General features: G+C 43.5%; 1 protein-coding gene, 1 long non-coding RNA gene and 1 pseudogene across 8 annotated transcripts; 1 reads left to right on the plus strand and 2 right to left on the minus strand.

The window, feature by feature from the left end:
* Positions 1-39,822: 39,822 nt before the first annotated feature.
* On the minus strand, positions 39,823-107,930 carry SUB1 (SUB1 regulator of transcription). 6 transcript variants are annotated; one of them, XM_063619927.1, is made up of 6 exons: positions 107,578-107,930; positions 73,117-73,200; positions 55,392-55,464; positions 52,294-52,416; positions 44,843-44,951; positions 39,823-42,907 (listed from the first exon to the last, which is right to left on the minus strand). In XM_063619927.1, the coding sequence occupies exons 3-6, from the start codon at positions 55,461-55,463 to the stop codon at positions 42,828-42,830; spliced, it is 384 nt and encodes a 127-aa protein (XP_063475997.1). In that variant the 5' UTR covers position 55,464; positions 73,117-73,200; positions 107,578-107,930; the 3' UTR covers positions 39,823-42,827. The 6 variants fall into 6 exon arrangements, with proteins under 6 accessions (XP_063475997.1, XP_063475994.1, XP_063475996.1 ...); XM_063619924.1 differs by having other exon boundaries at positions 73,117-73,234; positions 107,578-107,746; XM_063619926.1 differs by lacking the exons at positions 73,117-73,200; positions 107,578-107,930 and adding exons at positions 56,214-56,311; positions 58,345-58,408.
* LOC129464428 (uncharacterized) lies at positions 71,200-89,700 on the plus strand. Of its 2 annotated transcripts, XR_010116371.1 has the most exons (6): positions 71,200-71,322; positions 71,640-71,730; positions 72,273-72,547; positions 85,124-85,525; positions 86,173-89,250; positions 89,558-89,700. It is a non-coding gene; the product is annotated as an uncharacterized lncRNA (long non-coding RNA). The 2 variants fall into 2 exon arrangements; XR_008651589.2 differs by lacking the exons at positions 86,173-89,250; positions 89,558-89,700 and having other exon boundaries at positions 72,296-72,547; positions 85,124-86,165.
* A 9,862-nt stretch (positions 107,931-117,792) lies between the features above and the next one.
* LOC129464426 (transmembrane protein 183A-like) lies at positions 117,793-119,111 on the minus strand (annotated as a pseudogene).
* Between the last annotated feature and the right edge of the window lie 25,068 nt (positions 119,112-144,179).

Raw genomic sequence — 144,179 nt, forward strand, 5'->3', positions numbered from 1 at the left:
CAAGTCCTTTCTTGGCCTTCCATTTGGTGTGAAAATATCTCTGCTCTTTTCTTTCTTTTTTGTTTGTTTTTGAAACGGAGTCTCGCTCTATCGCCCAGGCTGGAGTGCAGTGGCACAATCTTGGCTCACTGCAACCTCCACCTCCCAGGTTCAAGTGATTCTCCTGCCTCAGCCTCCTGAGTAGCTGGGATTATAGGCGCCCACCACCATGCCCAGCTAATTTTTGTATTTTTAGTAGAGATGGGGTTTCACCATGTTGGCCAGGCTGGTCTCGAACTCCTGACCTCAAGTGATCCACCCGCCTCAGCCTCCCAAAGTGCTGGGATTACAGGCGTGAGTCACCACGCCTGGCCTCTGCTCTTTTCTTATTAGCCCATGATACAGTAGTATTATTGGATGGCGAATTGGAATCACAAACGCAAACGGGCATAAAAATCCTTTCCAGTGCTCAGTTATGAGATGGTCACCCAGATGATCCATAACATGCTGATATTAAATTTTTTAAGATTTCTTTAAAAATATAAATGTAGATTTTAAACATTCTTATGGAGAACTCATTGTTATCAGAGATGATATCCTTGAAAATCCAAAGGATCATGACACCCAGTTTGAGAAACAGTGGCTTAGAGCAATTACATCACTCTTAGAATCAACGTGTGGGCTCCTAAGATGAACCCTTCAAAGGGTATTACAATTATTCACTTATATAAATTCCTAGATATATATTTTGTGAAAATTTCCATATGCATTCTGATAGTCCTTATCCCCTTGCTATTTGCATACCGTCATTTCTTTAAAAATACCTTACAGCCTCTTGATAATTGCTATTAAGTAGGTGAAACCTCCGATTTCTATGAATACATTAACTTGTTTAGCTTCACTCTCAAATGGTATCCAAACATGTAAACTGAGTTCACAGGGTAGATGTTGGGATTCAGACCATTTCTCTAGTTGTAAAATATGCATCATATAAATATAAACAAGTTAATAAAATTAATTGCTAATAATTATCTAGCTATTCCTCTGAGTAAAGGCACATATGGAGAAGTTTACTTTCTACCGATTGTAAAATGCAGTACTTGATTCTGAAATATTTTTGATCCATAAAGGCTAAGTGACCTTCTGATTTATTTAAAAAGATGAACTCAACATAACCAAATTTCACATGCATTGACTTTCTAAATAAATTCTAAAAATTATTCTAAATTTTATGGCTGAGTTATATTAAGAATTACAACAGCTAAAATAAAAGGAAAAAGAACTGACGGTTGAAAAGAAATGCTTTCATATGTGAGATAAAGATAACTCTGAAAGAAGGTTTAAATTTTACATGTATTTTTCTAAAATAATCTCAAACAGTTTAATATTAGCATATTATGAATTATCTGGGTGTCCATGTATATTACGATGAGAGAGATTTGCTGGTAGAGTCAATCTCTGATTATTATTATTATCAATCAATAATTTATAGTTATTCTTTGTTTATAAGTGTATTGGAAACATGAATAAACTGCACTGATAATATTTCAGGAGAGAATAGTTCTCATGTCACCGCCATACAAAAAAGCAGTCTGGTGTGTGCTAGTTCAACAGGTCAAAATTATTCCCATTAAGTAGATTAAAAGAACTAGTTAATATACTTGGTTTATGAAGAGTGGTTCTCGACGTTTAGTTTCATTTTTACACAAACTGTAATTATCCTTAACTTCTACAGTCAGATATTCAAAGAATTTGCCTTTAACAGTAATACATTTAGGATAAAATGTCCTGCCAACATTGTATATCTTTGTATGAAAACTCCCCTGATGAAGTTGGTCATACTCAAAGAATGTAGGGTTGGGCAAGTTAAAGTGTTTGCACAGTTCAAAGTGAGGGAAGAGTTCGGTGATAACACAAAAATTTTTAGAGATTTCTGCATCACTTCTCACTTTTCAATCTCACCTTTTATAGAGCCTTATGTGAAAAAAATTAGAAAATATTGGAAATATCAAGAAATCTATGGATTAACCCTCTGTTAGTGTAAAGTTGGGGAAGAAGGGAGTGTCTCACAGGAAGCATCAAGCATGTCATGGTCTTCACTTGCTAACGCAATAGAGGATAGTAAGACTCACCTGCAGGAGCTGGAGGCCTGGGTTTCTTTTTCCAGCTCTTTAATTTACCTGTCATTTTGGCAAGTCATGTGACCTCTTAGGCCTACCTTCTAGTGAAAATGAAGGTGTTAGTGATTCTCAAAAGGAACAATATTTTCTCCTTTCCCAGGGGCCTTTGGAAATGTGTGGGGTGTTTTTGATCATCAAAAAAAACTAACAGAACTGAGAATTGCTAAATGCCCTGTGATGGGAGGACAGTCCCATACAACAAAGAATTGTCCCATCCGAAAACCAACATAGCACTATTAGGAAACTAAACTAGAGCATCTCTAAAGTTCTTTTCACTCTGACATTCGTTTCTTGGGGTTTTGGGGGGGTTTCATTTGTTTGTTTTGAGACGGGGTCTCGCTCTGTAGTTTAGCCTCTTAACTAGAGCATCTCCAAAGTTCTTTTCACTTTGACATTAGTTTCTTGGGGTTTTGGGGGGGTTTCATTTGTTTGTTTTGAGACGGGGTCTCGCTCTGTAGTTTAGCCTCTTAACTAGAGCATCTCCAAAGTTCTTTTCACTTTGACATTAGTTTCTTGGGGTTTTGAGGCGGGGTTCATTTGTTTGTTTGTTTTGAGACAGGATCTTGCTCTGTAGCCCAGGCTGGAGTGCAGCGGTGCAATCTCGGCTCATTGTAACCTCTGCCTCCCGGGCTCAAGCGATCCTCCCACCTCAGCCTCCCGAGTAGCTGGGACTACAGGTGAGCACCACCATGCCCTGCTAATTTTTGTAGAGACAAGTTCTTCCCATGTTGCCCGGACTGGTCTTGAACTCCCGGGCTCAAGTGATCCTCCCGCCTCAGCCTCCCAAAGTGCTGGGATTACAGGTGTGAGCCACCGTGCCCAGCCACTTTGACATTTCATCATTTTATTTTATGTAATTGTTTCTTTACAACAATTTTGGATGAACCAGATAACAAAATGCTGTGAGGCAGCATGACGGACGCACATGAGAATGCTTATCAAAATAAAGAACCATGGAGTAAAGAATTGGCTTTGTTTGATAGGAATGGAGTGCTCTAGGCAAGATGAAAGAGGCTCAAATGGGCTATCCCACTCAATTCACACAGCAACCCGATGTAGTATGTCCTATTTTTCCTATTTTACAGATGATTAAATCTATCACAGCTTCAGGGTTTGTTTGTTTTGTTTTTTTTTTTCCATTCTAGGCGATGAGAATAAAACTTAATTGCGTGTGTGTGTGTGTGTGTGTGTGTGCGTGCGTGTGTGTGTTTCTGAAATCATGGAAAAGAAATACAACATAGAGAAAACATTAAAATACTGCACCTTGGCCGGGCGCGGTGGCTCACGGCTGTAATCCCAGCACTTTGAGAGGCCCAGGCGGGCAGATCACGAGGTCGGGAGATGGAGACCATCCTGGCTAACACAGTGAAACCCCGTCTCTACTAAAAATACAAAAAAAAAAAAAAAAATAGCCGGGAGTGGTGGCGGGCGCCTGTAGTCCTAGCTACTCAGTAGGCTGAGGCAGGAGAATGGCGTGAACTCGGGAGGCGGAGCTTGCAGTGAGCCGAGATCGCGCCACTGCACTCCAGCCTGGGCGACAGAGCGAGACTCCGTCTCAAAAAAAAAAAAAAAACTGCACCTTGTTCTAGGTCCGTTCCCATCTGCCTTAAGGCCGCGTGGCCCAGGGCACCCCACAGCAGCAGGAGGTTTCTGGCAGGCAGCCCGGCCTACATAACCTGAGGCCTCAGAGAAAGGAGAAAGCTCTTCTTCCAGCTCAAGCTGAGGCCCACCTCCTATGTCCTGACCTCCTCCTCCAAATCTAGCCTCTTTTCAGGATGGCTGGTGGCTGGACTCTCCAATCCCTTCAGGGAAAACTCCCTCCACCCACAGGACTGTAGAATTGTTCTTATTCCCCAAAGACATCAGAACACATTTCTATGTTCGTGTGTTTGCCAAGCAGGTTACTCAGTCTTTAATAACACCATGTGTGGTCGGCCATAATCTCATCCAGATCCCTTTGCTCCAAGCAGAGTTCTTTGGCCCAGTCTGCCCTCCAGCATAAGGAAAGAAAAGAATGTGGCCTGCGTGTGTCTCCAGACTCTTGAGGTCTGCACTCCTAATCTGGGAGCGAGGACACCCATTACTCCAGTGTCCAGTGATGTACAGAACAGCATGGCCTGGATCCGGACCTAGAAAAACCTCTGCTAAAGAAAAGATGACACATGGTGACTGCAGCAATGGCCTCTGTGGGCACAGTCAGACACATCGCCTAGCTCACACCTGTCCATTCCAGAAGGGTCTTTGCTCCACGTTTTATTACTAAAGGCCAGTGGTGACTACTTCCCACACACAAAGGGACAAGCCACTCAACAGACTAAAAGTCAGCAGACTGGAATCAACACTTTTTCCAGTTTCAGCTCAGTAGGTGTTCAAACGTTGTGGGGCATAATATTAGTCAAGATCACTTGTTAGAACTCAACATTCCTTGGAGGTCATTCATCACTTGCCTGTGATGTGCCAGGTGGAATGCCAAGTCTTAAAAAACAAGGCTGGACGCAGTGACTCAGGCCTGCAATCCCAGCACTTTGGGAGGCCGAGGTGGGAGGATCACCTGAGGTCAGGAGTTTGAGACCAGCCTGGCCAACATAGCGAAACCCCATATCTACTAAAAATACAAAAGTTAGCTGGGCGTGGTGGCAAGCGCCTATAACCCCAGCTACTCGGGAGGCTGAGGCAGGAGAATCGCTTGAACCCAGGAGGTGGAGGTTGTGGTGAGCCAAGATCATGCCACTGCACTCCAGCCTGGGCAGCAGAGTGAAACTCCGTCTCAAAAAAAATAATAATAATAATTATGAAAAGCTCCAGACTCAGGGATAAACATGTCTAGAAACTCTCTCACAAGTTCCTAGTAAACAAATTCCAGCAAAAAACCTTCGCTGCTATCCATCTCTTTGGCAAGCCTGAGAATTCTGATACCAGTAAACCCAAGTCGTTCCTGAGAGGTATATTTAGAAAAGGAAGAACGTGGTGGAAGTGGTGGAAGTCGAAAATGGAAAATGAAGGTAAATCATGGAGCACTTCCGCAGTGAAGCTCAGGAAGATGAAGGAAGCTGAGAGGAGCCTACATCCTGGGGATTGCACAAAAGGAAGGAACTGAGACGTAAATAGGAGGGTCTGACAGCCGGGGCTGAGCAGGGACACAAAGATGCCCCAGACAGGAAAACAACTTAGCACAGTTTCAAATTAACGCTATTTTTTCAAATGGCTCAACATTTATTTAGAGAGGTTAGGGTTTTTATTATTAAAAAGTACACATAAGCCAGGCACAGTGGCTAATGCCTGTAATCCCAGCACTTTGGGAGGCCGACACAGAAAGTTTGTTTGAGCCCAGGAGTTCAACACCAGACTGGAAAACATAGGGAGACCCCATCTCTGCAAAAATAAAAATAATTAGCTGGGTGTAGTGGAATGAACCTCTAGTCCCAGCTACTAGGAAGGCTGAGATGGGAGGATCACTTGAGCCCGGGAGGTTGAGGCTATAGTGAGCCATGATCACACCACTCCACCCCAGTCTGGGTGACAGAATGAGACCTTGTCTCTTGTTTTTGTTTTGTTTTTTGTTTTTTGTTTGAGACAGGGTCTGGCTCTGTCACCCAGGCTGGAGTACAGTGGCACAATCTCAGCTCACTGAAACCTCTGCTTCTTGGGCTCAAGCCCTCCTCCCACCTCAGCCTCCCGAGTAGCTGGGACTACAGGTGCATGCCACCACGCCTGGCTAATTTTTGTATTTTTTGTACAGACAAGGTCTCTCCATGTTGGCCAGGCTGGTCTCAAACTCCTGAGCTCAAGCGACCTGCCTGCGTCAGCCTCCCAAAGTGCTGGGATTATAGGAGTGAGCGACCATGCCTGGCTGAGATGCTGTTTCTAAAAATAAAAGTACCTATAACTTCTCTTCTTCCCCTTCCCTTCTCTTTTCTTCTCAAACCATTCAGTCCTAAAGCTACATGGAACAAGATAGGCATCTTCACCAGGAGACGAAAGAGCCCTGATGGCCCAGAGCAGGGTGCCAAGCCGAGCAAGAACAGCATTCACGACACTGGGGCAAGGGTAAGAAGGAGGTCTTTGTGGAGGGGACCAGCAAGGGGTGTCAGTACCCTCGGAGAAGGGGGGCACCTACGCAGGGGAAGGCATGGCAGACTAGTTATATGCAGAGGGGTTGATCAAAGGGCTAAAGTGAAGATAATGGAAGCCAGGTTTCTCGTGCGGAAGAGAGGTACAAATATATAAAGGAATGAATAAGCCCTGTGGTGTTGGATTGGAATTGGAGGTATTGGTGTGAAATCCTAGTTTTCAATAGATATAGGTAGATATAATCAAGTAAATATGTATGTATTTATATACATGCGCATACATTAAATCAAGAGAACTATCCACTAAAAGTGCCTGAGAGCAGCAACACCCCAATAGCAATGAGCACACCTAACACCCACGTCTTGAATTTTATTAATTTTTTTATTTTTTTGAGACAGTCTTGCTCTGTCACCCAGGCTGGAGTGCAGTGGTGTGATCTCAGCTCACTGCAACCTCCACCTCCCAGGTTCAAGTGATTCTCATGCCTCAGACTCCCGAGTAGCTGGGATTACAGACGCATGCTAAATTGTGTATTTTTAGTAGAGATGGGTTTTCACCATGTTGGCCAGGCCGGTCTCAAACTCCTGGCCTCAAGTGATCCGCTTGCCTTGGCCTCCCAAAGGGCTGGGATTACAGCATGAACTACTGTGCCCAGTCCCCAAATCTTAAATCCTAAATACCATTCTCCACTAAAAGCAACCAGGGCTCTGGGGGGAGATGAGAGAGGGAGAGAGAAAGGTGGGTATGGCTATAAAAGGGCAACAGGAGGGATCCTTGTAGAGAGGGAAAATTCTGTGCCTTGGCTGTGTCCATGTCAATATCCTGGTTGTCATGTTGCACTATAATTTTACAAGATGTTACTATTGGGGTTAACTGGGAAACATGAAATCTCTATTTCTCACAACTGCATGCAAATCTAGTGATCTCCAAATAAAAAGTTGAATTTAAAAAAAGAAGGAACAAGGGGGTTCTTGAGGAATGGCTGATTTCAGTGCTGGGGCAGGGAAAGTATAAGATAAGCCTGGAACATTTTGTGCTAGAAAGCAAGAAATCTGGCCGAGCACGGTGGCTCATGCCTGTAATCCCAACACTTTGGGAGGCCAAGGCGGGTGTATCACGAGGTCAGGAGATCGAGACCATCCTGGCTAACATGGTGAAACCCCGTCTCTACTAAAAATGCAAAAAATTAGCTGGGTGTGGTGGCAGGCGCCTGTAGTCCCAGCTACTCGGGAGGCTGAGGCAGGAGAATGGTGTGAACCCAGGAGGTGGAGCTTGCAGTGAGCCGAGATCGCCCCACTGCACTCCAGCCTGGGCGACAGAGTGAGACTCCGTCTCAAAAAAAAAAAAAAAAAAAAAAAAAAAGAGAGAGAGAGAGAAAGCAAGAAATCCTTTTTTTTTTTTTTTTTTTTTTGAGACAGAGTCTGTCTCTGTTGCCCAGGCTGGAGTGCAGTGGAAGTAAAATGCCTCTTACTGTATATGTTGTCTCATCAAAGCCAAACAAATCTGCATGCATATTAATGCAAGTGCAGAGGAGAGAGTGAGGGGACACATCAAAAGGATGCAGGAGCCAGCCTGAATGCGGAGCCAAAAGAGGGACACTGACTGTGGAGACAAAGGATAGTAGCAATAGTTTGCAACCCAAATACAGGTGCCCATATTCATATGGATAAAACAATCAATGAATTATAAGTTTAATGAAGTACAGGATATTTACATAACTTTTAAGTCTCTCCCAACAAGATGCTTATAAATAAAAGAGAAACCTCAGGGGGGGAAAAAAAAAAAAAGCCAGGTACGTTGGCTTACACCTGTGATCCCAGCACTTTGGGAGGCAGAGACAGGAGGACCGGCCACATATGTACATGAATACACATACACATATTCAGGGCTCTTTCACCTTCTGATCTATGTATATGTATATGAATACACATACATTTACAACCAGCTCAGGCAATGTAGGAGACCCCCTCTCTACAAAAAATAGAAAATAAAAAATTAGCCAGGCATGATGGCTCATGCCTATGGTCCTAGCTTCTCGGGACGCTAAGGCAGGAGGATTACTTGAGCCCAGGAATTTGAGGCTGCAGTGAACTATAATAGCACCACTGCTCTCCAGCCTGGGCAACAGAGCAAGACCCTGTCTCTAAAAATAAAATTTTTTTAAAAAAGGGAAAACGTTATCTGTACTATACTTACAACTTTTCTGTTTGCGATTAAACATTACATATATGTCGTGTAGAAACACCAATTCAATTCTACCGATTGAAACAGTCAATGGTCTGAAAAAATTCAACAAAGTATTTCCAGCTTTGCTGGTAGCTCTTTCCTTTTGGTATTTTCTAATCCTAGCCAAGTATTGGGAGGCATATTAAATAATAAAGTAAATCATTTATAAGGAAGTTGCCTGTGCCACACTTCACTCAGTTTCAGAATTCCAGTTGCCTGGGACTGCTGACAGGATGAGACTGCATGAGGAGGTGCTGCAAAAATATTTAGGAGACAGGGCTGGGCACGGTGGCTCACGCCTGTAATCCCAACACTTTGGGAGGCCGAGGCAGGATAGATCACTTGAGGTCAGCAGTTTGAGACCAGCCTGGGCAACTGGTGAAACCCTGTCTCTACTTAAAATAGAAAAAATTTAGCCAGGCATGGTGGCGCATGTCTGTAATCCCAGCTACTCGGGAGGCTGAGGTGGGAGGATCACTTGAACCCAGGAGGAAGAGGTTGCAGCGAGCTGAGAATGTGCCACTGCACTCCAGCCTGGGCGACAGAGCGAGACTATATCCATATCTATATCTACATCTACATCTATATCTATATCTATATCTATATCTATATCTATATCTATATCTATCTATATATTATATATATATATTTTGTTGCTCAGGTTGATCTCAAACTCCTGGGCTCAAACGATCCTCCTGCCTTGGCCTCCCAAAGTGCTGGGATTACAGGCCCAAGCCACCATGCCCAGACTCAAGTTATTTTCTCTCTACTCAAGGCTGTTTTCTATCTGCACAACCAACCGACCACTGCACCTCTGTATTCCTGTTGCCTAGGCACCCTATGGATTACCGCCCTGAGCCGACACCTGCTTCCACCTCCACTGTCCAGGGTCTGTTGGGTTGGAAGCATCATATTTGAAACCATGGGCGAGTGTGAGAAATGACTGTCAAGACTCGTTTGAAGACCCCATTTGAAGAGACACACTGACCCAGAGGAAGTAAAATGCCTCTTACTGTACATGTTGTCTCATCAAAGCCAAACAAATCTGCATGCATATTAGTGCAAGTGCAGAGGAGAGAAATCCTACAACGTTTCAAGCAAGGGGTTGAAAATTTAAATTGTTTGTATCGTACTCATATTACTCTTTTAAGATTTGTAAAATGTGATGAATAATCCTTCTCAGAGCCACGTATGGCCAGGCAGGTTGTGCTCTGCAGTGGGGCACCTGTCCAATTGGGGCTGTAACCACCCAGAGAAAGAGATGCCTTTTAAAGTCCAAACAGAGAAGTTGTATGGCCTAACAGCCACCCGGAATGTATTATCTTTATTGCTTTAACTTTGTGAACAACAAAACACATTGTATGACTTTTATTTGTTCACTTCTAATTGCACTCCCTCAACTCCATAAAGTCATGTTTTTCGTCTACAAATTTTCTTACTCTACAAGGTGTCAGGAACTTCATCCTTGCAATTTCGGAAGACTAAAAAATTAATTCAATATGATACTTGCAGTGTAAGTATACAAAGTATGAGGGGACTATAAAAGAAGGGACAGGGTATTGGATTAAATTTCTAAATGGCAGTTACTTTTAAATTTGCCTGAAACATTTTGTATAAGGCAGAAATGTAGAACTGGTGAACTTGGATTCTCATATCATTATTTGCATAAAGTTCAATTCACTATTCAGTATTGCCATAGTGAAGAGATATAATTCTGTATTCATTATAAAATTTTTAACTAACATATTTTTCCATCTAGTTCCATAGAGAATATTAATGTGTGCTGCATAAGTCTCTGGAGGAAAAAATATATATATTCTGAACTGCTGACTTTATCCTACTAAAGCAAGTTCATGCTGGACTTATATTAGAGAGGTTTGTGGTAAGAATTAGTGTTGGTATGAAATCCCTACTCCTTTTTCAAGTGGGATTTTGCATAAAAAGAAAATGAGGCCATGCGCAGTGGCTCACGCCTGTAATCCCAGCACTTTGGGAGGCCAAGGTGGGCAGATCACAAGGTCAGGAGTTCAAGACGAGCCTGGCCAGTGTGATGAAACCCAGTCTCTACTAAAAATACAAAAATTTAGTCGGGCATGGTGGCGCACACCTGTAGCCCCAGCTACTTGGGAGGCTGAGGCAGGAGAATTGCTTGAACCCAGCAGGCGGAGGTTGCAGTGAGCCGAGATCGCACCACTGCACTCCAGCCTGGGTGACAGAGCGAGACTCCATCTCAAAAAAAAAAAAAAAGAAAATGAGAGAATGCATTCTCACTGATTGTGCTGTTTAAAAATACAAGTAAGCAAATTACTAATTTACTAATTATGTAATTATTGAAGAGCTTAAACTTTGGATGCTAAATCAGTTTTAAAGTCAAAATACAGTCTTGAAAAATTATGAATAATTAATTGGCTCTGTATCCAGTCTATAATGGGAGTAGTTGAAATTCCTTTTAACATTTTATTATTTTTTAATCGTTGCTTTTAAAAATAGTTCAAATAGCTACAGTATGTCTTATATTTAGATTTTAAATGAATTATTGCTTTATTATTAAATATTTCAAACTATACAGAGAATATAGAGAATGCTATAATAAACACATGACGCCTACCATTTAGCCATAACAAATATTTTCATTTTGCCACATTCAATTCAGTTTTTTTGCTAAAGAAATGAAATTGGCCGGGCGCGGTGGCTCATGCCTGTAATCACAGCACTTTGGGAGGCCAAAGCGGGTGGATCACCTGAGGTCAGGAGTTCGAGACCAGCCTGGCCAACATGGTGAAACCCTGAAACCCCGTCTCTATTAAAAGTGCAAAAAATTAGCTGGGCATGGTGGCGTGTGCCTGTAGTCCCAGCTACTCCAGAGGCTGAGGCAGGAGAATCACTTGGACCCAGGAGGCGGAGGTTGCAGTGAGCCGAGATTGCACCACTGCACTCCAGCCTGGGTGAAAGAGCAAGATTCTTTCTCAAAAATAAATAAATAAATAAATAAATAAATAAATAAATAAATAAATAAACAAATAAATAAATAAATAAATAAAATGGGGCTATTGTTCTCTGTGTGGCCTTCTCCAATCCCATTCTGTCCCTCCTGTCCAGTGGGACCCAGTATTCTGAAGTGGGGGTCTTTCCATCCCAGGCATTTTTACACTTTTACCCCCTATGTACATAACCATAGACAATACGATTTTATAACTTGGGGTTTTTTCACTTAACGTTATATTCCTGATATTTTTTTCATATCAATATACATACTTCTAATTCATTTATGGCGGTTACTATAGGTTTATCACTAGTTGCTTTGTCCGTTCTACTACTGAGGGAAGTTTTAGTTGTCTGTGATTTTTCACCGTTACAAACAAGACTGTGATCATGCTTATTTCTGGAGCACAGGCGTGAGAGTTTTTCCAAAGAGACCTATCGGTCCCATTTGCTTTTCCATAAAATCTGCTTAAGTATAATAGCTACATAGGACTAGTTCGCAACCAGAAGCTGCTGAGAGATTCTTGTCTTCGTAAAGGAAAATATAATGGTGGGGGTCTCTCTGGGTGATTAGGCCTTACTAAGCGCAACAGCTCTTCCAGAAGCCCACCTCACTCAGGAACAGCAAGTACCTTCTATCGCTATCCTCCTCCACAAAGAGTAAGTAGCACCAGGGCACACAAGCTCCCATCCCAGTGGTACCTCTGCAGGTGCTTATAAAATCTGGAACAGGCCAATGGAAACTGTAGAAATGTGTGCACTGGGAAACGAGGTTTAAAGGTGAATGTGACAACTTTAATGGGCTGATTAATGAACCCCAAAAGATGTCCACACCCTAATCCTTGACACATGTGAATATGTTTCCTCACATGGCAGAAGGGACTTTGCAGGTACAATCAAGGACTTAGAGATGAGGAGATTATCCTGCATTATGGGGAGGGGGGCAGTCCAACATAATCATCAGGTTCTTTACAAGAGGGAAGCAGGGAGTCAGGTCAGGGACAGACTGGAAGATGCTGTGCTGCTGCCTCTGCAGATGAGCAAGGTACCACAAGCCAAGGAATGCAGATGCCTCTAGAAGCTGGAAAGAGCAGAGAAAGGGTCTGGATACAGTGGCTCACACCTGTAATCCCAGCACTTTGGGAAGCCAAGGCAGATGATCACTTGAGCCCAGGAGTTCACAACAAGCCTGGGCAACACAGCGAGACCCTGTCTCAAAAAAAAAAAAAACAGGGAAAGGGTGTCCAGGAGGAACAGTGCCTTTCCAGCTCCTTGATGTGAGACCCATTTTTGACTTCTGATCTCTAGAACAGTGAGATAATAAATGTGTACTGTTTTGAGCCACTGGTGTGTGGTGATTCTTTTTACAGCAGTAGTAGCAGACACTACAACAGCGAAGGTGGGGAGGATCCACCTCGTGGATCATCACAGAAGAGGAGGCAGCATTCCTCACGGATCCTGCGCACAGAGCTGGCTAACACGAAGCTAAAGGCCGAGGAAACAAAGACAGGCCTGAGGAGGACTGCCCTTCTGAACTGAAGCTGTCAGCATGGCAAGTACCCACGCGTGCCCCTCTCTGGGATTCAGCAACCCCTTCCTGCAAGTGGTCACTGCTGACTTCAGGATATGTGGGTATAGCTGGTGAAAGTAAGTCGATGTGTTGCTCATGTTACATTTCTCATCTAGGGCTTGGAAGAAATTCTCTCTACGTGGCTCCATAGACAACTCCTAACTTAATTTGGTCACACTTGCTTCCTTATCTTGGAATCTGAGGCACTGTTCTCTGTCTCCCTGCTCTGCCTGTGAGGATGGCTCCCTAACCTCTACCCTGCTGGGATCCTGCACTCCAGCCCGAGTGGGTCCCTCCAGACCTTGCTGTGGGCTGGCCCGTCTGCCTGGTTGGACCCCTGCCCACACCGTCTCACTTAAATTGGCCCTCTGATGTTGACCCTGACCTGTTCCATGAATAAGTCTATGCTTTTTGATAAATTTGGATCTTGCTACCCCATTCCCTGATCTTGTTTTGTTTGTCTGCCAGCTTGGCCTGACCTGTCAGACCTACATCTTGACCTGGCTGTCTTTTTTTTAATTGTGGGACTTGTTTTAGAAAGCAGCCTTCCTAGCTAGTTCTTCTGCCTGCTTAGTTAAGCATTTGCACATTAAAATCTTTCTCTTTTGCAACCTGAATAGAAGAGGAGCCACGATGAATCAACAGCCTATTGCAATGCCAGGAACCATGCTGGCAGCTCCACACACATATCCCATTGGTTTCTAAAATCCCCAGGTGTGTGACAGTTCAGAATACCAGTGTCCCTGGCCACCTCTTCTGGAAAACATACCTTCTTTCTTTCAAAGAAGTGCCCCCTATCACCCCATTATGACCACACTGACATAGTGGAAGTGGCCATCATAGTTCACCACTCTCCTGGCCACAATAATGGTATGTGAGCTGAGCTGATGAGAACACCCCACCCACCCCTCCACCCTAGTGACTGGCCCAAGATTGGGCACATGACCTCAAGTCAGGAGCTAATCATAGCTCTTCTCCAGAAAGTTCTGTTGTTTTTTTGAGATGGAGTCTCGGTCCATCACCCAGGCTGGAGGAGCACAGTGGTGCAATCTTAGCTCACTGCAACCTCCGCCTCCAGGATCAAGCAATTCTCCCACCTCAGCCTCCTGAGTAGCTAAGACTACAGGCACGCACCATCACGCCCAGCTAATTTTTTTTTTTTTTTTTTTTTTGTATTTTTAGTAAAGGCTGGTCTCTAACTCCTGACCTCAAAAGATCCACCTGCTTTGGCCTCCCAAAGTGCTGGGATTACAGGCATGAGCCACAGCGCCCAGCCCAGAATGTTTTTAATAGGAATTGGAAGGGGAGCCCTTTCCCGGGAAGGAGGTAGGGGGCAGGCTGAGAGGCGGGAGCCAGGTCTCTGTCTCATGGGGAAAGCTGGTTGAAGAGAATTAAATAGACCCAAGGACGCAAGAGTCATGCAGGAAAAATAAACTTTGACAGCATTTAAGTCCCTGGAGAAGCATAAGGTCAGTGGTTCCAAGTATGGGCTCAGAGTCAGACTGCCTAGGTAACCTTGGGAAACTGAACCTCTTTGAACCTGAGTTTCCTCTTCTGTAAAAGATAATAATAGTACTTAACTCATGGAGCTGTTGTGAGGATTGAATGAATTAATCCATGAGAAGCATGCTGAACAGTGCCTGGCACATGGTTGTCTCACAATAAATATTAACTATTATCAGCTGCTCCAGTTGTCCAGGAGGCTATCTCTACCCTCATCCTGCCTTTGATTTGGTGACCAGAGCAAATGGTTTTCTCTTTTTGCCTAAGCTAGTGTTTGGTCTCATTACTTGCAACCTAAGTCTGGAGGAATGTAGGATTTCCCTAAATTCATCAATTTCATGAGTGGCTCTATGAAAAAAAGAAAAATGTCCAGAGTCAGGTAAGTTTGGGAAACTCTTGGATATTCATTGCATTTTAATTTTCCTTCTTTGAGAGTCACATTGTATTTTAATATCTTAAAGCCTCTGAGTGACCCTATGGTTAAAAAGCCAGTTGAACTTCATTTTTTTCTTGTGATCTTTTTTTCCTATTCTGCAAAACTAACATTTCACAGAATACACTTTGGTGTGTTGAACAGAAAATCCAGATAAGAAAACTGAAGAATCTGCTGAGCTTCAAGTTGAACCCAGAGCTGTTTAATCTAAAATGGATGCTCTTTGACAGTTCTGCACATATATACATACACACACCACAATTACCATTAATCATTTGAAAGGTAAGCTCTAGACACACTGATTTTGAGTTTGCCTTTCCATTGCAAGTGTTATTTCCCCAGAGAGCACGGTTTTAAGTGCTTGCCTTTGCAGATTCACATATACCATGCAAAACTAAGTAGCAGAATTAAGGTTTTTAAAAACAATTTTTGCCTGGTGGTCTAGTGGCTAGGAAAAAAATAAACATTTAAATATAAAAAGAAACAATTTTGAAGAAAAATATCAGACATGCACTGTCCTCTTTGGTGAAAAATGACAAGAAAGATAGCTTTTCTTTTCTGGCAGCAAGAGCCTATTGCGGAAGAAATGCTAGCTTGGGAGATTTTTTATTCTAATTCACATTGTCAGATACCTTTGTCTTCATTTGTAAGATGGCCGAAGTATTGCACAAGTCACTCACATGTCCCTCTGAGCCAAATTCTAACTTCTGATTATCCAAAGCTATGGGCCTTGAACTGTAGGTCAAATATGGGCAAGGGATACCATTATTATTATTATTGTTGTTGTTGTTGATTGATATCGATTGTTGGGCCCTTAGAATTGTCAGAGGGGACTTTTAGACCAAGGGAGAACTCTAGTTCCCTCTGGCAGCCTTACAATGTAAATTAGACTGAGTTGTATAACAGTTTTAGGTATCTGATATGGGACTTGCCAAATTTCATGGCTTCAGGCACACGGAATGCACATCTCTGTTCCAGGGAGGCTAAGTATTTTTCCAAATCAGTAGATAAAACAAACTCCCTGACCTCAACTTACTTCCTGGCGCCTGGAGTCCTGAGTAGCTGATGAAGAGTGTCTGTCTGCTATCAAGTGACAGGACACATTCAGACTGGCTCCTACACTCAAGACCATGTGGTACCTGATCCTGTCTCCATCTTCCGAGCTAAGATTTTGGCCACAACCTGAAGATCTAAGTCCAGAGGGCAGTGGGCCAGGGTTAGATACCATGAAATGCCATTGAATCAGCCTTGAAGGGCAACTCTGGCTTCTTAGTGCATGAGGCAATGTGCTGCAGCCAGAGGCTGGTGAAAGCAATTATCACAGACCCAGGGCAAATCACATCACTAACGTCATCTCTGAAATGGAGAGGTGGCTACATCACTGACTTAAGTAAATACTATGCACAGACTTGAGACCTTATACAGCCGACCAAGCAGGGAGCTAATCCATCAAGGAACCTGAAGCTTCTGACCTACGAGCTTGTTGAGTGGACACCTTCACTATTAGACAGTGGCATCTACTGACTGTTACACACTGCCACCTTGCAGATCAAATAAGAATTAGCTAAGCCTGAGGACTCAACGAATTGTTAAATGGAAGATGGGAGGATTCCCATGGATAGTTTAGTAAGAGCTGGAATAAATTAATAGCAGAAGAGAGATCATTGAGATTGGAATGTGTTTTAGAGTGTTATACACACTTAATAAAAATTAATTTCATGACATCACAAAGTCCTCTGAGTCTTTCCCAGAGAGGCACTGTAGATTCATTAGGCATCGTGTTAGAACTTTTCTGTAATCATCAGGCCATTCTGATGCATTCACCTTGAAGTTTTCCCTTTCCAGGCAATCCCATTTGCCTTTTACACTCATGCGCTTGCACTGATGTGCACATGCATGCTTTTCTCCCTTTCTCTCCTCTCCTTGCCTCATCCCCCTGTGAATAAGCCACATTTAATCAAGAAGCATGAGTTTCCATTTCTTCTTTTTATTGAGTCATCTAAATAACTTGCTTTCTGGCTAGTTCCTGCAGAAGCCAGGAATCCACACAGCCATATTTTCCCCTTCACGTACAATTTCATATAGCTGTAAACCACCCAGCAGCTCAGGTCCTGCAAGACACACAACCCCAATTTATTCCTAACTTCACAGCTGCCCTTCTCCCTACCAGGGCCACTAAACTAAACAGTTCCTTCAAGGAATGGTTCATCCCAGTAGAGGTCCTGACCATAAACCCTTTGGAGCCAGGAGAGCGTCGCTTGCCTCTCTTCAATCCCTCAGGACCTCTCTGGTGCACTATGCTCACAGGTGGACCTTGACAAAGGCTTACTGTGTGAAAGAATGATGCAGAAGCTTGTTTTTATTCCAAGACATCAGTGAATTGAGAAGATTTTGCTCACAGCTATCATCATGCTCAAATACACCAAACTGGAACCATGGAAATTAAACACTCAAAGAAAAACTCAGTCTGTCTTCCTGGCTTTTCCTGTCATCATTGTTCTTATACTACATATGAAAGGATTTATTGTATATCTCAAAGATTAATGTCCTCTCCCTATAAAACAATGTTATCTGTTCGATTAGGCTTTTCTCCCTCTGTCTTCCTGGCCTATTCTTTCGTATCCTATCCCCTTCCTACTCACTGCCTTTCCCGCGCCTTCTCATCGCCTTGGCCTTGCCTGGGGTCTCGTCTATCGTGTTTCTGTAGTTTTCTCTTTCAGAGAGTGGATCTAAGTTCTTCAAGGGAATGTCCAAAGCAGATCCTGAGCACTGAGAGTCAGGAACTGGATTGGAAACTAGCATTGTCTCCCCATACCTCAGACTGAGGACCTGCTGTAAAGAGTGACAGCAGAAGGCTGAGAATTATAGCTTCAGTTGGTTTGCAAAAATTAATGAGACCTTGTTTCTTTTGGCCAAGTTTTTCTTTCATTAACTAAAACATTTTCTATTGATTTTTATTTGGTAGATAAAAATGCAAATATGAAAACAGAATTTTAAAAAATGTTACAAAGATTGAATATTCATAATATCTAAGTGTAAATATTTTTAGACCTTTCATTATTGCTTGCAACTACGGGTGAGCCTATAGGGGTTTTAGGGTAGATTTTTCATGTTGTCTAATGTTGTTTAGTACTTAGGAAAAATAAGTTATCCAATCAAGTTCTGATCTGTTTTTCAGTCTCATCCCTTTTGATGTCATTATTGGAGGCACTGGATGTCTGTCATGTGGGAAGAAGGATGCAAGAAGGAATAGGCTGATGTTGAAAGGAAAGATCACCTAGACCCCAGATAAAAAGGTGACACGTGAACTACGTATTTCACAAACAGGGCCCTAGCATGCTTAATCTCAAATGCTGGAAAGACACACGTGTCTCACCCCTTAGCCACATCAATGGTACAAGGTAGTGATGACTCCTGGGAAGGGGCTGTCATGTTACTAAATGTCCAGGGACATTCTGGCATGTTTGTCATGCTGGAGTTCTGCCTCCATGACCAACTATGGCCTCCTCTGAGAGGGGTGGGTGGTCACAGCTGGTCTAACCAGCTAGGGGGAGAACGGGAACTAGGGAGAGGGAGCTCAGGCATTCTCTCGGGCTAGAACTTGGCAGGTTCAGGTATCTTCAACATCACAGGAACTGAGGAGTGAGGAAGCTCTCGCCAGTGAACCATAAACAGGGTAAATTTGTCCAAAGGCTACTGTGCTCCCTGGTGCCATCAGTAAGTCTCTGCCTTTCGTCATTCCATAGCTTTGAGGAAAGCCTCTCCTGAATAACAGAGCCTTGGCTGGGCTGGGCTCTAAGGCATGAGTGAAAGACCCATGCTTCTCTGTTTAAACCAGCTTTATTCAAAAGGTAATGATAGTCCCCACTCCCATCCCTACTCCACCCAGGGTGGAGGCAGTGGCAGGACTACACATGAGATCCTCCACAGGACAGCGAGCCTTGGGGACAAACACCGGGGCTATGAGATCCAGCTGCTCCTGCCCCCAGGACATTGTCTTGCTAACATTAACTTTGAAGGACTTGGTTATTATTTTTTATAACATTGGGGGTGGGAGATAATTACTTACAGACACTACTGTTTCCTAAATGAAATCTAATAAGTAATATGTAAATAAAATAAAGCAATTCCCCAGCCCCTGGAGTAATCTTGCCCTGTGCTAAGTGCTCATTAAAACTTAAAATATCCACGGACTAATGCAAGTTCTCCCAAAGACTAACCACCCTGGGGAAAAAAGGCATCTCAACAAACAGTGATAGTTTGAACAAAATACAGCCCATGCTCCAAGGTTCCAAGAGGGAAGGGACCCCATGATGGAAAGATGGTAGCATGCTTGTGGTTTAACAGCATTTCCCTTTCCAGAAAACATCAGCATTCTGAAAGAGAATTTAATTCTTGTACTTATAAACATCTCAGTGGTATCTTACAGTATTACTCAATAAGCTACATATTTCATTTTTAATCCTGACTTTTATTTTTTATTTTTATGTTTTGTTTTTGTTTTGAGATAGAGTCTCGCTCTGTCACCCAGGCTGGAGTGCAACGGTGCTATCTCTACTAACTGCAACCTCCACCTCCCAGGTTCAAGCAATTCTCCTGCCTCAGCCTTCTGAGCAGCTGGGACTACAGTACCACCATGCCTGGATAATTTTTGTATTATTAGTAGAGACAGGGTTTCACCATGTTAGTCAGGCTGATCTCAAACTCCTGACCTCAGGAGGTTACAGAGACTTGAACTTTAAGATATGGCAAATGTTTACAGTGTTGAATTAATAAAACAGATACTTTCTGTACAATGATCTTTACTTCTGATAAGTTGAAAACTGTCTCTAGCCTTTATAGGTGAGAACAATGGATTGGATATGTAATAACTTTTATCACCTACCAAAAGGATGGTCATTCATTAAGATAATCAACATCTCTGTAACTAAATCATTTTCCCCTCATCCATTCCTTTTATTGAAATGTTTGTGTTTTTATTTCAAGATGTATTCCTATGCTATGATTTTGGGGTCTTAAACAATGAAAATTTTGGGAGCAACTAACAACTGTCTGTGCACTGCAGCACAATTTTCCTCTTCCCTACCTGTGGAAGAATCATAGCACAACCATGAAATGATGACACACTGAAACGTAAGACCACTGGGGAAATCTCTGTACCTAATTCGGGCTCCTTCGTATTTGGGGTCCTATCCCTACCACTGCTCTCTATCAGCCTGTGTGCAGATTGAAAATCTCTTGACTTTGACTCCTAAAATAAACAACAAAAAGGATTTTTGGTTTGTCTATTTGTTTGACCCCTACCACAATCTACTTGGTCTGCCCATTTCTGGAAGAAACTCAAACCCAGGTTCTATCCTCCTACAGCCAATATTCCTACAATCCCCTCATCTCCATGGAAGCTGATTCCACAGATGCTGTTTTAGGTGCAATGGTTTGGTCCATCTGCAGAATTTGAAATTCAGTGGCTATAGGGCTCCAATGTGGTTAGGTTTTTAGTTTTTTGGTTCTTTTTTACAAGCCTATATAATGTTAACATTTTAAAAATTCATTATCAATGTCAAAAGAAAAAAACAAAAAAAGGAAAGATCTGGCATCTCTGGGCATGTATTTCCGAACGACCGAGCAGTAGCTGCCCCCTTAAACCGGGCATGGCCCCTTCAATTTGAGCCAGTCCCTGCCACTCCTACAGCTCCCCGGCCACCACATTCCTTTTCTTTCCCTGTCTGCTTCCTGGAGGCTGATGAGCCCAAGACCTCTCATCTGCACCAATGTTACCGGTGGAGGGTGTCTCGGTTCTTGGCATCTTGAACAAAGAATTGGGCAAGATGCACAAACAAAGCAAGGAAAGAATGAAGCAACAAAAGCAGAGATTTATTGAATGAAAGTACACTCCACAGAGTAGGAGTGACCCAAGCACAGGGGCTCAAGAGCCCCATTACAGAATTTTCTGGGGTTTAAATACCCTCTAGAGGTTTCCACTGGTTACTTGGTGTACACCCTATGTAAATGAAGAGGATGAAGTAAAGTTACAAGTCATTTACTCAGTGTATGCCCTATGTAAATGGAGAGGATATTTCCTGTCATAGCTGAAGTGTTTCCATTTGATTTAGTTCTAGGAAGTCAGCTTGAATCGCCTTATGTTCCCTGCCTCCAGACCCCATTCTCCTGCCTCACCAAGACCTTGATTAGTAGATCAAGTGAGCACAGCAATGCCCACCCCACATTTACACAGTTGCTGTCTGGACCTGCAGTGTCCGGTAGGGTAGCCACTAACCATACATGGTCACTGAGTGCGTGAAATGTGGCTATTGTGACCACAAAACAGAATTTTTAATTTAAATGTAAAATGATCACATAAAGTTCTATCGGACGGTTCTGGTCTGGACCATGAGAGATTATAAGATTGAAAGATTTTGTTAACCACATGCAAATGCTGCTCTGTTATTATTTTCCTCGGGATCGGAATAGGCACCTTCATTTTAGATGCTCTTTAGGAAGCCCCTGCATACCATCAGTACTCCGTATCTTACTGAGCAGAGAAGTTGATCGAGCCAAACAACTCAAAACTCCCCAAACTCCCTTCCTCTCTCTTCTACTCCCAATGCCCAGGGCACAGAAAATCACTAGAAGTAATTTATATGTTGAAATTTAAGAGGACCCAAAGTAACTGATCTCCAGAGCCTTCCTTCTCTACTTGCTTGCCATCTTGCTTTCCAATCACTTGAGATCATGGAGGACCCTTGTGGAAAGCATAGAGGGTTCCTGGGAGACGTCTAATACATGGGCCCCTTCTCACTTGCTGGGTTCAACTGCCGATATATACTCTATGGACTGGCCTAGCAAACAGAGCAAACCCCTGAGAGAAAGAGACAAAAGGAATTTCTACGAAGAAGGTATGAGTTGATCTTGGGGGCTTTTCCTGAGAGAATCAGGGCCCAATTAGGATGCCAGTGGAAGGCAGGGACCCTCAGGGAGCAATGGCAGTAGAGGGAAGGGCCCCAAAGGCACAGTGGAGTGCTTAGGGAGGAGCAGAGATCAAAGGCAGACTCAAAGGCTTCCCAACGCCGCATGAGAAGGGGCGTGGTGCTTGTGCTTGCATTAAAATGCTTGGAACAGAAGCTCTTTCCCTACTGTCCCCTTCTGCACCCAAAATACAACCAAAACCTCTCCTCTCAACTCCTTCTGGGTGATTTATAAAATAAATTACAACCAGTGAGGACTTGGAGGATGAGTTCCTATGCACTGGTGAATATGGAAATATGGCTGGTGATCCCACATATTGAATTTGTTTGATTACCCACTTGTCTTACTATACTGTCATAGGCCCACTGAGAAGGAGAAAAGCAAGAATAATCCCTTACATAGCATCTTCTATATATGCTCAGACATGATAAAACGTTCACTTCACTTATTCACTTGATAATACTGTTACTAATATCATCCCTTTTCCACAAATGAGAAAATTGAAGCTCAGAGAAGCTAAGCAACTTGACAATGGCCCCACTGCCAACAAGTGGCAGAGCCAAGACTCAAACCCAAACTCAAATCCTATGCTTACGTCATGGTCAGGACGTTATAAGAAGACAACACTGTACAAGTAAACGAAGCTATCTATCTTCTTGTGAAAAATGGAGTCATTTCTGAAAGCAAACACCAGGACTACACAACGAAGTCGTCTGGATGAATTCTGAGGCATTCTGAAACATGCTAGTGTCTGGAAAGGCAGGTGGGGTCTCCGCAATGCCCTGGTGTGGAGACTTGGCACCTGTACTAGCCAGTGGGCACTGCTACTGCACCCTAAATCCCTGGGAGCTGTCTCCCCATTCCTGACTTCAGGGAGTCCCTGCAACTGTGAAGCAAAGCACATTCAGCTTCCTGAATTTCACTTTTAGAGGTTTTCATCTTTCCCTTAAGACATTCCAGAATTCAGATTGATTAAGTTCATCGATGCAGAGAAATGTTCTTTAATACTTGGCTCTCCTCATGGTGCACATCCCCACACCCTAAGGGGAGCTTGCCCCGTGGACATGCTTGAAGTGTACCATGGATTACAGCTGATTTTGCTAGGATTTCCATGAAATTTCCTGACTCTAGGACTTGCGAAACATTGGAAATTAAAGTTCTGTTGCCAGAGGAGTTTGTGGAATTGTGTTCTGTGGAAACAGAATTAAGGAATTTAAAGCCTAGAAGAAATCTTCCAAGTCCGCTCCTGCCAAAGGCCAGGCTGAGTGCAAACCCTCGCTAAGAGATGCCGTGGCTGTAACATGCTTCTCCTTCCCAGCATGTAGCTTTCACCCCCAAACAGACACGTGTAAAAAGAAAATTCATAAATATTTCCTTTACCCAATTCTCTTCTTCACCTTTTCAGTTTATTATTTATTTTCCTTCTGGAAACAGCAACTACGCTCAGGTTTTCTAACTGGATCTCACCTTGTCCTTGCCAAATCAAGAACAAACGTATATGAAAAAGTAACTACGATGGGACTGAGAAGAGGGGGAGCAGGTAGGCTGGTGAGGACTCACTCCCTCAGTCTGTGCTGTCTGCTACAGGGAGGAGGCTCCCACCTCCTCAGTACTCCCAGGTCTGTTACCCACCCTGAGCCCAAGAGGAAACAGTGGCCTGAGGTTGCAGCACCTGCCTCTCCCTTTGGATCGAGTGATCACACTGTGCTGGCCTCAACCAGAAGCTGCGAGAGGCACGGGAGCAAGGCAGATGTTGAAAGAGAAGTGGGTTTGGAATACAATCATTGCGCATGCCTCTTCTTTCCTTGGATGGCTGTGTGGTTCAAATGCGCCTGAGACCTCCAAAAAGCAAGCACAAGACTTGGCTGCAAATCACTGTGATTACCAAAACCTTACAAACAGTGGCAGGGAATTATTCTGGTCTTGGCTGTGCTGTGGGGAATTAAGGGACATAAGAAGGAGCATTGAAGCTGGGGTGGGGGGCAGGGCAATATGACTCCCCATAAGGCAAAGGAGACCATGACAACTGTCATTAATAGGAGGACGTAGGGAGAAATGCGCCAGCAATGGAGCAGCCTGCAGGGAGACTTCCTCCTCATGGCCTCCTGGAGAACCTTGGGTGGTTCTCCCAAGCTGGAGTGCAGTGGCGCGATCTCGGCTCACTGCAGGCTCCGCCCCCCGGGGTTCACGCCATTCTCCTGCCTCAGCCTCCCACGTAGCTGGGACTATAGGCGCCCACCACCTCACCCGGCTAATTTTTTGTATTTTTAGTAGAGACGGGGTTTCACCGTGTTAGCCAGGACGGTCTCTATCTCCTGACCCCGTGATCCGCCCCCCTCGGCCTCCCAAAGTGCCGGGATTACAGGCGTGAGCCACCGCGCCCGGCCTGACCTGTGAGTTTCTTACATAAATTAGAGAATACTGGAGCTAGAGAAGTACATCTTAGGAAGTAATCCTTCCAGACATGTTGTTCTAAAACTTCGATCTGCTTTCTTTCTCAACAACTAGACTTACTTCTCTTGAGTTTGCTAAAAGATGTGTCCCCTCCCTACCCTGCTCACCAAACTCTATGATGATTGGTCATCCCTGAAGGAAAACCATAAAGAATAAAACGAATGACTTCATACGGGACTGGCCTTTGCATTCATGTCCAGAGCACAGAGGAATCCAAACACCAGGAACTTGTCAATTGATAGCAAAACTTAGACTCAGTTTCACAAAAATGTCTAAAAGCTATGTTATATAAGGTTTTAGGCAATAGATGTATCCTCTGAAAATCTCAAAGTGAGGATGTAGAAAAGTTGGAATTCACATACACTGCTGACATGGATGTAAAATGGTACAGCAACTTAGAAAACAGTTTGACGGTTCCACAAAATATTAAGCACGGAGTTACCATGACCAACAATGACCCAACAATTCCACTCCTAAAGTCTCTGAACCTCTTATCATTTTCCAAAATTCTTCCATGTATTTGTTTTGTGGCTTGCTGTCTTTGTCATCCACCAAAACTTAGCTGTCCAGTAGAAAGGCCACCAGCCACACTCCAGGTGTTCAGCAGCCACATGTGGCAGTGGCTACTGGATTGGACAGCACAGTACAATCATCACTGTCAGAACGTCCTGTTGGATAGCGCTACACTGGAATGCAAGCTCCATTAAAGCAGGCTCCTTATTTGTCTTGGTCACTGCTATTTCTCCGGCATCCAGAACAGTGACTGACACACAGAAGGCTCAATAAAGGGTAAGTAATGCGTGAATGAACTGAAGTTGAATGAATGAACGGCACTGGGTGAACAACAACAACAATGGAAAAGGAGGTGAAGGAATGCTGGAACAATCAGAACAGAAGTGAAAATGGAAGCAAGAAAATAAAGTATTTGTTTAGGTTCTTCTCCTCATCTCTTTACTCCAGTATCTTATAATTTAATCATGATAGTCTCAAGAGAATATTTTAATTACTGGATCTTAGGTGTCTTTCCTAGTATTCTCCTATTGGAGAACGTGTTGAGTAACATAATTTGACAAATGACATACCACTGTGAAAATGTATAGAATGTTGTGAATTTGTTAGTTTGCCATTAATTTCATTTCCAATTCCAATAGGGAGTACTACTGACATGGTAGAAATTTAGGTTGATGAAGAGCCTTTGACTCCTAGAGAATTTTTTAATAATTATTCATTTTTATCAAACTTCAGAGGTCATTCTTATTTTATAGCTTTTTTTCTGTAAATAATGCTGAGTTCTAAAAATAGAAATTAAAAGATAAAAATCATATATTCAATGAACAGGTGACATTTCATTGTTTTCCTAGTTTGTCCTTGTTTTTTGTTTTCATTTGGTTTGGTTTGTTTATATTGGGTGTTGAGACTGAAAATTTTTACTCAAGGTCTGATTGTAACTTTGCTACCATCTTCCGGCAAAATAATGACCATCTTAGGATCTTTGACTAGAATGAGTTTCCACCATTTTGTTTATTTCATGTTATAAACTGCTTTCACTTGCATCCTACTGCAGCTAAAAGCAAAACCTATTAAAAGGCAAAGACAGCAGAGGAAAACAAGATCACAGATTCTCTGTTCTCTAATACCTGAAGAAATGCAAAATTTTAAATGTTTTAATACCCAATATTCAACAGTGGCAACTAAAACAAAATGGCAGCCAGGGGGAAAAAAAAAAAGCAGAAAATTCAAAAGGAAAATTTTTGTCTGTAGAGATGGGGTTTCACCATGTTGCCCAGGCTGGTCTCAAACTCCTAGGCTCAAGTGATCCCTCCCACCTTGGCCTCCCAAAGTGCTGGGATTACAGCATGAGTCCTGTGCCTGGCCAGAAGGAAAAATTCTAAGGAAAACGCTCAGTGATCCCCCCATCATAGCCTTGCCAGAGGCAGAAGGCAGAAGTGTTGCCCAGTCTCCTCCAGAGAACTGGGTTGAGTTGAGGGAACAGGTGAAGTCCATCAGGGTGGCTGGCACCCAGCAATGGCTGGGTGGAGTAAGTCCCAGCAGGACATGTCAGTGGCTCCAAAGAAAATAATAAAAGCTCAGGACCCCCACCAATGGCTGCACTTGATCCCCAAAGAGCCGATCCTGCCTATTACACCCTGCTCACCACAAAGAACATGGACTGCGGGTGTATAGAAAATGAAGGTAAAGCAATAACCACCGTCTGACCATCATTCACAGAGTTAAGACTAATGGGTCCTAAATGAGATGGGGAAAATGTCCAGGAGAATTTACCCACCCTATATAAGAGGAACTAGGCTTGGGCAGAATTGTTCACATTAAACATAATATACAGAGAAATGCCACAATGGAATACTAAAGCAATAAACGTGAGCAAGCTATAACCACACACGACAGCATGGACAGACCTCACACACAACAGCACGGACGGACCTCACACACAACAGCACGGACGGATCTCACACACAACAGCACGGACGGACCTCACACACAACAGCACGGACGGACCTCACACACAACAGCACGGACGGATCTCACACACAACAGCACGGACGGACCTCACACACAACAGCACGGACGGATCTCACACACAAAACGCTGAATGAAAGGAGTCCAGTGCAAAAGGATGCATCCTAAAAATTCTACATAGATACTACGCTGTGAGGAGTCAGAATCCTGACTCCTCTTGTAGATGTGAGCAGGGCATGTCTGTCTCCAGTGGACAGCACATTACATGTCTCCCAACTCCTGACAATTTCACCCAAGTTTTCAATTGCCTTCTTATTGACATTCCATATTTTTTTAAATTCTTGGTGCATTCTGTAACAAACTCTTTACATATTGAAAATAATACAATATGGTATCATGCTATCTACAAGTCACTCACTGTAAATAAGGCCTCACTGTGCAGCGATCATTCCTCAGAAAGACATTTTTGGGGGTAGTGACAGCAGTTCCTCAGTGGAGTCCAGTGGTCTCCCCCCATGAATTTGCTAGATCCTATCTCTCAAAATTCCTTTGTCTGAGGTCCCGTTAGTGACCCCACAGTGAACCAGGGCACACACCAAGGTTGCTTCCACCTTCATCTGACTGTGAGATATTGCTGTGACTTACCCACTCTTGTCCAAGTTCTTAGTTACAGACAAGAGAATCCAATCCAGTTGGTTAAAGTAGAAAGAGATTTGTTAGTGGGTACATAGAGTTCACAGAATCATTACAAGGGCTAAAAGAAAGACTGAGCTTCCAAGAATGAGTGCCAAACCACACCGTTCAACTGAACCACCAAGGAAGCTGCTACCTCTCATCAACAGGCAATGCAGAATCAGAAAGCTACTGCTCCTGTTAGCCAGGAACACAGAATCAGAAAGCTGTCGCAGGCCGGGCGCGGTGGCTCACGCCTGTAATCCCAGCACTTTGGGAGGCCGAGGTGGGCAGATCACCCGAGGTCAGGAGTTTGAGACTAGCCTGGTCAACATGGTGAAACCCCGTCTCTACTAAAAATACCAAAATTAGCCAGGCAGGGTGGCGCATGCCTGTAGTCCCAGCTACTAGGGAGACTGACGCAGGAGAATCGCTTGAACCCATAAGGCGGAGGTTGCAGTGAGCCAAAATTGCGCCACTGCACTGCAGCCTGGGCACCAGAGTGAGACCTGTCTCAAAAACACGGAAAAGGAAAGCAAGCAAGCTGCCACAGACTGCTTGACTCACTGGTGCTATACCCGCAGCACCGGCGCATGGGCTATTGACATCAGCAACCTGCCAGCTGCTCAGTTGCTTCTTAAACTGTTTGCTCACAGTTTTCTGAAGACAGTGCTTTTCAAACTTTAAGATGCCTACAAATCACCAGGGGGTTCTTGTTAAAATCATAGATTCTGCTTCAGGAAATCTGAGGTAGGGCCTGAATTCTACATTTCTGATGAGCTTCCAGGTAAGATAGATGCCGCTGCTCTCACTCTTTAAGGAACAACACTAAGAGACATCAGCCTAATGAAATCAAGCCCTATAACCCCTTTCACCTCAGTCCCACCAGTGTTCCAAGCCCCTGGGGCATCTGTCATTTGGTCTCTCACCCCTCACACTACCCTGGGTACCCACTAACTAACCCGATCTCCCACTTTTTCCACCGTACCCTCTTTCATCAGATTCTGCACAGGCAAATTGTCTAGTATTCTCAACTTCTTCTCTGAATGTTCCCTTTACTTTCCTGCTTTAACTGAAACTTACTCCCCTGAGGACACGGATCCTGCAGCCTTCATTGAGGCTGGTGTGTTTTCTTCACTTGCCATGTACCTTGAATACCAGAGGGAGGGCAGAAATTCTCCTTCTACCAAAGTGTGCTCCTCATCGCAGTGTTCCTCCTTTCCCCTTGAAAAACTACACCAGAAAAATCTTGCAGACACCACCTTGGCAAAACTATCAAAGTTGTCACCAGCAATAGGACAAATAAACATCATGTACCTCCTTGTAAGATGTACTGAGAAGCCTACATCGTTTCTATGGTATCTCTACCAAAAATGCATAACCTGAATTTAATCATCAGCATACATCAGACAACCCAAACTGACAGACATCCTACAAAATAAATGACAAGTATGTTTCCAAAATGTCAAGGTCAAGAAAGAGTAAGTACTTCAATTTAGAGGAAACAGAGACATGACAAAAAAAAAACAAAACACACACACATACACACACACAACGGAAGGCTGGGCGCAGAGGCTCACGCCTGTAATCCCAGCACTTTGGGAGGCCGAGGCAGGCAGATCACAAGGTCGGGAGTTCAAGACCAGCCTGGCCAACATGGTGAAACCCTGTCTCTACTAAAAATACAAAAAATTAGCTGTGGCGAGTGCCTATAATCCCAGCTACTCAGGAGGCTGAGGCAGGAGAATTGCTTGAACCCTGGAGGTGGAGGTTGCAGTGAGCCGAGATCCTGCCATTTCACTCCAGCCTGGGCGACAGAGTGAGACTCCATCTCAAAAAAAAAAAAAAAAAAAAAAAAAAAACACACACACACAATGGGAGATTCTGGATTGGATCTGAGACCAAAAATGAGGATACTGGTGGAACAGTTATAAAATGGGTACCATTAAATAATAGTATCGATGTTAGTTTCCTGCATTTGATAATTGTACTGTGGTTACATAAGATATTAACAATTTGAGTGAAGTAAGAATTTGAGTGAAGTACTTACAGAAATCCTTTGTACTGTTTCTACACTTTTCTTTAAAGTCTGAAGTTATTTCAAAACAAAAACAACTTGGCCGGGCATGGTGACTCATGTATGTAATCCCAGCACTTTGGGAGGCTGAGGCAGGTGGATCGCTTGAGCCCAGGAGTTTGAGACCAGCCTGGCCGACATGGCGAAACCCCGTCTCTACTAAAAATACAAAAATTAGCCAGGCATGGTGGCACACACCTGTAATCCCAGCTACTCTGGAGGCTGAGGCAGGAGAATCACTTGAACCCGGGAAATGGAGATTATTTGAAGTCCACGCCAGCTGACTGGACCTATGAAGCCTCCATGCATATAGTGAGTATTAGCCTGCACTAACACTAACACTAACAAACGCTACCAAATGTGCACTAACACTGCCAGATAACCTTTCTCCATGTCCCTGGCAAACTCACAATCCCACTGTTGAAGAAATCAAGTTTGGATTGTGTTTAGAATAGTGCTTTTGGAGATACTTCACTGATGGCATTCCAATTGGCCGTGCTCAGCCAATTGTTAGAGGTGGCTATTTATGAAGGACTGAAGAAAAATGCTAGAAAACATAGCCTCACTTTATTTTATATAAAAGTTAAAAATTAATATCCTGGCTGAGCATGGTGGCTCTCACCTGTAATCCTAACACTTTGGGAGGCCAAGGCTGGGGGATTGCTTGAGCCCAGGAGCTCAAAACCAGTCCAGGTAACATAGCAAGACTCCATCTCTACAAAAAGTCAAAAAAAAAAAAAGGCATGATGGCATGCATCTGTAGTTCCAGCTACTTGGGAGGCTGACGTGGGGGAATCACTTGAGCCCAGGAGTTCAAAGCTATAGTGAGCTATGACCAAGCCACTGCACTCCAGCCTGGGTGACAGAGTGAGACCTTGTTTCAAAAAATAAAATAAAACAAAGTATCTTTCCCCACCCTTGCTAATATTTCCCTGTGAGCTGGTTTATTTACTATATCTATTATTAAAACAAAACATAGAAACAGTTTAGATACACATTATCCCCTGTGACTGTCATCAACTCAATCTAGATAAGTTTTAACAAGAAACAAGTTCATTTATCACATTAAAAACTAAATATTGGTATATACCATGTTGTTCAAAACTAGTCTAGGTATTTAATGTGAGTATTTCAATGGCTATTTCCACCATTTCACTCTGTTTAGTTTTGTTTATACTTATAATGGACATTGTGCAGTTTTTACTTTTTCTTCAAGTTTTTTGATTTATTAAAATATCATTCTTTGCTAAATCTAATAATAAAACATTCAGACTTGTATTTTGTATTTTTATATGTTTTTCTAATCATTTATTTGTATTTAACAAAAGTAGTGATCCACAACCCATTGGAAATAACCGCAATTTGAGAAGCAATGCAGTCGCCTTTGATATTCCCGAGATGGCCACTAGGTGGTGCCCAAGGATCTTCTTCCTGGCTGGTTGCGTGATCTTTGCAATGGCATGCTCGTGATAAGGCGCTTGGCAATGTGTAAGTGGTAAGGCGCTTTTCCAGTGTAGACGGGCAGAATTGTCAGACCTTTCCTATCTATCAAGTCCACAGAGAAGGCAACTCACTCTCCTTTGTAGGGGACATCTATAAATAATTGAAGTTGACTTACACAAATGAAGACATTTTCATGTTTCGCCAATGGTTGGGAGGCTTCCCAGCTGAATAGAAGCATCTCTAAACACCAAAGCTGTTACAACTATGGTTATATGAAGAAGACTATTTGAGAGCCTTTGTTCAATAATAGTGACAGGAGCCAACCACATCCAGGCCAAATTATAAAGGAAATCTACAGTCTTTCCAATGCCCACATCTCCCAGAATCAGGAGGGCAGTGGAACAAACTCAGAGGGCAAAACAACTCTGAAAAATACCTGGCTGATATCAATCTATAAACGAGATGTCGAGAGGCAATCCTTGCATTTAGTCCTCATAAATATGAGATCCACAGTCAACAGAAAGACTCTCCCACACACAATAGACAGCCCAGTACAACACTTCCGGCTGCTCCTCACTCACAGGACTCACAGGACACCCCTATATTTAAACATACATTGAATGCTATTAAAAAACACATGAAATATATCAAAGCTTTCCATTAAGAGATCTGAGAATCCAACCCTGATGAGCCCTGCCACAGCTACAACCTATGTGAAAGTTCAGCAGAGAAATTTATTCCTTCAGCCTCACTAGGACAGTGCTAACAAAGACCAGCTTATCATCAACACATAAATTGTCAAAGCCTTTAGCTTTCAATACATTCTTCCCCCTGTAAGACTTTTGCACCACTGGGGCAGACAAGAAGAAGAATGCAGACCTGTCTATGGTCAAGGGCAGACCACAAGAATGCAGACCTATGGCCAAGGTCAACATCATCCCTTGAGATGACTTGTCAAGGTTTCCAGGCCTGCCACTTGTGACTAGAAGTCTGATTTCCAACTTGTGTACCTGCCTCGAGGGTTTGCTCTGGCCATTCTTCAAGTTTGTCTGTCTGAGTCCTCAAAAACTTGTAAATCTCCCCATCCAACTCTGACCTTGTTTTGCTTGGGGATGAACGTGCTAGGAACGAATACCCACTCTGTCAAGGAGAACACAGTGGAACAGCAGCCACTGAGAATCATCCCTGCGTGGAAATAGGCAGTAGCCCTAGTTATTGCCAATAATCTCATGTTCCTACTGATAATCTTGATTATCTTTGGTAGTGAGACAACACAAAGAGATTATGTAGCCTTGGAATAGATACAAGTTTGCCTATTACGGGGGGTCAAACTGAAGATCCCTTCTTTCTTGGATTTATTTGCTAGTTGATGATTTTAACAGTTGTTTCTGGTCATTGCCATGACTGTTTTTAGAGGCCTCACAGGGCAAGAAAGACCAAACACATTAAAAATAACCAAGTGAAGTTCTTTTGCACAAGGTTTGAAGACATTCGTCTTTGACTTTAATCTACAGAACTAGGTAACAGAGGTTTTTAATCCTAATCCATAATAGTTGTCTCTGCTTATCTTATTTGCCCACTATTAGTCAAGCTCCCAACCTGAAAAGACACACTCAAATTATGCCAATTCAAGGAGTAAGATTTATTAAAATATATTATTTACAAAGGTGTGAGTGAAGGCTTAGGAAAACAAAAGGGTAACCAGTAGTAACAGAGGAACTAAACATCCCACAGTTGAAAGTTGTAGGGACCGAGTAGCTGCTGGAACCCGTAAGAAACTCACATAGAGGAAGTCACCTTGAGAGGGGTGGTGTAAGAAACACAGCCAACCTGAGGTGACCCTACCCCACCAAACTCTCCTTTCACCATGAACCAAACCCAACCAAACATCCCAGCCTCCCAGGACAGAGAGCAGGTTAAGACTGGATCTAGGGGAATAGATGGAATATCTAGGGGAACAGATAAAATATATACATATACGGCAGCATCCGAGCCTTTTGCCTTCAGCATCATCTCTTGTCCTTCACCTGGTGGAAAGATTGAGTTCCCAATACAGGGCAGGAACAATGTTCCACCAACTACTACTTCAATACAAGTTGTTTTCCTACTCCACAGCCTAAAACTTTAGCCAGCATTGGTGTTATTCATTTAACTTATTTCAGAGAAAAGAGAGGGAGAAACAATTAAATGACATAAAACTTTTGTGACAATCCTGACTTCTGTGAGGTCTATATTGGTCATCTTAGCTGCCTTTGCCCTCTGCCCATTCCGAGTTCCACTTAGCCTCCCCCAGCACCTTTGCTGGGCCAGGGTTCTTTACCAGGTGAGACATACAAAACCTTCATTCTTACAGTGAGTTTTTGGAGGTCTTCTATTTACGGGTTGAAGTTTTTCCGTCATCAAGACAATTGGTTAAGTGAGCAAAGTCACCAGTAAATCCCCTGGTTTCCAAACATCACTCTCCTTGCCACCACTGTGTAGGAACAAACAGTCCAATTTCCCTCAGACAATCAAGATCAATGAACTCAAACACCACAATCACCTCCTTCCTTCCCTACTAATTCAATGGCATGAGAAGCCCAAGATGACCAACAGGCAGTCTCCACTACCAATGCACTGGAACCATCACTCCCTTCCCCGCTAGGCTCCCAAAACTTACATGCTTTTCAAAGAATGAAACAGACAATGCTCCTTGAGAGTAAAAAATTTTTATTTGTGGCCAGGGGCACAGTAGCTCACGCCTGTAATCCCAGCACTTCGGCAGGCCGAAGCAGGTGGATCACTTGAGGCCAGGAGTTCAAGACTAGCCTGGTCAACATGGTAAAACCCCATCTCTACTAAAAATGCCAAAATTTAGCCAAGCGTGGTGGTGCATGCCTGTCATCCCAGCTGAGGGAGGCTGAGGCACATGAATCACTTGAACCCAGGAGGCAGACGGTACAGTTAGCCGAGATCACACTACTGCACTTCAGCCTGGGTGACAGAGTGAAACTCTCACAAAATAATAATAATAATTAATAAAGTAAAATAGAATGGGCAATCACCATTTTAAATAACTTAGTGATCAAAATTCACATGACCAGTTGTGAAACACCTGATGTACCTTCTGGTGTGGTGCAGTAGATACAGCAACTCCTATGTAGCTTCTTGCAAAAGACATTTAACCTGAACTGAGCCATGAAGAAACAGACAAATCTAGAATACAGGACATACTACAAGTGGCCTGGATTCTTACAAAAGGTCAATGTCATGGAAGACAAAACAGTAGGGAATTATTCTAGATTAAAAGAGACTAATAACCAAATGAACAGCATGAATTTTGATTAAGACACTGCTTTGGGAGAAGAAATAAAGAACATTTTTGGGAACTGGGGAAACTTACTATGTACTGAATAGTTGATAAAATTATTGATGTTTTAAGTTGTGATAATATTGAGGCTAGGTAGAATGTCTTTACTCTTGGGAAATGCACACTGAGGTTCCAAGGCAGTCTCAAGGAAAAGCACCGGCAGAACTGTCTGGAGTATGAACTGAACTGGCGGCACTTTGCATGGAGCACCATTTTAACTTCCAAGATTGACAAATAGTCGTTCAGACCTGTGGATTTGGCAATTTCTCAAAAACAAACAAACTGAGCCTATCACTTCAAATAAAAAACAACTGACAGCATGTGTTGTCAATGATGAAATTCAAGTTTTCAAGGGGAAATTATATACTACAACTTTTAAGAAACTACCACTTGTCAAATTTTGTGGTTGTCATCAAAGGATACCCACAATTACCTGGAAAGGCTATTAAAGTATTCCTGTGCCAGGTGCGGTGGCTCATGCCTGTAATCCCAGCACTTTGAGTGGCTGAGGCAGGCAGATCACTTAAGCTCAGGAATTCGAGATCAGTCTAGCCAACATGGTGAAACCCTGTCTCTACTAAAAATACAAAAATTAGCCGGGCATGGTGCCATACGCCTGTAATCTCAGCTACTTTGCAGGCTGAGGCATGAGAATCGCTTGAACCCGGGAGGTGGAGGTTGCAGTGAGCCCAGATGGTGCCACTGCCCTCCAGCCTGGGCGACAAGAGCAAAACTGTCTCAGAAATAAAAAAATAATAAAGTATTCTTCCCTTTTCCAACTACACATCTCTGAGACCACATTTTCTTCACATACCTCAACCCAAACAAAAGATTATCTGCAGAAGTATTATCTGCAGAAGCAAACAGGAGAATCCAGCCATCTTCTATTAAAGAGATTCGTAAATTGTAAACTAATGTCACTCATAATTTGTTTTGTAAAATATGATTATTTTCCATTAAAAAAATGTTAAAGTGTCTTTCCATTCCTAGGAAATACACACTGAAGTACTTAAAATGAAGTATGTCTGCAGTTTACTTTCAAATATTCATCCAAAAAATTGTATAGATGTATACACATGTATGTATGTGTGTAAACATGTATGCCTAAGCGGCATCATAGATACTTGGTCTTTGTTCCTGGTTTCTGGCACAGAGCTCCTAAAACCTAATTTCTTGAGTTAAAAGTGATAGGAGGATCTTTTGTTCAAATGAGGGACTCTTGGCAGGACCCCTAGATAGCTTCAGGATGGGGACTGGTTGCTAGAAAGACGAAACTTTGATTAGAAGCTTAGAATTTTCAGCTCCACCTCCCAACCTCTGGGGATGGGTGAGGAAGTGAGGACTGTTAATCACCAATGGCTAAAAATTTAATCAATCACGTGTAATTGGATCTCTATAAAAACACCCTAAATGATGGGGCTCAGAGACTTCAGTTGGTGACATAGTAAGGTGCTGGGAGAGTGGTGCTCCCAGAGAAGGCACGGAGCTCCACATCCCTTCCCCATACCTTGCCCTGGGCATCTCTCCCATTTGGCTGTTGCTGAGTTGTATCCTTTATAATAACCTGTAATCGTGAATAAAGTGCTTTCCTGAGTTGTGTAAATTGTTCCAGTCAATTATCAAATGTGAGAAGGGGATTGTGGAAACCCTCTGAATTTACTGGTCACAAGTACCAGTGACAACCATGGACTTACGGCTGGCAGCTGAAGTGGGGGGCCTTCTTGTGGGACTGAGCCCTTAACTTGTGGGATCTGACACTAACTCCAGGTAGATGGTATCAGAATTGAATTGTAGGACACCCAAATGGAGTAAGAGACGGGGTGATGGAAAAAACACACACACTTGGTCTCAGAAGTAAAAACAGCTCAGCATATGCATATGTTAACTTTCTACAATTTACTTTCAGACAGTTCAGCAAAAAGAGACAGAATGTTGCAAAATAATAGGTGAAGGATATGAGTGTTTCTTATACTATTTATTCAACTTTTCTCTGGGTTTGAAATTTTTCAGAATAAAATACGTTGGGGGCCAGGCACAGTGGCTCATGCCTGTAATCCTAGCACTTTGGGAGGCCAAAGCAGGCAGACTGCTTGAAGCCAGAAGTTCAAGACCAGCCTGGCAAACACGGCGAAATCCCGTCTCTACTAAAAATACAAAAATTAGTCGGGTGTAGTGACACGCACCTGTAATCCCAGCTACTAGGGAGGCTAAAGGAATGAGAATCGCTTGAACCTGGGAGGTGGAAGTTGCAGTGAGCCAAGATCATGCCACTGTACTCCAGCCTGGGCAACAGAGCAAGACTCTCTCAAAAAAAATAAAGATAAAATATGTGGGGGAAAAAAATCAAGAGCAAGGTCACTGAAATAGGAAGCAAACATTCTTCAAGTTAGAGGGGCCATTTCCATCTGCGACCCTGTGGCCTAAGAGCCATTCCCTAGGTTCCTCCAATCGATTAAAGAGGTCTTAAACTTCCTCCCTTCATTTATAGGCTCCCCTCCAGCACAGGCCCTGTGACTCCAACAGGGAACTGAGATCTCATGCGCCTTAAAACAATGAGAATGGCTCATGGCTAGACATGTCTGGTACCAGATCCCAAAACCCAAGGTTTGACTAGGCCCTGGTCTGAATTTGGAGATCCCTGGTCTGAATTTGGAGAGCTTGGAGAAGAGGGGCGTGAGAACCAAGTGATCGAATTCATGTTAAAATGAAGTAATTTGTGGCTCACACCTGTAATCCCAGCACTTTGGGAGGCCGAGGCGGGTGGATTACGAGGTCAGGAGTTCAAGACCAGACTGGCCAAGATGGTGAAACCCCATCTCTACTAAAAGTACAAAAAATTAGCCGGGCCTGGTGGGGGTGCCTATAATCCCAGCTACTCAGGAGGCTGAGGCAGAGAATTGCTTGAACCTGGGAGGTGGAGGATGCAGTGAGCCGAGATCGTGCCACTGCAGTCCAGCCTGGTGACAGAGCGAGACTCCATCTCAAAAAAAAAAAAAAAAAAGTAGTAATTCATATTTTTCTTTAAAATTACTAGAAGTACTCACAGTTCAGGTGGCACTTAGTCACCAAAAAAAAAAAAAGTGGGAAGTGGTTGAAACTGTTGCTGACACCGGGCATGGTGGCTCAAGCCTGTAATCCCAGCACTTTGGGAGGCCGAGGCGGGCGGATCATGAGGTCGGGCGACCGAGACCATCCTGGCTAACATGGTGAAACCCCGTCTCTACTAAAAATACAAAAAATTAGCTGGGCGTGGTGGCGGGCGCCTGTAGGCCCAGCTACTTGGGAGGCTGAGGCAGGAGAATGGCGTGAACCCGGGAGGCAGAGCTTGCAGTGAGCCGAGATTGCGCCACTGCACTCCAGCCTGGGCGACAAAGCAAGACACCGTCTCAAAAAAAAAAAAAAGTAACTGTTGCTGACACCAAAGGTCAACTTAAATTCATACTGAAGAAGTTAGGAACCTTACCACCTTCCCTCAGATGCTGCACACTGTAATTTCAATCACACTCTGCCCTGGATCCCACACCCTTCTACAGCCACCATCCCATTTTTCTTTATCCTTCACAACCAAGCTGCTCAAATTAACTGTCTACACACCGTCTCCACTCCTCACTCAACTAGCCTCTGCCCTCCCCACCCTTGTCACCACCACCCAGTAGCCTTCATGTTACCAAATCTTCAGAAACATGAAAGTTGTAAAAGTTAAGGAAAAACTAAGGAACTGTCAGGCTGAAGGAGACTAAAGAGATAATCAAATGAGACACATCATCCTGGGTTAGATGCTTTTGCTAAGAGACACTGAAACTCACAAAATCTGAATGGGGTCTCTGAGTGGAGGGGTACATGGGAGTTTTCTGTACCATTCCTGCAACAACTACATACTTGAAAAATAAAGCCTTCAGAATATGAGCTATTAGAAGACTTGGGCTTGCCAGACACAGTGGTATACACCTGTAGTGTACAGATGCTAGGAAGGCTGAGGCAGGAGGATCACCTGGGCCCACAAGTTCAAGGCCATGGTGCGCTAGGATCACACCTGTAAACAGCCACTGCACTCCAGCCTGGGCAGCATAGGAACACCCTATCTCTTCAAAAAATAGATAACATTTTAAAAGACTTGGGCTTAGCTTACTTAGGGGGCAAAACGAACTTTCACATCACTTTTCAAGATACGCGAGTTACTAGATAGACAATTTCAGCTCATTTCTGAACTACATATACAGTCTGTTACCCATGGAGGTTACATTATCCAACTACTGAAATGAGTTGAAATTCAGGAGCAGTTACAGAAGTTGCATAAATCTTATCTCCTAACTACACAGTAAGTTATCCAGCAGAAGGATAAACCATTTAAACTATCAAGAACCTAAAAAGTGAAATAAGAGGAGCATTTCACTTAGACAGTGGGTCACTATTAATCCAGGACTAAAATGTCTATAAAAGCAGGTCTGGGAAGGTCTGAACTCTGTGAGGGGCTTATGTGAATGAAGCAAGTGGGGAAAGAAAAGTCCTGTTCATGTAGCAAGTTTTTTTTTTTTTTGAGACAGTCTCACTCCATTGCCCAGGCTGGAGTACAGTGGCACGATCTCGGCTCACTGCAACCTCTGCCTCCTAGGTGCAAGTAATTCTCCCGCCTCGGCCTCCATAGTAGCTGGAATTGCAGTGTTCACCAGCATACCCAGTTAATTTTTGTATTTTAGTAGAGATGGGGTTTCACCATGTTGGCCAGGCTGGTCTCAAACTCCTGACCTCAAGTGATCCGTCGGCCTTGGCCTCCCAAAGTGCTGGGATTAAAGGTGTGAGCCACCACACCAGGCTGTAGCAAGATCTTTTACTAAAATGGACATAACTATGAGGTGAACTGTTATATAGTAACTAATTCCACATAATTTTTTTAAATGTTTAGTACTTCGCAAATACCCTTCCTATCCCAGTAACTCCCTTTGAGCCATACTACAAAACTATGAAGTCAGTGATTAATTGTGTAAACTCCAAGTACTCTTTTTTTCCTTCTTCTGGCTGAATTATGTTTTACTAAAAGCAAATTTACAGTTAAGTGAATATACCATGGATCTTTCTATTCCTAAACAGAAATTGAAATGGGGCCTCAACATATAAACAAAAACACTAACCAAGGGCAAAATAGGGACTTTATAAATGAAAATGTAGTTTGAAATCTTCAAAGGAGTCCATGACACCAGTCAAGTATATGAAGGAATCATTAGACTACAAAGCACTTATAGGGAGAAAGAAAAAAAAGAGGCTGTGTACACCTAAGTGTTTGCATTTTTCCATTTGGATCAAGTAGATGGAAAGGACGGACCCAAGACTAATCCACATTCCAAAGCATTCACACAGAAAGGCATTCTATTAATAGAACTCATTCAACAGACAAATTACCCATTTACGTTCAGGTTTGTGAAACCGGGATAACACAAAGGGCACATTTCTTACTTTTATTTCAACATTTAAAATATTCACAGATAGAGTATTATATTCAGACATCTCCATGGAAGATGTACGAAAACAAAGCATACAGGCATTCCACAATTACAGAATTACATATTTGTGATTATGTGAATATTCACCCTAGAGTTTATCTGGAAAAACACCACTTTAAAAAAAAAAACAAAAAAAAACTTTTGAGTGTTTCACTGGATTAACTGCCATAAAAAATGAACTGCAAAGAATTTCCGGAGAGATACCTAAATTTAAGTACTTTTTAAAAATTTCAAACTTTTATAGTATTCTGCTAACATATCTCCTGTGAGGAACACTTAATACTGAATTTTCCCCTCAATAGCCAAGTCAGAATATACTTATTACATTTTTCACCCAAGTCTTTGTTTCTAAACACATTATGTAGAATAGATTTGATCGTCACAGCATCTTGAGTAGCTAATGAGGTAGGAGTATTCTTAAGTTCTTAGGCATTAATGAAGCAAAGCAAAAGACAATCAAATTACAAAGATTTTCTTTTGTAGTGGTCGTTCTTTAAGTAAAATGCTAAGAGCACTGGAAATTGGTCAAATGCTGCTCACATTTTAAAAACGAAGAGGAAAACCCCATTAGAAAGCCCTGATACCCATAAAGTCTGTTAAAGGGAAAAACCTGAGTACTGGAATTAAATTCATTTTGGCATTGTAAGGTAAGGTATCTATGCCTAAAAATGCCAAGGTTTCTGCCTAGGAAAAAAAATCTTTACCAACAAGATAAAACTTAAACAGAAAACAAAATTAATCTATACTTTCTTTTCAGAACAAGTTAATTTTGCTTCTTTTAACCCAGTTCTCTTTTCCTATACACAAACTGATTAATAACTTCAGTATACTGCATATCCAGTAACACATTTAAATGAAGTTAGCAGTCAACTTACCAACTGTGCCAGAGAAACACTCCTTATGTGGAGGCTTCATTAACATAATGCTAAACAACTAGAAAACATGTAGGTAATAGATTTCAGCACCATCTGTTAGTAGATTGTTTCAAAATGCATACACCCCCTAAATTCATATAAACCTAGGTAATTTACCCATCATTCCCTCTGCATCTACACCAAAAATCAAAGTTCTGTACTCCAACTACCCTTTCTGTGTGCCAAAAATAAGAAATATTTAAAAATCTATCCAATTAATAGGACACAAGCATGTTCCCCAAAAAAGGAGGGAAGTTACCAATCAAGCATGATGTGTCTAAAGTACAAATTTTGGGAGTTTCTCCGAACCTACTCTGGTTCAAGGGGCTGCAAAAAAAAATACGTATTTTTAATACACTGGTACCTATTACTTGATGAAGGCTAAATTACAAGAGATTTACCAATTTGAACCTCTTAAGGTTACTGCTAAATATACTTTAAAAAGTCATCTAAAAAATGTTTTAGAAATACAGCAGAATAGCTGCTAGACAAAAAAATTGATAACTATGTGGCCTGGCAAATGATTTTCAAATTAAGTCCTTGACAAGCAACTACAAAATGTTTTAGATGTACCAATCAAACTTGGTAGCAAAATAGTGCAAAACTCTAATATGGCAGCCCTTAATAGCAGGCAACCATTTGAGATTTGCTACCAAAAATAATTTGTCAACAAGAATCTTTAATATGTCTTTAAACCTTTCCTTTTTCTACTCTACCTAGAATTGTGTTCTGCTGCTGTTATAAAAATCTCAAAATATCATGTGTATATCATTTAGATAGAAGAGAATTATTTCCTCTTCACTGCCGCCTCCTTTAATTTCAGTTATAATTCCCTTTATAAACATTATTTTCCTAAGGCACACCATGCCCTATTTATTGCCACAAAGCCACTAAAATCTGTGCCTCAATCTGTCTGCTTCATCAATATGGTTAAATACAAACCACTTACTAGTGTCTGCTAAAACTTTGTATCATCAAGTCTAGAATGCCATTGGTCTGTTCTATTGGGGCAAAGGCCAAAATACACAAGCATGTGCTCATATGCTCTTTTCCCTACAAACTAACCATATTACCTACTATAACAGTAAAGCTTAATAACATCTCTGGCTACATATAATTCATATTCAATATTATAAAATAAAATGTTAGGCCAGTAAGCTTTCACAATTTTTATTAAATCCTAGTCTAGTTTAACAATATCTGATGTTACAGACATTATCCCATGGTGAACATGTTTAATAAGTGAAAGCAAGTCAGACATCTCATCTAAGTCATTATTTTCTGCAGACTAAGCAATAACTACATAGAACACTATGGGTAAACAAACACCTGCTCAATTTTCACACAAGCCATGTTGTTTATCAAATTAGATCTGCTAATACTGAATACAGTAGATTCGGTGATTGTAGTTCTCATGTAAGTATCTTATTGAGATAACATTTTGACAGTTTCACTGACTTTCCAAATAAGCATACCATAACCAAAGAAAAGAATAAAGAGTGAAGTAAAAACTGAACATGAAGAGATTAAGTTATTAAAGGAAAATGAAGTAAACAAAATAAAAAGAGTGAAAAATCATTGGGGTGGAAGTCAAACAAGCCTAGACATTTGATTGGAAGAGAAAAGATCAAATATGAAGTTCACAAACCAAAAGTTTATAAACTCAATGCAATACAAATCCTTTTTATTGTAAAAGCTGAGTTGAAACTAAAAGATCTATAAAAACTGTTACTTTTGGCCTTAAACAGTACCAACTCTTATGATCAAAAAAGGCCACAACAGTTAAGATTGTATTACTTGATTTTATTTTACACTAGGGTGGCGGGTACACAAGGCAATCCTTAATAAAGTTGACAATTAGCTTCACTCAATATTTTTAATAATGCACATTAAAAAAAAGTATTCATCTTACAAATTCTTCTGCAATCCAAACATACAATAGCTTGGAGAACATTTAGAAAACAAAAGCCAATGTAAAAAGACAGATTAAAACAACTAGAACAGTACAGGTTTTATTTATATGGCTCGAATTTTACAGTTTTCTTACTGCATCATCAATGTCAGAAATCTGTTCCTTCAGCTGGCTCCATTGTTCTGGATTTAAAGAAATACCTAAAACAAAGTTTAAAAATTCAAAGGTGAAAATCTATTTAAGCGTTGAGGATTTTCATACTTCCAACTAGAATACTGTTTTATCAAAATTGCCACTTTAGGCTGGGCTCAGTGGCTCACACCTATAATCCCAGCACTTTGGGAGGCCAAGGCGGGTGGATCACTTGAGGTGAGGAGTTCAAGACCAGCCTGGCCAACATGGTGAAACCCCATCTCTACTAAAAATACAAAAATTAGCCAGGCATGGTGGTGGGCACCTGTAATCCCAGCTACTCAGGAGGCTGAGACAGGAGAATTGCTTGAACCTGGGAGGCGGAAGTTGCAGTGAGCCAAGATCAGGCCACTGCGCTCCAGCCTGGGCAACAGAGCAAGACTCCATCTAAAAAAAAAAAAAAAAAAATGCCACTTGGACACAATGCTACAATACTGAAAATCATATCTCTTACATTTGTTAATTACAGATCATCACAATTTACTGAGCATTATCAATCTCATATCCAGTCTTACTTTCCACAGCACATCCTGCATAGTACCTATTGTAACCAATGAGGATAAGTAAGGTCTTGAAGACACATCTTACTAATACCTGTCAACTATCAGGCTAAAATGGTCAGGTCCAGATATGGCATGTGATACCCCATTACTATATTTCCAGCTAGTTCCAATATTTGCCCAACATTTCCACAGGAATTCAAGCCAATTGTGCTGAGTTCTTCCAGAAGCATTCATTTCACTTTGGAAAAATTCCCAGGACGTGATTCATACAGGACTCCTGAGAGAGTATACCCGGGTAACTGCACTCTAGGGTCACCCTGTCAGGGTTAAAATTCCAGTCTCACTTTCACTAAGTGTATGACCCTTAAAAAAGAACTACATCACCTTGTAAGCCTTAGTTTCCTCACCAGTAAAATGGCATCTACACCCCAAAGAGTTGTTGTAAATGATTAAGTAACATGAATAATGAACTTAGCGTATCACCCAACACATAAACGGTTAAAAAATGTGAAATATGTCTTTCCTATTTAAGATGTAAAAGTATGAACAGAAATTTTATATTTTCCATATTTTGTACTTTAACGTTCTAGCATTCCAATACTGACACATATAAACAGAGACGTAAACAAGAACTGGCAGAAAGTACTCCCAGAAAACTGCTGGAAGGCCATGAAATTGAAAAAAAAGAATAAGAAATACGGCATCGGCCACTCTGGTAGTGAATGACCAATCCAGAAGTGACTTGAAGAAAATATGAAAGCGTATAAACACATATAGAGGCTGAGTTTAACAACAACAAAAAAAAACTGCATGAAGCAAACAAGTGGTACCTTTCAAACTAACAGGCAAGCAGAATAAAACTAAATAAGGAAGCATTTTTCTTTAGCTGAGGGTCAACCTAGAGCAGCAATCCAAATATACAAATTTAGGTTGACTCACCTTATCTGGCTGTCTGGTGAATTAATATAAAATATGTTTCTACAATGCTAAGAGGCTTGGGACTGGATGAAGCACAAATGGAAGGAAAGCAGAGATCCGCCTGAAGAATAATGCCCTGAAGAATAGCTTTTAGGAGCTGAATCAAAAGGAAGCATTGTAAACCAAGATTTTCCATTCCTGATTTTACAAGTTCCCAGATAGTGCCTAATCTGCTTCAGAATTGCTGTAAACCTTTTTAAAAATTGTTCAAGTAAATTAGCACCCAATTGAAGTGATATTAGGGGTGTTACTTTTCTGGGTTTTATTCCCAAAAGCTGTATTAAGACATCTCATTAAAAAAATGTTAAGTATCATGTCCAAAATAACTACAGAAGATAGAGAATCAACTGAGTAAGACTCTTCCTTGCCCCGTGTGTCCTGCCAACATTTCAAGTAAGCTACTCAGAAAAGTTGTAGTTTAGTCCTAACACTGTTAATAAAATTCAAGTAATCAGACCTCACCTTTTCTTCCTGGTTTCATTTCACCTTCAGGATCCATCCAATATTCTCTAATATCAATTAGCACTTTGCCTTTAAAATCTCGAACACTAACGTACCTCATTTTCCCAATCTGCAAAAGAAACAAACATAAAAAGAGGTGCTCCTTTCAAGAGTGGTATCTGTTTCAATTGTATTCATATTCACAACTTGCTGCATGCTCATTCTACATCTAATCATGAAAACGACTACTGCTGACCCTTGAACAACACGGCTCTGAACTGTGCAGGTCCCACTTATATGCATATTTTTTTCAATAAATATACTGGAAAAATTTTTGCAGACTTGCCAATTTGAAAAAACTCACAGAACAACTGCATAGCCTAGAAATAACAAAAACATTAAAGAAAAGTTAGGTATGTCATGAATGCATAAAACATACCCAGATGTGAGGTTATTTTATCATTTACTATCATAAAACATACAAATCTATTATATGAAGTTAAAAATGTATCAAAACTTATACACACGGGAAGCAGTAGAGAAATGTAAACAAAGATGGAATATTAATTCATAACTGCATAAAATAAACTGCAGTAGTGTACTAGTGTTAACTTCACAGCCACTTCCTGTTGCTATCTCAGTGTGCTCAAATGTTACAAATATCTGCTTAAAACACCTTGTGTAAAACACCATGTGATGCTAATCATCTCTGCTGAGCATGTCTCCAACAAATTGCTTATTGCAGTAAAAAGTGATCTCTCACGGTTTTCACATTATTTTTCATCATGATTAGTGCAATACCATAAACTTTAAATAACACCATGAGTCCTATACAAAGTGCCCCCAGTGATGTTGAAAGTGCTCCCAAGAAGCAGAGAGAAGGCATGACATCACAAGAAAAAAACTGCCAGAAGCAGTGGTGCATGCCTATGATCCCAGCTACTCAGGAGGCTGAGGCCGGAGGATCACTTGAGCCCAGGAGCTTGAATCCAATCTGGGCAACACAGCAAGATCCTGTCTTTAATTTTAAAACGCAAAAAAATAAAAATAAAAATAAAAAAATAAAAGTTGAATTGCTTGATATGTACCACGGACTGAAATCTGCAGCTGTGGTTGCCCACAATTTCTAACAGATGACATTATCTTATAAACAGACAACGTAAACTAATGTTATCGATAAACACCATACAGTACAGTAAAATGTATTTTTTCTCCCTTATGATTTTCTTAGTAATATTTTTTCTCTAGCTTACTTTATTGTAAGAATACAGTATATAGTACATATAACATACAATATATATGTTAACTGTTTATGTTACTGTCAAGGCTACCGTCAACAGTAGGCTATACTTAGCAGTTTTGACGAAGTCAAAAGTTATAACCAGATTTTCAACTGCACAGGGGTTGGTGCCTTGCATTTTGACCCTGCATTGTTTGAGGGTCAACTGTACTGCTCTCAATATCAAAACTGCAACCAAATTACTGTTTAAACTATCATATGATCCAGCAATCCTACTTCTGGGTATATATCCCAAAAAATTGAAAGCACAGACTCCAAGAGACATCTGCATACCCATGTTCACAGCAGCATTATTCACAAGAGCCAAGAAGTGGAAACACCACAAACATCCACCCAGAGATGAACTGATAAACAAAATGGGGGAGGGGGGTGGAATAGACACACAATGGAATATCAATTCGCTTTTAAAAAAGGAAATCCTGTCACATACTACATCAATGAAATAAGCCAGTCATAAAAAGGAAAAAGGGAAATACTCTATGATTCCACTTACATGATGTCAAGTTCACAGGAACAAAAAGTAGAATGGTGGTTACCCAGGGCTGGGAGAAAGGGAACTGTTGTTTAATGGCCACAGAGGTTCAGTTTTGCAAGATGAAACAGTTTCGGCAATCTGTTTCGCAACAATGTGAATATACTTTTATGGTTTTTACCACCAAAAAAAAAAAATCATTAGGAAGCAAAATTTTGCAGTACAAACTACAACCAATAGGAATCCACAGATGCAACTAGCTACACTGCTTCACCAACCATTCTGAATATATGAATCCAGAGTTCCAGTCAATAATAACAAAGTTTTTCCTTTTCGTGTTCACTTCAGGTAACATTTTTAATGCACCTCACAGTCAGATTGAGAACTTAAAAATATTCACAGAAAATTATTTTTCAAAAATCTTATATATCTGCTTACCACAAATTACAAATTCCAGAGAAAAGAACAGGCTTTCCTCAACAAAGTGTCTCTTAGCACTTTCCAAGACTCACTATAATATAGTAAGGGAAGACAATGTAGTACTGGAGTAAAGACAGACATAAGAGGTCAATGGAACACAATGGAGTCAAAAAATACACATGCATTGGATATATTCACTGATTTTTTTGGGGAGAGAGGGGGTAAAATCCAAGGTAATTCGAAGGAATAAGAATACTCTTTTCAACAAATGGTGTTGAAACAACAGGCTATCTGCACTGGGGGTGGGGAAGAATCTAAATCTCTATCTTACACCATACACAGAGAAATTAATTCTACATGAATCACAAACCTGAATGTGAAAACTAAAACTATAAAACTTCTAGGAAAAAACACTGGCAAAAATTTTTGTGGCCATGGTAGGCAAAATATGTCTTGGACAGAAAATAAGCATTAAGCAAAAAAGTAGAAAAATCGATAGAATAGACAATCACACTAAAGCCTTTTTTAAAAAGATGCTTCAGAAAATAAAAAGATAAACCAGAAACCTAAAGAAGATATTCACTCAAGTTGGAGCCACAGGGGTCTTGGCCTTCGAGGAGAGCCTGAGGAAGGAGCAGAACTGTGGACGTGAAGAAAATGATGAACTGACCAGAATCGGTGAGGACCTCATTTCCAAGAGAAGATCTGTCACAGACGCCCCTGACCAACTGCCAGTCCCCCCTTATCCTGTCTGATTCTGTCTCTCTGGTTTCATATTCTTTCTTCTCTGTTAACCTCCACTCATTTTTGAACTAGACTGCTTTGAAAACTAAAGTTTCCCTGAAGTCTAAAAAAAATATTAATTATACTTACATCTGACAAAGGACTTATATCCAAAATATATGAAGTGTTACAATTCAAATGACCTGGCATTTTTTTTAAGTGGCCAAAAGATACTCTTCACAAAAGATATAAAAATAACCAATAAACACACTAAAGAGGTACAGTGAATTAAGACAGGTACATGAGGGAAATGTAAAGTAAAACCACCATGAGCTACCATTATACATTCACTGTAACTAAAAAGAAAAAAACTTAAGACTGACAATATCTAGTGAGGATGTGGAGCAACTGGAATCTCATAAGTAGTACTGATGGCTGTGTAAAATGCTACAGCTACTATGGAAAATGGTTTGACAGTGTCTTATACAGTTACACACTTACCCTATGACTTGGCAAATGTATCTGGTATTTACCCAAAGGGGCAAAAATGTCCACAAAATGACTTGTACAAGAATATTCACAGCAATTGCATTCCTATTAGCCCAAGACTTGATACAATCCCAATGTCCACCCAAGGTGAATGGATTAACAAGTTGTAGTATTATCATACAAAATACTACTCAGCAATAAAAAGAAACAAATTACTGATATATGCAACAAGAATTAATCTCAATACATTATACTGAGCAAAAACCAGACACAAAAAATAGACTGCATGTATCCATTTATAAAAAGTTCTAGAAGAGGCAACATATACTGGTAGAAATAAGATCAGTGATTACCTAGGACATCAGCAATGACTGTAAAGCCAAGAGGAACTTTCTGGGGTGATGAAAATGGTCTGGCCACAAAGGCGTGTACATTTATCACAGCCTATCAAGGTATGCTTTTAAATGTGTGCGTTTTATTGGACATAAACTACACCTCAAAAACATTTTTTTTTTTTTAAAGGAATCTGCCCAACAGTTGCCTCTCCCTTGGGGAGAAAAAAAAGAGTAAAACTGACAAATTCTTATTAGCAAAAATTAAACAAGTGATGAGATAGTAGTATAGGGATACAAAGATAGAAAAAAATAAAGATCACTGAAATCACATTTTATTGGAAAAAAATAAAATCAGATGACAGAATATATTTTACATCCACAAAATCCGGAGATTAGCAGCAAAAAATAGTATATACATCATAAAGAACTGTGATTCTTCTATGAATTTGATTCCCTGTCCCCTTTGAAGATCTGATAAAGCAGTGGTTCCTAACCTTTTTGGCACCAGGGACCAGTTTCACGGAAGACAATTTTTCCACAGCAGGCAGGGAAGGGGAAAGCTGACAGTTTCAGGATGAAAACTATCCCACCATCAGGCATTAGATTCTCATAAGGAATAAGGAACGCACAACCTAGATCCCTTGCATGCGCAGTTCACATAGGGTTCGCGCTCCTATGAGAATCTAATGCCGCTGCTAATCTGACAAGAGGCAGAGCTCAGGCTGCAATGTTCACTCACACACCACTCACCTCCTGTGCAGGAGGGACCCCTGTGATAAAGGTTATGAATAATTCCTTCAAACACAAAAAAGGAAACTCAAATTAAAAAACAATTCTATGGACTCCTGCCCCAGATTAAAATGACCAGTTATAATCATTTCAAATTAAATAATTTAAAAGCATCAAGTATCCTTAAATCATCAAATAAACTAAAGCAGTATTACTGACCCTTTGTGCCTAACTCTGAAGGAAAATATGGATTAAAGTTTCCTGCCTCAACTATTCTGACCTTTCAAGACACAGGTACTAAGTAATTATGAGATAATTCTCCAGTCTCTCTATTATCACAGATGTCACCTCAGGTAGGTTACATCCCTATGGAAGAAAGTTCTTCAAAATCAGGGCTGAAGGAACCAGGAAGCAAGCATCTCTAGTATCTTCTCTCTAGTCACGATTCTGCCCCAATCATTTCAGACTTTAAAAGACAAGTGTACTGATTTTCCTTTGGTACAACTCTTTAATACATTTAGAGAACTGCTTATGTATTGATGTTTGATGTACATCAAGCTGTAATGGCAATGAAATTAAGTATCATATTATCTCTTAAAATGCCTACACCACTAGATCCGTGAAAGCCACTCTGAAAATAAGGCCTAGGCCAGGCACGGTGGCTCATGCCTGTAATCCCAGCACTTTGGGAGGCCAAGGCAGGCAGATGGCGAGGTCAAGAGATCAAGACCATCCTGGCCAACCATCCTGGCCAACCATCCTGGCCAACCAGGTGAAATCCCGTCTCTACTAAAAATACAAAAATTGGCTGGGGGTGGTGGCGCACGCCTGTAGTCCCAGCTACTCAGGAGACTGACTGAGGGAGGAGAATCTCTTGAACCCGGGAGGCGGAGGTTCCAGTGAGCCGAGATTCGTGCCACTGCACTCCAGCCTGGTGACAGAGCGAGATTCCGCCTTAAAAAAAAAAAGATGACCTATGTTCCTCCTAGAGGCAGGCTTTCAAAAGGTGCAATGTCAGCCTTAGGAGGCTTAGGAATCTTTCCAGATGAGGGTTTAAGAAACGAAGGTCTATTTTTCTAGTGAGAAAATTCCTAAAATTAGATTTAATTTTCACAAAACTCCTCTTAACAGAATAGAATCTCTAAAATGTGTGTTCTGAACTAAATAGTTCATCTGCACTTTGTCTATCTTCTTTACCTAGAAGTATAACAAGGCAAAAATAAGCAATAGGAAAAAAAACTTAAATTTTCCCATTCTCACCTTAATCTTGGCACTCCACCTTTCAAAGCTATCAACAGGTCAAAATATACATGTGTTAGCCTTACTTTCTAGTCATATAAATGTCTACAGTCTTGGCCAGTCACGGTGGCTCACGCCTGTAATCCCAGCACTTTGAGAAGCCAAGGTGGGGGGATCACTTGAGCTCAGGAGTTCAAGATCAGCCTGGACAACACAGCTAAACACTGTTTCTACCAACAAAAAAGAAAATTAGCCAGGCGTCATGGAGCGTTGCCTGTAGTCCCAGCTACTCAGGAGGCTGAGGCTGGAGGATCATTTGAGCCCAGGAAGCGGAAGTTGCAGTGAGCAGAGATCACACCACTGCACTCCAGCCTGGGTGACAGAGCAGAGACCCTGTCTCAAAAAAAAAAAAAAATTGTAGTCTCGTTCCACCCAACTTTTTGGTTTCAACTAATACTTATGGCTCCTGGAAACACTCATCCTTTTCTTGCTCCCATTACTGCACTCTTCTAATTTTCCTTCACCCTCTCTCTTAACCTACATCCTCCTTTTCCTTCCATTCTCTATCTGAATATAACCCAAGACATCCCCTCATCTGCTTCCTGTTCTTCCTCTGTTTAATACTTCAGTAGGCAGCTTTAGTCAACCATGCTGATAATCCCACACGAACATTTCCCAACTAAGCCCTTCAGGTGCTATAGAAGCAACTCCATTTTTTTTTTTTTTTTTGATCACATCCACAATCAAGTCCACATCTTCACTGATTGCCTAATTCCTCTGGTCCATTCCTCCTAAACTGTATCTTGTAATCGGCGTAATTTCTTCTTTAGGAAAAACCATCTAAGCCCTTATCGCCTCACATACAGATTAAAGCCTACAATTACCTAAGCAATCTCACCTGCATCCATTTATCCCCAACACCCCTTCCTCACAAATCCTTCTTGTACACAGATGCCAGTGTCAAGTCTCCCTAAAACAAGACAGGAAACCCAAGAAGCTATATGAGTCCTCTCCAGGGGATTTCATCAAGTCCCTTTAATGAACTTCCTTCACTTTATCTATTCAACCCATTCCCCTTTTCTGTTGCTCATCAGGCCAAAATTAGGCATGTCACATTGCTGCTTCCTGTCTCATAATAATCTATTCATATTTTACTGTCCCAACACTTGACCTGCCTCCTCCAAGTTGCTTTCAAAATGTGCAGTTCTCAATCTCATTTTTTGGATTTCTGTAACATTTAAATTTGCATTGGTTTAAATACAGCAAAACTAGACTTTAGAGACTTTAACAATAATCCAGCATTGTACAAAATACTTTTACTAGTTTGTTCTATTTTAATAAATGTCCCTAGTTAAGTGGATTGTAACACATATATTATGCAATTATCAGATTATAGTACTTTTAACATTCTTCAGATCAAGCCAGATAATAATTCCTCTGAATTTAAAGAAACAGCCAACTTTGGCAAGGCACGGTGGCTCACACCTGTAATCCCAGCACTTTTGGAGGCTGAGGCAGGTGGATCACAAGGTCAGGGGTTCAATACCAGCCTGGCCAAGATGGTGAAACCCCATCTCTACTGAAAATACAAAAATTAGCGGGGCGTGGTGGCTGGTGCCTGTAATCCCAGCTACTCGGGAGGCTGAGGCAGAGAACTGCTTGAACTCAGGAGGCTGAGGTTGCAGTGAGCCGAGATGGCGCCACTGCACTCCAGCCTGGGTGACAGAGCATGGCTCCACGTCAAAAAACAAATAGCCAACTTTACCTGAAACATGTTATCATCTCTGCTGCTGCTGCTCTGTTTAGAAGATGACAGAGCTCTCGAAGTTTCACCTGTCTTTTGCTTCTTTACAGATTTTTCTGGAGCAACTTGCTTTTTCCTCTTTAACTAGGAAAAAAAAGAGTATGGTTAAAATTTGCACACATAAGAATAAAACATACCCCAGTGTCAAAAGATCCCATTACTTTTTAAGATTTAAACAATCAAAAGGCTATATCCAAAATATCATAAATATATACATAAGCAAGTTTCACTCAACAACAAAACTATGAATCTAATTAATCCTTCTGTCTAGTAATGTTTTCAAACTCTGTTCTCAGGATCCCAAAAGACACTTCAGGCATTAGAGTAGTATTAACCACAGGAACGGTTATTTTGTGGTTTGGGGTCCCACACACAATTTCTTTGGTAGAAAAAAAAAATGGAGGGATCTTGCTGCTTCTGAATAAACCTGGAAACCACAGGCCTACTAAGGCTAGTCAGTTACTTATTTTACGAAGCAGATATACTAATTAAAGAGAATACAACCAACTTATTCCGTTTCCAGGATATGTTTATTTATGTCCTGCCTAATCCAAAAGGAATTTATGCCGGCTTAAGGAATTTATGGGCCGGGCGCGGTGGCTCACACCTGTAATCCCAGCACTTTGGGAGTCCGAGGCAGGAGGATCACTTGAGGTCAGGAGTTCGAGACCAGCCTGGCCACAATGGTGAAACCCCATCACTACTAAAAATACAAAAAAAGTTAGCCAGGCGTGGTGGGCACCTATAATCCCAGCTACTAGGGAGGCTGAGGCAGAGAACCGCTTGAACCCAGGAGGCTGAGGTTGCAGCGAGCCGAGATCGTGCCACTGCACTCCAGCCTGGGCGACAGAGCGATACTCTATCTCAAAAAAAAAAAAAAAAAAAAAAAAAAAATAGCCAGACGTGGTGGCACACGCCTATAATCCCAGCTACTCGGAAGGCTGAGGCAGGAGAATCGCTTGAACCCGGGACGCGAAGGTTGCAGTGAGCCAAGATCGCGCCACTACACTCCAGCCTGGGGAACAAAAGCAAAACTTCATCTCAAAATAAAAAAAAAAAAAAAAGGAATTTACGATTAGGCAAATCTTTAGAGAGCTATTTTGCACTGGGCACTGAGAGCCAACAACTCAAGAACTTCCCCATCACAAAAAAAAAAAAAATCATTGAAGATAGACAGCTATGTGTTAGACTAGCTTTCAAAAATCACAACAGTGTTTTAAAAACAGCATTATTTTAAAAGCTTATTAGAAAGTCGCATTCTCAAAAAGAGCTAACAACCCATAAAAACCACTAGAATTCCCAACCCAAACAGGAGAGGGCAGTCATGTTCCTTCTTGATGGAATAGTATAAATATTTTAATGTTACTAAATTAGTTGAATGTTACCAAATTAGATGAAGCTAGGAAAAATATTATATACATGTAAAACGTGAAATGATAAACGTGGTATATAAGGTTAAGTGTTTACAAGATTAATATTACTATTTGGGACAAACAAAAAGTTAGCTCAACATGCAGAAAGTAATTATTCTATAAATCAGGCTCTAAGTATTCCCTGTGGAATAGTGCATGTCTGGCAAATAAAAGCTCAATACACATGTGTTACATCAACATACTCAAATACTATATAGGGTGCAAATTTTAAAATTAAGAAATTTACTCAAGTATAGTCTTTGAAGCCTTATTTTACCCTTCCATATGTTGTTATATTCTATATTTACGCTTAAGGTTGCAACTTCTCCAATCTCCATACGTTCCCCCCTTTTCTTTTGGCTAAAATTGCTAACTAAGCTTCAGGAGGAAAAAAAAGATGGGGAGCCTGCTTCTTTTGAATAAACTTTTAGAAACCACAGGTCTACTAATGCTAGTCATTGCTTACTACTTTACAAACGATATATACTAATTAGGAAAAACACGACCAACTTATTCTATTTCTAGGATATAAATATCTATTCAGATATGTAAAGTTCTATGAGATAAAAGACAATTCTGCACGGAAGACTTGACCGCAGAGTGAGACGCTCAGTTATGCTCCACTGAGATGCTCAATTTAGTTCACCAATTACGGTGCAGCTGTCATCTAATGCAGAAAAAGCCTATCTTGTCAAAATGGGTTTCAAGTTAGCTTTACTGGGTGCTGATTTAGTTAAATGGAAGGGACCAAACTTAAAAATGTACCAAGTCTAAAATTCAGAAAATCTTATGTGCAGAATAAACACCAGTAACTGAGAGAACTTTCAAAATTAACATTTTATGGCCACTCATGATGGCTCACACCTGTAATCCCAGCACTCTGGGAGTCTGAGGCAGAAGAATTGCCTGAGGCCAGGAGTTTGAGACCAGCCTTAGCAACACAGCAATACCTGGTCCCTACAAAAACATTTTTTTTTTTTAATTAACCAGGCATGATGCCTGTAGTCCCAGCTACTCTGGAGGCAGAGGTGGGAGGATTGCTTGAGACCAGGAGGTCGAAGCTGCAGTGAGCCATGACAGTGCCACCACACTCCAGCCTGGGCAAGAGAGTAAGACCCTGTGTTTAAAAAAAAAAAATTAACATTTTACAAAAAAAAATCTGGTAAATTTCTAAATAATGGCAAATAGTGACTTTGGCCTACTTAGAATTCTATGCCCCTAGGATCCAAGGCAGTGGTTCTACAACTTTAGGGTTCCCAATGGTGCTCAACAGAAGACTTGTTAAGTCTGATTTAGGGCCTATGAGTATGAATGTGCAAAAAGCATCCTAGGCACTTCTAGTCAAGTGGTCCAGAGACCAACCACATCTCCAGAAATACCCATTCACATTCTCATTTTTTATTTTTAATTTATTTATTTTCTTAAAGAGACAGGGTCTTGCTATGTTAGCCTGGTTGGTCTTGAACTCTTGGCCTCAAGCAATCCTGCCACCTCGGCCTCCCAAAGAACTAGGATAACAGGCACGAGCCACCACGCCCAGCTAGATCCTCATTTTAAGATGTTATTACACCTTTTACTATCCTTCAGAATGGGATATGGACAATATTGTTGAATATCACAAAAATGAGTTGGTACAGTAATAGTCACCTTTTTGTCAACCTCACTGTCAGAATCACTGCCAGAAGAGCTTGAAGAAACAAGTTCCTTTGATTTAGGCATCCTGAAAGAAAAATACATTACATAAATAATTAACAAGGTACTCTACTACTTTCAACTTAGCTCTCCCCCAAAGAAAAAAATCAAGGACAAGTTCCACGGTTCATTCTACCATTTTTGTGCTACTGAGTTGTTACACTGAGCACAAGTTTTAATCTATACTCTTTTAAGTTGCAAATAACATGCAGGGTGCAATGTGCTGAACCCAGTAAGAACAATGAGTTAAATGTCATACACTCCTACACCTCTAACCTTTCTCCAAGCCAATGGATCTTTCTATACTTCGTTTTAGTGGCATTACATACTATGGGTAGGGTAAACTGCAAGAAGGCAGCAGACAACAATTACTGTTAAAACCAGAAGAAATGTAATCTACTATTACTGCTTTAGACTTCTCATCAATGAGATCGGAACTAACGTAAAATTATTCACTATGGGGAATTAACCCCAACATTTACACAACAGGGAACTAGCTGTACTATGCAAATGTGACATCTAATTTTTACATAATATTTTATTCATATTTTGACTTTTTGGCCATATCACCAAAGTAACAACAGGTACTAATTCAAGAGTACACAAAATTATACGCAATTCAGGCCGGGAACGATGGCTCACACTTGTAATTCCAAAACTTTGGGAGGCCAAAGTAGGCGGATCACTTGAGCTCAGGAGTTCGAGACCCGCCTGGCCAACATGGTGAAACCCTATCTCCACTAAAAATACAAAAATTAGCAGGGCACGGTGGGGCACCTGTAGTCCCAGCAATTCGGGACACTGAGGAAGGAGAATCGCTTGAACACGGGAGGCAGAGGTTGCAGTGACACGAGGACACGCCATTGCACTCCGGCCTGGGCAACAAAGCAAGACTCCATCTCAAAAAAAAAAAAAAAAAAAAAAACTTACACAATTCACAGCAATTCATTACATTTTACACAGATTTTTCTACTCTGGAACATAATTAAACTTTGAAGAACCTATTTATGTGAGGTGCAAAACCTATTTATGTGAGGTGCAAAACCTTCCCGCAAATTCCTACCATGCTGGTAACTTCCTAGGTCCCCCCAGAGACATAGATAACTTAGTGCCTTGCTTACAACTGGGTGTTTACTGAGTGCCTGAATGCAAGTTTGTAGAAAGCAAACTATCAGTAAGCCTAAGCCCCAAATTCCAAGGAATTCCAAGATATGTGGATACCTCTATTCAAGGCACTTATAACACCAGATCATAAAACGCTGATTATCAAAATATCTTTTGCTCTCTCCATCTCAGAAGAGATTAGGTCCTATTAACCCATTTATGCCGGAGGTTGCAATTTTTTGAATTTTTGCAACCAGACCTTGGCAATGATCTTGAGCAGTAGCATAAAAATAACTCCCACATGCTTAGCGTTCCAATAATGGAACACTAGGCATAAATAGGTTAATTTCTGTATGCCTTAAAGGGCCTAATAAACACAACACACACTGTATTTGTTGAATATAAGAAAAAAACTTAAAATTCCTCCTCAAAAAAAAATCATAAATAATCTAGCTCTCTAGAAGAAACCTGCATTAGCACTCACGTTGCATGTGTTCCAAGATAGGAGGTCAAGGAAAAAGAAGTGGGCCATCCCAATCCTAGCCATTAAATTCAAAAAGCTCAATCTGATTTTAACTGGTAATGTCTTCAAGGGTAAATTCGGAAGGGAAAAGCAACGTTCATGACCACGTTTTATCCGTTTTTCCTGTTTCTGCTCCATTTTGCAACCTCATCTCTAAAATCAATTTAGTTCAGTTTCTTATGCTAATCAATACGACAAAAAGATATTTTTTAAAAAGGTAATTAAACTGAACATAATTTTTCACTTTGAAACTGTCGATCATAACTACCGTCTGTTATTAAAAACTGCCTGGGGGCCTAAGAATTTTTCAAAGAACCACCTGGTACTCAACCCAAAGAAGTCCACTGGAGAAGAAAGGTAACGGTAACTAAAGCCAGCCTCTAAACTTTTAACAAATATATTTTTACCTTAATGAGCCTGTTCCAATGTGGGGGTGGGGGGAGAAGCAGCTTGTAATTCAAGTAACTGATATGAAACCGCTATTGTAGAATTTATACAAAACGCAACTTTAAAAAGAGAAACGAAATCTTCAGCCTTTGCTGATTGAGGCGAAGATCAGAAAAAAACGAGGTGAAAATGAACCAGGACTGAAGGGCACACGACTTCGGTATAACAGGAAGGTGACAAGCACAAGACCAGGGAAGGGGTCGCGCGGCCCCAGCAAGCCGCTAGAACCCCGTGGCTAGCAGCCGCTCGAGCGAGGGGAGACAGGTTGGTCGGAGGGGGCGTGGGAGGCGGCGAAGTGCGGAGAAGACGGCGTGGGAAGGGGCGGGACTTGCACCAAGCGCCATTTTCTTCTCTCGAAGCGTTCCCTCCCCCCGCACATCAGCCGTTCTTCCCCCGGCCCCCTCCCGCCCGCATCCGCTCGCCCAGTCTCCAGAGCACCCCGCTCAGGGCGAGGGCCGGGGGAAGAGTAGGCAACCGCACGCGCCCCACTTAGGCCGGCCGCCGCCGCATTGTCCCGGGGACGCCGCGACCCTCTCCCCGCGGCTCCTCGCCCCCCGGCCGCCCTCAATCTACCGCCCCGGGCCGCAGCGCCCGCCGCCTCGACTCGGCTCCCTGGGGACGGGAGTCTAGCGCGGAAGGGCCCACAGCGCGTCAGGCGTGGACTCAGGAACGGAGGAGGGAGCCGGGGACGCCGAGGGGAAGGGGGAGGTAAGGCAGAGCCGCCATTTCCCGCGGCCATTGCCGGCGAGAGAGTGAAGGGCCGAAGGCAGCTCACAGCCCGGCTGGGAGGGTGGGGGCCCCGAGGAGTAGGGATAGGGGGTCCCCCGCACTCACGCTTCGCTCAGCTCTAGCAGTCGAACACCCTCTTGCGCGTTCGCTCGCGACTGACAGAGAACCGGAAGTGACGGCAGCCAGGAGACGCCGGCCCCGCCCTGCTGGGGGCTGCGGTCACGTGATGGGGCGTGGCCTCCCCCACCGAAACCAACACTTAGACCCTTTCCAGGGCCTTAAAGGGACCGCGTCTCTTCCCAAATGGGTGACGCCAAAGTCAGATGTTAGAAGATTACATCTGACCCTTGAGAGAATGAAAGAGCTAATAGCCTTCCTGTAGGAGATAGCTTAAAAAAAAAAAAAGGAAAACGCTAATAAAACATGAGTGACAAGCGCCAAGCTTTGCGCTTGTTCAATAAATGTTTGTTCTAATGAAGCGAAGGGGTCAAAATGAAAAAGATCAATACTCTGGCCCATTTTCCCAGAAATGGTCTTCCTACCCCACTTCATACATCTCAATACATGCCTCTGCCTCCTCAAATCCAAAGCAAGGAAGCTAAAGTCAAGCGTTTAATTCCAGAAAGTGCAAGAAATCTTTGGAGTACTCCTTATTCCTGTATTGAAGTCCTGGAGATGTAAGGGAGTTCACAGAAGGCAAGAGGAATCCATATACAAGCAGGAATATAGCTAAAAGATTATTTGAATATGTATTTGAATGAATACTTCCTACAGCTAAGAATCAATATGAAGGCATATCTATTAACAAAGATTTATCAAGCACCCACTACGTGTCAGACACTGCATGAGGCAATTTACATTACTCATCCTAACAAGCATGTTCCAAAGCAGGAATGACTGTTCTCTCCATTTTATAGAGAGGAAACCAAAGTTAACGCCCTGTGGAGAGGATATTTCCTGTTATAGCTGAAGCGTGAATTGGCCTTATGTTCTCTGCCTCCAGACCCTGTTTTCCTGCCTCAGGTGGAGGAATGGTATGGGATTTTACAAAGTAGAGGATGGAATACTGTCGAAGCTCAGAATTGCGCATCGGAGATGCCACAGAGGCAAAGGAAGGGCAGTGGGTTGCAGAAAGAGAGGAGTGTTTGGATCTACATATGGAGCAGTTAGACCTGTGGTTCCCACCCATCCCACCCTTATAGGAGAAGAGAGTTATATATTCCCTGGAAACATTAAAGCTGGGAGCGGAATGTGTAATGGGTTTGAGACACAAAGAATACAGCGGATGGAATCAAAGTCTGAACACTAAATGTGAAAGCATCCCCCACACGTCCCTTTCTAGAATTACTTGACTTTTAAAGGATTAAATGCTGACAAAAATACAAATTAATTCCTTAGTTTGTTGTGAAACTCTCGATCATAATGAAATAAAAGAAGTCATGAAAATAAACACTGACGTCAGGCACAGTGGCTCACGCCTGTAATCTCAGCAGTTTGGGAGGCCTAGGCGGGTGGATCATCTGAGGTCAGGCGTTCGAGACCAGCCTGACCAATATAGTGAAATCCCGTCTCTACTAAAAATACAAAAATTAGGCGGGCGTGGTGGCGTGTGCCCAGCTACTCAGGAGGGTAAGACAGGAGAATCATATGAACCTGGGAAGTGGAGGTTGCAGTGAGCTGAAATTGTACTACTGCACTCCAGCCTGGATGACAGAGTGAAACTCCGTCTCAAAAAAAAAAGAAAAGAAACACTGACATTATGCACTGTCATGGGACACCGCGCAGCTCCACACCTACCTAAAGAAATGCTTAATATTCAAGGTAAACCACGTACACTTAAACTAATATGGTATCCCCTGCATCTGCAACCCTTCCTGCTTTAACAAGTTTTCATTCAGTTTCTGTGTCACTGAGGGAACTGGGCAGTGTGCCTGCTGTAGGTTTGGGTTTCGGTTCTCTAAGCGTCGGAGGTGGAGAGCTGTTAAGGAGGTATGCATTTTTAGAAGTAGGGAGACCTGAAACTTTGCATGCAAATTTGTTGGCTCAATTTTCCTGGGTGTGGTACTTTGTAAAACTAATCGAAAATCCTTGATCCTAAGCGTTGCCCATTTTTAAAAGGTAAATATAACTCAAGAAAATAAACAAAAATAATTTTTTACATAGATGAAAGAGGAAAGAAATTTTTTTATTTTGAACAAAATAGAGGCCATGCATGGTGGCTCACGCCTGTAATCGCAGCACTTTGGGAGGCCGAGACAGGTGGATCACCTGAGGTTAGGGGTTCAAGACCAGCCTGCAAACCTGATGAAACCCCGTCTCTACTAAAAATACAAAAAATTAGCGGGGCGTGGTGGCGGGCACCTGTAATGTCAGCTACTCGGGAGGCTGAGGCAAGGAGAATCGCTTGAACCCAGGAGGCAGAGGTTGCAGTGAGCTGAGGCTGCACTGAGCCTAGATCGCACCCATTGCACTCCAGCCTGGGAAACAAGAGCGAAACTCCATCTCAAAAAAAAAAAAAAAAAAATAGGACAGCAGTTGCTTTCAAATAATAGAATGGGAAGGAGGTGTAATTCACATGCATTTGTACATTGTGGGGTGGGGAATAGCTCCTTTTATAGGCAAATTCCTAGAGGGCATCTTTAAAAGTGAAAGAACTCCCACTTTCTACTCCAAGCCTTGGTCTGGAAGAAGAGGGTGGCACAAAAAGGAATGTGCTGAATTTGGAGTATCTGTAGGTGTCCCAGAAAGGGAGGTAGATTGGGAAGTAGGGCTGAGAAGGGAAATAGCTCACAAACTATGAAAGGGACAGAGCTTGAGGAAGAGACTGCCAGGAAGAAATTCCTGGAGGCCTGGAGTATGGCACGGGACCGTTAATGCAGTTCCCTCCAAGGCCTTATGCTGTCGACACCCTCCGTGACTCGCTTCTTTCAAAGCTTCCGAAAAAGGCTTATTCAAGTATCAGGATATTATTTTGAAATCTTACCCAGTGTGGCTCTTGTTACTAGCACTTCCTGCTTTCTGACCTTTACTCTTTCCCCATCCCCCGTTTTCTCAGCTACAGCATTTGACTAGAAGGATGTTAGACCAGAACACACAGACCAGATTCTTGGCTTTTGACTTTTTTAAACTATAAGGATTCCAGGCATAAATTATAGATTTAAGACAATATGCTATTAAAGTGTTTTTCTGGCTGGGTGCCGTGGCTCCTGCCTGTAATCCCAGCAATTGGGAGGCCGAGGTGGGTGGATCACTGGAGCCCAGGAGTTGGAGAACAGCCTGGACAACATAGTGAGACCCTGTCTCTACAAAAAATACAAAAAAAATGGGCCAGACGCGGTGGCTCACGCCTGTAATCTCAGCACTTTGGAGGCTGAGGTGGGTGGATCACGAGGGCAGGAGATCGAGACCATCCTGGCCAACATGGTGAAACCCCGTCTCTACTAAAAATACAAAAATTAGCTGGGCGTGATGGTGCATGCCTGTAGTCCCAGCTACTCAGGAGGCTGAGGCAAGAGAATCGCTTGAACCCAGGAGGCGGAGGTTGCAGTGAGCCAAGATCATGCCACTGCACTCCAACCTGGCGACAGAGAGAGACTCCATCTCAAAAAAAAAAAAAAAAAAGAATAAAATTAGCTGGGTGTAGTGGTACATTCCTGTAGTCTCAGCTACTCAGGAGGCTGAGGCAGGAGGATCACTTGAGCCTGGGAGGTCGAGGCTGCAGTGAGCCGTGAGTGCGCCACTGCATTCATTCCAGCCTGGGTGACAGCCTGGGTGTTTTTGAGACCTCGTCTGAAAAACAAACAAACAAAAACAGTTCCTTTTAGCCCACCCCACTCGCCTGTAGAGATTATTGCAACTGTGAAAGGGAAGAGTCAGAAGCGAAAGAAGATGAGGCCCCTCTTCAGTGTCTAAGGAGTAGAGAAGTAGTTCTGCTGTCTGTCCCCACACCAGCCCTGGGGAAGGAAGGAAGCATCAAATCCCCAGAGGGCTTGGGGATCTGAGAGAGCAAAGCAAACTGGTGCCTTGCTTTCCAGGCGGCCAAGCTCTCCGAGCTCCTCTGCAACCCAAGTGCCCCTCCCTCCACCACAGAGTTAGGGTAGAGATATCTGTGTGGTGTGTCAGGATGGCCGACCTCAGGCAGCCTCACCGAGTTCAGAGATGCCCCAGGGTACTGCAGGATTCAGGGGAATGTTTTTCTCTTTGGCCAAGAGCGGCACAGATGTGTCAGTGACAGCCAGCAGACCTGGGGAGGACTTGCAGTGAGGAAGACGAAATCTCACCACCCTCGACTTGCATAGAGTGGTGTAACAAAGGACATCTCAACAAATACCAGTGTGAAGAAGTGAGAAGGACCGAGAATCAGACAAGATGAACTGTTAAGCAAAGGCCAATGATATGATCTCCATCTGTGTCCCTGCCCAAATTTCATGTCAAATTGTAATCCCCAATGTTGGAGGAGGGGCCTGGTGGGAGGTGATTGGATCCTGGGGGCAGATCTCCCTCTTGCTGTTCTCATGATAGTGAGTGAATTCTCAAGAGATCTGGTTGTTTAAAAGTGTGTAGCACCGGCCAGGCACGGTGGCTCATGCCTGTAATCCCAACACTTTGGGAGGCCAAGGAGGGCGGATCACGAGGTCAGGAGATCGAGACCATTCTTGCCAACATGTTGAAACCCTGTCTCTACTAAAAGTACAAAAATTAGCTGGGAATGGGGGCAGGTGCCTGTAATCCCAGCTACTTGGGAGGCTGAGGCAGGAGAATCACTTGAACCAGGGAGTTGGAGGTTGCAGTGAGCCGAGATCGTGCCACTGCACTCCAGCCTGGCAACAGAGCGAGACTCCATCTAAAAAAAAAACAAAAACAAACAAAAAAAGTGTGTAGCTCCTCCCCCTTCTCTCTCTTCCTCCTGCTCCAGCAATGTAGGACGTGCCTGCTTCCCGTTCGCCTTCAACCATGATTGTAAGTTTCCTGAGGCCTCTCCAGCCATGCTTCCTGCACAGCCTGTGGAACCATGAACTAATTAAACCTCTTTTCTTTATAAATTACCCAGTCTCAGGTAAGTCTTTATAGCAATGCGAGAACAGACTAATGCGGCTGTCATGGACAGATGGGGAAAATGGGCCAGACTCTACCACTACCCTTAGTGCTCTGACACCATGTAATCCTACCCCACCTCTGTCCCAGAATTTAGGAGAGAAAGGGAGAAAGGGAGAAATTATGAGTTTGACCTGAAATTGGCCACAATTAAGCTTTTACCACTAGGTGAAATGGTGATCATTAAACACAATCATAAGAAAATCAAGAAAGTCACATTTCCTGACAGCCTGAGTTTGTAGCACAAGAGACATACCAGTAACATACAAAGAAGAGGAAACAAGAAAGAAAGGGAGAGGAACAGGCTTATGTGCCAGGGATGTGGTGGGCACATAGGGAGATCAGCCGCCTCTGGTTTAACATCCAGGCTAAAGCAGGAAAGCAGATCACAGCATGAATGACTAGGAGAACATAACTCCTTCCAGGTTATTTCAGGAAAACTTAAGAATTCTGGAGGTCCCACGGCACATGGAATGGTAGCACCAACCATTCAATTTGGATATTAAAAGATATGGTGGCTCTGGACATCTAGAGGTTTTAGGAACACCTAGGATGGGGCCATGTGGATCATATATGCAAAAGAGAAAACAAATAAAACAAAAGCCTGGGCATCCTCCAGTTTAGTGAGTCTGAAGAACTGGGAAGGGAGACAGTACAAGGTAAGAGGGTTGTTATGGATTGAATGCTTGTGTTTTCCCCCAGATTCATATGTTGAACCCTTAATTCCAGTGGGATGGTATTACAGGTGGGGACTTTGGGGCATACTTAGTCATGAGGGTGGAACCCTCATAAATGGATTCATGCTGTTATGAGAAGAGACGAGAGAGCTTAATTCTTCTGTCTCTGTTCTCTGCCATGTAAGGATCCAATAAGAAGACAGTCATCTGCAAACCAGGAAGTGGGCCCTCACCAGATATGCAGGCACCTTGATCTTGGACTTCTCAGCCTCCACAATTGAATAAAATAAGTGTTTGTTGTTTAAGCCACCTAGTCTATGGTATTTCTATTACAGCAGACTAAGACAGGGGCAATATACACTCTCCCCAAGAGGAGACTCAGGGAGCACCTACTCTTTGCAGGGTGTGAGTTATATCCATCAGATGCAGTGATGTGAGAAAAAGTTAAGGCAAAAAAAGGCTTGTGGGTGGGGCTCGGTGGCTCACACCTGTAATCCCAGCACTTTGGGAGGCTGAGGCAGGTGGATCACTTGAGGCCAGGAGTTCAAGACCAGCCTGGCCAACACAGCAAAACCCCATCTCTACTAAAAATACAAAAATTAGCTGGGTGTGGTGGCACATGCCTGTAATCCCAGCTATTTGGGAGGCTGAGGCAGGAGAATCCCCTGAACCTCGGAGGGTGAAGTTGCAGTGAGCTGAGCCTATCACACCACTGCACTCCAGCCTGGGTGACAGAGCAAGACTCTGTCTAAAAAAAAAAAAAAAATCCTTGCTTCACAGACTTTGAAGAAGCTGGGAAAAATAATTTTCCTTCTCCCTTTCCTGCCCTGCTAAACCCTGGAGTGTTAGGCCTAGAGACAGAGAGGAAGAAACCAGCAATAGTGTTCACCTAGTGTTATGTAGGCTTGGCTTCAATGAGACATAATCCCAGATCAGAAAGCCAACAATGGCAGTCAAAAACAAAGAGAGTGAAATTCCTCTGTCAGCAGTTATAGTGGTAATGCTGGTCATCTGGAGACCAAAGTGGACAATTTAGTATGGATGAGAGGAGAAAAGGAAGGACTGAACTTGCTCCCCATAGCAGCGCTATGACCCATGTGCTAAAATCTTCTTCCACCAAACAAGTTGCTACAGACCCTTGTATTTTATCTACTGTCGAAAATTAACTTTCATAATACAACATTTAAAAAGCTAAGAATATGTAATTCCAAAAGCGTAATACTCCTTCTCACTCAAGTAATTATAAATAAATATGAATTACATGAATTACACGTAAAGTCATATGCAATGAGTAACAGCAATATATTTAAGGAATCTATTTAAATACAAACTGCTAAGCATTTCTCCCCTAGGGTGACTTTTCTGAACTTGGTACTAGAGCTATTCTTAGATCCAACTTTCATTAGAAATGCAGTGTCACCTTTTATAGAAGAATGCATTTTGTAATAGCAAATATATGTACACCGTCTTTAGTAGGTGAATAGCACAACTCCTCTTGCTAGCTATACCTGACTTATTTAATGTGCTATAAAATAGTGTAATTACTTTCTAGTAAATATGCTGTTAACTTACATTCAAATGAGTGTTTTCTCCTTCAGAAGTCATCTTCTTGGAGGCTGCAAAATCATTGTAATGACTCTGACATTGGTCAAAGTTAACTTTTAGAATTCCTCTTTGAGAATGGCTGTCAGAGCTTGAGGCATAGTCTTTTTTATAGGCTCCCAGCAATAAGAAATCTTTAGCTTTTGTAGTTAATTTCTATTTGTAAAGAGCAAAAAGATTTCTAAGTTCCATGATCAGTAATATGAGTAATTAAGAAATTTATAAAAACGATATCCTTTTATGGATTACTAATTGGCCCTGGTAACAATTCCAAAAAAGAAAAATGTTGAGTGCAAATGTGGGATCACTGTTTGAACAGATATGTAATGTCCCAAGAAGATTACTATGGAGGATAGTTCATTTACGTGTTCTGGTTTCACATGTTATGTGTTACGTGTTACAAAGATAGTCTATTTAAGTGTTAAATTTTCTGGAGTGCTCAATACTTAACATGCATACTATGTTGCTATGCTTGTGATAGTCAATAAAAAGAATTTGAAAAATCCAATCCAAGTATCCCCCTCTTAGCTGGGCCCCAGCACTAGGCTGGCTGGTTGGCCATCACACCCCTCGCAGGAAGCATAGCATGAGATGTATTAGCCGATGGGTTAGGTATAGTGACTGAATAGACAATCAAATACCATCATGGTCTCGACTGAAACAAGAACTTGATCTGCCAACAGCCCTGCTTAGCCAGAGATCACAGGAAAGAGTGATACCTGCATTGAGAAACCCAAATTATTTAATTTGGCGATACCTTCAGAGTACTACAGTTTAGCATAGATATGCAGACTGTTCACCTCTGAACTGTCAGAGGAACTAGCAGCCCAGGGTCAAGATTACGATGCTACTCAATCACATCCTGAACTTTTCATACCACTGGTACTTCACAGTGGTCTTTTCACATCATTATGTCTTCAGTTACTGTATTTCTTGTTTGAAAGATCAGCTTATTGCTTTCGGTTTCAAAATTTTAACTATGATTAACAAACCAAGACAGGTGTATTGATTCTGGTATCTCAGTTTTTTAAAGGTCTGCTTTTTAGTAACCCCTTATATGGACATTCTGGTTCCTCAGTGACTTCTGCTAGATTTTCAAGCCCTAGACTTCAATAGTTAAATAGTGTATTCTTTCATGGCAGAACCTAGGACATAGTTGACTTTATATCCCTGAATAGGACAATACTGAAAATGGAAACTCATGCAGAAGTATATCCGACTAAGTCCGTCTGGGACATAGCATCCAACAAGAAAAACTGGGATCTACACACAGAAGAAAGTAGCAAGGTAAAGAAGTCAGTGGATAATTTCTCTCCAACGAGTTTTTAATTTATTCGCTAAAAGAACTTCAACTGTTATAATTGTTAAGCAAATTCCTCAACAATTCTCCTTTCTTATGCTGTGCTGGTTTAGTTTTCTGCTCTTTCTTGTTTTAGCCCTTGCTCTAAATTTTTCTTTAAAGAAACTTCTAGAGACATCTACCACATTAGATTCTGCTGAAATATGTTATCAGATTACTAATTTATTTTCTCTAAAGACCTGGAGCTTTTTTTTTCAAATGAGATATTTCCTCTATGAATTCGAACTGTTTTTCTGGAGGATAGTTTTCTTTTTTCTGTCTTCTATTTTTTGTTTTGTTTGCTTTGGTTTGGTTGGTTGGTTGGTGGTTTTTTGTTTTGTTTTGTTTTGTTTTTCTTTTTTAGTCTGAGTCTTTCTCTGTCACCCATCCTGGAGTGCATGCAGCAGTGTGATCTTGGCTCACTGCAACCTCTGCCTCCCCAGTTCAAGTGATTCTCCTGCCTCAGCCTCCCAAGTACCTGGGATTACAGGCACCTGCCACCATGCCTGGCTAATTTTTTTGTTTGTTTGTTTGTTTGTTTAGTAGAGATGGGGTTTAACCATGTTGGCCAGGCTGGTCTCGAACTCCTGACCTCAGGTGATCCGCCCGCCTCAGCCTCCCAAAGTGCTGGGATTACAGGTGTGAGCCACTGCGCCCAGCAATTTTTGTTTGTTTTTTTTCTTATTTACCAAGGATGCTGTTAAATAGGATAGTTTTCTAATAAAACTTGCCCATTTTAAACAATCTATACAAATTCACATTTCTTTAGGTCATTTATGTAATTTTTATTAATTCTTCAGTATTCTGACTAGGAGCTCACCTATAAAGCCAAATTAGAAGCCTTAATTCAATAGTGTAAAAATCCTTGTGTCAATTCCACATAGAAAGCAGATATTTTGTCCTCATAACATGTTATCAAGGAGTTGCTGCTAAATCCAAGCAGAACCCGAGATGTGCAGAAAGGATGCTGCTATCCATGGTGGTTTAAGGAGAAAGCAGGTAGAACTAGTAAATGTGTCTCAAAAGTGATTCTCCAAGAGGGACTGGGAGAGTCTTTCCTTGTGAAAAGACACTTAGAGAATTCATAGCCAGATCTCTGGGTCCTCTGGTGCAAAGTCCACTGGGCATTAACACTTCTGATTTAGAAAATCAATCAACTGCCAAACTTATCTACTATATGCAATCACTGAGCTTGACTTTAGGAACAAAGAAATCCAAGGGAGAGTTGGCAGCATCTTCAGAGCACTTCCTATATACCGGGCACTTATGCATGTCATTTCATTGTATTCACATTAAGCCTGGGAGAGAGGTGTTTTATTCCATTATAGAAAGGAAGAAACCGTACTCAGATTGGTGAAGGGAGTTACCTGAGTTAGTGGGTTGAATTGTAACCCCCCAAAAAAATGTACCCAAGTCCTAACCCCAGTACCTGTGACTGTGACTACATTTGAAAATATGGTCTGGCCTGGCGCGGTGGCCCACGCTCGTACTCCCAGCACTTTGGGAGGCCGAGGCAGGCGGATCACGAGGTCAGGAGATCCAGACCACGGTGAAACCCCGTCTCTACTAAAAATACAAAAAATTAGCCAGGCGTGGTGGCGGGTGCCTGTAGTCCCAGCTACTCGGAGATGCCGAGGCAGGAGAATGGCGTGAACCCGGGAGGCGGAGCTTGCAGTGAGCCGAGATCGCGCCACTGCACTCCAGCCTGGGTGACAGAGTGAGACTCCGTCTCAAAAAAAAAAAAAAAAAAAAAAAAAAAAGAAAAGAAAATAGGGTCTTTGCAGATGTAATCACATTATCACAAAGTCATACTAAATTAGATGGGCTTCAAATACAATGACCCGTGTCTTTACCAGAGAAAGCAGAAAGACATTTGGATGCATCTTACAAGCCGAGGAACACCAAGGATTGTGGGCAGGCACCAGAAACTAGGCAGAGGCAAGGGAGGACTCTTCCCTAAAGCTTTCAGGAGGAGCATGGCCCTCCCATTGCCTTGATTTTCAACTTCTACCCGCCAGAACTTTAAGATAATAAATTTCTGTTGATTGATTGATTGATTTTTTTGAGACAGAGTCTTGTTCTTGTCGCCCAGGCTGGAGTGCAGTGGCATGATCTCGCCTCACTGCAATCTCTGCCTCCTAAGTTCAAGCAATTCTCCTGTTTCAGCCTCCCAAGTAGCTGGGATTACAGGCGTCTGCCACCACACTTGGCTAATTTTTGTATTTTTAGCAGAGACAGGGTTTTACCATGTTGGCCAGGCTGGTCTCAAACTCCTGACTTCAAGTGATCCACCTACCTCAGCCTCCCAAAGTGCTGGAATTACAGGCATGAGCCAGCATGCCTGGCCAAATTTCTGTTGATTTAAATTATGAAGCTTGTGACAATTTATTGCAGTCTTAGGACACAAAGACACCAGTGTCACACAGCAGCTAAGTAGCAGTGCTGGAATTTGATCCCAGTTGTTTGCTTCGCAAATACTAAACATAACCCATATACCACGATATCAAGGGGAGATTTTGTTGCCACATGATTTCTGAACCTATTCAAGGCTGTCCTAGACATTATGAGCCAAGGAGAAGTAGTAGACTGCCTGAATTCAACCTAAGAGTTACAGATGCCCAAGCTGCATTCTCTCAGAGAATTGATACATGGGGAGCTGCATAGAGGCATGGAAAGGTTGCTAAAGAGCTAGGTCCGGAGACCTACAGTGATATTGACCATAACAGGGCGAGGGCAAGTCATTTTACCTCCCTGGGTCTCACTTTCCTGTTCCCATCAGAGGTCAGGTTAAATATTCCATGGGATCCCAGACAACTGTGTAACCAGTTGGCTGGCCCACCCCAGACCTTTTTAAGAAGCTTTTTGGCCGGGCACAGTGGCTCATGCCTGTAATCCCAGCACTTTGGGAGGCCGAGGTGGGTGAATCACAAGGTCAGGAGTTCAAGACCAGCCTGGCCAACATGGTGAAACCCCATCTCTACTAAAAAAATGTAAAAATTTGCCGGGCATGGTGGCGTGTGCCTGTAATCCCAGCTACTTGGGAGGCTGAGGCAGGAGAATTGCTTGAACCCGGGAGGCAGAGGTTGCAGTGAGCTGAGATCACACTACTACACTCCAGCCTAGGCGACAGAGCAAGTCTCCGTCTCAAAAAAAAAAAAAAAAAATTCAATAGCTCTAAGGGTTCAGTGGTTTTTGGCTACATGGATGAATTGTATAGTGGTGAAGTCTGGGCTTTTAGTGTACCTGTCACCTGAATAATGTACATTGAACCGAATAGTGAAACATTTTAATTTCTACTTTTGTTTCTTTCTTTGGTCAGTAAGTTTTATTTTAATCTTTTTTTTTTTAAATGTTTTGCCATTGGATTAGTTACACCCCCATTTAAATGTTTCTTCTTGTATCTATTCATTTTCAGGCATTAGAAGTTAAAATAATGGAAATAGGGCTGGGAATGGTGGCTCATGCCTGTAATCCCAGCACTTTGGGAGGCAGAGGAGAGTGGATCACTTGAGCCCAGGAGTTTGAGACCAGCCTGAGCAACAAAGTGAAACCCCGACCTCTACAAAAAATAGAAAAATTAGCCGGGCATGGTGGCATGTGCTTGTAGTCCCAACTACTCGGGAGGGTGAGGTGTGAGGATGACTTGAGCCAAGGAGGTCAGTGAGCTGTAATTGCTCCACTGGCCAGCCTGGGCGACAGAGTGAGACTCTGTGAAAGAAAGAAAAGAAAAGAAAAGAAACAAAGAAACAAAGAAAGAAAGAAAGAAAGAGAAAGAAAGAAAGAGAAAAAAAGGTAATATATTTCAGTGAAGTGCACAGTATTTCTTTCTCCTTCTTGACAGCAGCTCACACTTTTAATGAAGGACCCAAGCCAGCACAGTGCTCTCATAGCCACAGCAGGTATAAAAGAGAAATTGGCTGTTTCAAAGATAAAAACAATGAACCGTTCCCAAAATAAACATTAATCTTTTGAAACCATCAACCATGCAGAGTAATGTAAATACTAAATTGGGTTGTTTTCCAGGATGACTTTTCTTTAAGAATGTAAAATGGCAAAAAAAATGCACCTGCTTTTACAGCTGTGACTCTGAACAGAATCAAGCAAAGTCCCCCAGTGATGCATCTTGTCCAATCTAATAGGTATAGAAAGGAGGCATTCTTAGCTAAGAAGAAGAACTGGGCTATTTTCACTTTGACTTGCCCTTCTTTGTGTGTGTTCAAAGGAGTGCTATTTATAAAAGTTCTAAAATCAAAAGATTAATACAACTGAGTAACTTTCGAGGCACCCTCTTAGACACTGGCTCAGTTTCTTCTCTTTCAGCAAGCTGAGCTGCAGTGACTGCCAACAGGGAGAGAAAGAAGGTGATTGCATGTGAGAACGTGGAAACTGGAGCGCTTCTTTCCAACCTCCCTTGTGAATTCTCTCAGAGGTGGAAAGCCATGGCATCATATCACAATAGCCTCCTTGTGTCATTTTAAATGCACAACCAGGACTGTTATCAACAATATTATTATTATTTTTGTCATTTTATTATTTTGGTGTGGGAGAATCTGATTCCCTGAGCATAAATGTGGGGGGACTGTGTGTGTGTGTGTGCACATACACACACATACATATTAAATGACAAATTAAATGACATACTATCCATTGTTGTTGAATAAACAAGAAATGTTTTGTCAACTCTACAGGAGATGCCAATAGAATCAATAAATACAGAGCGAATTTGAAGAGCAAGGTACTGTGGCAGCCATTTTGAAACAAAGATGATTCATTCGAAAGGTAAAGTGACTGCTTATGGGTATGAGGTTTCTTTTTTCTTTTTTTTCTTTTTTCTTTTTTAAATAGAGACAGGGTCTTGCTATCAGGTATGAAGTTTCTTTTTTTTCATTGTGAGACAGTCTTGTTCTGTCACCCAAGCTGGAGTGTAATAGCGTGATCTTGGCTCACTGCAACCTCTGCCTCCTGGGTTCAAATGATTCTCCTGCCTCAACCTCCCGAGTAGCTTGGACTACAGGCATGTGCCACCATGCCTGGCTAATTTTTTGCATTTTTAGTAGAGACGGGGTTTCACCATGTTGGCCAGGCTGGTCTCGAACTCCTGACCTCAACTCCTGACCTCAGGCAATCCACCTGCCTTGGCCTCCCAAAGGCGTGAGCCACTGCACCCAGCCACGTATGAGGTTTCTGATTGTGGTGATAAAAATGTTCTGGAATCAGTGATGATGACTATATAACTGTGAATATACTAAAAAATCACTGAATTGTAACTTTAAAAGGGTGAATTTTATGGTGCGTGAATTGTTTTTGTTTTTGTTTTTGAGATGGAGTCTCATTGTGTTGCCAGGCTGGAGTGCAGTGGTGCGATCTCAGCTTACTGCAGCCTCCACCTCCCGGGTTCAAGCGATTCTCCTGCGTCAGCCTCCCGAGTAGCTGGGACTACAGGCACACACCACCACCCCCAGCTAATTTTTGTATTTTTAGTAGAGATGGGGTTTCACCATGTTGGCCAGGATGGTCTCGATCTCTTGACCTCATGATCCACCTGCCTTGGCCTCCCGAAGTGCTGGGATTACAGCACCACCGCACCCAGCCTATGGTATGTGAATTCTATCTCAATTTATACATACATACATGCATATATATAATTAAAGAATAGCTAGTATGTGCCAGAGAGTCTGTGCTAGGCATTGAGTAAATCATACCTAACCCGTTTGAGTCACTGACTCTGTCAGCCTGTATGCAAAGTTCTTTGCATACATCCTCTTATTTGATCTTTATAATCTCCTTGGAGGGAATGAGTATTGGTACCCCATTTTATAGCTAAAGAAATGGATTTAGAGAGTCCCTTGCTCAAAATCACATGTGAAGTTAGGTTTAATCATGTGAAACTGCCATTTTGTAGACAGTATTTATGTTCATATGTCATCAGTTTCTTGTATAGCTCAATCTAGTAAGTAGCTTTGTCTCTCTGAGTTTGTAACTGTGTACATCAGGAAACCACTCTAGCCAGCTTGAGCAGCAAAGAATCATGAGAAGGTAAGAGCCTATGTCCGTAAATGGCAATGTGTACTAAAAACGACTTCATATGAGTGAAGAAATAAGGTTATATTGTGTGAAGTCACAAAGAATTTGAGGTTTATCTGTTACAGCACCTAGACCACTTACCCTAATGAATACACCAGGTCTGTTGGACCCCAGAGGCTGTGTTCTTGTCCACTGGTAATTTGTCTCCTTCAGGGAGTTTAGAATCTGTTGACAGATACATGTACAATGTACTAGAATACTAGAATCAAAAACAGAAATTGGTAAGTTCCACCAGAGTGAAACAAATAATTAATTATAAGATTAACATAACAGAGAACACATAAACTAGTGGCTTAACCAAACTAGGCCCTTATTCTTTTCACAAAGCAAGAAGTCTGAGGATACAGTTCAGAGCTAGATCATCCTCACAATTCCATTAGTGACTCAAGATATATCTTCCTTTCCACACTACCATCCTTAGCGTGTGGCATTCTGTGAAGGAGGGATAAGTCAAAGGACAAAGGTGCATGCTGGTCAAATTAACCCCTTTTTAGGCCCCCTCTGAAGTCTCTCCCAGAAATGAACACTTGGCAAGAACTATTTCAGTGGCTGCTTGTGATTTCAAGGAAGACTGTAAAATATTTTTTTTATTTTTTTATTTTTAAAAACAGGATTTTTTTTTTTGAGATGGGGTCTCACTACGTTGCTGAGGCTGGTCTTGAACTTCTGGGCTCAAGCAATCCTCCCGCCTTGACCTCCCAAAGTGCTGGGGTTTGAGCAATGTGGCATGAGCCACAGTGCCCAGACTAAAATTTGCTTATTACTAAGATGGTGAAATTTATCACTGTACAAATTAGGATGCCGTTAGTAATGGAAAATGAAGAGTGAACAGTAGGAAGGCAACTAACACATTCTGCCTCATACAGGAAGAAAGTTCAAAAGCCTGAAGACAAAGACAGGCAAATATCTACTACAGGGATCAGCCAGGATTTACACCCACGTTTGACTGCTCCAGAGCCAGTACTGTTAACTCCAGGTGATGCTGACTCCTTCATGGAGTATATAGTCTAGAAATGTGTTTGCACTACTTACTGTGACATAAAGATACTATGTTAGTTTCCTATTGTTGATGTAGCATATTACCACAAACTCAGTAGCTTTAAATAACAATAATTTAGGGTTTTACATTTCCAGAGTTCAGAATTCCAAAATCAGTTTCACTGGGCTAAAGTCAAGGTGTTGGCAGGGCTGGTTTCTTCTAGAGGTTCTAGAAGAGAATCCGTTTCCTTGCCGTTTTTTAACTTCTGAAGGCTGCCTGCACTTCTTGGTTCATGGCCCCTTTCTTGAATCATTCTGTGTCCCATCTCCTACTTTCATAATGAAATCTCCCTCTTCCTCCTTTGTATAAGGACACTTGTGATTACACTTAGGGCTCATCCAGATAATTTAAAATAATCTCTCCATCTCAAGATTCTTAACCTAATCCTATCTGTAAAAAAAAAAAAAAAAAAAAAAAAAAAAAAATTGCTTTATAAGGTAAAATCAAGAGGTTCCAAGGATTAGGACATGGATACCTTTGATTGACATATTATCCAACCTACCACAAATAGTAAGTTAGAAATTATTAAGTGCAAGGAAAAAAAAAAAAGGATGACCACATTGGCAATTGCCCTGAAAAAGGAGCAAGCAAACTGAGAAACATAAGATTCAGAAGGCCAAAAGAGAAATACTACTTGGAGAGCCTGAAAGAAGAGTATAAACAATCTGGAAATGGAAAGATAATACAGACATTATGGGGAACAAGTAAAATAACCCTAAACTACAAACAGGCTGTGTCAGAGCTGAGGGGAGACTTTGAGACCAAGAGACCCAGTAAGGGTTTATCTCCAAAGCTAGACAAAATGTGGTTCAAGATTACTTAATGGTGGCCAAGCACAGTGGCTCATGCCTGTAATCCCAGCACTTTGGGAGGCTGAGGCAGGCAGATCACCTGAGGTCAGGAGTTCAAAACCAGCCTGACCAACATGGTGAAACCCCGTCTCTACTAAAAATACAAAAAAAAAAAAAAAAAATTAGCCTAGTGTGGTGGCTCACGCCTGTAATCCCACCTACTCAGGAGGCTGAGGCTCAAGAATCGCTTGAACCTGGGAGGCAGAGGTTGCAGTGAGCCAAGATCACGCCACTGTATTCCAGCCTGAGCAACAAAGTGAGACTCGGTCTCAAAAAAAAAAAAAAGAAGGAGGAGAAGGAGAACGAGAAGGAGAAGAAGAAAAAGATGACTCATGGCCCTGGGAATGTCTTCCAAGCCTTTTATACCCTCCTGTGTCCTTTCCAGTGATAGAAGGCAGCTCTGGCTCCTCCTAAAGTTTGGAGAGCCTCAAAATCAGTACTCAGATGAAGCAAGAGAGGTGCCTGGTGCCCACACTGACCCTGGACTTGCATCACCCTAAGTGCCTCCTTACTTCTTAAATTTTACACACTAGACACCTCACTTTCTCTCACCCCAGTCCCCAGCTCTGGAGATCTTATAGATAAGCAAGGACTTGAAGTCTTGAGGAGTTTACCAAACCCTGAACAATGTGAAGGAAGACATTTTAAGCTGTATAATTTACCAATCTTCCTCTATTATGAGCCCTTGAAGACATTTTAATTTCTGAGTCTAGACATTTTGATGAAGCAAGGCATCCCTTCACCCAGGAGAGCACTCAAACAAAAGCTGAATGTCTCCTACTATTTGCTTTTGCTTTTGGTTAACTTTCTTTCTTTCTTCTTTTTTTTTTTGAGATGGAGTCTCCTTCTGTCACCAGGCTGGAGTGCAGTGGTGTAATCTTGGCTCACTGCAATCTCCACCTCCTGGGTTCAAGCGATTCTCGTGCCTCACCCTCCCAAGTAGCACGCGCCACCACGCCCAGCTAATTTTTGTATTTTTAGTAGAGACGGGGTTTCACCATGTTGGCCAGGATGGTCTCTAGCTGCTGACCTTGTGATCCACCCACCTCGGCCTCCCAAAGTGCTGGGATTACAGGCATGAGCCACTGCGCCCAGCCTTTTTTTTTTCTTCTTTCTTTCTTTCTTTTTTGAGATGGAGTTTTGCTCTGTCACCCAGGCTGGAGTGCAGTGGCACAATCTCGGCTCACTGCAACCTCTGCCTCCCAGGTTCAAGTGATTCTTTTGCCTCAGCCTCCCCAGTAGCTGGGATTACAGGTGCCCACGACCACACCCCGTTAATTGTTTGTAATTTTAATAGAGACAAGGTTTTGGCATGTTGGCCAGGTTGGTCTCAAACTCCTGAACTCAGGTGATCCGCCCACCTCAGCCTCTCAAAGCGCTGGGATTACAGGGGTGAGCCACTGTGCCGGCTTCTTTAGGTTAACTTTCAAGTCATCAAAGTTCAAGTGTCTTAAAAAGGAGGTCCCACCCCAGGGGATTTCTCCCTGCAACAGGCCTGCAGGGACCTCAAGAAGATCTCTGTGAGAACACAGGAGGCACCCAGGAGGCCTTGCTGTTCATACCCCTGTGTGACCTGGATTCTATGGACTGCCTGTGCATGGCTCTTTTGCTAGTTTGGTGGTAAAACAAAACAAAAGGTGAAAAAGAAATAAGGATTAAAAGTATCTGCTATGGTTTAGATATGGCTTATTTCTGCCCCCCAAAACTCACGTTGAATTTGATCCCCAATATGGTGATGTCAGGCCTAGTGGGAAGAATTTGGGTCATGGGGGTGAATCCATCATGAACAGATTAATGCCCTCCCTCAAGGGTGAGTGAGTTACACTCTAGCTCTATTACTTCTTGGGAGACAGCCAGTTGTTAAAAAGAACCTGGCACCTCCCACCCTATATTAGTCCATTCTCACATTGCTATAAAAAAATACCTGAGACTGGGTAATTTATAAAGAAAAGAGGTTTAATTGGCTCATGGTTCTGCAGGCTGTACAGGAAGCATGGTGCTGGGATCTGCTTGGCTTCTGTGGAGGCTTCAGGAAACTTACAATCATGGCAGAAGGTGAAAGGCAGAGCAGGAGAGAGAGAGTAGGAAAGGTGCTACACACTTTTAAATGCCCAGATCTCATGAGAGTTCACTCACTATCACAAGGACAGTACCTAGGGGGATGGTGCTAAATCATTCATGAGAAAGCCATCTCATAATCCAGTCACCTCCCACCAGGCCCCACCTCCAACACTGGGGATTATGTATCAATATGAGATTTGGGCACCAATACACATCCAAACCATATCATCTTCTCTCCATTGCTTCCTCTCTCGTCATGTGATCTTGCAAACACCTGCTCCCTTTCGCCTTCCACCATGAGTGGAGGCAGCCTGAAGCCCTTACCAGATGCAGATGTCCAAACTTGGACTTTCCAGCCATCAGAATCATGAAGCAAATAAACCTTTTTTTCTCTACAAATTACCCAGCCTTAAGTATTCTGTTATGGCAACACTAAATGGACTAACCATCAAAGTCTAAACAGGAATGCTTTTTCTTATTATGACTAGAAAAATGTAACTTCTCCTAATGAGACTGTCCCAGAGAAAAAAAGAAAATAGTCTGAAAATGCAGGAGAAAAAATGAATCCAGGAATGTTTGAAAATTACCCTTTAAGCTCATGTTCCCTACAAGGGTTGGGAAGAGGGGCCGGTTTGAAAGACTGATGATTTGCTCTTGTGCAGGGTTCGTCGACCCTGACAACATTACATTTGGGGTCAGATAAGCCTTTGGCAGGGGGGACTCTGCTCTGCATTGTAGGATGTTTGGCAGCACTCTCGCCCTCAACCCACTGTATGTCAGTGATATCTCTGCCCTAACTGTGACAACCAAAATAATGTCCCAATATATTGCCAAATGTTCCCTGGAAACAGAAATAGTCCCTGACTGAGAACCACAGCTCTGGGGAGTTATCAGTGCTTCAGCTGAGTTCATCAAAGTAACTTTCCCGTCATAGAATTCCTGTTAACTGTGAATGAGAAGAAAGGCAATAGTATTCTTCAAGATGACATCTCACAGAACAGTAACTCATCATTCTAGTTACCCTAGAATAATAACCAAAAACAGATTACAAATGGATTTTTATATATTATATGGAAGCCCTAAATTAGTGGAGGAGGGGAGACACAGGGAGCTCGCTATGCCCATCACAGAGACTTCCAAAACACCGTATACCTCTCCATCCACAAAAACTCACCTGCAGATGCTCCCTCGTCCTACTCTTCTTATCTGAAAATGATACCAACAGCTACATCTTTTTAAATCTGCAATTCAGGGAATCTCAATGGAGATCATGAGATAGGTGACAATTGTTTTAAAGTGTTGAAGTTTACATGTACCTAAAAAGTTCATATATATGTGTGCTCTATAAATGAAATTATATATTTTTATATATAAAATTATATATACTCTATATATAATTTTATTGTATATAGTAATATATACAATATACATATACATTTATCGTATGTAGTAATACAAACTGGCACCTCTTCCCAACCCTTGTAGAGAGCATGAGCTTAAAATGTAATTATAAAATAACCCTGGATTCATTTTTTCTCTTGTGTTTTCAGACTGTGTTCTTTTTTCTCTGGGACAGCCTTATCGAGAGAAGTTATATGTTTTTTAATCATAATAAGAAAAAATTCCTGTTTAGACTTTGATACTTAGTCTATTTAGTGTTGCTATAACAGAATACCTAAGGCTGGGTAATTTATAGAGAAAAAAAGGAGTTAGTTTTTTCTAGGAACCAAAGATAATAGTAAAATGGACGTTGGTGCAGCTTCAAGTGTTTCAACACAACATCCTCTCCACGGATGCTCACAACAACGTGGGGAAGCGATTAGCGTCATTTCTTATGCATCTGATGTCCATGGTAGTCACATAGATAATAGGCCTTTACCTCTGACACCAAAGAGGAAGTGCAATGTGGTGCACATTGTACATTGCATGGAGAGAAACAGCCTGTCAGGACCACCCCTCTCTGCAACTCCTATGTCCTATCTTATGGCTGTCAAGGTAATCAAGTTACTATTTATAAGGAGGCCCAGGCCTGCCATCCCCACCTTCTCCCCTTCCTCCAGCCCTCATCCCCACCCATGCTAGTTCTGCCTGCAGTTGCTGCTCTGCAGTTTCTCCTCTCAGTAACCTCAGTCTTTCATTGCTTCAAGCCAGGTCTCTGAGCATCCTTAAAGCACCTCTCCTGATACCTCCTGTACGGCTGGCTCAGTGATTAGCTCTGGGAAAGAACAGAGATGGACCATTAATTCCCAAGGCATGTCAACATTTCCTTGACTGTCTCCCTGTGAGGAAGTCTGGGGTGTCAGGGAGGCAGCTGTTTTGCAGGTTCCCCATAAGAGTGAGAAAAGTAAACCACAGCAGAAGGATGAATAGAATAGACAGAAAGCTACAATGGGGAAAGAAAACTCCACTTTAAAAAAGGTTCCTTAAGGGCAGGATGTTGAAGATTCCAGGTGCTGTTTAAACAGTGCTGTCCAGGTGCACTGTATTTCTTTCCATGTTTCCTGTTGGTCCCCAGTGAGACAGAGTCTGAGGGCTAAGTCATCCCCACCAGTTGTAAATATCTACCCTAATAACTGATAAGGAACACAATGGCCGTACATCTTTAGACTTCAGGGTAGTTTTGTTAGTTAGGATTCTCCAAAAAATGAAGAGAACCAACAAGATACAGTGTGTGTGTGTGTGTGTGTGTGTGTGTGTGTGTGTGTGTGTGTGTGTGTGAAGAGAGAGAGACAGAGAGAGACTGTGGGTGCTGGCAAGTCCAACATTTGCAGGGCAGACCAGCAGACTGGAGACCTAGGGAAGAGTCGATGCTACAGCTCAAGTCCAAGGCTGCTTGCAGGCAAAATTGTCTGTTCCTTGAGGGATCTCAGGCTTTTTTCTTAAGGCTGTCAACTGATTGGATGAGGCCCACTCACACTATGGAGGGTAATCTGCTTTACTCAAAGTCTACTGATTTAAATGTTAGTCACATCCAAAATACCTTGACAGCAACATCTAGACTGGTGTTTCACCCAGTTGACACATACCATTGACCATCAAAGTAATCCTAAAACCTACCAAGTACAATAGGATCTGAATCAGGGCTGAAATACAGGCAACTGCCCCTAGAGAGCCTCTCTGAGATGATCTGAACTTGATAAATGGGAAGACAGGTCTGCCTTCCACCTACCTCTCTGCTGCCATCTTGTTCAAGTCTGCCCTAGAACTATAACTCCTGCTAGAGCCCCATATTTTCTTCCCAAATGACCATAATGCTTACACAAGCCCCTTGTACTTGCTGGCCTTTGCTGGTAGTTCAAAGTCAGAATGGTTGCCTAGATCCTCAAGTAGGCCTAGGCCACAAATATTGGAGCACTAATGTGGGGAGCCTGGAGCTATTCTGGGATGGAGGAGCCTGGGTTGGAACCAAGAGCCAAGATAAGTAAGCACAATATAATGGAAAGATTACTAGCCTGGGAGCAGGGCGACCTAGCACTGTATTTGTCACTAACAAATATCAATTAAGCACTGTGTATCTATTTCCTTATTTGTAAAATGAGAACTGTATAGTCCATTCCAGCTCTAAGATTTGTTGGTTTCATTAGGCTATTGTAATGTGGGGTCTGACTACCGGATGGCCACCAAATCCATGGCCAAGCTGACCCATATTTTAGGAGCCAGAGTATTTTGGATTGCCTTTTTTTTAAGGGATGGGGTCTTGCTCTGTTGCCCAGGCTGGAGTGCAGTAGTACAATCAGAGCTCACTGCAGCCTCTGAACTCCTAGCTTCAGGTGATCCTCCCATCCAGCCTCCCAAAGTGCTGGGATTACAGGTATGAGCCACCATGCTCAGACTGGATTGCTATTATTTATCCTTTTATCCATTCATGTATTAAACTTGTGCCTACTCTATGTAAGAAAATTTTCCATAGTATTATGAGAAATACAAATAAATTAAATACGGTATCTCTCCCTCAAGGAACTTAAAATCCAGTTGGAACATAATTCAGTTAGAATGTGTTTGGCTGCAAATAACAGAATTCCTGACCAACAGTGGCTTAAGCATTGTAGACCTTTATTTATCTGCAATAAAAAGAAGTCTGGACATTCTGGAAAAGGAGAAACTATGGAGACAGTGAAGATTAGTGGTTGCCAGGGGTTACAGGGAAAAGAGGGATGACTAGGCAGAGCACAGAGAATTTTCAAGCCAGTGAAGCTACTCTGTATGACACTATAGGTTTGTCTAAACCCATAAACCGCACAACACCAAGAGTGAGCCCTAATGTCAACTGAGGACTTTGGGTGATTATGGTGTGTCAAGGTAGGTTCATCAATTATAACAAATGTTCCACTCTGGCAGGGGATGTTGATAACTGGGGGCTACACATGTGAAGGAGTGAAAGACATGCCATCCCAAACTATGTTGGATTGGTCTATTGATTATGCCATGTTGAAAACACTGGAGGAATTGTAGTTTCAGAAAACCCTAGCTGGTGTTTCTCTTCCTGCATACAGCAAGCCATAAAGGCTCCTCTGGGAGGGGTACCCTCGCCACACCAGGGCAAGAAGATAGGCCTTATTACCAGACACAGGGCATTGGGGACTGCAATGGACCTAAATATACTTGACAGGGACTGAGAACAGTGGCCCATGCCTATAATCCCAGCATGTTGGGAGGCCTAGGCAGGAGGTTCCCTTCAGCCCAGGACTGAGGATGCAGTGAGCTATGATGGCACCACAGTACTCCAGCCTGGGTGACAGAGTGAGACCCTAAATTGTGTGTGTGTGTGTGTGTGTGTGTGTGTGTGTACTAAATGAAGTAACTCCTATCTTTCACTAGTTTTGCACCCTCCCAATATATCTCCTAGTGACATCCCTAGAAAATTTACTGCCCCTAGCCAGATGTTCTGGTTTTCTTTGTTCTGTTATTTCTTCTCAAACTTATTGTTCTGTGTCTAAAAAGTTGTGTAGGGCACCCTTGACATAAGTAACTCCATCTTAGAAAAAAACTCCATCTTACATTTCATAATGCACTTTGCCAACAGGGACTAGATGTCATCACCCTCACTGAGCCCCGGGAAACATTTAACCATTGAGGGCCAGGAAGTTGACTTCCTCCTGGACACTGGCATGGCCTTCTCAGTGTTAATCTCCTGTCCTGGACGACTGTCCCCAAGGTCCATTACCATCCGAGGAATCTTGGGACAGCCTGTAACCAGGTATTTCTCCCACCTCCTCAGTTGTAATTGGGAGGCTTTGCTCTTTTCACATGCCTTTCTTGTTATGGCTGAAAGTCCCATACCCTTATTAGGGAGGGATATATTAGCCAAGGCTGGAGCTATTATCTACATGAATATGGGGAACAAGTTACCTATTTGTTGTCCCCTACTTGAGGAGGGACTCAACCCTGAAGTCTGGGCATTAGAAGGACAATTTGGAAGGCCAAATAATGCCCGCCCAGTCCAAATCAGGCTAAAAGACCCCACCACTTTTCCTTATCAAAGGCAATGTCCCTTAAGGCCTGAAGCTCATAGAGGTTTATAGGATATTGTTAAATATTTAAAAGCTCAAGGCTTAGTAAGGAAATGCAGCAGTCCCTGCAACACCCCAATTCTAGGAGTACAAAAACCAAATGGTTAATGGAGACTAGTGCAAGATCTTAGACTCATCAATGAGGCAGCAATTCCTCTCTATCCAGTTGTACCCAACCCCTATACCCTGCTCTCTCAAATACCAAAGGAAGCAAAATGGTTCTCTGTTCTGGACCTCAAGGATGCCTTCTTCTGTATCCCCCTGCACTCTGACTCCCAGTTTCTCTTTGCCTTTGAGGATCTCACAGACTACACGTCCCAACTTAGGTGGAAGGTCTTGCCACAAGGGTTTAGACATAGCTCTCATCTGTTTGGTCAGGCACTGGCCCAAGATCTAGGCCACTTCTCAAGTCCAGGCACTCTGGTCCTTTAGTATGTGAATGATTTACTTTTGGCTACCAGTTCAGAAGCCTCGTGCCAGCAGACTACTATAAATCTCTTGAACTTTCTAGCTAATCAAGGGTACAAGGTGTCTAGGTCTAAGGCCCAGCTTTGCCTACAGCAGGTCAAATATCTAGGCCTAATCTTACCCAGAGGAACCAGGGCCCTCAGCAAGGAGTGAATACAGCCTATACTGGCTTATCCTCACCCTAAAACATTAAAAAAATTGTGGGGGTTCCTTGGAATCACCAGCTTTTGCCTACTATGGATCCCCCAGATACAGCGAGATAGCCAGGCCCTTCTATACTCTAATCAAGGAAACCCAGAGAGCAAATACTTATCTAGTAGAATGGGAACCAGAGGCAGAAATAGCCTTCGAAACCATAAAGTAGGCCCTAGTACAAGCTCCAGCTTTAAGCCTTCCCACAAGACAAAACTTCTCTTTATACATCACAGAGGGAGCAGGGATAGCTCTTGGAGTCCTTACTCAGACTCGTGGGACAACCCCACAATCAGTGGCAAACCTAAGGAAATTGATGTAGTAGCAAAAGGCTGGCCTCACTGTTTATGGGTAGTTGCAGTAGTGGCCGTCTTAGTGTCAGAGGCTATCAAGATAATACAAGGAAAGGATCTCACTGTCTGGACCACTCATGATGTGAATGGCATACTAGGTGCCAGAGGAAGTTATGGTGATCAGACAACCACCTACTTGGTTACCAGGCGCTACTCCTTGAGGGACCAGTGCTTCAAATACATATGTGCGTGGCCCTCAACCCTGCCACTTTTCTCCCAGAGGATGGGAAACCAATCGAGCATGACTGCCAACGAATTATAGTCCAGACTTATGCCGCCTGAGATGATCTCTTAGAAGTCCCCTTAGCTAATCCTGACCTTAACCTATATACCAATGGAAGTTCATTTGTGGAGAATGGGATATGAAGGGCAGGTTACGCCATAGTTAGTGATGTAACCGTACTTGAAAGTAAGCCTCTTCCCCCAGGGACCAGTGCCCAGTTAGCAGAACTAGTGGCACTTACCCGAGACTTAGAACTGGGAAAAGGAAAAAGAATAAATGTGTATACAGATAGCAAGTATGCTTATCTAATCCTACATGCCCATGCTGCAATATGGAAAGAAAGGGAGTTCCTAACCTCTGGGAACCCCCATTAAATACCACAAGGAAATCATGGAGTTACTGCATGAGTGCAAAAGCCAAAGAAGGTGGCAGTTTTACACTGCCAAAGCCATCAAAAAGGGGAAGGAGAAGGGAGAACAGCAGCATAGGCAGCTGGCAGTGGCAGCAGAAAGGAAAGAGAGAAAGAGACAGGAAGTCAGAGAGAGAGAAAGACAGAAAAAGAGAGAAAGAGAAAAATAGGAAGTCAAAGAGAAGGAGACAGAGAGGAAGAGACAGACAGAAAATCAAAGAGAGAAGGAAAGAGGAAGAGAAAAAGAAGTCAAAGGAAAAGAAAGAGAGATAGAAATAGTAAAGAAAAAGCAGTGTACCCTATTCCTTTAAAAGCCAGGGTAAATTTCTGTCTACTCAGCCAAGGCATATTCTTCTTATGTGGAACGTCGACCTGTATCTGCCTTCCCACTAACTGGGCCAGCACCTGTATCTTAGTCTTTCTAAGTCCCAACATTAACATTGCCACAGGAAATCAGACCTTATCAGTACCCTTCAAAGCTCAAGTCCGTCAGCGCAGAGCCATACAACTAATACCCCCTACTTATAGGGTTAGGAATGGCTACTGCTACAGGAACCAGAATAGCCAGCCTATCTACTTCATTATCCTACTACCACACACTCTCAAAGGATTTTTCAGACAGTTTGCAAGAAATAACAAAATCTATCCTTACTCTACAATCCCAGAAAGGCTCTTTAGCAGCAGTGACGCTCCAAAACTGCCGAGGCCTAGACCTCCTCACTGCTGAGAAAGGAGGACTCTGCACCTTCTTAGAGGAAGAGTGCTGTTTTTACATTAACCAGTCAGGGATAGTACGAGATGCCACCTGGCGTTTGCAGGAAAAGTCTTCTGAAATCAGACAATGCCTTTCAAATTCTTATACCAACCTCTGGAGTTGGGCAACATGGCTTCTCCCCTTTCTAGGTCCCGTGGCAGCCATCTTGCTGTTACTTGCCTTTGGGCCTTGTATTTTTAACCTCCTTGTTAAATTTGTTTCCTCTAGAATTGACGCCATCAAGCTACAGATGGTCTTACAAACGGAACTCCAAATGAGTTCAACTAACAACTTCTACCGAGGACTCCTGGACCGACCCACTGGCCCTTTCACTGGCCAACAGAGCTCCCCTCTGGAGGACGCTACAACTGCAGGGCCCCTTCTTCACCCCTATCCAGCAGGAAGTAGCTAGAGCAGTCATCAGCCAAATTCCCAACAGCGGTTGGGGTGTCCTGTTTAGAGGGGAAATTCAGAGGTGACAACATGCCAGCAGTCCTCGCTAGCTCTCGATGCTTCCTCAGCCATAGCATCCGCTCTGGCCATGCTTGAGGAGTCCTTCAGCCTGCCGCTGCACTGTGAGGCCCCTCTCTGGGGCTGGCCGAGGCCAGAGCCAGCTCCGTCTGCTCGCAGGTAGGTATAGAGGGAGAGGCACAGGCAGGAGCCAGGGCTGCGTTCAGTGCTCGTGGGCCAGCACGGGTTCTGGGTGGGCATGGGCTCAGCGGGCCCTGCATTCAGCATGGCTGGCCAGTGCCTGCTGGGCTTAATCGGGGGACAAGCTCCCTCTGGGCTGCCAGAGTGCCTGGACTGGGTGCTGCAGAGTCCCGCAGGGAGTGCCGGTGACAGGTGAAGCCAGCTGGGCTTCTGGGATGGGTGGGGACTTGGAGAACTTTTCTGTCTAGCTAAAGGCTTGTAAACTCACCAATCAGCACTCTGTGTCTAGCTAATCAGGTGGGGACTTGGAGAACTTTTCTGTCTAGCTAAACGATTGTAAACACACCAATCAGCACTCTGTGTCTAGCTAAAGGTTTGTAAATGCACCAATCAGCACCCTGTCAAAATGGACCAATCAGCTCTCTGTTAAATGGACCAATCAGCTCTCTGTAAAATGGACCAATCAGCAGGATGTGGGTGGAGTCAGATAAGGGAATAAAAGCAGGCTGCCAGAGCCAGCAGCAGCAACCTGTTCGGGTCCTGTTCCACGCTGTGGAAGCTTTGTTCTTTGGCTCTTCACAATAAATCTTGCTGCTGCTCACTCTTTGGGTCTGCACCGCCTTTAGGAGCTGTAACACTCGCCATGAAGGTCTGCAGCTTCACTCCTGAAGCCAGTGAGACCACAAACCCACCAGAAGGAAGAAACTCTGGACACATCTGAACATCTGAAGGAAGAAACTCCAGACACACCATCTTTAAGAACTGTAACATTCACCGTGAGGGTCCACAGCTTCATTCTTTTTTTTTTTTTTTTTTTTGAGATGGAGTCTCGCTCTCTCACCCAGGCTGGAGTGCAGTGGCGCGATCTCGGCTCACTGCAAGCTCCGCCTCCCGGGTTCACGCCATTCTCCTGCCTCAGCCTCTCCAAGTAGCTGGGACTACAGGCGCCCACCACCACGCCTGGCTAATTTTTTGTATTTTTAGTAGAGACAGGGTTTCACCGTGGTCTCGATCTCCCGACCTCATGATCCGCCCGCCTCGGCCTCCCAAAGTGCTGGGATTACAAGCGTGAGCCACCGCGCCCGGCAGCTTCATTCTTGAAGTCAGCAAGACCAAGAACCCACCAATTCCGGAAACTAAAAAATCCTGCCTCAGCTTCCCAAAATGCTAGGATTACAGATATGAGTCACTGCACGTGGCTGATATAAACTTTTTATTGAGAAAGAAACAAACTGTTCACACATAGGCACTTCACAACCAAGAGATAAGAATGGCCCTCTTATAAAGGTTAGAGTAAGGCTTATAAAGAGTAAAAGAAGTTCATAGAGCTTAACTTTCATTGGTTATTTTAAAGTATCTTTTCCTTTTAGGGCAAGTAGCTTACTTAGGCTGTAGCTGATTGGCTACAATGTGTTGATTCATGCCGAAGGAGGAAATAAATTTCAAGAGTTCATTATAATTTAAGTGAGTATTTCAGGAAATGGGGCTTAATGACTTTTGCTGAGCTGGCTGTAGGCCACTGGCTCAGAGGCAAAGGTCAGCCCCAGCCCCCATTTTGATTTCTATTTTACAATATATAATCGGTATAAGTGTTAAACAACAATGCAATCAGGATAATCAACAACCGTACTTGTCCATAGGCCAGCGTTCTGCTCCTGGTCTCCCACCTCTCCTCATATCTATCTGTAAGACATTGGTTAAGACACAAGCTGGAGGCCTGGGGGCCTTGTAAAAATAGCAATGGAGAGGATGGAGGGCATCAGGTGAGAATTCTTCATCCTTTCTACTTACGAATTTTATTCTAGCTCTATTAGTGGGGTAAAAGTATATTACAGCAGATGACTACCATTTCAAATGTGGGCCCTGGCAAGCCCTGTCCTGATCTGTGAAGACCAAGGCCAGCTACTCCAACCCTGCAAGTCAGGCTAACAAGATCAGACTAATCTCATCCTCTGCTGAAAGTAAGAACACAGGCTTCAGAGTGAAAGGTATGCAGCCAGGCTTTCAACTCCAGCTTGAAGACATTTGGCAAATCACTGAGGTGTTGCACTTTCCTGCCCTGGAAGATGGTGCGACAATCTATCTAACTCAAAGGGCTGTTGAAAGGACTGAATGAGAGAACAAGTTAAGTAAGCACTCAGCACAGTGCCTGGTACAAGATAATTGCTTAATAAATGTTGAAGTTCAAATTATGATTTAAATGGATTGTAAGATTGAGGCAAGGACTGTGTCTAATATCTTGTTCACATGTTTCTTGTACTGATAGCCCACCCTCTTGCCTACCTAGCACAGTGGGTCAGATGTCAATTAAGAATGAAGGAATACCAGGCCATGCGCAGTGGCTCATGCCAATAATCCCAGCACTTTGGGAGGCTGAGGTAGGTGGATCACTTGCACTTAGGAGTTCAAGGTCAGCCTGGGCAACATGGTGAAACTCCATCTCTACAAAAAATACAAAAATTAGTCGGGCATGGTGGCAGGCACCTGTAATCCCAGCTACTCGAGAGGCTGAGGTGGGAGGATTGCTTAAGCCCAGGAGGCCAAGGCTGCAGTGATCTGCAATCGCACCACTGCACTCCAGCCTGGGTGACAGAGTGAGACCATGTCGCAAAAAAAAGAATGAATGAATGCCATCTACACACATTAGGATGGCTATAATCCAAAAGAAAAGGAAGAGAAGAGAAGGGAAGGAAGGGAAGGGGAGGGGAAGGGAAGGGGAGGGAAGAGGAGGGAAGGGAAGGGAAGGGAAGGGAAGGGAAGGGAAGGGAAGGGAAGGGAAGGACAAGTGTTCAGACATCTGGAAGAAATTGGAACCTTGTGTTGATGCGAATGCAAAATGGTGCAGCTGCTATAGAAAACAGTATGGAAGTTCCCACAAAGTTAAAAATAGAACTACCATATGATCCCACAATTCCACTTCTGGGTATATACCAAAAAAAGAATTGCAAGGAGGAGCCGGATGTGGTAGCTCACAACTGTAATCCCAGCACTTTGGGAGGCTGAGGCAGGCAGATCACTTTAGGTCGGGTCACCAGCCTGGCCAACGTGGCAAAACTCCTCCGTACTAAAAATACAAAAAAAAATTAGCCAAGTGTGGCTGTGCATGCGTGCAGTCCCAGCTACTCTGGGGGCTGAGGTGGGAGGATAACTTGAACCTGGTTGGATAACTCCAACCGGGAGATGGAGGTTGCAGTGAGCCAAGATCGTGCCACTGCACTACAGCCTGGGAGACAGAGTGAGACCCTGTCTCAAAACATAAAATAAAATAAAACAAGAATTGAAAGGAGGGGGTTGAACAGATATTTGTACACCCTTGTTCATAGCAGCATTATTCCCAGTAGCCAAAAGGTGGAAGCAATCTGAATATTCACTGATGGATGAATAAACTGTGGTATATACATATAATGGAGTATTACCCTTAAAAAGGAAGGAAATTCTAACACATGCTACAACATGGAGGAACCTGGAGGAGATTATGCTAAGTGAAATAAGCCAGTCACAAAAAGACAAATATGCATGATTTCACTTATACAAGGACCTAAAATAGATCATAGAGACAGTAGAATCATGGTTGACAGTGTCTGGTTTGAGGAGTTATTTAATAGGTACAGAGTGTCAGTTCTGCAAGATTAAAAGCGTTCTAGAGATTGGTTGAACAACAATGTGAACATACTTAACCCTACTGAAGTGTACACTTAAAATAGGTAAGATGGGGCCGGGCGCGGTGGCTCACGCTTGTAATCCCAGCACTTTGGGAGGCCGAGGCGGGTGGATCACGAGGTCAGGAGATCGAGACCATGATGAAACCCCGTCTCTACTAAAAATACAAAAAATTAGCCAGGCGTGGTGGCGGGCACCTGTAGTCCCAGCTACTCGGAGAGGCTGAGGCAGGAGAATGGCGTGAACCAGGGAGGCGGAGCTTGCAGTGAGCCGAGATTGCGCCACTGCACTCCAGCCTGGGCGACAGAGCGAGATGCTGTCTCAAAAAAAAAAAAAAAAAAAAAAAAATAGGTAAGATGGTAAATTTTGTGTTATGTGTATTTATCACAATTGAAAATTTTTAATAAAGAGGAATAAATGAATGTGTTGACATATGCTATGCCATAAATAAACCTTGAAAACATTAGATTAAGTGAAAGAAGCCAGATGAAAAAGACCACTATTGTATTCTTCTATTTATGTGAAATATCCAGAAATACACAAACCCATAGAAACAGAAAGTAGTTTAGTAGTTGCCAGGAGTTGAGAGGAAGGAGGAATGAGGGATGAGTGCTAATGGGTACAAGGTATCTTTTTGGGATGATGAAAATATTCTAAAATTAGGTAGTAATGATGCCAACTCTATGAATATATAAATATCACTGAATTGTATAAAAGCATACCTCAGAGATATTTTGTGTTCAGTTACAGACCACTACAGTAAAGCAAATACTGCAATAAAACAAGTCACATAACTCACGCCTGTAATCCCAGCACTTTGGGAGGCCAAGGCGGGCAGATCACCTGAGGTCAGGAGTTCGAGACCAGCCTGGCCAACATGGTGAAACCCCGTCTGTACTAAAAATACAAAAATTAGCTGGGCATGGTGGCACGCACCTACAATCCCAGCTCTTTGGGAGGCTGAGGTGGGAGAATCACTTGAACCCAGGAGGCGGAGGTTGCAGTAAGCCGAGATCGTGCCACCGCATTACACCCTGGGCGACAGAGTGAGACCCTGTCTCAAAAATAAAAACAAAATTATTTCCCACAACACATGAAAGTTATGTCTATACTATACTGTAGTCTATTAAGTATAGAATAGCATTTTGTCTTTAAAAACAATGTACATACATTAATTTTAAAATAATTTATTTTTGGCTGGGCACGGTGGCTCATGCCTGTAATCCCAGCACTTTGGGGGGCCGAGGCGGGCAGATCGCATGAGGTCAGGGATTTGAGACCAGCCTGGTCAACATGATGAAACCCCGTTTCTACTGAAAATACAAAAATTAGCCGGGCACAGTGGCACATGCCTGTAATCACAGCAACTCACGAGGTTAAGACAGGAGAATTGCTGGAACCCAGGAGGCAGAGGTTGCAGTGAGCCAAGATCATACCACTGCACTCCAGCCTCTGTGACAGAGTGAGACTCTATCTCAAAATAATAATAATAATTTATTGCTAAAAATGCTAACCATCATCTGAGCCTCCAGCAAGTCAGAATCTTTTTGCAGGTGGAGGGTCCTGCCTTGATGCTGATGGCTTCTGATTGATCAGGGTGGTGGCCCCGATGGTTGTGGTGGCTGTGGCAATTTTTTTAAGTAAGACAATATGACGTTTGTCATATTGATTAGTCCTTTCATGGAAGATTTTTCTGTAGCATGTGATGCTGTTTGATTTTACCCACAGTAGAACTTCTTTCAAAATTGGAGTCACTCAACTAAATTTCTGTAGTGTTCTAAATTCTTTGTTGTGATTTCAACAATGTTCATGGCATCTTTACCAAGAGTAGATGCCACTGCAAGAAACCACTGTCTTTGCACATTCATAAGAAGCAAGTCCAGGCCATGTGCAGTGGCTCAGGAGAAGAAGAAGGAGAAGGAGAAGGAGAAGGAGAAGGAGAAGGAAAAACTCCTCGTCTGTTCAAGTTTTATCATGAGATTGCAGCAATTCAGTCACATCTTCAGGCTCTTGCTATTTCTACCACATCCGTAGTGACTTTCTCCACTGAAGCCCTGAACCCCTCAACGTCATCCATGAGGATAGGTATCACCTTCTTCCATAGTTAATGTAGCTATTTTGACCTCCTCTCATGAATCATGATTTTTTTGTTTGAGATGGGGTCTCACTTTGTTGCTCAGGCTGGAGTGCAGTGGCACAATCACAGCTCACTGCACTTGACCTCCCAGGCTCAAGCAATTCTTCACCTCAGCCTCCTGAGTAGCTGGGACTACAGGCCTGCACCACCATGTCCAGCTGATTGTTTCAATTTCTAGTAGAGACAGGTTCTCACTATGTGGCCCAGGCTGAGCTCAAGCAATCCTCCCACCTCAGCCACCCAAACTGCTAATATTACAAGTGTGAACCACTGTACCCAGCCAGAAGCCTCTTTTTCTAATCTTAATCTCTACATGGTAGCTAAAAGAATTGTTACATCCTTAATAGCATCTAGAATGGTGAATCCTTTTCAGAAAGTTTTCAATTTACTTTGCCCAGATCCATCAGAGGAATCACCACCTATGGCAGCTATAGCCTTAGAAAATGTGTTTCTTAAATAATGAGACTCGAAAGTCGAAACTATTCCTTGATCCATGGCCTACAGAATGGATATTTTGTTAGCAGACATGAAAACATTAATCTCCTTGTACTTCTCCATCAGAGCTTTTGAGTGACTAGGCACATTGTTAATAAGCAATAATATTTTGAAAGGAATCTTATTGTCTGAACAGTAGGTCTCAATAGTGGGCTTAAAATATTCAGTAAACTATGCTGTAAACAAATATTCTGTCACTCAGACTTTGTCTGAGCACAGGCAGAGTAGATGTAGCATAAACCTTAAAGACCTTGGGATTTTTGGAATGATAAATGAGCATTGGCTTCATCTTGAAATCAGCGGCCGCATTAGCCCCTAACAAGAGGGCCACCCTGTCTTTGGAAGCTTTGAGGCCAGACATTGACTTCTCTCTAGCTATGAAAGTCCTAGGTGGCTGTTTCATCTACACTGAAAATTTATTGGCCGAGTGCAATGGCTCACACCTGTAATGCCAGCACTTTGGGAGGATGAGGCAAAAGGATCACTTGAGGCCAGGAACTCAAGACCAGCCTAGACAACATAGCATCTAGATAACATCTCTACAAAAAAAAATTAAAATTAGCCAGGGCTGAGCACAGTGGTTCACACCTGTAGTTTAGCCCTCTGAGAGGCCCAAAAGGGCGGATCTCTTAAGCTCAGGAATTCGAGGCCAGCTTGAGCAACATGGCAAAATCCCATCTCTACAAAAAATACAAAAAATTATCTGAACATGGTGGCATGGATAATTGTCTGTGGTCACAGCTACTCAGAAGGCTGAGGTGGAAGGTTCACTTGAAACTGGAAGGCAGAGGTTGCGCCTGCCATTCCAGCACTTCGGGAGGCCGGGGAGGGTGGATCACCTGAGGTCGAGAGTTTGAGACCAGCCTGACCAACATGGAGAAGCCCCGTCTCTACTAAAAATACAAAATCAGCCAGACGTGGTGTCGCATGCCTGCAATCCCAGCTACTCGGGCGGCTGACGCAGGAGAATCGCTTGAACCCGGGAGGCAGAGGTTGCAGTTAGCCGAGATCACACCACTGCACTCCAGCCTGGGTGACAGAGTGAGACTCAGTCTCAAATAAAAAAAAAAAAAAAAATTAAAAAAAAAAACACATTGTTTAGAAAAGTGGCATTGATAGACTTTCTCCAAGGTTTGTTGCCACAAATCTTCAATTTACAAAAAACACAGTATCTACAAAGCACAGTAAAAAGAGGTATGCCTATAATTTAAAAGGTTAACTTTTGGCTGGGCACAGTGGCTCACGCCTGTAATCCCAGCACTTTTGGGAGGCCAAGGCAGGTAGGTCACTTGAGCCCAGGAGTTCAAGACCAGCCTTGGCAACATGGCAAAACCATGTCTCTACAAAAATACAAAAAATTACCTGCATGTAGTGGCACTCTCCAGTAGTCCCAGCTACTCAGGAGACTGGGTGGGAGGATCACCTGAGACTGGGAAGTCAAGGCTGCAGTGAGCTGTGATTGCACCACTGCACTCCAGCCTGGGTGACAGGAGTGATACTCTGTCTCAAAAAAAACGGGGGGTAACTTTTATCATAACTTTTATTAGGTATGAATTATATCTCAATAAAGCTGTCATAAAAAATGAACAAAGGCAGGGCGTGGTGGCTCACACCTGTACTCCCAGGACTTTGGGAGGCTGAGGCAGGTGGATCACCTGTCAGAAGTTCGAGACCAGCCTGCTCAACATGGTGGAACCCCGTTTCTACTAAAGCATACAAAAACTAGCCATGTGTGGTGGCTCACACGTGTAATCCCAGCTACTTGCGAAGCTGAAGCACAAGAATCGCTTGAACCCAGGAGGCGGAGGTTGCAGTTAACCAAGATAGTGCCACTGCACTCCAGCCTGGGAGACAGAGTGAGACTCTGTCTCAAAAAAAAAAGAACAAATGAGGTTCTAAATTATAAACAAATCACTGGGGTTGTTTTAATTCAATGTCGATCTCAGCAGAAAGGAGGTTGTCCTGAGTGACAATGAAACTTTGAGATTTGCCACTAAACACCTGCCAAGAGCTGCAAAAAGCCCTAGGCTTTTGCAATTTACCATAGGACCCACACTTATCTGGAGCCACAGGATTATCTAACTATACAGTCTCTTTAGGGCATTAGGGCTAAAGGCAGTACATCTCTTCCCCTAGAAACGCCCTACAGGGAATTCAGTTTACTAATTGCCATTATAAAGATGTAATTGCATGCTATTCATGGATAATGTGCAAAAACAATCACCAGAGAGTATAAACAAACAGCTGGTGAGCAACCTCCCTGCAAAATGCTGAAGGCAAACTTCAAAAGTTTTTTTTTTTTTCAATCAGTTTTTAAAACCTGATGTGGTAGTCCCAAATGTGCAGCAGAGCATATGTGGCAGCTCGGAAGCAACAGAGACACGTTCTGTAAAATGGCACATTGTCAGAACCATTCACAGGAGAAAACCCGAAGGCAGTGATGAGGCTGAAAAGTGGAACCACAATTCACTGGCAGGCCTTTATTCCCACCAATGATCCAAACTTTTCATGCTTGAAAACACCTTCTGTCCCCATAACACATTTTTGCACAGCATGTAAATTTCAAGTGGCTTCTCCCAAAAATACCTTTCTCACCCACCCTACAGGAGCCTGTAAGACTTATTCAAGAAGCTCTGCCCAAGGCTGAGAGTGGTGGCTCACGCCTGTAATCCCAGCACTTTGGGAGGCAAGGCGGGTGGATCACCTGAGGTCGGGAGTTCGAGACCAGCCTGACCAACATGGAGAAATTCTGTCTCTACTAAAAATACAAAATTAGCCGAGCATGGTGGCACATGCCTGTAATCCCAGCTACTCGGGAGGCTGAGGCAGGAGAACTGCTTGAACTCGGGAGGCAGAGGTTGCTATGAGTCGAGATCGTGCCATTGCACTCCAACATGGGCAACAAAGCAAAACTCCGTCTCAAAAAAATAAAGAAGCTCTGCCCAGTCAAGGCCCCTGTCTGGGGGCTAACGTGCAGGGCATTTCTAGTCCCCCAAGATCATCAGCCCACATCGCACAAGGACCTAGAGCTGTATTTTGAATAGCCTAAATGGACCTTCTAGAACTGAGTCTTGGGGAAAAAAATTGAAATAGTTGAAACTTACTTGACCAGGCACAATGGCTCATGCCTGCAATCCCAGCACTTTGGGAAGCCAAGGCAGGAGGATCACTTGAGCCCAGGAGTTCAAGACCAGCCTGGGCAAAATAGTGAGACCTCATCGCTACAAAAAAATTTTTTTTAAATCAGCGGAGTGTGGTGGCATGCACACACCTATATCCCCAGCTACTCAGGAGGCTGAGATGGGTGGATCGCTTGAGCCCAGAAGGTTGAGGCCGAAGTGAGCTATGATGGTGCCACTGTACTCCAGCCTGGGTGACAAAGTGAGACCCTGTCTCAAAAAAGAAAAAAAGAAAAAAGAAAAGAAAAAGAACTTACCAAACCATCATTATAGCAGAAATACAAGCATATGCAAACAATTCATGTGGCACTGAAAATAATGATGATTAGAAGCATATCAGGCATAGTTTTGTTCATTGCCTGTCTTTTCCGAGAAATTGATAAATTCTTCAAGCCCCAGCAAGGAAAGGCAGAGTCTCAAACCTGACCAGGTTTGTCATCTGAACCCCACTATATTGGATATTCTTTCTGCCCTCTCCTGTGGGTTCTATCTGAGTCATGACAGGCTTCAAGCATTTTCTTGGTGCTTATCCACGGATCACTGGTTGGCTTCCTTCTCTGAGGTTGCTACTTTCTTTTCTTTTTAAAAATTGAGATATGGGCCAGGTGCGGTGGCTCATGCCTATAAATCCCAGCACTTTGGGAGGCCAAGGTGGGTGGATCACTTGAGGTCAGGAGTTCGAGACCAGCCTTGCCAATATGGTGAAACTCTGTCTCTACTAAAATTAGAAAAATTAGCCAGGTGTGGTGGCAAGTGCCTGTAATCCCACCTACTCAGGAGGCTGAGGTATGAGAATCCCTTGAACCCAGGAGGCGGAGGTTGCAGTGAGCAGAGATCATGCCACCGCACTCTAGCCTGGGCAGCAGAGTGAGACTGTCTCAAAAAAAGAAAAAAAAAAAAAAACAGAGAGAGAGAGAGAATCTATGTACCATAAAATTCACCCTTTTAAAGTGTCCAATTCAGTGACTTTTAGCATATTCACAAGATTGTAGAGCTATCACCACTATCACCTCAAAAAGAAATTCCATGTGCATTAGCAGTCATCCCATTTCCTACTTCTCCTGGTCCCTTGACATCACTGATCTAATTTCTATTTTTTTTTTTTTTTTTTTTGAGACAGACTCTCGCTCTGTGGCCAAGCTGGGTGCAGTGGCACGATCTCAGCTCACTGCAACCTCCGCCTCTGGGTTCAAGCCATTCTCCTGACTCAGCCTCCTGAGTAGCTGGGACTACAGGTGCACACCTCCACACCTGACTAATATTTGTATTTTTGGTAGAGACAGGGTTTCACCATGTCAGCCAGGCTGGTCTTGAACTCCTGACCTCAGGTGATCCACCCGCCTCAGCCTCCCAAAGTGCTGGGATTGCAGGCATGAGCCACTGCACCTGGCCTAATTTCTGTTTCTATAGATTTTCCTATTCTGGACATTTCATATAAAAGAATTCTATAATATGTGGTCTTTTGTGTCTGGCCTCTTTCTTGGCATAATGTTCTCGTGGTTCACCCATGCTTTTGCGTGTGTCAGTACTTCATTTCTTTTTTTGGCTGAATAATATTCCACTGTATGGGTATACCATATTTTGTTTATCCATTCATTGGTTAAGGGAGATTTGGGTTGTTTCCACTTTCTGGCTATTATGAATAATGCTTCTGTGAACTTTCATGTACAGGTTTTTGTGCAGACATACGTTTTCAGTTCTCTTGGGTATTTACATAGGAGTGGAACTGATGAGTCACATGGTGACTCTGTGTTTAACGTTTTGAGGAGAACTGTCAGATCCACTGCGCCATTTTACATCTGTGGTTGCTTTTGGCTGCGGCGTGGTGGGGCCTTTTCTTGGCTTCTGCCTTTTGTGCTCCTCGTTATCCCACCTGAGCCTCAAGTGGCAACACACTTCCAGGAATGTCTTGTTTTCTCCTCGAACTTACTCCCAATCAAAGTGAAGTGACCTGTTCCCAAGCAAAGAGAGACGAAAGAGAACAAAAATGCAGCAGGGTCCAGCTGCACACCCAACATTGAGCTCCACAATGTATGTGTTCAGTTCTTTTCTTACTCACAGTAAGACTTGAGGTAGATGTCATTGTCCCCACTTTATCAACGAGGAAGTGGAAAAGGCTTCCAGGTTTGTCATTTGATCCCCACTGTGTTGGATATTCCTTCTGCCATCTTGTAGTTTTATTGCTCTAAGCTCCTTTCCAAGAAAGTGGTTCTCAAACTGTGCATCACAGAACCTGATGTTACTTCAGGGGTTCAACAACAAACAGCATTTTCTTCCAAAAAATGAGTGTTTAACATTCCTGAAAAATCCACTCCTCATTTTTATCTATCTTAGAGTTCAATGGAAACCTTGTCAGTCTTTTTCTTTTCTTTTTTTTTTTTTTTTTTTTTGGAGACAGAGTTTGGCTCTGTCACCCAGGCTGGAGAACAGTGGTGCGATCTTGGCTCACTGCAACCTCCGCCTCCAGGGTTCAAGCGATTCTCGTGCCTCAGCCTCCCGAGTGGCTGGGACTACAGGCACGCACCACCATGCCCAGCTAATTTTTGTATTCTTAGTAGAGTAGGGGGTTTCACCATGTTGGCCAGGCTGGTCTCAAATACCTAACCTCAAGTGACCTGCCCACCTCCGCCTCCCAAAGTGCTGGGATTGCAGGTGCCCAGCCACCTCATCAGTCTTATTTACCACTTTTTGTCCAAGGCTTACAACAATACATGGCATATAGTAATTGTTCAATAAATATTTTTCTAGTGAATAAATTTTTCTCTGCTAAAAATTTGGGAAACCATTGTGCTAAGGCATTGCTTCCTAAACCTGACAAAGTCAAAACTTGCAATTTAACTTACTGTTAAATTGCCCATATAATATATTTTTTAAATATAGCTCATGAGGCCCTGCTGAATCAGACTCTCTAGAGTGGGTGTTGGCATTACTGTTATGAATCTCCCCCGGTGATGCTGAAAGAGCTTTCTGCAGACCCTAGTTTACAAGCCACTGCTCTGAGAGGTACTGGCTCTGCTTGGCCTCAGGGCCAGTGACATCTATGGCTACTTTCCCAGGCCTAAGAGATCTTGCTCTGGCCCAGAGCCACAGTCAACAACTGTACAGTCAGGAATTTTTATCCGGATCTATTGTCATGACAGTCCACTGGCTACGGTGGCTTCACTCTAACCATTAGACCTTTCTTTTTTTTTTTTTTTTTTTGAGATGGAGTCTTGCTCTGCCACAGTGGCATGATCTCGTGTGAGTGCAGTGGCACAATCTCAGCTCACTGCAACCTCTGCCTCCCGGGTTCAAGCAATTCTCCTGCCTCAGCCTCCCAAGTAGCTGGGATTACAGGCACCCACCACCATGCCCAGCAAATTTTTGTATTTTTAGTAGCGACGGGGTTCCACCATGCTGGCCACACTGATCTCGAACTCCTGACCTCAGGTGATCCGCCCACCTCAGCCTCCCAAAGTGCTGGGATTACAGGCATGAGCCACCGCGCCCAGCCACCGTTAGACCTTTCAATGTGACTGCAAGCCTGAAGAGCACTGCAAGCCAGTCTTTCCCTAGACCTCAACTTTAGACCTTCTTTCTTATTATTAACTAGTAGCGATTAAAGCCATGCTAGGTTGAATATCAGAAGTTCTCCATGACTGGAGAAAAGAATCTCACCACTTCTAATACCCTGTAATTCTTCCCCCTTACCCCCAACCTCCACTCACCAAGGACTTGAGGTATAAGCTTATGCCATGCAATGGGGTTCCCCTTTCCCCTCCACCTATAGAAAGTGGCAGTAGGTCCCACAGATTCAGTTCTTCTTTCAAGGTCAAGGACAGTGTAGGAAATGGTAACATCTTCCACTCCATTCAATTACACTGGGGCCACCCACTGATGGTGGCCCTAAAGAGAAAAAAGAACTCCTGACTCACTTTCACATGCTTGCTTCGAGTCCCACTTCCCCTTTTCTCCTAGGAGGAAGAAGGACTTTATCATACTAGCAAATCTGAAGATTCTCTAAAGATATTCAATTATGTATCTACAGTCAGAGTAGACCCACAGTGTGAGGAAGACCAGGCTATGGCAGCAGGGCTGCCCCTTAGGCAGAGTGGGGGTAGAAGAGTGAGGGTGGGAATAGGGGTGTTGGCTGAGGAGATGGAAGGGGAAGCAGGAAGGCAGGGCAAATCTGGATGAGCCTGAGATAGAGCCCAGTCAACAAAGCACAGTACCCATGAGGGTGCAGCAATCTCCAATCCCAGTGCAAGCAACTCACTGGCCCCAGCGACTTGAGAAGCCTCAGGATGGCCTCACAGGAGTGCAAAGGAAATAAAAATAGTCTCTCTAGCACTTTGCCACCCAAGGGGTGGTCCTGCAACCAGCAGTGGCAGCGCCACCCAAGTGTTTGCTAGACATGCAGAATCTCACGTCCCACCACCTAACTTAACAAGACCTCAGCATGATTTGAATGCACATTAAAGTGCTCTGAACCAGCTTGAGAACAAGCACAACCCAGTATTAAAACACAGTAGATGGTTCAGCTGAGGCTGCATCTAGGCAACTCTCAAGCTTTGATGCACATAAAAATTGCCTGGAAAGATTCTGATTCAGGCAGAATCAGAATTTTTGGGTGCAGAATTTGGGTGGGGCACAATAATCTACATTTTTAGCAAATTTTTAGAAGATTCTGATTCCAGAGTTTCCAACTGCTTTACTTCTGAACAGAGGACATGAAGTTCCCAGTTACATGTGTGCAGAATAATATTTTAAATTCTTAACTCATTGTTTCCATGTATGTGTCTCTTTTGCTCATTACCCATTTCCAGTAGATAGGCCATTTTGTGCCCGTTGCCATTTGGAAAGGGTGTAAGAAGACTGAAGTCTAAAGAACAGAGAGACAAACAGACTTCTTCCTGACTGTGGCTCCCAAAAGCCTAAAGCCTTTGGTTGTACTTGTACAATGCAAACAAATGCCAGTAGATGGACAGGCTATTAAGTGTGAGTCCCAGTGGATTAGGAACTCAGAATTCAATTGTGGTAGAAAATAAAGAAAGCAGAATATGGAGTGAAAATTGCACCAGCTACATGGGAAGGTTGGCAGGATTTTAGCTCGAGAATGTTCTTCTAAATAGTCCTCTGGTGGGGCCCCTGGTGGGGCACCTTTGGTGCAGCAGACTCTCTTGGCCCTACCTCCAACTTTTCTCCAGAGAATCCTGGGCTTTTCTACCAAATGTCTGATTTTCCTTGTTCTTTCTTTGTGTATTTTCTCTATTCTCCTCAACGTTGCCTTTAATGGCCCATCAGGAAACACCACCATGACCCTCTCAAACTAGAGAACCCAAACAACAGCGGAGAAAACAGCGATTCTTTTGATCCACTTTCTCCTGGGCCAGGGAAAACCCAGTGTTTCAAAACACATTGCTTTCCCTACCGTTCCTGGAGAGAGAATGAACTATGTGAGTCCTTCCCGAGTGAGGCCAGTTTCATGCCTGACCTGCTCTCCAATCAGCAGAGAAAAGGACGATGTTTCCCTATTAAAACCAGATGAACTTTCACAGCTATTCCCCAAATATATTCTTATCAATGTCATTTTTCACTGGAAGTTAGGGTGAAATATGTATTAGCGCTTGGCAGAAATGCCAGCTAATTGCAGCTAAGATAGTGTTGCAATTTCTACGCTTCTAAATTTCTCAATGGCAAAGTTCAGCTTTCCTAAAGCTTCAGGGTCTTTGCAACCTGAAATGTCAACCCCACAAAGACCAATTCCTAGGAAAAAGCATTTGCTCTGTAATTGGTTATGGAAATGGAACCTTTAAGTGAGCTTCTGGGAGTAACAATAGTCTGCTAGAGCAATGGCAACCCCATCCTCCTCTTTCTTGAAGTGAGCACCAGAACTGAAGTACAGACATACTCAGGATAAGAGTAGAATAATTCCCACACGTAATCTCCAATCTCTGTTATTTCTGTACAGGAACTTTTCCTAGTCCATCCAAAACACAGTAGGGTCTGGCCTTGAACCAGCACCACATCTCCAGACCTGCCCTGAGCCTCTGCGGCAGCCTGTTCCAGGACTCCCCTGGGAAGAGCAGTGGGAGGCTGTCTCTCCTCCAAACCCAGCAAGGTTTCTGTTCACACGTTTCCAGAGTCAAAGTGGATTAAGCTGTCTAAAAGTGGGTACAGTTAACAGAAGTGACTCAAATTACAACCACTACCTCTGCCTGCCCCCACTTCCTCTTTCACCACCTCTGAGAGGCACCTGTGGGTGCCTCCTGCGTTGATGAGCCTCCCCCTTTGGCTGCAGCATATGTATGAACGTATGACGCCACCGCTCTATGGTGGGATGCCAACTGGAGAGGAGTCTGTTGATTCTAGAGCAGCTGACTTCTGTCATGTTTCTCCCTAGAAATAGAGAGAAGGCACAGAGGGAAGAAGATGTGAAATGGGGCCAGGTGCGGTGGCTCACACTTGTAATCCCAGTACTTTGGGAGGTGGAGGCAGGAGGATCACTTGAGGTCAGGAGTTCGAGAGAAGCCTGGCCAACATGGTGAAACCTCAACTCTACTAAAAATACAAAAATTAGCTGGGTGTGGCCGCACGCGCCTATCGTCGCAGCTACTCGAGAGGCTGAGGCAGGAGAATCGCTTTAACCCAGGAGGCAGAGGTTGCAGTGAGCGAAGATCATGCCACTACACTCCAGCCTGGGTGACAGAGTGAGATTCTGTCTCAAAAAAAGAAAAAAAACAAAGTGTGAAATGGGAAAATGAGGGATGACCAGAAAGTCTGGATCCTGGTAGTTCATTTCCTGCTTCCCTACTTCTGAAGCTTTGTGGCCCTTGGGTTTCATAAAGCATCACTGTGAGTCATCCCACTATCTCATGTCTCCATCAATGCTACACTATTTCTTCACTTATATTGTCTGCCTGTCTCACAATCAGCCAGGCTCTCCTTGACACCAGGGACCTTTTTAAATTCAGATTTGTAACGACAGCCCATGGTGGAATAGTTAGGCACAGAGAAAGTGATTCAAATGTCAGTTGAATAAATAAAAGGACAATTTGATTATCACACACTATCCTGAAAGAACATGCGTGTCATAACAAAAATCATTGGATATTATGTTTGGTGCTTTAAACACACACACACACACACACACACAAATATGAAACATCTTTTCTGCCATCCATGGGTTGACAGCTAAATAGAATACTCTTTTGTAAATAAACATGACTATACAAAACATATGGCAGCAGAATAAAAATATTGTATGTTTATGAATGACTTATAAAACCCCATATAATGTTGTAGGGAATGGATTTAATAATTGTGGGGGTTTTCTGCCCAGACACAACAGTGGAGAGCACATTTTCTCTGTGGAATCCAGGAGGCTTCATGACAAGAAAGAGATACTATCAAAAGAGCTTTCAAAACACTGCCAATAGAGCACCTGGAGATCAGGAAACACAAGGGAGAGCCAGGTGCATACTGGGTAGGAGCATGGGGCTGGTACAACCTTGGAGGGTGCAAGAGAAGTGAGAAAGTCGGGGTTTCTAAGTTTGCTAGGGCCACTGTAACAAACTACTGCAAACCGGGTGGCCTAAACCAGTGGTCCCCAACATTTTTGGCACCAGGGGAACCAGTTTCACGGGAGACAATTTTTCCGTGGACCTGGATCGGGGGCAGCAGGGAAAGGGGGGGACAGTTTCAGGATGATTCAAGCACATTACACTTATTGTGCACTTTATTTCTATTATTATAACATTGTAATATTTAATGAAATAATTATACAACTCACTATAATTTAGAATCCGTGGGAGCCCTGAGCGTGTTTTACTACAACTAGACAGTCCCATCTGGGGATGATGGGAGACAGTGACAGATCATCAGGCATTAGACTCTCATAAGGAGCCCACAACCTAGATCCCTCACATGCACAGCTCACAATAGGGTTTGTGCTTTTATGAGAATCTAATGCCAGCTCTGATCTGACAGGAGGTGGAGCTCAGGCACTAGTGTTCACTTGCCCAGTGCTCTCCACCTGCAGTGCAGCCCAGTTCCTAACTGGCCTATGGTACTGTTCTATGGCTCTGGAGTTGAGGGCCCCTGGCCTAAACAAAAGGAACTTTTTTTTTTTTTTGAGATGGAGTTTCACTCTTATTGCCCAAGCTGGAGTGAAATGACATGGTCTCGGCTCACTGCAACCTCTGCTGCCTGGGGTTCAAGAGATTCTCCTGCCTCAGCCTCCTGAGTAGCTGGGATTACAGGCACCTGCCACCATGCCTGGCTAATTTTTTGTATTTTTAGTAGAGGGAGGTTTCATTATGTTGGCCAGGCTGCACCCAGCCCAGAACTTCTTATTTCATAGTTCCGGAGGTTAGAAGTCCAAAATCAAAATATCAGGAGTGTTAGTTCCATCTAAGGGCTATGAGGGAAGGATCCGTCCAGGTCTCTCTCCTTGGCTTACAGATGGCCATCTTCATGTTCAGATGACAGTCTCCCTGTGTACCTGTCTGTCCCCAAATTCCCCTTTTTATAAGGACACCAGGCATATGGGACAAAGGCCCACCCTAGTGATCTGATTACCTCTGCAAAATCACATTCTGAGGTACTGGGGATTAGGACTTCAACATATTCATTTTGAGGGGAATACAATTCAAACTGTCACACGGATGCCCTGGAAGCACCATAGATGAGGATGTGTTCCTGGCTTAGTTTGAATTCTAGCTCTCCAGTCAAAAGGTTTTTTTTAAATCACCCAATTACCACACCACCACCCTAGCCCCCAGATCTTCTCATCACACACACTTTTTATCTTTTTTCTTTTTTTTTTTTTTTTTTTTGAGACGGAGTTTCACTCTTGTTGCCCAGGCTGAAGTGCAATGGCGCAATCTCGGCTCACTGCAACCTCTGCCTCCCGGGTTCAAGCGATTCTCCTGCCTCAGCTCCCAAGTAGCTGGGATTACAGGTGCACACCACCACGCCCAGCTAATATTGTATTTTCAGTAGAGACAGGGTTTCTCCATGTTGCTCAGGCTGGTCTCGAACTCCTGATCTCAGGTGAGCCGCCCACCTCAGCCTTCCAAAGTGCTGGGATTACAGGCGTGAGCCACCACGCCCGGCCTCACACATGCTTTTTGTGGCTGCTAGAAAACAAGGACTCTTTGGAGTCACTAGTGCCTGTGGAATCTCCTGCAGGACTTTCAAAAGTGAGTTGTTAGGCTTGGCGCAGTGGCACATGCCTGTAATCCCAGCACTTTGGGAGACCAAGGTGTGCAGATTGCCTGAGGTCAGGAGTTCGAGACCAGCCTGGGCAACACGGTGAGACTCCCGTCTCTATAAAATAAATAAACAAATAAATAAAAGTGAGTTGTTGCCTCCTTAGTAGTCATTCAACCTCTTGGTGGGAGCACTGACATTGTGATGCAGAGGTTAAAACTGCCGGACACGCAAATTCTCAGTTCAGTGTGCAGCCAGAGCACAGGCAGGTGACTCACTCTTGACTAACGGGACCTGATGTGGCTGCTGCTGGGAACTTTTGGCAAAGCACATCTCCGTTAATAACTAAAAGATGCAGGATGGGAACACCCCTCCCTTCCTGGCCTGGACATGGCCTGGTGAGGATGTAATGTTTGGGAGCTCCAAAGTGATTTTTTTTTTTTTTTTTTTTCAGAGACGGAGTCTCGCTCTGTCGCCCAGACTGGAGTGCAGTGGCATGATCTCGGCTCACTGCAACCTCCACCTCCCAGGTTCAAGCAATTCTCCTGCCTCAGCCTCCCGAGTAGCTGGGATTACAGGCAGGCACCACAGTGCCCAGCTAATTTTTGCATTTTTAGTAGAGGCAGGGTGTCACCATGTTGGCCAGGCTGGTCTCGAACCTCTGACATCAGGTGATCTGCCCACCTTGGTCCAAAGTGATTTTGAAACCATGAACGGAGATGGCACCAAAACATCAGAACGGCAGAGCAGGAAAATGAAAACCTTTTTTCAACTTTGGTAGGCTGATATCCATATGCTAAGCCCTGGAACCTATCAATTTTACCTTATAGATTTGATAAAGTTAAGGATCTTGAGGTGAGATTATCCTGAATTCTCTGGGTGGACCCTAAACGTAATCACAAGTGTCCTCATGAGAGGGAAGCAAAGGGAGATTTGACAACAGAAGTAGGGGAGGAGATGATGAAATCCAGAGGTTGGAGTGATTTGAGGAAGGAGTCACAAGCCAAGGAACGCAGACAGCCTCCAGAAACTAAAAAAATGCAAGAAAACAGAACTTTCCTAGAGCTCCCAGAAATAAAAAACAGCCCTGCCAACTGACTTTAGTCCAGTGAAACTGATTTTAGACTCTGGCCTCCAGAACTATCAAAGAATAAAGTTGTGTTGTTTTAAGCCAAGTTTGTGGTAATTTATCATAGTAGCAGTAGGAAATTAATACAACCACCTAAAACTGAACCAACCCAGGGAACATGTTTCCTCTTGATTTCTTGTAAAATGGCATCATTTTTTAAACTCCAAATTTTGTAAGCTACTTTTAGCAAGGCTTGTTGTTTGTTACTTGTAGTCCCAAGCATCCTAAATCATACTTTTAACATGACTGGCGGCAGTTTTAGTGGAGCTATTATTAGTTAGGATATTGGTTCAGCTGCTAACATAGGAAGAATTTTTTTTTTTTTTTTGAGACGGAGTCTCATTCTTGTCACCCAGGCTGGAGTGCAAAGGTGTGATCTCGGCTCACTACAACGTCCGCCTCTCGGGTTCAAGCGATTCTCCTGCCTCACCCTCCCAAGTAGCTGGAATTACAGGCACCCACCATCATGCCTGGCTAATTTTTGTAGAGACTGGGTTTCACCATGTTGGCCAGCCTGGTCTTGAACTCCTGACCTCAGGTGATCTTCCCGCCTCGGCCTCCCAAAGTGCTGGATTACAGGTGTGAGCCACCACGCCCAGCACCCCCACCTCTTTTTTTAAAGGAAGACTGGTAGTGCAGGTCTGCTTTGAGAGTTTTGCTCAGAAGTAGTCTTCTTTATTTAGCATATTGGATACCTCTCACTTTCTTTTTTTAGTAGTGATAAAATAAGTAGCAATATTTTTATATAAGAGTATGTCTTATTGCTATGCCATTCCTGGGGGGGTGTCCTCATCCTCATGGTCCAAGATGACTTGCCACCAACGCAACTGCAAGCTAGCCAAGAAAAGAGGGGGAGGCCCAAAGACAGGGCACACCCCAGAAAGCTGCACCACTTCCATTCATAGTGCAATGGTCAGAACTTGGTCATCTGGCTACACCTACTTGTCAGGGAAGCTGGAAGTCTTTAGTCGAACGTGCACAATTAGAAACACAAAAATAAAAATAAAAGAACATGTACATACTGGAGACCATAAATGGTCTCTGTTTCAGTTCTGTTTCAGGAATGATGACATGAGCATTTAAGTTAAAATCAAGGAGGCTTTGGCATCTCAGGACAAATGACCCTAATACTCAATCCTACTGATGAAACTTAACTCATTCCAGATCTCCTCTGGTCTACTGTCATGGTTTAAGAATTTGTGGGGGCCAAGCGTGGTGGTTCAACCCTGTAATCCCAGCACTCTGGGAGGCCGAGGCGAGTGGATTGCTTGAGCCCAGGAGTTCAAGATCAGCCTGGCCAACAGCCTGGGCAATATCCCTACTAAAAACACAAAAACTACCTGGGTGTGGTAGCATGCACCTGTAGTCCCAGCTACTCGAGAGGCTGAGATGGGAGCATCACTTGAACCCAGGACATTGAGGCTGCAGTGAGTCATGATCGTGCCACTGTACTCCAGCCTGGGTAACAGAATGAGACCCTGTCTCAAAAAAAAAAAAAAAAAGAATTTGTGGGGAGGGTAGCAACAGATTCTGCAATATACAAGAAAGAAACAAATGGTGGTGCTCTTCCCCATTACCTTCCCCTCATGCCCAGGGCACCTCTTTGAAATATTAGTGCTCCGGGAAGACACTGAAACAATGCATTGCTCTAAGAGGAAGCAAAACCATACTGCTTTGCAGGTAGTCACGGTAATTCTTGGGGATTCCCAAGGCTGCCGAGTTTATTTCTCCTGTGAGTTATGCTGAAAACCCCCAACCCTTGGTAAATAACCTGAACCAGTCTTGTTGCTACATTGCTTAGTAGATTTTAGAGTCACTCACTGCAGGAAACAGAGGCTGGAACATTCCACTCCCTAGGTGAGAAGCCATTTTCAACTACACCCTGTAGTTCACGGTGCTATCTGGAGCCAGAACGAATGCCGGTTGCCATGGCACTGCTTTAAATTGTGCCTTTGCTAACACATCTCATCACAATGTCACATGCTGCTGCCATACACTAGATAGATAGAGCCACATCTATCTCTTCCTCTTGTTTACTGATTGATGCCTGAGCTCTGCGTTAGGAATAGAGATACATCAGCCAGAAAGCAAATCATGTGGGTGCCACACCTCCCTGGCTTATTTATAAGGGGTTGAAAACACCTGAATTAGGCAACAAGCGATCTGAGTTCCACTCATAGTTCTCCACTCTGTGGCTTTGGACAAATTCCTTAAAATCTCTGACTCTTGGATTCCTTACCTGTACAATGAATGAGATGGAGTAGAATATCTCTGCAGTATCTTCCTGATTTAATGTCCCTGATTCCTGAACGCTGTTTTGAAGCAGCGGAAGCTCTGCAGAGAATCGACATCAAAGTGTGAGTGAGGCAATTCCTGTAAGCAGTTGCATGGCCCTGCCCTGCTGACTGTTTCTGAAATTCCCCTCCACCATCTCTGAGCTGTTAGGGATTTGTTTTGAGTTAATTTTCTGGCAAGATGCCACTTGCCAAAAGGTCCCTTCTGGTGCACTAAGAGGACTGTTTTCAGCTTGGATTATTATTTGCCTTGGAAATGCTTTCTTCTCAAGCTAGTTGCTGGTTCAGTGCTCACAGTTTTGGTCCCAAAGATAGCTACACCTCTGAATAAAGTAAGTTCTGAAACTAGACACTTTGGGATGCAGAGGCAGGAGGGTCACTTGGGTTCAGCAGTTCAAGACCAGCCTTGGCAACATAGTGAGACCCGTCTCTACTAAAAATACAAAAATTAGCCAGGTGTGGTAGCGTGTGCCTGTAGTCCCAACTACATCACTTGAGCCCAGGAGGTCGAGGCTGCCGTGAGCCGGAATGCAATGGCTGGGCAACAGAGCGACACCTTGTCTCAAAAATAAATAAATAAACTAGAAAAAGACAAACATGTGAGGCTGGATTTTGGACATGTTTTATAGAGTAGTATCTCATGGGACCAAGGGAGAAAGCAGCTCTGATACTTGTCTAACCAGCATGCAGCTGGTCTTATTAGCTGGTCTCATTTCATACTTGCATTGTCCTGCCCCGTAGCACTCATCTGTTGTTTATAAAAACTGGGCTCTTGCTGGGCATGGTGGCTCATGCCTATAATCCCAGCACTTTGGGAGCCTGAGGCAGGCAGATCACGAGGTCAGGAGTTCGAAACCAGCCTGGCCAATGTGGTGAAACCCCGTCTCTACTAAAAACACAAAAATTAGCTGGGTGTGTGGTGTGTGCCTGTAGTCCCAGATACTCGGGAGGCTGAGGCAGAAGAATCGCTTGAACCCAGGAAGCAGAGGTTGCAGTGAGCTGAGATCACTCCACAGCACTCCAGCCTAGGCAACAGAGCGAGACTCCATCTCAAAAAAAAAAAAAAGAAAAAAACTGAGCTCTCACTTTCAAATTCTCCTTCACACCCCATCTCAATTATTTGTGAGAATCCTCACATGTGCTCTTATGTATAATCCACAAACAAAAATATGGTCTGGGAAATAAGGTTAAAAGGGTAATAGAGTGTCTTGGCTCAAACCAGGGATATGCAAGTCATAGGAAAAAAAAAATCTAGGGCCTTGATAGCCATCATCATCTTTTTTATTTTTGAGATAGAGTCTCGCTCTGTCACCTAGGCTGGAGTCCAGTGGTGCGATCTCGGCTCACTGCAGCCTCAACCTCCTGGACTCAAGCCATCCTCCCACCTCAGCCTCCCAAGTAGCCGGGACCACAGGCGCATGCCACCATGCATGGTGAATTTTTGTTGTTGTTGTTGTTGTTGTTGTTGCTGTTGTTTTGAGACAGAGTCTTGCTCTATTGCCCAGGATGGAGTGCAGTGGCACAATCTCGGCTCACTGCAACCTCCACCTCCTGGGTTCAAGTGATTCTTGTGCTTCAGCCTCCCTAGTAGCTGGGACTACAGGTGTGCACCACCAAGCCTGGCTAATTTTTGTTTTTTTAGTAGAGACAGAGGGCTGGGGGTGGGGGGGGTTCGCCATGTTGGCCAGGCTGGTCTTGAACTCCTGACCTCAGCCTCCCAAAGTGCTGGGATTACAGGCATAAGCCACTGTGCCTGGCCCAGACTTTTTGTATTTTTTGTGGAGACAGGATCTCACTATGTTGCCCAGTGTGGTCTTGAAGTCCTGGGCTCAAGCAATCCTCCCGCCTCAGCCTCCCAAAGTGCTGGGATCACAGGCTTGAGCGACTGTTCCAGGCCACAATCACCATCTTGATAACAAGGTTTGTCCACCTCAGTTTGCCTGATAGGGAGTGACAGGAAAATCTAGACAGACTTCACAGAGAAGATGAAACATTGGCTGGCTGTCAAAGAATGAATGCTGGATCCAGTGATGATGGCTTTGGGGGAAGACTTGATGAAGCAGATGCCCCATGCCTTGCCTCCCAACTGACTGACCTCCCCTTTCCAAACTTCAGTTGGAGCACTTGTACATTCATTCTATATTTTTTAGTCTTCTATTTTTTAAAATGTCCTAATCTTAGAATTAAGGCAAAAAGATAATCGTATGTTCTGTCACTGTCATGCTGCAGCATTGTCCAAACAGGTCCACCCAAGTGTTATTCATCTGGAGAATGTACCTTTGTTTGACTTGTTAATTATTATTATTAGGGTCCAGATTCTATGAAGTTACATGTTAACTTGTAGGTTTTTGTCTGTTAGAGATGCAAATGATTCTTATTTTATAGAAAAGACAATCCTAAAGATTATAGTTTATTAACCTGTAGGACATAAACTAGATTTCCCTTTGACCTAGCTAACTTATTTCAGCATGTCTTTTCTGCTATGTAAACCTCTGTTCCTTGAATTCTCCTTCAACCAGATTTATTATCTTTCTGGTCCCTTCATTAAATGAGTTAGATTAATATTTGACACATGCTCACTATATATTTGATGGCAGCATGTTTTTTACTCTTAGAGGGAGACTCAGCCTAAAAAAAAAAAAAAAAAAGAAAAGAAAATTATCCTTTGGCATTCATTTAACAAATATTTATTGAACAACATTTTTTTTTTTTGAGATGGAGTCTCGTCCTGTCGCCCAGGCTGGAGTGCAGTAGTGCGATCTCAGCTCACTGCAACCTCTGCCTCCCAGGTCCCTGTTCAAGAAATTCTCCCGCCTCAGCCTCCCAAGTAGCTGGGATTACAGGTGCCTGCCACCACACCCAGCCAATTTTTGTATTTTTGGTAGAGATGGGGTTTCACCATGTTGGCCAGGCTGGTCACGAACTCCTGCCCTCAAATGATCCACCTGCCTCTGCCTCCCAAAGTGCTGGGATTACAGGCGTGAGCCACCGCATCCGGCCTATTGAACAACTATTATAGGCATCTTAGTCTGTTTAGTCTGCTAGAACAAGAATACCATAGACTGGGTGGTTTACAAACAACAGAAATTTATTTCTCACAGTTCTGGTGGTTGGGAAGTTCAAGATTACAACACTGCCATATTTGGTATCTGGTGAGAGCCTACTTACTGGTTCACAGATGGCTTCACAAGGCAAAAGGGGCAAAAGAGTTCTCTGGAGCTCTCTGGAGCTCTCTGGAGCTTCTTTTGTAAGGGCATTAATTCTATTTATGAATGTACTACCCTCAAGATCTAATCAATTCCAAAGACCCACATCTCCTAATATCATCACACTAGGGGTTAGGAGTTCAACATATAAATGTTGAGGGAAGCCTGGGCAACAATGGTAACGATGGCAAAACCTCATCTCTACAAAAAAAAAAATATATATGTATATATATATACAGAATATATAGAATATATATACACATATACACAAAAAATAGCCTAGCATGGTGGCGCCCATCTGTAGTCCCAGCTACTTAATGTTGGCACCTATCTGTAGTCCCAGCTACTTGATGTTGGCACCTATCTGTAGTCCCAGCTACTTGATGTTGGCACCCATCTGTAGTCCCAGCTACTTGGAGGGCTGAGGCAGGGAGGATCACTTGAGCCCCAGAGGTCGAGGCTGCAGTGAGCCATGTTCGCACTACTGTAAAGGATCTCAGTTTGTCACCCTGTCTCAAAAAACAAAAAAATTGGGAAAACACAGAGGCAGTAGATATTATGGAGAACAAGATAGACCTGGTCTCTGCCCTCATACAGCAAACATTCTGAAGGGAGAAAGATTGTTAATACATCAATAAATTGTAGACTATGCTTAGTGAAATGAAGAAAAATACATAAAGTGCTGTGACAGAGATTATTGGGGTAGGCAGTCACAGCAGGCCTCTCTGAGAAGGTGACATGAAGCTGAGACTTGAAAGACAGAAGCCAGCTCTGCAAAGAGGGAGTGGGGAAAGATTCCAAGTAGGGGGAAACAGCAAGCACAAGGACCCTGCAGTGAGGCCAGCTTCAGATTGTCCTGAGAACTAGAAGGCCAGATGACGAGGGTGGGATCCATCAAAGGCAAGATGGCCTGAGATATAGTCAAAGAGGTAGTGTAGAAATTAGACTTTTAATGTCAGGACTTGTGATTACCAAGAACTAAGGAAGGAAGGAGGGGGCTGATAGCAACCTAAAAGCCGGGTGGCCCTCACGTCTTAATTAATTTATTATATTATATTATTTTATTTTTGAGACAGGGTCTCACTCTGTCACCCAGGCTGGAGTACAGTGGCTCGAACATGGTTCACTGCATCCTTGACCTCCTGGACTCAGGTGGTCCTCCCGCCTCAGCCTCCTGGGTACCTGGGACTACAGACACACACCACCAAGCTTGGCTAATTTTTTGTATTTTTTGTAGAGTTGGGATTTCACCATTTTACCCAAACTGGTCTTGAACTCCTAGGCTCAAGCAATCTGCCCACCTTGGCCTCTCAAATTGCTGGGATTACAGGTGTGAGCCACCATGCCGGCCACACCTTAGTTATTTTAATATGTAAGATTATCGGCTTTCTTTGAGCTTTCTTAATGTTAACATCTTACATACCATGGTACAGTACATTTCTCAGAAATAAAAGATTGATCCTGGTACAATACTATTAACTATTCTACTAAACTCAGATTCTTCCAGTTTCTCCAGTTTTTCCACTATATTGTTTTCTCTGTTTCAGGATACCACATTGCATCATTTGTCATATCTCTTTAGTCCCCTCTAATCTGTGACAGTTTCACAGTCTTTCCTTGTTTTTCTTGACCTTGGCACTCTTGAAGAGTGCCAGGTATTTTGTAGACTATTTCTCAATTTGGATTTTTCTGATGTTTTCTCATGATTAGACTGAGGTTATGAATTTTAAGGAAGAAACAACAGAGGTCATGTGACAAGCAATCTTTTACTTCTTTTTTTTTTTTTTTTTCATTCCTGGCTGACCAAAAAAAAAAAAAAAAATCCTAGCTCAGAACTGTCTTGTGACACTCAGGGGAGGAGGGATTTTGTGATATACAGGTGAAGAAGGGGAAGGTTTTCATGAAACTGAGGTAGGGGAGAAGGATTTCTTTTTTTTTTTTTGACAGAGTCTTGCTCTGTCACCCAGGCTGGAGTGCAGTGGTGCAATCTCAGCTCACTGCAAGCTCCGCCTCCCCAGTTCACGTGATTCTCCTGCCTCAGCCTCCTGAGTAGCTGGGACTACAGGTGCCCACCACCACCCCCAGCTAATTTTTGTATTTTTAGTAGAGACGGGGTTTCACCATGTTAATCAGGATGGTCTTGATCTCCTGACCTCGTGATCTGCCTGCCTCAGCCTCCCAAAGTGCTGGGATTACAGGCATGAGCCACCACACCCAGTGTGAAGAAGGATTTCATGTTATTCCACAAAGAGGGAGAAACATGATTATAAGTGAGTAAGTTCAAAAGTCTGGCTTTGGGTCAGTATGGTGGCTCATGCTTGTAATCCTAGCACTTTGGGAGGCCAAGGCGGGCGGATCACCTGAGGTCAGCAGTTCAAGACCAGCCGGGGCCACGTGGCAAAACCCTGTCTCTACTAAAAATACAAAAAAATCAGCTGGGAGTGGTGGCACGCACCTGTAATCCCAACTACTCAGGAGGCTGAGGCACGAGAATCACTTGAACCCAGGAGGTGGAGGTTGCAGTGAGCTGATATCATGCCATTGCACTCCAGCCTGGGTGACAGAGACAGACTCCGTCTTAAAAAAAAAAAAGTCTGGCTTCGGTCAAATGGGCTGATTGCATGCATATCAAATAGGACACAGTGTCCAGCAAAATTTTAAAAAGCTGGGGTTTCGCTAAGATTTTAACTCTTTCTGTCACGAGGAGTTTAAGTAGTGTGAAGCTCTATTGTGAGGTTGTTTCCCTTCATCAATAGGTAAAGATAGTGTTGCGCACAATTAGATTTGAAGTGATGCCAAGACTAGGGGAAGTTGGCAAAGGGTTTTAGACCAGAGACTGGTATTCCAAGCTGAAGAAACAGCATAGTGAAAGCCATACAGGTGTGAGGGAGCACTTGGCATATTCAAGTAACTGGACTGCTTGAAGGGTAGGATGAGCAAGGGAAACAGTGAGAGATAAGATTAGAAAAGAGTCAGGGGCCACATCAGGAAGGGCCTTCTACACCATGTTAAGGTATTTGGGATCTTATAAATGATCCAGAAATCGACAGTTCACTTCATTCTGAACCATGGTCCAAAGCCCGACCCGATCCAATTACCTTGCAAGTTCAAGTCACACATTTCAAGGAATCACCAGGCAAAGGTAAGCTGCAAGTTCACCATTTGCTCGGGCAACATTCCTTATCAGTTGGTCAAGAGTGTTAGCTAACATGTTATGAAAAACAGCACCTTATTACTATTGGATCCACCATCACCAATATTTATTGTGTTTGTACTACTGAAAGGAGTGGTTGTGTGGCTCAGACATCCTCACTCAATTCTTGTACTGATTGTGTGATTATATGTTCTCTTTTTCTCTAGCTCTTTCTACCTTCTCCTTTATAGTTGCCTTGGCACCTTCCACTAACCATTAAATGTTGATTCAATCTCAAGCCCCTTTCTCACCCTATGCTCTTTCTCCCTATGTGATTTTAGCGAGCTTTGTGCTTCCCTTGCTATCCATGTCCTGAAAATTTATTTACTTGTTTGTTTATTTATTTATTTTCTTGAGACAGAGTCTTGTTCTGTTGCCCAGGCTGGAGTGCAGTGGCTCAATCTCGGCTCCCTGCAACTTCCGTCTCCCAGGCTGAAGCAATTCTCTTGCCTCAGCCTCCCAAGTAGCTGGGATTGCAGGTGCCCGCCACCGCACCCGGCTAATTTTTGTATATTTAGGAGAGTCAGGGTTTCGTCATGTTGGCCAGGCTGGTTTCAAACTCCTGACCTCAGGTGATCTGCTTGCCTCGGCCTCCCAAAGTGCTCAGATTACAGGCATGAGCCACCGCACCTGGCCAATGTCCTGAAAATTTAAAAATCTATTCCACCCGAATTGCCACCTGAGCTCTAGGCTACACTTCCAACTGTTTCCTGGCTTCTGACCCTTCTGTGACACATGCACCTCAAACTCAGCATGTCCAAAACAAAACTTTGAGGGGCCAGGCACAGTGGCTCATGCCTGTAATCCCAGCATTTTAGGAGGCCAAGGCAGGAGGATCACAAAGTCAGGACATCGAGACCATCCTGGCTAACACAGTGAAACCCCATCTCTACTAAAAGTACAAAAAATTAGCCAGGCGTGGTGGTGGGCACCTGTAGTCCCAGCTATTCAGGAGGCTGAGGCAGGAGAATGTCGTGGACCCGGGAGGCGGAGCTTGCAGTGAGCTGAGATCACACCACTGCACTCCAGCCTGGGCGACAGAGCGAGACTCCGTCTCAAAAAAAAAAAAGTTGTCTAGAAGTTGTGATGGAACAGGTGCCATGTACTTCGTAGGATGTGGTTACAATGCTTTTCCTGTTGGATCTGAGTATGCTGACTTCCCACACATGGATGACAAGCAGAAAGACAGAGAAATAAGAAAATTCAGATACATCATACATGCGGAACAGAATGCCTTAACATTTAGGTGTCAAGAAATAAAACCAGAAGAAAGAAGCATGATTTTTGTGACAAAGTGCCCATGTGATGAGTGTGTACGTTAAATTAAAGGTGCAGGCATAAAACAAATCTATGCAGGAGGTGTAGATGTTGGAAAAAAGAAGGCAGACATCTCTTACATGAGGTTTGGGGAGCTTGAAGGTGTTAGCAAATTTACCTGGCAGCTGAATCCATCAGGAGCTTATGGTCTTGAACAAAATGAGCCTGAAAGGAGAGAAAATGGTGTGTTGAGACCCATCCCACAGAAGGAAGAGCAGCACTAGCACAAGAAGCTGCGCCTCGGAATCCACTAAGAAGGCCTGTCTACACTGCAGGGGAACCTCAAGAACTTTTCATTGCACTTCTAAAATTCAGCCTTGTTCGTTCAGAAAATAAGGATGGATTTTGTGAATAATTGAAAAGATTTTTTAAGGAAGCTAATTTATTTCTAGGATACAAATGGTGTTAATAAGAATATTTGTCTTTTAGATGTATGTGTGGGTTTTCCATAATGTAGTAGTGTGTTATTTTATTACATGAAACGAGGGAGCAATAACTTAAACCAATGTAATCACCAACAGGGACTGATTTCTATTTATCTTGACTTTATATTAGCCAATTTGAAAGGGTCTGCTTCACAAGAGGTCATGCCTCTGCCGGGAATCACACACCTTTTGAGAAACATTAATTCTTTTGAATTACAAGAGTGACAGTTAGTAAACCGCTCCAGGGAAATAAGTGTCATCTTTTAAGAGTCAGTGTATAGCAAACCAAAAGGTCACATTTATACCCAAAGCTTTCTGGTAATCAGAATTTACTTAATCAGAATTGACTCATAAAAATAAAGTTAGTGGACTTGGTCTCCATTTTTAAAGTATATTTTGTAAATGTTAATTCTGTGGTCCTGTTAATCACAGAGTTTGGGTAGCAATAGAACGAGAGTGTTATTCTGAGACAGTGTCGCTACTTGATATCACTGACTCTTGAAATCACTAAGAGTGAACCTCAAATTTGGTTATGATGTTAACAGAGAAGAAATATTTGAGTCTGGAATATTGAAACTAGCTTTCCTAGAATTCCATTAATAAATGCTGCTCCCCTACCCTAAAACCCTAAAGTATAATAAAAAAAAAGAAAAAAAAAAAAAAAATGCTGCTCCCCCATATAATCTTCCCTTCTGTATAATTAACATAGGTTGTCTCATGGCTTTGATCTTCAAAAGGAAGAGCCTTTTAAAAACATTTGCCAACCTTGAGAATAAATACTGAAAGTCTTGAAAGTATGGTCATTTCGGCTATTCCAGATTGCTGTCTGTGATTTCTCACATTTTTATTTGCTGAGAAACATTCAGAAAATTATTCCAAAAATGAAGGTACATTTTCTGTTCTCTCCTAAGTTAGAGAGGGGGTGGCCTGGGGTGCTTCATGAGAAATGTCTCCCTGGATCTGTGGGGGTCAGGTTTGCTTCTGCTTTTGTTCCCTGCCTTTCCACAACATCACATGGCCTCACTGGGCTTCCTACCAGTTTCTCAGAATTACACGCAGGACCATCCAAACATTGGCTCCGTGCCAGGGCTGTGACTGCAGCCTGTGTAGGTCCATGAGGAGTTCAGAGTCATTATACAAGGCAGCCGAAAACTGCCATAACCACTACACAGATGGAGAGCGTGGGATAGGATGGGAGAGAAGGTGAGGTACACTTAGAGGTAACTAAGGCTAGTTTGAAAACATGAGTTCAGATATTCTTATCAGTATAAAAACACTGAGATTGCTTACCTCCCAAATTGCTTTATTATATTAACTCCCATGCTTCAGCTCTTGGATTTGTTGTTTCTAACTCATATGTCATGTACACCAAACATTTTATAAATCAATCAGTAAATATTTTGTAAGATCCAAATTCCTGGCATACTGCCAGGTCTGTGGATTTGCCTGTTGGGTGTTGGGATGGGATATGAGAGGAAGAAGCATACAAGTGGGAAAAACTGTGATTAGAAAGGAAAAAATAGGCATTTCCACAGTACTATTAAGACAGTCATGATAATGCCATTTTTTTTCTTCTGTACAACTGGTCAGATTTCAATAAATAATCATTGATGGTTTAAAAAAAAAAAGCTTTGTATCTTCCTTTCCTTCACCAATATCTGCGCCTCCCTCTTTCCTTCAGCTGTTATGACAATCAATCACCTGATCTCCCAAATTAGAACACTTAATGTCATCTCTGATGTCTCCTTCTTTGTTACTTCCCACATCTACTCTGCTGCTCAAATTTGTCCATTTTTTTCTTTCTTTCTTTGAGACAGGATCTCACTCTGCTGCCTAGGCCAGTGTACACTGGGGCGATCTCGGCTCACTGTAGTCTGGTCCTCCCAGACTCAAGCAATCCTCCCACCTCAGCCTCCCAAGTAGCTGGGACTACAGGCACGCGCCACCACAACTGGCTATTTTTTTAATGCAAATTTTTACATTAAAATATGTTTATAAATAATAGTAGTTGTTTTTCCTCTTGATTCAACATTTCTCCCTCCCCTAACAGGAGCCCTAGAACCTGAAGAGCATGTACATTACTAACCAGATATACAACCCAGCTGCCCCGTCCAAACTGGAATCTGATTACTAATGGACTAGAATCAGGGCTGCCCCCACGGGATGGGACGCAGTAACTATGCTGTCAGGGAGAATGGGTACTGAGGGTGCCATCAGTCAAAGAGCCGAAAGCTGTGCACTGGGTCCAGGATGACTTGCACACCCTGTTCACTGTGCAGTTTCCGACCACCATGGACAGGGGAATCTTGGAACACCAGTCTCACTCAACGATGCCGCATGTCCACGCTCACATTGATAGTAAAGAGAGGAAATATCATTCCCGTGACAATCGGAATAAAGATGAAATTGAGGGTGGTGACTGCAGTAGGCAGCAGTCCCGGTATGGATTGGTATGAACATCTACGTACTGAACGGGGGGCTGCAATCCTCCTGTACACTTGCTCTTTAACCTAGGGGACTGTTTTTTTAACTTGAAGTTGAATTTCCACATTGGTTCCTGTCTGTTCCCAACAATCTTTCTGCACCAGAAAAGTAACCATTTGGAATTCTTTAATGTGCTGGGGGTGCTTGGATTCTTGGAGACTGGAGCAGCAAATGGCTCATGCATATGTGGTACAGAGATCGGATCGCACAAGCCCAGAGACAGCGCAGCTTCTCCACTGACTCTGGTGGCAGACGCAAAGGCAGGGAAGCATCCAGCGTGTAGTGCCTTCGGTACAACCTGGTCCAAAAGGCAGCAGTGCAAGCGACAGTCCAGGCATTCTTACAAAGCAAGGAAAAATTCACAATGTCCTCAGGACGGATATATGAGGCCAGCAATAGCCAAATATCCATGGGATACTCTTCTCCTCCAGCCCCGTCCAGTTCTTCTTTGTGCCTCTCGCTTTTCCTTTTTCTGGAGACAGTTCTCTCACGGATGCTTTCCTCCTGGGCATCCCTCTCATCACTGCGGTCGATGATGTCACAGTGCTTACCAGCCCCAGAAAGAGCTTCCTCTGCAGGAACCTGAGAGGCTTCCAAGCCACAAAGAGGTTTTACTTCCTGCTGAACAGCGTTGACTACGGCTTTCTTGACCCCAGACCTCACGACCGCTGGATCCGAGTTGGCGTAATCCACCTGGATCACTCGTCCGGAGCAGGCGTCGTGGGCCCGGAACCTGAGTCGCTTTCCTCTCTTGGGCATGGCGACCCTATCGGGGCGAGGCCTGCCTAGCGGGCCGGGCCCCCAGGCCATGTCTCCGGCCAGAGAGCCGGCCCCGGGAGCCGCAAGCCATCCCACACCGGAGGCCGCTAACTCTCCCACAACTGGCTATTTTTTGTATTTTTTGTGGAGACGGGTTTTGCCCTGTGCCCAGGCTGGCCTCAAACTCCTGAGCTTAAACAATCCTCCCGCCTCAGGCTCCCATGAGCCACTATGCCTGGCCAAATTTGTCGATTTTTAAACCTATGTTTTCCCCTTTTCCCCATATACTTGATTTCACATCTTCATCTCTCATCTGAACTATTATTTCATCACAGGACTTACCGCTCTCTGTAGTGATTTATTCGGATTACATCTGTGTTGAGGAATAGGCATCGGATGCTCTGTGGCGCTAGTTCTTACCCATGTATGTTTGAAACCTTGGCAAACCCCATAGTTTTTCATTAATTCTAAGAGGTAAAAAATATTCCGATCGCGGCCGGGCGTGGTGGCTCACTCCTGTAATCCCAGCACTTTGGGAGGCCGGGGCAGGCAGATCACTTAAGTCCAGCAGTTCAAGACCAGCCTGGCCAAGATGGTGAAACCCCGTCTCTACTAAAAATACAAAAATTAGCCGGGCATGGTGGCTTGTACCTGTAATCCCAGCTAGTCAGGAGTCTGGGGCAGGAGAATCATTTGAACCTGGGAGGTGGAGGTTGCAGTGAGCCAAGATCGCACCATTGCACTCCAGCCTGGGCAACAAGAGCAAAACTCCATCTCAAAAAAAAAGATAAGAAAGAAAATATTCTGATTGCTTTCAGCCACAAGAAAAACTAATGTTATAAATTAGTATCTCTCATGCAGTATAATAATCGGAACTCTTGACTTTATGTCAACTTAAAGCACCTTCCTTGCCTCAGCGTGGCCTGCTCAAGGCAGAAGCATGCAGTCAAGGGGAGGGTGATTGTCTGCTCCTCTTTTTCCTCTGGGAGCCTCTCCTCCACAGCCCGCACTTTCTGGGACTTCTGACCCTCCAGGCTTGGAGTTTCTCTGAACATGTTAAATGATTTGAGCTGATGCTTCTCTCCTCGTTACTCCGATGGGCTGGCCAGGAAGCTCTCTGACTGCTCCTCTTCACTTCACTTGGAGTTGGGGGATGGCCTCTGCTTTGGTTTGTCACTCATCACCCCTGGCAACCTTAGCATGGGGTGGCCATCTCTACACGGACTCTCTCTCTGTTGTGTCCCATCATACTCTCAGGCAGTCCTCTTGGGCAAGATCTCTTTTTCTCTTTTTTAAAGACAGAGTCTTGCTATGTTGCCTAAGTTGGAGTGCAGTGGCTATTCATAGGCGTGATCATAGCTCGCTGCAGCCTCCAACTCCTGGGCTCAAGCAATCCTCCCGCCTCAGCCTCCCAAGTAGCTGGGACTATAGTCACACCCCACAGTGCCAGACAAAATCTCTTTTTAAATGATGCCAGGTCAGAATTCATACATCAGGTTTCACCTCTGGTCCCAGAAAATAAGCACCTTAGACCCACTGCTTGGGGAGTGCAGCTGCTTCTAAGGCAGCCTTGCAACCTTTTTTTTTCAATGACAACTTTATTGAGATATAATGCACGTATCATAAAATTCGCCACCGAAGCACATTCCATGGGTGTTAACATATTCATAAGGTTGCGTAACCATCCCCTCTCTCTAATTTCAAATATTTTCATCACTCCAAAAAGAAACCCCTGACCCATTAGCAATCATTCTGCATTCCCTCCTTCTTCTAACCTCTGGAAACCACCAATCTACTTCCTGTTTCTGTGAATTTTCTTTTTCTGGGCATTTCATATAAATGGAACTGTACAAGATGTGGTCATCTGTGTCTGCCTTCTTTAACTTAGCATTATGTTTTCAAGGTTCATCCACGTTGTGGCATGAATCAGAACATCATTCCTTTTTATGACTGAAAATATTCCATTGTTTGGAGATACCACATTTTGTTTATTTATGTTTGTTTATTGATGGACATTTGGGTTGTTTCCATTTGTTGACCATTATGAATAATGCTTCTATAAGCATTCATGTGCAAGTTTTTGTATGGACATATGTTTTCATTTCTCTTGGACATATACATAGGAGCACAATTGCCTGGTCATATGGTGACTTTATGTTTAAATTTTTGAGGAACTGCCAAACTGTTTTCCAAAGTGGCTGCACCATTTTACAATCCCATCAGCGATGTATGAGGGTTTCTAATTTCTCCATATCCTGGCCAGCGCTTCCTATTTTGTCTCTTTGTTATTTTACCCGTCTAGTGAGCATGAAATAGTATTTCACTGAGGCTTTGATTTGCATTTTCCTAAACTACCGGATGATGTTGAGCAGCTGTTCATGTACTTGTTAGTCACTCGTATATCTTCTTTAGAGAAAGTCTATTCAAATCCTTTGCCCATTTTTTTTCAACTTCTATTTTTGTTCAGGAGGTACATGTCCAGGTTTGTTACATGGGTAAATTGTGTGTCACTGAGGTTTGGTGTACAAATGATCCCATCACCCAGGTAGTGAGCATAGGTAGTTTTTCAGCCCTCGCCCTTCTTCCATCCTCCCTTTTCTAGTAGCCCCCAGTGTCAGTGGGCAAGGCAGCTCATGCCTATGATCCCAGCAGTTTGGGAGGCCAGGGAAGGAGGATTGCTTTTGTCCAAGAATTTGAGAACAGCCAAGGCAACTTAGTGAGACTCCATCTCTACAAAAAATAAAAATAAAAAAATTTTCTTTTTTATTTAGCCAGGTGTGGTGGCACGTGCCTGTAATCCCAGCTACTCAGGAAGCTGAGTTGGGAGGATCACTTGAGCCCTGGAAGTTGAGGCTGCAGTGAGCTGTGATTGTGCCACTGTACTCCAACCTGGGTGACAGAATGAGATCTTGTCTCAAAAAAAAATTTAGTTAATTTTGAGATAAGATCTCACTCTGTCCCCAGTGTTATTGTTCCCTTCTAATGTCCTTATGTACTCAATATTTAGTGCCCACTTATAAGTTAGAACATGTGGTGTTTGGTTTTCTGTTCCTGCATTAATTCACTTAGGATAATGGCCTCCACCTGCATCCATGTTACTGCAAAGGATGTGATTTCATTCTTTTTTATGGCTGCGTAGTGTTCCATGGTGTATATGTACCACATTTTCTTTATCTAGTCCACCGTTCATTGGCACCTAGGTTGATTCCTTGTCTTTGCTATGGTGAAAGTGCTGTGATAAACTTACAAGTGCACATGTCTTTTTGGTTGAATGACTTACTTTCCTTTGGGTATATACCCAGTAACAGGATTGCCGGGTTGAATGGTAGTCTTGTTTTAAGTTAAGAAATCTCCAAACCCTTTTCCATGGGGACTGAACTAATTTATATTCCCAGCAACAGTGTATGAGCATTCCCTTTTCTATGCAACCTCAGCAACATCTGTCATTTTTTGACTTTTTAATAGCCATTCTGAGTGATGTGAGATGGTATCTAATTGTGGTTTTGATTTGTATTTCTTTAATGATTAGTGATGTTGAGCATTTTTTCATATATTTGTTGGCTGCATGTATATCATATTTTGAGAAGGGTCTGTTCATGTCCTTTGACCATTTTTTAATGAGGTTGTTTGTTTTTTCTTGTTGAATTAAGTTCCTTATAGATTCTGGATATCAGACCTTTGTTGGATGCATAGTTTGCAAATATTTTCTCCCATTCTGTAGGTTGGCTGTTTAGTCTGTTGATAGTTTTTTTCGTTTGTTTGTTTGTTTGTTTGTTTTGCTATGCAGAAATTCTTTGTTTTAATTAGGTTCCACTTGTCAATTTTTTTGCTGCAGCTGCTTTTGGGCACTTCATTATAAACTCTTTGCCAAGGTCAATGTCCAGAATAGTATTTCCTAGGTTTTCTTCTAAAATTTGTAAAGTTTTAGGTCTTACATTTAAGACTTCAATCTATCATGAGTTAATTTTTGTATATGGTGAAAGGAAGGGGTCCAGTTTGATTCTTCTGCGAATGTCTAGTCAGTTACCCCAGCACCATTTATTGAATAGGGAGTCCCTTCCACATTGCTTGTTATTGTCAACTTTGTCAGAGATCATATGGTTGTAGGTGTGTGGCTTTATTTCTGGGTTCTCTATCCATTGGTCTATGCACCTGTTTTGTGCCAGTGCCATGCTATTTTAACTTCTGTAGCCTTGTAGTTTGAATTCAGGTAGTGTGATGCCTCTAGCTTTGTTCTTTTTGTCTAAGATTGCTTTGGTTATCCCCTTTTGCCTATTTTTAAACTGGGTATTTTGTGCTTTGGTTGTTGAATTGTTAGAGTTATTTATATATTCTGGATCCTAGCCTCCTTTTTAAAGCTGGCTGAAAGATATCACCAACTGTGGTTTTGCCCTGGGGATTTTTCAAACTGTAGTAGGCTGGGACAGGGGACCCTTGTCAAGCTTTTTAGATAGTTCTCTTGCAAGTATGGCACATTAACCACTCTCTCCAAAGAAATCCTTTCTCTCCAGTCTTTTTTTTTTTTTTAGACAGGGTCTTCTTCTCTGTCACCCAGACTGGAGTGTGGTGGTACGATCTTGACTCACAGCAGCCTCAACCTCCTGGGCTCAAGCAATCTTCCCACCTCAGCCTCCTGAGTAGCTGGGACCACAGGTTTGCCCTACCATGCTCAGCTAATTTTTTAATTTTTGTAGAGACAGGGTCTCACTGTCCAGGCTCATCTTGAACTCCTGGGCTGAGGCAATCCTCCCACCTTGGCCTCCCAAAGTACTGGGATTATAGGCATGAGCCACCATACTCAGACATCGTTTCCAGACTTTTTGATCTTCAACTCAATCTTTTATGACTTTGAGGTAGATGAAGGGACAAGAATAACAAAAATTGTTTTATCTGCTCCCTTTCCAGGTCCCATATACTTAGGGTGACTAATTTATCATCCAAATCAGAAAACTTTTGAATGAAAAAAGGTACGGGCCAGGCGCTGTGGCTCACACCTGTAATCCTAGCACTCTGGGAGGCCGAAGTGGGTGGATCACCTGAAGTCAGGAATTCAAGACCAGCCTGGCCAACATGGTGAAAGCCCATCTCTACTAAAAATACAAAAAATTAACCAGACATGGTAGCGGACACCTGTAATCCCAGCTACTTAGGATCCTGAGGCAGGAGAATCACTTGAACCCAGGAGGCAGAGGTTGCAGTGAGCTGACATCATGCCACTGCACACCAGCCTGGGCAACAAGAGTGAAACTCCATCTCAAAAAAAAAGAAAAAGAAAAAGAAAGGAGTTACTAAAATAATGAAAATAATATTATTGGAATTTTTATTTATTAACTGATAGATTGACTTCATTTTATCAGTGGGGTTACCTATAATAAAATTCTCTTCAAACACTACTTTCAAAAATACAGTGTCCTAAAAAATAAAAAATATGAAAACTCTGTATAGCAAGAATGTTTTCACATTGATTATCTAAATAATAATAAAAAAACCTAAGCACGCCCAGTTCTCCTGGTATAAATTCATGCACCATAACCAATTCCTCTCAGCCGTACTTCTTCCTTCTCACGGCCCACGGGAAACTTCAGCTCTCCTTTACCACTTGGGAGCCGCAGGAAACTTAAGGGATAATGCCTGACTGTCTCCAACTAGTCTCATGATGCCACCATCTCTTCTGTTCTCCCCATGTGGTCATGGTTCACATCTGCCAGTCTGCCACCTTCTTAAAATTCTAGATGAGACACAAAGCAGAAGACCATGTTGCTCTTAGATCTGCGGACATAAAGAGGGGTTCTTATCACCCAGGCCCGTTGACAATGAGAGTTGGGGGCATAGTGTATGGCCCTTATACTCTTCCTAACCCTTCAACTGCTTTATTCTTCTTGACTTGAAGGATTTTTCCTAGTTGGGGAGAGAAAGACTCAGGAAAAAAAGGATTCCTGCCATTTGCAAATCCTTTCAAGTTTTCCATCTTAGGCTAAACTCTCAGCTCTAGAATTGGAAGCTGAGTCTACTCTGTCCATTTCTGGCTTTCTCCTGAGACCCATGGTATACCCATGTTCCCTGTTCTGAACAGGGTGGTCAAAGGAGAGAAAAAAAACCACCACTTTATTATTCAAGAATATACATACACACATGTGTGTGTATATGTGTGATATTTATATTTATACATCAACTTATTGAAGGAGTAGACACTTAGAAGGAAACACTCTATCTGGTCACTAGACCACCACTAATAATTAAGTATTCTCTCCTCCATTATCCAATTTCTTGTCCCCCTGAATGCTGGCCAGCACCTCAGATAGATGGCAATTTTTCTGCCCAACTTTGCATTTCTAAATGATCTCAGCTTTGGTGCACCTGCCAATGAAAGGTTGAAATAAGCTTCCACTGACCACAACTGCTGGGCATGGACATAAATAATAAAACAAGGAGCAATTCCTAATGAATTGCTCGTTTCTTGTGTACACCCCTACTCCCATCATGTGGCAGCAACCTCATTTCCCTTTTCACAGTGTCATTCACCCCAGCTGACACCAGTACCCTTTTTTGCTCATGGCTAGGACAGAAACCATTATTGTGTCCCCTATGGGAAGTATTCCTCCCTTAGAGAGTAAGACCACCAGCTGAGCATGGTGGCTCACCCCTGTAATCCCAGCATTTTGAGAGGCCAAGGTGAAGGATCGCTTGAGCCTAGGAGTTGGAGAGCATCCTGGGCAATGTAGTGAGACCACATCTCTATTTTTTAACAAGAGCTTTTAAAAATTAAAAACAAATAAATAGGCCAGATGTGGTGGTGCATGCCTGTAATCCCAGCTACTCAGGAGGCTGAAGCGGGAGAATCACTTGAACCTGGGAGGCAGAGATTCCAGTGAGCCGAGATAGCGCCACTGCACTCCAGCTTGGGTGACAGAAAGAGACTCCGTCTCAAAAAATAAAATAAAATAAAAGTAAAGTAAATAAATAAATAAGAAAGCAAAATAAATAAGACAGCAAAGCCCAGAGTTGCATACATGGGAAGCAAACATTTTATAATTTAATAATTAGGTAAAACTTTGAAAGGCACCACCACCAAATCCTGTACCTGTATTTTCTTCTAGGTATCAGATGCTTCAAGTTCCTAAGTACATGATAAAACTAGTTAACTGTCAGCATGATATCTCATTGTCTTTTAATTTCCTTGTGAAATGAGTTCCTTAACTGAGGACTTATCTCCCTCAGACACTTGGACTATCATTGTATCTGCTGGGTCATACAGACCAATTGGTACCTCCTCTTCTTCTGCAGTCTGGATGAGCTAGAGAGACTTCTCTTGTTCTGTACCCAAATAAGGCTGGCATATCTGAGTTCACCAGGTAAATGGGTTGAAGCAAGGCAACCAAATGTGTTCTCTGCTACCTCTAATATGCAAGGAGCCCTATCAATTGGAGAGGATTATCTATCGATATTTCAGTCCACTCCACTAGGTCTTCTCCTAGAATTTATTTTTCTTCCTGTTTTTAGAGACAGGGTCTTGTTCTGTCACCCAGCCTGGAGTGCAATGGTGCAATCACTGCTCACTGTAACCTTGAATTCTCTGGATCTGGTGACCCTCCCTCCTCAGCCTCCTGAGTAGCTAGAAGTACAGGTGTGCACCACCACATCCAGCCAATATTTAAATTTTTTGTGGAGACAGGGTCTCACTATGTTGCCCAGGCTAGTCTCAAATTCCTAGTTTCAAGTGACTCTCCCACCTTGGCCTCCCCAAACACTGGGATTAGAGGCGTGAGCCATGGCGTCCAACCCTCCCCCAGAAGATTAACTGAGGTAGCAAGTCCTTGTATTTTCATAAGATTTATTTCTCACCCGCTAGCACATATGGGTCTAAGCTATCTAGATCAACATCTGTGATAACAGTTACTTCTTATTTCCCAGGCCTTATATGTGTGCTATATTCAATGTAGACCAGCCTTATGTCTTGTGGGATGGTGAGATGTTCAAGATCCCTACCTCAATATATCCCTGAGGCAGCATGGTAAAAGTATATATTTCTACTAGGTGAAAGCTAACTATTTGTGGAATACCCTTTATCAGAATGGATAACAAAATGCACTTGCTAGATCAGTTGCTGGTGCCAGGGCCTGTGTTAATATGCTCCAAAAGGGAGACTATGTCTTGGCCTGTCACTGTGGGAGGAGTTATCAATTAATTAGGCTTACTTAATCCACTGCTGTTTCCAGAATCCATCTATCCTCATACTGGCCATTCTGAGGAACTTAGCTGTTGTTTCAAAATCTTTAACTGGGGCGAATCTTTGTGATTCCCCTGGAGGTGTGGTATTGGTTTTGATTTTTTATTCTGCTAGAGAGAAGAAACTTCAATGGCTCCCACTTGGCTCTTCCAACCACAGTCATTCTTACTGTGTGTGTCAGAGAGCCACTTTGGGGACCTACCAGTCCAATTCTGTGCTGTATTCAGGATCTGGAGAAATAATTACTGGGCTTTTTATAATTAGACCCAGGTTAAAATCCTACTTACCACCTGATGATCATTAGACCCACTGTAATCAGGAACTGCAGTAGATTTATGTATCTCATGTAAGTTCAGAGCCAATATTCACTACTCCCTGGAAGATTTATGTCTCTCTCTTGCCCCCGTACACAGCTGTCCAGGTAAATAGTTCCTTTGAGAAAGGCAAGAAGGAGGTTTCAAGTATGTAATTGAGGTGTTATATGGGTCCTTCCTTGTAGGCATTTGGTGTCCTTTCCATTCTGTGCCTCTGGTTCTGTTACCAATCTCAAGCCTATGAATTGGAAGATAAGCTATGTCTACCACGATGGTTCAAATCAGGCCTCTATTCACCAAGCTGAAGCTTTGTTTGGTTTGGGTTAGTCATTCACATCACAGAAAACCTGCACAGGTCATCTGATGATCTCATTACCACAGATGGCATAGCAGAGATCTTGGAGGATCAGACCCTTGTCAAATATTTTTCCCAAGCCTGCCCTAGAGCCTAATGTAACCGTGCCCATGTTGCCTCCAGTTGTTACATAATTGGCATCACTTGTACTCTGCCACAGTTCACTCCCAGATACCTGCTGATAACAGAAAACAAGTTTCAACTTTGGCATTTTCCTACCAACAATTCTAGCCTGCAGACTTCTGATATGTTTCTGATAAGCTGGCCCCTATTTAGGGGGCTAGGAGTGGCCGAGGGACCTCCTCCAAACTGCCTGGCTGCTGGAAACAATGAGGCCACTGTGGGCGGAGAAGAGTGCAGCAGCCTGCTGGCTCAGCTAAGTCCACGATGGTGAGAGCTCGCCCAAAGCCTGCCCTCCTGCTCTATTCTCTCCCCAGGAATTGTGAGAAGCAGGGACATCCTCCCAGCCCCCTCACCTCACCTGCCAGCCCAAACCAGCTGCACCTAGAGTGTCCTCAAGCTCTGCCCACACTGACATCCAGACTGCCATGACTCTCTAAGAAGCAGGGGCATGTGGGCCAGGCCAGAAAGGGTGGGGGTGATGAGACAGGACGTATGCCTATGATCCTCTGCAGGAGAGATAGGAAGGCCACAGGGGATTTCTGGTGTCAGTCCTGGCACCCACAGGCAAGAAGAGCTTAGGAGATTGTGAGAGCAGTGATAGGCAGGGTCCCCTGCCCCAGGCCTCCTTTCCTACACCCATTCCATAAAGCTGCTCCCTCAGGAGGTCTGGTGCTAATGGCCCTGCCCTCTGGGGTTGGGACCCTGGCAGGCAGTGCGGTGTAATGGTGTGAGAACTGAATTTGTAGTCAGCCAAATAGTGCCAATTACACTCTGCCCCTTCTGAACTATGGGATCTTGTCCTTTGTCCCTCTGAGCCCCAGTTTCCTCATCTGCAAAATGAAGATAATTTTATATAGCGACATAAGAGTAATGAAACAGAACACCTAAGACACGCCAGCCCTCAACAAACCACCTCTGGCCCAGATGTCCCGTCTTTATCTCCTGCCATGGCACCCACATATGTCGGAATTTGATAAAGATGGGCTCTTCAATTTCAAAGCCCATTGAAGAGTCTTTCTTCCAAGCTCTGTGAAGGAGATGCAGTCAGCGGGTAAGTGAGCAAGAAATGCATGTCAGATATTGATTGACATTAAGACATTGATTGATATTCAGCCCCCATATCCCCTTTTCCATACCCTTCTGCATATTTTTTGGAGGCATTGGAATATTATATTTCCCAAACTCCTTCACCAGCTAGGTACTGGATAGATAGGTTCTGCCATTGAAGGGAGATAGAAGGTAGGAAGAAGATGACCCCTCGCCTTCTCTGGCTCTGGCAGAAGCAGGCAATTGCAGACAAGAAATGGGCTGTAGCAGAATGCCGGTTCCAATTCTGGAAGCAGTGACAGCTCCTACTCACGCCACTTGTCATCTGGAGCAGCTTAGCAGTGAGTGTGAACCCACAGGTGTCAGCCCCAAGTGGTGGCAGGTCCCTGATCTCTAGATAAAACCATGTCTCCATTTTGCAACTCCAGCCCTTACAAAACCTTTGTAACCAGTCCCCCGCATTCAATCCCTTTCTGCTTGAAATATCTAGAATGTTTTATGTTTTTTGGACTGGACTCCTGATTGACACAACAGGCTTGAAAGAGCCAATCCAGAACTATCTCCTAACATTTTAGAATTCTTCTGTTTACATCAGTTGTTTCCAATTCAGGCTGCCTATTAGAATCACCTAGAAGCTTAAAAAACACTGATGCCAGCCGGGCACAGTGGCTCATGCCTGTAATCCCAGCACTTTGGGAGGCCAAAGTTGTAGGATTGCTTGAGTTCGGGAGTTCGAGACCAGCCTGGGCAACATGGCAACATGGTAAGACCCTGTCTCTATTAAAAAGACAAAAAATAGCTAGCATAGTGGTGTGCACCTGTGGTCCCAGCTACTCAGGAGGCTGAGGTGTGAGGATCACTTGAGCATGGGGGGCCAGATTATGCAGTAAGCCAGGATCACACCACTGTACTCCAGTCTGGGCAACAGAGTGAGACCCTGTCTCTCTCTCTCACACACACACACACACACACACACAAACTACAAAAACAAAACAAACCCAAAAAACACCACACTGATGCCTATATGCCCTATACTTTCAGAGATTCTGACTGAATTGCTCAGACACCAGTGCTTTTTAAATTCACCCAGGAGATTTCAATGTGTACCCAGCTTTGAGATCCACTGCTCCCTTTTTAAACATTTTCTCTGAGACAGGGTCTTGCTCTGTCACCAGGCTGGAGTGCAGTGGTGCAATCACAGCTCACTGAAATCTCCGCCTCCTGGGCTCAAGCGATTCTCCTGCCTCAGCCTCCCGGTAGCTGGGATTACAGGCGAGTGCCACCATGATCAGCTAATTTTTGTAGAGACAGGGTTTCACCATATTGCTCAGGCTGGTCTCAAATTCCTGGCCTCAAGTGATCTGCCTGCCCTGGCCTCCCAAAGTGCTGGGATTACAGGCATGAGCCACTGCGCTCAGCCTGAGATCCACTGCTCTCTGTCATGCCAAGCTATTTCTGGCCTTTCCCTATTATCGCAAGTGGACCAGCAGTAGATCCAGGGCTACATCAGCCAACTCCAGCAAACTTAGAACAATTATTAAGCTATTATCAATGTAATGAGATTTCGGTGATTTAATTTTCTTTCCTATACTTTTCTGAATTGTTTTAATGAACATTGTTTTAAATTATTTTGAAGGCTATTTTCACAAAGAGAAATGATCTTCCTGTCTTCTCTAACGTATAACTATACCCACATCACTAAATCTAGCCCAAGCTAAAATTATATTCCACGAGCCTTGTTTATACATCCTCGAAATTCATTCTTAGAAACATCATCAGGGCTTTTGAAAATGTAAATAAGCAACAGGTTACAGATATGTAGCAATAGTGTTCTCCTCATTGTTGCGGTTGTGTTCTGGGTGAATGGAACTCCTGGGCTGCCCACTCCCAGCTCTAAGCAATCTCATATTTAACCCAGCATGCTGCACAAATGATCATTTTCTATTATCATATCCTTGGTCATTTCACATCCTGCTCAATCCCACCCTGCTCCACTCCAGGCCATGTTGTATTTGGATTTAGGTTAGTGGCATAGCAAAATGAGAAGTAGGTCAGGAAGCAATTCCTACTCCAAGGGAAGGACTGCCTCCTTAGGCAGAGGAGAGGCAACCCAACCCTTGCTGGGCAAGAGTTCTTCTTGGGCAACCCTCTTGAAATTCAATCACCTTCCGAGTTTCAGAAGTCTTTGAGGATTGGGATTTGCTGTTGTTGTTAACCTAACTGAGAACTGTGATTTTGGTTTCCAATTTAATCTAATCCAATGCTTCCCCGCTTTTTTCGTATCATGGCTCAGTTTAACCCATACTACCTTCATATCACCATACCAAGCTGTATACTCATAGCCAGAGACACCAAACTGTCACGCCTTCGGGCTGCTGTTCATGCCATTTCCTCTGGATGATATATTCTTAAGGTTAGGTAAGCTCTGGAAACATACGGGTATTTATTATACACCACACACTTTGCTAGAGTCCAGCACTACATTACTCCCCAACCCATGCTATCAGCTCTCAGTAGCCTGGCCCAATGTCATCTCCCTCACAAAGTTTTTTTTTGTTTTTTGTTTTTTTTGAGACAAAAAGTCTTGCTCTGTCCCGTAGGCTGGAACGCAGTGGTGTGATCTTGGCTCACTGCAACCTCCTCCTCCCCAGTTCAAGCGATTCTCCTGCCTCAGCCTCCCAAGTAGCTGGGATTACAGGCGTGCATCACCATGCACAGCTAATTTTTGTATTTTTAGTAGAGATGGGGTTTCACCATGTCGGCCAGGCTGGTCTCAAGTTCCTGGCCTCAAGTGGTCTGCCCGTCTCGGCCTCCCAAATTGCTGGGATTACAGGCATGAGCCACCATGCCCGGCCCTCCTGGCCCTCCTTCACAAATTTTTCCTGACCTTTGCCACAGATAAAATTAATGGTTTTCTCAATCTCCATTCCAACACAGTTATTTACACATGAAATAAACCCCTGACATTCATAAATTTAAAATTCCTCGTTTAGGCAATTCAAAAGTTAGTCTACAAAGTGAGTCTATGGGGTGTCATCATTTGTCATTTTGCCAAAGCACAAATGGGAATCGTTCTCACTAAAGAGCTGGAGAAGAGTGAGTCTACTTCCTCTTGGAAGCCTTTCCTGATACTCCATCCTACTCAGCCTCAGATTGATAGCCCTCTGAATCAGTTGGGATACTTCCAGCTCTGATGGAAAACGGGAATAACAACATTTAATTTCTCCACAACAAAGAGTCCGAGGTGGGTGGTTCCAGGGTTTGCTCAGCTCCTCAACATTGTCAGAGGTCTGAATCAGGATTTTTGCAAGCCTCTTGGCCAAGTGTACATCGTCACATGATATCAGTAGCTCCAAACAGCAGCTCCCCATATAACCTCATTTCAGGTGATAGAGACAAGACAGCCAAGAGTCCCGAGTGAAACCCTGCCTTCAAGCCTAAAACAGCCTGGAGGCTGAAAAACCCGTCTGCTGGTCACGAATGAAGCCTGCTCTTTCCCAGATGATTCGGAATAATGCCTGTTTGTGCACTGGGAGGATTGGGTGGAGCCTTGGGAAGTTCACACCGTTTGCAGTGGGGAGGAGTCTGGCCTCTTCAGTGCCTGTGTGGTAACCTGGGATTCAGGCTGTGAGGCGGGAGGTTGTTGGCAAGGCCCCCTCTCACTTTGCTGAGAGTTTTTCTTTCTTTTTCCTTTTTGACCAATAAATTCCATTTTCCTCACCCTTCTATGCGTCCACGAGCCTAATCTTTCCTAGTTGCGTGACAAGAACCCAGTCTTAGCTGAACTAAGGATAAAGTTCTGCAACACAGGATGGGATGAAAAGATAGGCCTCCTTTCCATCTCACATTTTACCAAGAAGCAAACAATTGTCCTAAAACTCCATTGACTTTTTCTTTCATTTAATCAGCCAGAATTTGGTCATGTGCCTAACCCTAAACCAAATACTAGAACGGGTAAACCAGATGACCATGCTTGATTGTGATTAGTGATCTTCAGACCAGCAGCAACGGCATCACTTGGGAACTTGTTAGAAATGCAAATTCTTGGGCAGGCACAGGCACATGTAATCCCAGCAGGGTGGGAGGCCGAGGCAGGTGGATCATTTGAGGCCAGGAGTTCGAGACTAGCCCTGGCCAACATGGTGAAACCCCATCTCTACTAAAAATACACAAATTAGCTGGGTATGGTGATGCACGCCTGTAGTCTCAGCTACTTGGGAGGCTGAGGCAAGAGAACTGCTTGAACCCAGGAGGCAGAGGTTACAGTGAGCCAAGATCGCAGAGTGAGATTCTGTCTCAAAAAAAAAAAAAAAAAAAATGCAAATCCTTAGGCTTCACCTAGACTCACTGAATCGGAAACTCTGGGAGTGGGGCCCAGGATTCTGGGTTTTAACAAGCCCTCCAGGTGACTCATGCAAGCCAGAATTTGGAATCACTGGCTTAGATGTATCATAGTTAATCCTGAGCCTGGGGGAGGGACCTGAGCATCCTGCCTTTTAGAATAAAATCCAGACTCTACAAACTAAGGAAGTTATGTTGTTGGGTAGATGGCACTTTCCTATTATTTCCATTTAAATAATCAAAATTACATTTATTTACCAGTTGATTTTCTTGCTGACTCCCTGACTCAACTGCATGCTTCCTGAGAGCACGAACTTTGTCTTTTTTTTTTTTTTTTTTTTTTTTTTTTTGAGACGGAGTCTAGCTCTGTCGCCCAGGCTGGAGTGCAGTGGTGCAGTCTCGGCTCACTGCAAGCTCCGCCTCCCAGGTTCACGCCATTCTCCTGCCTCAGCCTCTCCAAGTAGCTGGGACTACAGGCGCCCGCCACCACGCCCGGCTAATTTTTTGTATTTTTAGTAGAGACGGGGTTTCACTGTGGTCTCGATCTCCTGACCTCGTGATCCGCCCGCCTCGGCCTCCCAAAGTGCTGGGATTACAAGCGTGAGCCACTGCGCCCGGCCCGAACTTTGTCTTTTATTAGCATTTCTGTCCCTAGCACAATAGAAGGCGCTCAATCAACGTATGCTGGACAAATGGATAAATGGTAAAGTGGTCTCTCCTTTCTAATTGCCCACCGCCTTAACAGCTGCTTCCTGCTGCTTTCCACTTAAAGAACATTTTCACATCAGTTCATGTCAGTGAGCCAAGAGCTGTCTCTACCAGGGGGTCTGAGAACAATGATTCCTTTGCATATGGGCCCAAGTGGAGACTCTGGCTCCCTGAATGCATGTTGGACCTTTATGTGCATTCATTTCTATCCAAGGGTGTCCTTGGAGAGCACTGCTGTACAATAACACAGAACTGAACACGGTTGTGGAGCTGAGTTCTGGCTGCTGACTCCTGCCTGGCAATCTTTCTCAGAGGCAGCTGTGTACTCAGAGTCAAACATGACCTGGAAATAAGCCTCCAGGCTTCATCCACAAGAGCAGCATGGAAGCAATGACAGATAGCTGCCCTCATTTTGTTCTGCCCAGCACAGTGGCCTGGACAAGCCTCCTGGGCTTTCTGAAGGCACTTGTATTAGGTGCGAGGGACAGAAACCCAAATGCAAAGTGGTGAGAATAAAGAGGTGGGGGAAGACTTACAGGCACATATACCTGCAAAGTCCTAGGGTAGGATCAGTTTCAGCTGCAGCTGGATCCAGATGCTCAATGTCCTCAGGAAACTTCTTTCTTCATTGCTCCAATGCATCTCTTCTAATTGGCTTCATTCTCCCCTAAGTTTTCACAGAACAAGCCAGGAACAGCTCCAGACTTACATACCATCCGCTTGGCATTCGCAGCAGAGCCCCTCTTTAACAACACTGTCAGCAAAAGTCCTGGAGCTGACTCTCCTCGTCCTAACTTAAGTCGCATGAACATTCCAGGGCAATCAATGGCTTAGGCTGGCATAAGTGCCCAGCTTGGAGCAGGGGCATTGGGTAGGATGGAATCAGTCTCACCTGAACCACAGGGACTTACAGTGAAAAAGGTGCACCCCCCAGCCCTCCCCTGCCACCAAATCATAGTGCTGTTACCAGAGGAGGGGGAATGGCTGCAGAAGAGGCAAAACCCACAGATGCCCCATCTACCACTGTTCCTTCTTTTGAGTCCTTGAGTAGCACTTCATAAAAAAAGGCACCCACATACATGCAGAGCTAGGTAGCTAGGTATCATTTTCCAAAACAGGGAAGGAAATAAAGTGCCTCCTAAAGACAAATAGTGCAGACTCTCTTTCTCACTGGCTTGAAATAGCTCCCAGCGCTACAGAGCAGGGCTGAGGGACGGCACCAGCAGCCTCACTCTCGGTGTAATTTAATCCTCCGGAGCATCTGCCCTGAACATTCAGCTCTGTGAACACCCACTCCCCCGCCCTCTGCTGTGGTCCACCCCCTCCCTCCCATGGTTTCTTGGCCTGCTTTACTGTCTTTTTGTAATCATCAGCTAACATCTGCTACATTTTATTTGTGGCAGGAAGGATTTTTTTTTCTCCTTTACCCTTCTTCCTCCTGGGGTTGAATGCGAAATAGACTAGAATAACAAAATGAAGCAGACAGGCTTCTTAACATAATAACCTAAAAATGTGTGAAGCTGGGAAGTGTCCAATGTTTGGATCCCTCCCTCTGTGGCTCCCTGAGAGCAGGCCCTCTTTTTCCAGCACTCTCCTGGCTGAAAGCCCTGGATCCATCCAGGGAAGAACGGGATGAAGCTGAAGGACTGACAATTTAAATTGAGGAAAAGGGCAAGGGATTAAGAGAAGGCAGAGCCCCGTAAGAGGTAGAGATCAGGAATCCAAGGGGGAGAGAAGGGGAAGGCAAGATTTTTCTTTGCTGTCTTTCACGGGGCCTGCGTATTTTCCATCTGCAAGTGGAAGATGATGCCAGCTGCATAGGGAGACATAGTCTTTAAATCAATGACCAAATCAAGGATGTAGTCCCTTCCTCCCCATAGCTTTTACCAGCAGTTTGCAAAATGATAAAATAGCTAAAAGGTGGATAGCAAAGGAAGAAGAGGCAATCTGGCTCAAACAGTTCTAAACTGAGGTTTTCCACACCAGAGAGGAAAACCAAGAGGGAAGCTGGTAAAATAGGGCAGAGAGACTGATACTGGTGGGCTAGGGAAGGTCTCCAAATGCCAGTGGGACTTTAACCCCAGCCGGTGTCCATGCTCCTGATGCCATCGTGAGAATGAATTCAAGGACAAGTCAGAAAATTGTGAAAGTACAGAGATTTATTGCAAAGGGAAAGTATACACACAAGAAAAAAGAGTGCATGCATACTCAAGAGAGTGCTGCGATGGGATTTAGCGTTTCTGTCTTTATGGATTTCTTAACCAAAGAGTGGAATATTCATGAAGATTCCTGGAAAAAGGTGGTAATTTCTCAGAACTGTCATGTTACCCATTTTTACACCAAATACAGGTGTTCCCGGAACTGTCATGGCACTGGTGGGGGTGTGTTGAGTATGCTAATGAGTGCATAATGAGAGGTCCTAGGAGGAACCTAGGTCAGATCCAGCACCATGTTGGATTCAGTCTATTTTTTTTTTTTTTTTTTTTTTTTGAGACAGAGTCTCACTCTGTCACCTAGGCTGGATTGCAGTGGCATGATCTCAGCTCACTGCAACCTCTGCCTGCCGGGTTCAAGCGATTCTCCTGCCTCAGCCTCCCGAGTAGCTGGAACTATGAGCATGCGCCACCATGCCCTGCCAATTTTTGTATTTTTAGTAGAGACGGGCTTTCACCATGTTGGGCAGGCTGGTCTCAAACTCTTGACCTCATGATCCACTGGCCTCGGCCTCTCAAAGTGCTGGGACCACAGGCATGAACCACCGTGCCCAGCCAGATCCAGCCTATCTTAGCCAGCATGGCCCACAACGTGGTTTGGTTTTTCTTTTTTTTTTTTTTTTTTTTTTTTGAGATGAGGTATCACTCTATTGTCCAAGCTGGAGTGCAGTGGCGCGATCTTGGCTCACTGCAACCTCCGCCTCCCGGGTTCAAGCAATTCTCCTGCCTCAGTCTCTGGAGTAGCTGGGACTACAGGCACGCACCACCATGCCCGGCTAATTTTTGTATTTTTAGTAGAGATAGGGTTTCACTATGTTGGCCAGGCTGGTCTTGAACTCCTGACCTCATGATCCATCCGCCTCAGCCTCCCAAAGCACTGGGATTACAGGCATGAGCCACCACGCCCGGCCCACAGCATGGTTTTGCAAAGTCTTTTCAGCCCATAGCCTTTGGTCATGTGAAACTGCTGTCTGGAATTTTTATCCTCCCGTGACTATCCTGTATGATTCCTATCTCAGAACCACCCACAAATCTCCAGCTGCTTTGTGGACCCTCTCATGGACATCCTTTCAGACTCAGTGTCTGTACTCCTTCAGCAAATGCATGTGTGCCATGGATCAGACAACTATTTCTCTTCCAACACAGGGGGGAACCTATGGGATTATATACTTATTTTAAAAGCATTTGACTAGTAAATTGCAAAGCACGATGCATCATAAAAAGGATATTTTGCTGATTTCTCAATTCTCTGTTGAATGTATTTCTCAAGTAAATGTACTTCTCCTCTCTTGAACCTGTAAAACTCCCCTACCTGTGAATACTATGAGTCCTTTTCAGGAACTCACTCTGTCTCCTCATCAGTTAAGTGGAAGCTGACTTCTCTATTTCTTGGTTTCTTCCAATGGAACCCTTCTTTTCTTCCTACAGACCCCAAAGACTCATTTGGTTTTCTTCTCCCTTGGCCCCTGTCACTGCTTCTACTTTCTCTGTCTTTTGTGTCTGTATTGATCAAGATTATTAGTGGCAGACAAGAACCCTCTCTAACTAGTTTAAACACAAAGAGATTAATTAAAGGGTATTAGGTGACTTTTTTTTTTTTTTTTTGAGACAGAGTATCGCTCTGTTGCCCAGGCTGGAGTACAGTGGCATAATCTCGACTCACTGCAACCTCTGCCTCCTGGGTTCAAGCAATTCATCTGCCTCAGCCCCCTGAGTAGCTGGGATTACAGGTGTGTGCCACCATACCCGGCTAATTTTTGTATTTTTAGTAGAGACGGGTTTCACCTTGTTGGCCAGGCTGGTCTTGAACTCCTGACCTCAAGTGATCTGCCTGCCTCTGCTTCCCAAAGTGCTGGCATTACAGATGTGAGCCACTGCGCCCAGCCTGCTAATGCATTTTTGAGAGAACTAGGGGACCAGCTTTGAACTAGGGAACCACCCTGGTAGGATCTTCTAACAAGAACCTCACTATTGCCACCACACGCCTCTTAGCATCTCTAACCAGGATTCTCTTTATAATCCCAGTGCATGGTAGTCACATTGTAGACATCTTACAATTTCCAGCAGATGGAGTCTTATTCTAATATACTGGTATACTAATGATTGATATTAGAATGGAAGGGAGGTATCAACAGGTAAGCGACTTCAGAGGCCTGAGAGTGGAGGAAGTCGCTGCCTTTAAAATACAAGAAGTGCATGTATTTTACAGAGGGAATTGAGGTGCTTCAGGCAAAATTAGGTGTCTTTTTCTAATTAATACAAACATGCTGTACAGGTTAACCATAACCATACCCATGAAATCAGATATGAAACAATAGAAACTTCACCACACCTGTTTCAGAAAAAACAAAAACCTCCCCTAGGGGTGCTTTTCAGAAGATGCAGTCTTCGAGCCCTCAGCCAGGGTCTCACACTTCTACCTTGAAGTTTCACCCAGTGGTGTTCTGGTTGAGTAGCGGTCTCCTGAGGAAGCCTAACTGCAAAGGAGTCTAGTACTCATAGGCTTCTGCTGTCCAGCCCGTGCATATGGGAATTCATGGAATGACGTTCTGCAAACCAATCTGCAGTCACAATCTCAGATTTGCAGTGGAGCAAGCACATCATGTCTCCCTGCTCCCCGCTTTTCGCAGCCTCTGAAAAACACCACTCAGGCTCTGATCTTTTTTTTTTTTTTTTTTCTGAGACCGAGTCTTGCTCTGTCTCCCAGGCTGAAGTGCAGTGGCGGGATCTTGGCTCACTGCAAGCTCTGTTCCCCGGGTTCATGCCATTCTCCTGCCTCAGCCTCCCAAGTAGTTGGGATTACAGGCGCTCGCCACCACGCCTGGCTAATTTTTTGTATTTTTTTAGTAGAGACGGGGTTTAACCGTATTAGCCAGGATGGTCTCGATCTCCTGACCTTGTGATCCGCCCGCCTCGGGCTCCCAAAGTGCTGGGATTACAGGCGTGAGCCACCGCGCCCGGCCTCAACCTCTGATGGTGAAAAGATTCTGCTGATCCTTGTAGCGTAAATCTGAGAAGCTATGCAGGAGGGAGAAATTCTGGAATCAGCAAAAATGTCCCTTTTTACAATGCATTATGCTTTGCAACTTACTATTGAATGTTGCATTCTGTTTACAAAGCTGCTGAAAATCTCAAAAAGTTCTCTCTGGATATGTTTCTTTAGTATATTGAAATGCAAATGAGCTCCGTTTCAACTAGGTAGTCTGAACACACACATGAATAATTACCACTCCCACCACCTGATACCTCATTAAAATGACTGTAAAGGAGGAGAATGCAAAGGAGGTGTCAATAGCTAAGGGTTTCAGAGGCCTGAGAGTGGAGGATGTCCCCACCTTTAAAATACAGGGTGTGCCCGACCCACGGAAGAAAGTGGGCAGCCCCTCAGAGAGTCTGTGTCAAGCGGCCAAGCTGTCCCCAGATAGCAGCTGCTGGGTCAGCTGATTTGCCCCACTTTCCCAAATAGATGTCATTTACTACTCAGAGCACAGCAGGCAGCATGACCCCAATGTTCGCATCAGTTCTGCTGGACCCCAAGCCTCATGGGGCAATACCAGTGCTGGCCAGGTGAATACTGCCCCTGAGGAACACTGAGTTCATGAAACTCCCAGTTTTCCAAGGGAACCACTAGCACACCTGCCCCAACTTTGCCCCAGAGGAAGGCACTATGTTTTTGTTTTTTTGTTTTTGTTTTTTGTATTTATTTATTTTTTTTTTTTTTGAGACAAGAGTCTTGCTCTGTCGCCCAGGCTGGAGTGCAGTGGGAAGATCTCGGCTCACTGCAAGCTCCGCCTCCTAGGTTCACGCCATTCTCCTGCCTTAACCTCCCGAGTAGCTGGGACTACAGGCTCCTACCACCACGCCTGGCTAATTTTTTTTTTTTTTTTTTTTTTGAGACGGAGTCTCGCTCTTTGGCCCAGGCCGGACTGCAGTGGCGCTATCTAGGCTCACTGCAAGCTCCACACGTCATTCTCCTGCCTCAGCCTCCAAAGTAGCTGGGACTACAGGCACCCACCACCAAGCCCGGCTAATTTTTTGTATTTTTAGTAGAGACGGGGTTTCACCATGTTAGCCAGGATGGTCTCGATCTCCTGACCTCGTGATCTGCCCGCCTCGGCCTCCCAACATGCTGGGATTACAGGCGTGAGCCACCACGCCTGGCCTCCGCCTGGCTAAGTTTTGTATTTTTAGTACAGATGGGGTTTCACCATGTTGGCCAGGCTGGTCTCAAGCTGCTGACCTCAGGTGATCCACCTGCTTCTGCCTCCTAAAGTGTTGGGATTACAGGCGTGAGCCACCGCGCCCGGGCGACACTATCTTTATCACAGTGGCACAGCTCTAAAGAGTGGAGGAACACCAGAGTTCTTGGTCCTCATGTCGGTTTAGATGAAACTACATGGACACACGTGGAGTGGTTTTAAGGAGTGGAGAGTTTAATAGGCAAGAAGGAAGGGAGACCACAGAAGGAAAGAAGCTCCCCCGTACAGAGACAGAGGGAAGGGGGCTCCAAAGCCAAAAGAGGAGGTCTCTACCTGCCACGGCTACCAGCCAGGTATATGTGCAGAGGCTGGAGGAGGCGGTGTTTGATTTGCATAGGGCTCAGGGGATTGGTTTGACTAGGCATGTCATTCACGTAGCCCGAGAAAAAGCTGGCCCTCCCACCCTAGAATTTTAATATGCAAACATAGGGCGCCAAGGTGTTCTACACACGTGGGGATATGTTGGGGCGGCCATGTTGCCAGGAACACGTCGAAAAAGGGCGAGAAGGCCGAGGGAATCTCCATGTTTGGGTGGACCCAGTTTCTAATGGCTTACATTTGCATATCAAAGGTTGCTGGCCTGGCTCTAACAGCCGGGGCTTTACAAGAAACTTTTCCGGAGATGCTTTAAAAAATGAAAACTTCCCAAGGACCCCTTTTCCTACAACAACGGTAGTAAGGAAACAAAACTGAACTCTGACTGACCCAAAGGGAGACGTATCGCTAGCTTCCAAAGATGTCTGCTAAGCAAACAATCTTTAGAAGATTATCTGGCCAAAAGCTGCCATAAAACGTGTCAAACACCAAGAGAGAGGCCCCCCAACATTCTGTAGGTATGAGAGGCAGATGGTGAAGTGAGGTGGGAAAAAAGAGTTCAATGAAAGATCTGTGGGCTGGGCACAGTGGCTCACGCCTGTAATCCCAACACTTCGGGAGGCCGAGACAGGTAGATCACTTGAGGTTTCAGGAGTTGGAAACCAGCCTGACCAACAAGGTGAAACTTCGTCTCTGCTAAGAAAATACAAAAATTAGCTGAGCATTGTGGCAGGTGCCTGTAATCCCAGCTACTCAGGAGGCTGAGGCAAAAGAATTGTTTGAACTCAGAAGGTTGCAATGAGCCGAGATGGTGCCACTGCCCTTCAGCTGAGTGACAGAGTGAGACTCTGTGAAAGAAAGGAAGAAGAAAGAAAGAAAGAAAGAAAGAAAGAAAGAAAGAAAGAAAGAAAGAAAGAAAGAAAGAAAGAAGAAGAAAGGAAGGAAGGAAGGAAGGAAGGAAGGAAGGAAGGAAGGAAGGAAGGAAGGAAGAAAGAAAGAAAAAGAAAGAAAGAAAGAAAGAAAGAAAGAAAGAAAGAAAGAAAGAAAGAAAGAAAGAAAGAAAGAAAGGAAGGAAAGGAAGGAAGGAAACAAAAGAAAGAAAAGAGAAAACGAAAGGTCTGTGTAAGAGGGACAATGTGTAGATAGCCACTGCTCCAATCCTGTGTGGGTGGATGGGGAGGCATAAGCTGGTACCTTTCCACCCTCTCAAACTCCAAGACCAATGTAGGGGGATTCCACCCTGAGTTTCAGATTACAGCTTCCTTTTCTGGGGCTTATTGAAGTCACGGGGTGTTATGAAGTGTGGGTTAACCTTATAGGAAAAGTAGTATAGGGGTTGAGCAAAGGTTTGGAGATGGATGGGAGTCACTAGATTGCACTGACATTGAAGGAGATGCTGGCTACTATCAAAGAGATCATTCTCAAGGGATGTCAGTGGGAAGCAGAGCCAGCTGAGCCCCTGGGGGCAGGTAAGGACCAGTGAAGACCACTGATCTGCAGATAATGACTCAGCTCCCAACCAGTTCCTGGGTTCTTGAACAAAACCCTTTAAGGAAAAGCCCCTTATTCCTGTCCAGGTGGCCTCTTCAGGTCAGGCCCTTTCTCAGAGAAACCCCCAAACCTCGATCCCCATTCCCAACCTCCCCTGGAGATGTTCACCTTTTAGAATCCAGCTCTGCAGACAAAGCATGGAGGAGTCAACTATGAATACAGAACAGAATGTAAAGCTTATCAGCCTGACGAGGTGAAAGTGAAATGACAGATGTCAGAAATTGGGAAGCAAAAGATGGACAGAAATATTGAAGGGAAAGGCAAGCTTTTTTTTTTCGCTTTCAATAAAGGGAGAAGAAGATACTCCTTGAACTCACTAGAACAAGAGAGATTTCAGTCCATTACTTAATGTTAGAAACCAGTAGAGGAACTAAAAATAATGATATAGCTCTACTGGGACAGGAGTGTGAGCAAGTTAAATCCTTATCTTTCACAACAGGAAGTCAAGAGACAATGTCTAAAGATGATAAGCCAGGAAATAGCAAGCAGTGTAAACATAGTATTTAGACACACAGAGGTAATTACTAAAAACTGAAGCCAAACTGCTGGGTGGCAGACTGGGCACAGGGATAGGTGGATACCTCTGTAGAATTTAATTTTTTTTTAATGTCTCTCCACCTTTTCTATTGGGCTCCATGAATAAAAGGTTCTTTTTGTTGTTGTTGTTTGTTTGTTTGTTTGAGATGGAGTATCACTCTGTTGCCCTGGCTGGAGTGCACTGGTGCAATCTCGGCTCACTGCAATCTCTGTCTCCCGGGTTCAAGAGATTCTCCCCAGTAGCTAGGATTACAGGTGCGTGCCACCACGCCCAGCTAATTTTTGTATTTTTAGCAGGGATGGAGTTTTACCATGTTGGCCAGGCTGGTTTGAACCCCTGACCTCAAGTGATCCACCTGCTTTGGCTTCCCAAAGTGCTGGGATTACAGGTGTGAACCACTGAGCCCAGCCTGTTTGTTTTTGAGACGGGGGGTCTCATCATGTCACCCAGGTGGGAATACAGTGGTGCGATCACAGCTCACTGCAGCCTCAAACTCCTGGGCTCAAGCACTCTTCCCACCTCAGCCTCCCAATTAGCTGAGACTACAGGCACACGCCACCATACCTTGCTAATTTTTTTTTTTCTGTAGAGATTGGGGGCAGGCGGCAGTCTCGCTTTGTTGCCCAGGCTGGTCTCGAACTCCTAGCCTCAAGGAATCCTTCTGCCTCCCAGAGTGCTGGGAATACAGGCATGGGACCACCATGCCTGGCCAATAAAAAGTTTCTTAAGCTTCTTTTCTTCTCTTTATTCCTTGAAAACCTCATCAATCTAGTCCCTTCTTCCCCCGAAAGCACCAATTTTAAGGGTGTTCACCACAATTACGGACGTTCAGTGTATCAAACTGTGTAGGGAAAAACTCTCCTGAAACCATGTTTTTCCTCTACTCTCACAGCACAACAATCATCAACACAGAAGATTTCTGTGACCAAATGTGTGAGGGTTTTTCCCCACACACCAAGCAACAGACACCAGGGAGGGTCCTCTAATTCATTTCCAACCATATCTGCCCAGAGATGGTGTCAGATCCCACAAGTTGAGGACTCAGTCCCTAAGACTGCCCCCTGAACCCCCACCAACACACACCAGTTGCAAGGTCGGCCCTTCAGAACCTCTTACTGACCAGCTTCAAGTTGGGGTTCCCATGACCCCCCATATGGGTTCAATAAATTTGC

This window comes from Symphalangus syndactylus, chromosome 16, assembly GCF_028878055.3.
Source record: "Symphalangus syndactylus isolate Jambi chromosome 16, NHGRI_mSymSyn1-v2.1_pri, whole genome shotgun sequence".
NCBI lineage: Eukaryota > Metazoa > Chordata > Mammalia > Primates > Hylobatidae > Symphalangus > Symphalangus syndactylus.

Excerpts from the sequence above, each read along its gene's own strand:
- SUB1 (XM_063619927.1), bottom strand. The coding sequence starts at position 55,463 with ATGCCTAAATCAAAGGAACTTGTTTCTTCAAGCTCTTCTGGCAGTGAT. Across the intron at positions 52,417-55,391 it reads ACAGTGAGGTTGACAAAAAG|TTAAAGAGGAAAAAGCAAGT; the intron begins GTGACTATTACT and ends TTTTTTTCCTAG. Across the intron at positions 42,908-44,842 it reads AATGAAACCAGGAAGAAAAG|GTATTTCTTTAAATCCAGAA; the intron begins GTGAGGTCTGAT and ends ACTTTGTTTTAG.